At 35.3% G+C, this 144,179-nt stretch overlaps 1 protein-coding gene across 1 annotated transcript; it reads right to left on the bottom strand.

The window, feature by feature from the left end:
• Positions 1 to 29,479: 29,479 nt before the first annotated feature.
• LOC149576357 (small nuclear ribonucleoprotein SmD3b-like) lies at positions 29,480 to 76,792 on the bottom strand. Its single transcript, XM_089816989.1, has 5 exons — positions 76,591 to 76,792; positions 30,673 to 30,725; positions 30,439 to 30,505; positions 30,131 to 30,187; positions 29,480 to 29,990 (listed from the first exon to the last, which is right to left on the bottom strand). The coding sequence occupies exons 1-5, from the start codon at positions 76,747 to 76,749 to the stop codon at positions 29,925 to 29,927; spliced, it is 402 nt and encodes a 133-aa protein (XP_089673115.1). The 5' UTR covers positions 76,750 to 76,792; the 3' UTR covers positions 29,480 to 29,924.
• Between the last annotated feature and the right edge of the window lie 67,387 nt (positions 76,793 to 144,179).

Genomic DNA, 144,179 nt, shown 5'->3' with positions numbered 1-144,179 from the left:
TCGAGTGAGATTGATAGCAAAATCATCTAAAGATGGCATGGTGAATTGAGTACCAAGTGCACCCTTAGTAGCATAGAAGGTAGAGACAAACACAGAATATTCTGAACTTAGCTTAGAGAGAATACTAAGAATCAGTTGTTCATCTTTCTTTTCAATTCCACATTGTTTTAATTGCAACCTTAGTGACTTCAATTTAGTGAAGAAATCTTGGATTGTGTTGAAATTGCCTGGACTTAAACTAATTAATTCATTTTCCAACATATGACCCCTCATTGAATCTTGTGTGCCAAATAGTGTTTCTAGCTTTGTCCATACTTCATTTGGTGTATCCAAAGACTCAATGTGAAATAGAAAGTCAGGAGAAATAGACAAACACAATGTTCCATATGCCTCATCACATTTGTTAAATGACCTAGGCTTGTCTTCATCTTTAGCAGGTTCAGTTTCAAGTACCATAGTTATCCTATTTAATCCAGCTTTCTTAAAGTGAATTGTCATGTGTGATTTTCACTCAAAGTAATTGTATGGAGTTAGGATGGGTATATTTGTTTGATCCATGATGAAGAAATGCTAAAAAGAAGAGAACCTAGCCATGACAATGCCCCCCCCCCCCCCCCAAAGAAATATGATTTGGCACTTTATTTTAGTGTGTTTACAACTACCACTAGAAAGAAATACTTATTGGTCTTGATTTCAATGCATTGCAAACCATCATGAAGAGCATATGTTGAAAGTGTAACTTAAGCACAATAATCAAGGAAACAAATAGCACCATTGTGATCTACTTGAAAAATCATGCACTTTCAAAAAAAGAATTGCCTCGATACGAGGTCGTATGAGAAAGTTATGATCCTCCGAAGTTTTCAAAACGAGAACTGTGCATAGTCACGGCCAAGAATCTGCAATTTTTGAAGAATTAATGCATGAAAATCAAAAAACAACTCCACTAGTGGATAGAGCACAAAAAATAGCCAAGTTCATAACAAGAATCATCAAAATTGGAGTTCGTATGAGCAAGAACGAGACATTTGAAAACTGTGTTCAAATCTGTGATTGCCAATGGAGAGGGGTATGGCTGTAGCTTTTCATGCTCGATTCTGCAAAATATACAGCTTGCATGCAAAATCTAAAAGATACCCAGATGGTTTTTTGGGGCTGCAAACAAAACTCAAAAAGCGTTTTTTTTGCTGATGTACAAAAGATGTTGCTATAGTGTAAATCAAACACCTTTAACAGTAAAAAATGGCTCCAAAAATTAAAAAATGACCCCAACAACCAGAATATGACATGAAAATGTTGGATCAGCTTCCTAAGTCCATCAATGGCATGCTGGAACCTGCAAAACTGATTGAAAACTCCAAATATGCAAGTTGGTTGTCAGATTTGAGATTGAAACCCTAGAGAAAAATTGTTTTTGTCAAAACTTTTCTGATTCTCAAGATCATCCAAAGATGCAAAAGAAGAGCATACTTCATTTTTCAAAAAACTACAATAAAGTTTATTAGCCCCCCCCCCCCCCGAATCTCTCAAATAAGAAAACTAAAATCTACTCTTGCACATAGAAAAGCTCTGATACCATGTTAGAATCTGATAAGATTAATAACCCAGAAAACTAGTGCAAAGAATAAATATATAAACTATGAATGCAAATGATACAAAATAAAAATAGCATCATAGAGTTAGTTTCAAAGAGAGTAATGCAAATGCTGGAAGCAAAATAGCATTAAGAAGATGCAAAAACAAGAGATGCAAATACAAGCCAGGTAGCATGCTTATATAGGCTAGGAAGAAGGAGGAGGTGGCAACACCAACCAATGAGGAGCAACCATCTATCAGACTAAAGATAGCAAAGTATCTTCCCAAGATAGCTAATGGATGCTCACATGTAGGAAGGTGACACCTCACAACCATTCGTTTAATAAGATATGCTTTATTAACCTAAGCGAGATTATTAAAAGTGTAGGAAAAACCTAGCAAAATAGGAAGAAAAAAAAAAACTACACTAACAAATTGTGCCAGTATCCTAAATATTCTTCATTGGATTGTAAGTTTTTGTCAAATTTGAATCAAGATCTCTCTCACAAAAGAGTGGAACATCTGAAGGAACTGATAATCTTGCTCTATGTAATCGCATTGCCCTAAGGAGTTTCTCCTGCATAGTTTCAACCTATCCAAGAATGTCAGAAGAACATAACAATGCATGAGCATGATATTGAATCTTGTGCTTCTCTAAGATCTCAAGATCGGTAGCTCGTTGTTCCCTTTTATCCTTCTCCTCCTACAACCTTCTCAATTTTCTTTGTTGTTTCTTACTCAATAAGAGATTTTTCTTCCTATCTTTAGCAACCTTTATTTTATCTTTATGCTTGGATTTATGATTGGTAGGAAGAATAATAACATTGCATGGATCGCCCTCTTCAACTTTATTGACAATTCATTTTTTAGAAACAATTTGAATTAGGGTAGTGTGAAGAACATAAGAGTAAGAAAAAAATCACTCTCCTCTTCTCATATCTTTTATCAAAATGAGTGCCCAGATGAATTGAATGAGAATAATTCTGAATGGGGTTCTTCTCAAAATGAGTTCACTACATGCAAATGAGATTCTTGTCAAGGGTGCAGAGACTATGTCTGCTGACCAAATCACAACCTTTGAGAGTATTTATGAGAAGATACTTATCAGTCTGATATCATTTGGTTTGGCCCCGAAGTGAGTCTGGCTATAAAAAAATCATTTTCAAACAACTGAAATGTCAAACTAATCCACCGATTGCCTAATATTCACTTGAAATAAATTTGATCACTGGAAACAATTTTTAAAACTCATTATATATCTTTCTACAACTTAGCAATCTTATGTCAGGAGGTCCTTTAACTTTTAAAACTGACAAAAACACCTGGTTGGGCTCTAAGATCCAACATGTTGATTCTGTGTTCTGCATTCTCTTACCCTATCAAATCTTGTCTCATGATGAATTCTTAGTCAAAAGATATTGACTGTCAGAAAACCATAAAACATGTTCGGATTTGGCTTTGAAAATTCAGCAAACTAACACTTGGAGGAATAGGAACTACGGCGTTGGTTTTACTGTCACAAGGAGAGTGTGAATCTAGGATTAGGGCTCATGAATAATCACTAAACACACTTGTGAATGGTTAAAGTGGGCTACTCAGATTTGCATGACTAGAAGCATTGGCAAAAAAACATTTTTTGTAAACGGAGTGGACCTGGGAAAGTGTGCAGACGGATTTGTAAGATTTGCAAACTAGCACATCTCAAGTATTTTCAGAGAAGAACACAATGATACAATCCATTTGACCTCACCTATCATGGATCCAGAGATATAACATCATGAATAGGGGTATTGACCAATCTGCATTTCTTAACACCAATAAAAAGTTACAAATTACATTTGGAATCATGTTCAAAAACTGACCAAACGGATTCGTCATAAGCTCAAAATTGGAAAATAGAAATTTTTTTACCTCTAAAATGCAATGTAAAAGGAATTTTCTCATTTTGGTCAATTGGGTCAAATTTATAACAAGTCAAACAGGGCCTTTTAGAATTCTGAACAATTCACATCAACATGATAACAATAAATTACCAACTTTGAGGGATTCAAAACTTAGTCAAACGAATTTGAAATGACTTAAAATATGAAACATAAGCTCTTTGGTACGAACACTAAACACTCCCAAAGTGGAAAGTCATGAAACATTACTGGGTGCAAGATATTCAAATGCAAACACAACCTCCTGTCATTGTTTAACACAGGCAAAAATGCATAATTGGACATTGCTCAAAACGGAACTTCACGTAATGGCTTGGAATGGCATTTTATCTTTATGGAATGCATAGACATACTAAATGCAAGGTGTTAGAAACATTAAACACCTCATATGCCTCAAATGGACAGTCGGGTACATATGCATCAAAAAGCATATGTAGGACTTGATTTCTCAATGGTACTCAAAATTAGGGCTTCAATTTTGAGTCCTAGCAGTGGTTCTGTCTAGGGATGCATGTCTCTTGTGGGCATGGCAAGGATTTAAATCTCTTGAAGAAGTAGATCACACACTTGACGGCAAAAAACTTCTCTTGCATAGCTTTATTGAAAGCAAAAACAATCTACTCCTAAATTGTACACACGATGGCCTCGGCCCACCGAACTTCAACAAAACATTGTACCTTTTTCATAAATCTTATTTTCATCTAAACATTCATGAGGTAAACTAGAAATATTTTTTCTATCAGTTTCACCAATCAGATTAGCATTATGAATCAACTCACTTGGCAAAATGAAATCTACATCTTCACTTTCATAACGTATATAAAAACTAGATTCACTTTCTACAACTTGCTCATTGTGAAAGTTCTAATCAGCATGCTCAAAAACATCCGACTCAAACTAAAAGTCTTCTTCAACAAACGAATCATGCATGGTATCAGTTTTGAATATGAAGGCTTCATACTCAACTTGGGGAAAAAGGTCACACATACCTTGAAATTGTGTATCCTTATGTATAGTCGGATGGTATTTAAATGAGCAATCAGACTTATACTCACAAATATCATCAATCTTAGAATTTGAAACTAATCTAGGGTCCTCCAATGGTTCTTTGAAATCAACAACTGGATTAGTTATCACATAAGAGTATTCATCATAAAACTCATTACAAGGAGCAAGTTGATTTTCAATAACAACTTCATCAAACACTTTGTTATCAACATTATAAGATGCAACATCATTCTCACTGTCACATTCGGAAAGAGAGAAATATGATCTCTTACAGCAATAAGACAATGTATCATCATTAAGATCATCCTCAACTAAATCTGAATATTCCATGTGCTCTTCAAGAAGCGGGTTGATAACTTCATGCAAAGCTCCTTTGTAGACATTACAACAAATGATGTGTTGATCAACATTGAACTTTTCACCATACAAAAAATTTGTGAAAACTTTGAAACTATTTCTAACATCACTGTCATGGACACTTTCAGCATATGAAGAATAAAAATCAGAATCATCACACCAAGACACACCATCCACTCCATCAACGAAGCATGTAGAATATAAATCCATGTTACTTGCATTGTCTTCATTAAGAAGATTCAAATGTCTTGCAAACCTATCCTCTTTCATTTTATCAATAGGTGTTGATGCATTAATCTTAGGATCATTTATATATTGTTGATTACTACCACATGCAACCTTATGAAATTCATCCACACAACTGATAAGTTCATCATTATAAACAATCTCTTTGTCTTCATATTGTGCAGACAGCTCTTCTTCATAACTTTCAACCTCAAGCTGATTTGCATAATTCTGAAGTGGAACTTCACTTTCAAATTTATAAAAAGAACTCATACCTTTTCTAGCATAAGAGTACTTACTTCTATCATTGCTTTCTTCTTCCCAATTTGCATCTGATTCATATGAAGACGAACATATACTATCTATGACCTCTTCTTGATTCAAGCAACAAATCTAATCATTATCCTCACATGATGCTTCTTCATAATAAATCGGATCAGCAACTTTATCTTCATCACTTGAAACATGACTTTCAGCTTCCTCATCCTCATGTTGAGATGAACATCTTTCAACTTCAAATTTTATAACATTCTTAACATAAAGAAAACTATCAATAAGAGAAATCGTTTCTTACATATCTAACTGATCAAGTGAATCCACCTTATTATCTGCTCTTGAAATACTACAAACATGTGCACTTTTTTTATCAAGAATAGAATCATCTCTTCCTTGAAACCAAGAAACTTCATCTGCACATGTCTTCAATTATGAATTTTCAAAAAAATCATCTACCACAACAGGGTTACCTACTTGCTGATCTGAATTTGAACACTCTACATGACATTGATTTCCCCTTTGAACCTCATCTTGCCGGCAAACACTTCTAGAGAAATGACTCCCAGATTATCCGTACTTTATGTTATGTTCAATATCTATTGCTGTCATAAATGCCTGATGTAAAGTCTTAGGTTCTTTATCTCTTAATAGATAACTCATTTTCTTATCAAATGCATCAAAATAAACCACTAAACACATTTGATCATCTAGCTTACCATTTTTAGGAATCTCATTTACAACCTTTGCAAATTTGATATTAAATTCAAGAACTAATTCATCATCCCTAATTTGGATCTTCAAGAACTTATCAAAATAATTAGAGATGTTTACTCTTTCCCCGAACTGCTTCATGAAAGCTAAATGTAATTCATCCCAAGATGAAATAGAACATGTTGGCAGAAAAGAAAACCAATCCCTAGCATTACCTTCTAAAGTTTGAACAAATGACTTCATATGCACGTCTTCATGAGCAATTTCAAAATCATCAATCAAATCATTGAATATTTGAACATGATGACTGGCTGAATTTTCATGGTTCCCATCAAACTTAGGCAAATACTTTCTGAGATTATATGGCATAGTATTCGGTAAACCATGAATGCCATCAAAAACTAATGTCATGTATCTCTTGGTAGAAACAGATCTATAATTTTTATCCATGGACTGCATGTCAGGTGAAGGGAAATTTGTCATTTCTTTCAAACTTAAAATTCATTCACCATAATTATTTTCAAATTTTATTATTTGTAGCAGATTTGAAAATTTTCTACCAATTCAAACTCTGAACATACTTCAAAATATAAAAACACTTGTTGAATCTATCTTTCACAAAGTATGTTGAGATGTATCAAACCAATCTCCTATTTAGTGTTGACAATCACTTGATGGAGAACACATACATATACCACTTTCTTTCATGACAGGAACAACATCATGAAAAATAAAATACCTCAAGTGTTGATGTTGAAATTTCTGATCCGTTGATTCACATAGGTGCAAACTTCAATTCTTCACACCACTGATCAAATCTTTGTAGAGTCGTCATCTCTTTTAGGAGAAATAAATGAAATCACTACTATGATTCATCTTATCATTCAAATGTCTTATGATAGAAAATCACATAGAAAACTTCAAAACTTTATTAGTCAATAACTCATATATTCTCTTTTCTTACCTACACCTTATCATAACTTTCAAATCTACATAACCAAGCTGAAAACTCTTGAAAACATTTATATGGAAAAAAAATTTGCACTAGTATAGAGATCTTTTAGAGAGTCACCACTTAAAATCATGAGAAAGATTTACAACATGATTTGTAACGTGACAAATCTGAACTAAACTTTCAATTTATGGGACTTGAAAATCATCAAACACTTTCAAGAGAGAAAATATCTTTGAACAATTTTGACTCTAAATTTATAGCAATACTTTGAAAACCAAAATCGGTTGAACTAATTGAAAATAAAACCTAGTAGTAATACAATTTGCATTCAACCTTGAAAGATATTGTTGTCCATGCATAAAGCTTAACTGGGGAACACAAAAATTCAGCACCGAAATGGAATGAATACTACAATTCCTCACTATTGTAGAAAATTCTTCCTGTTGTATTGAATCTTTTCTTTTCAAATTCTCAAGGTTTATCTATCACTCAGATTTAATACAATTCCCCAGCAAAGTCGTCATTTTGTTGGCTCCTGATTTAACAGTTTTAAATTAACCAAGAATCCAGACCAATATATCTAAGGCTAGAAAATTCCTATGACGGATGCACTCATATGCAATCTTAGGCCAACTATAAGGCATAACTCCTTCACTTCAAGCTCTACAAAACCTAGGTGGGTTAACCTTGAGGTTCTAATATATGGTACCAGTGCAATTAAACATATAATTTGAACCTATTAATAGCAAATGAAACCCTTATGTCTTTTGATACCTATGCAATGTCATAGGAATGATATAGCTACAAATCATAACCTATGAATCCATAAGCTAAGTGAGGGTTAATTCCTTTTAGCCCATTACAAAACATGAAAGAACTGAATATTTATTAAAAAGATTTGTGCAAATGACCTTCATCTTAGCTTGCATTTGATTTAGTGATCAGTGCCTCATCCATTGGACCATAGAGTCATTACCAGTAGGATGACCTAACTTGATTGTCTTACAATGAAGTTTGTCAACTGAAATCCCCAAAATTCATTCTTACTAACATCCCCTCCATACACCCAGAAACCCTATCAGATCATTGAAGCATTTACTTAACTCCTTGAATTAAAAGCAAGAACAGATCTAATACACAGCTCATCCAAGCTGCCTTAGATTCAATGAACCTTATTCATTCAATCACAAAGTTAATAGCATATGAAGAATTAGGAAACAAAATGATAAAACATAGATAATTCATTGAAATTCCCTTTTGTATTTATCCTTGGAAAGATCAAATGCATTAAACTAGAAATACTAAATGAAACTCAATATATGTCACATGATCTATCATCAATTTTCATTATCTCAGAGAAACAATACATAAAATGAAACTAGAAATCTGCACAAGAGTGGATGTGTGGCCTTCACTGCTAGAGCTCTGCTCAATTAGACAAGAAGTAAAACCAACAACAACCTAGTATCACAACAATGAGAAACTTCTTCAAAATTGGAAACCCCACAATGAATGAGAAAGAGAATGAATTCTTCGATATGTTTTGTGTCTGACATGTGTCCACTTAGAAAACATCCATCTACAGATGCAAAGTATCTTTCTACTCTCTCTCTATAACTGCATATCAAAACCCCAATCATTTTGCCTTCCAAAAGCATAAAATATCTCAAATATTTGATGGAAAAACATAACTAATTTTAATGTCAGATTTCAGATCAAGACAAAGGAAAAAATCAGTTAAATGACCTCAATAAGCAAGATAAAATTTTTGGAATCATTTTGGCTTCAACAACTTCAATATCTTCCCTCCAACCAATTTTGATGCTCAATGATGAATTCAGCCCGTTCTGTTGAGAATGCCCCGAAAATTACAAATATGCTTATAAACTAAACTGTCAAACATCTGTGTAAATTCTGACCCCATATTCAGAAAAATCATTTCCTCCCCGTTCCAATGCTATATTGGAGTCCACTAATCAAGCAAAAATTGTGCCTCTAGTAGCCATTTGAAAAACTAGCCTAGGATTATGGACTAGACAGTTTAAATGAATGGGATTGAAAATTTTAAAATATTTCTATAGTTTTAACTATAGAAAATTCACCATTTAAAAACCAAATTTTTCAATTGGGAATTGAATGTTGCAGATAAAAAAAGCATTATTTTTAAATAATTCTCCTTATACCTCCCTAGGTCATTCTAACAGTGCCACTTGTCACCACACGACTGCCCATCCTAATCATTTTTTGGGTGCCTCCAAAACCTAGTCGGATATTAAATTTTTTGGGAGGTCATCATGTCGCTTCCAGTGAAACCTACCATTTTCTGGTGGCGACATAGCGACCACCAAAATCTGACACATTTTTCCAACCAAAACATTTGTTATTCCACCAACCGGCCAAGTGGGCCCCTCTGCATGCTTCGCTGCCTTTCAAAAGGCTCATCTCTTGAAGACAACAAGCAATGTTAGTGCTTTAGTATTTAAACGTTAGAAAATTTCCCAACCTGGTGTATATGGGATATTGGTTTGTGGGTTTTCCCTCTGCTCATACTGCCTTCTCTATACTGGGAGCATTTCTCATTCCATGGTGGCTGATCTGGGGCCTCTTTGTCGTTGTTCTTTCTAGACCAGCTGACAATGCAAGAGTTCCTCATTAACAACTACTTCAAGAACACCAACTGCATTAATCTTGCTCTACACGAGAAGCTCGACCGTCTCTATAACACAATTGATTCCTCTTTTCCTTATTTGAAAATGTTATTTTCATGAGAATGTCAAATATCACCTTGTTGGGTAAATAGATTAATAATGTGAAATCTATTGTACAGGAAAGACGACTATGGTGAAGAACAAGTATGTGGTAATTTTGGACAAGATCATAGAGACGTATCCAGAACTTATTTGAACACATGATATATTTTCCTAGGGGTTGTAGGACCCCTATGAACATATGTTATCATTTAATAGGTGAAAAGAGATCATAGGAAACCCTATGATTGATTTTGACCCATTCAAACACATGTTATATGTCCCTAGGGGTCCTAAGACCCCTAAGGGCATACACAATGTGTTGTAATGGGTCAAAAGGGGTCATAGGATACTCTATGGCCCCTTTCAACCCATTACATGACAACATGTGTTTCAAAGGGTCCTATCACCCGTAGAGACATACATGTTTTGTTCAAATTGGTAGAAAAAGGATCATAGGGCATGTCATGACACATTTCGACCCATTACATGATAAAATATGTTCATAGGGTTTCTAAGACCCCTAGGGACATGCATGTTGTGTTTCAATGGCTTGAATGGGGTTAAAGGATATCCTACGACCCCTTTCGACCTATTACATGACAAAATATGTTCTTGTGGGTCCTAGGACCCCTAGGGAGAAACATGTTATGTTCAAATGGATTGAAAAGGGACATAGGATAACCTATGACCCATTTCAATCAAATACATGACAACATATGTTCCTAGGGGTTTTAGAGACACATATTGTGTTCCAATGGGTAGAAAGGTTGGACCCATTACATGAAAACATATGTTCTTAGGGTTAATAGGACCCCTAGGGACATACCTCTTATATTATAATGGGTAGAAAGGGGTCATAGGATACCCATTACATGAGAACATATATTACTAGGGGTCCTAAGACCCTTATCATCATGTGTGTTATGTTTCAATGAGCTGAAATCCTATGACCCCTTTCGACCCATTAGATGATAACATATGTTCCTAGGGGTCCTAAGACCTATATGGTCATACATGTGTTCCAATCAGTCAAAATGTGTCATCAGATACCCAATGACCCCTTTCGTCCCATTACATGACAACATATGTTCCTAGGGATCTTATGACCCATGTCACGTAATGGGTCAAAAGGGTCGTATGATAATCTATGACCCCTTTCAACCCATTACAACACAACATGTATGTCTATATGATCCTTTATGATCCCTTTTGACCCATTGCAACACAACATATATGTCTATTGGGTCCTAGGACCCCTAGAAACATATGTTACCATGTATAGGTCAAAAGGAGTTATAGGATACTCTATAACCCCTTTCTACCCATTGAAACACAAGATTTATGTCTGTAGGCATCCTACAACCCTTAGCAACATTTGTTTTCATATAATGAGTTGAAAGGGGTCATAGTGTATCTCATGACCCCTTTGGACTCATTGAAACACGTGTATTTCCCTAGGGGGACCCCTAGGAACATACATCGTCATATAGTTTATTAATAACCTAGTTTACCAATATATATATATATATATATATATATATATATATATATATATATATATATATATATATACATACATATATATATAATTATAATTATAATTATTTAATACTATATAATAAATTTCAGTAACTATATATAATAATTGCCCCCTCCCCAAATTATGTTATAACTATATTATATCAGGACAATATAACTTAAAAATCATTCCCCCCTTTGATTTTTGTAAATAAAAATCAATATTTAACATAAAAATTGGTCCACACTCCCTTTACATTTGAATTTTGTGCCATGATTTGGGCGCATAGATTGGGTACACATTCTCAAATCGGGTACCCAATAAGGCAAGGTATTACATTTTTGGTTTGGTATCAGGATGGGTGGGAAAAAAGTCAAATTAGATTTTGAAACACTGTGACATTTTAAAACTACATATTTTTCATATTGCCACTTTTTGGCACATTATGATCCTACACATACCGCCAAACTTCTTCATTTTTAGCTTATTATATGTTCCAAAAGGAAAGTTGCCTCTCTTCAAATAAACCTTCACCTCATCACCAACTTCAAGCACATGATGTCTCCTAGACTTACCAGCATTCTCTTTATACTTCTCATTACTTTGTTCCAAATTCAACTTCACTTCCTTGTGCAAAGACTTCATAAAACCAGTGAATTCTTCCGCTTCAATATTTCTCTACTCTTCACCAGCAACATCCATCAAATCCGATACTTGTCTAGGCTGCATTCCAGTAACAATCTCAAAAGGTTTTTTTTTTGTACTCCTATTCATATTATTATTATATGAAAACCCATCTTGTACCAATACCATGTGTCAATTATTAGACTTATTTCCAACTAAACATCTTAACAAATTATCCAAGCTTCTATTCACAGCCTCTGTATGTCCATCTGTTTGTGGATGGAATGTAGAACTAAACTTCAACTCAGTGCCCATCTTCTTCCACAAAGTCCTCCAAAAATAACGAACAAACTTATTATCTCTGTCAGAAATAATACTTTTTGATAATCCATGCAATCTAACAATCTCTTTGAAGAAAATCTTGGCAATATGCACAACATCTGATGTCTTCTTACATGGTATGAAATGTGTCATCTTAGAAAATCTATCCACAACAACAAATATGGAATCATACCCTCTTCATGTCTTAGGCAATCCAAGAACAAAATCCATATTGATGTCACTCCAAGGTTTCTCAGGAACAAAAATAGATGTATACAATCTAGTATTTTGACTGACTACTTTTACAACTTCACAAATTCTACAACTCCTTAAAAACTTCTGAACATCCTTATACATTTGCAGCCAGTAATACTTATCCTTAAGCAAACTCAATCTTTTATCAATTCCAAATGTCCAGCCAAACCACCACAATCATTTTCCTTAATCAAATTAACTCTCATAGAACTTCTTGGTATACACAACTGAATTCCTTTGAACAACATACCTTCTTGAATAAAATACTCTTCTCCCAAGGAAAAACATTGGCCAATTTCCTTGCAAAGACCTCCCCTACTATAAATTTGTGACTTGGATGTAGTGGATAATGTGTACTTCTACCAAGTTTTGGGATGGTTTGTAAATTTGATGATTTTTGGCCCTCTATATCGAATCTTCATTGTTGGTTGACTAATTTTTGGAGATCTTTAGTTCCGATTAATATTGAATTTTTCCCTTGTGCTAAGGGGTTATCTTGTTATTTCTTTTATTTATTTTGGGTAGTGATATCTAGTTATAAGTAAGTTTTGGGTTTGGGGGACTCATTCCCTTCCAACTGAACCACAACCTCCTTCAACTATCTTACCAAACCACTTAGTGTGCATCAAGTGTGTGTTCTTCTCTCTAATCTTATTCTAAACTTGGATGAATTTGTTTTTTGAGCCCATTGGAAACTTCGTTGGTCATTCCTTAAACCTAGATGATACCATGACCTCAATGGGTCTCTTTATCTTTGTCTAAATTTTGATTGGCATTGACATCACCACACCCCTTCCTGGGGATTTGGTCCTTAATGTTAGGAATCAACCATGGACTCAACCATTGGATTCTAGGGGGCCACTTGCAAACTAATTGCTATCCCCCATGTCATAGAGGTGTTGCCAATTAGTGGAAGGAAGCTAATAATGAACATCCAATTATCATGACTTTAAACTCTTCCTCTGATGATACTTCACAAGATGATGATTACTATCCTCTAGATGATCCTCCTACTACTAATTTGGCTTCCTCAAACCCTATGGATCCTACCCCATCTCATGATTCTAGTGTGGCCCCCTTTGGCTACACTGATTCATCTTTTTACTGCTCTTGTTTTGCATTCACATGTAGTTGATGATGTGCAACCTTCTAAGCACTCTGCCCATTTTGACAAAAGTCTTCTAAAGAGTATTTCCCTACTTGCCCCTTATGGTGGGAATCCTAGTGCTATTATTATGTGCATAGTGGTCCAACAACATAGGAAAGATCATTCTTCAGTTTTTCATTATCCCCCAACATTTTGATCAAGTTGTGTATCCACTCTTAATGGGATTTACTAGTTCATCTACTAGTGTGTTGCTAATGGATTATCATTAACATTATTGTAACTATAGCCACTACCATTATCATTTGTGTGTTGTTGATCTCTATCAACATCCATGGGTTTTTGTTGTTTAATGTAGAGCACCCTTCTTTTGCTACTATTTTTAATATATGATAGAAATCAGCATCTAGATGTCATTCCCCAACTTGAAGAAATCAAACAAATAAAGCTTTGGCTAAAGAGATTTCACTAGCTGAAAAGGTTTTAAAAAGATTTACATGTCTGCCTATATAAACTATACACAAGGATTAGATTTGTTTATATGATATAATAGCTTGCTAAAGGATATTCTAAGCCCATTAATAAAGTGTCTAAAACCTTTACAAACACCTAATGTTCTACTTATGTAGCCCACTCATGCAATAAAATGGAAATTATTGGAAAATCAAAAATAGCTCTCAAATCTAAGTATGAAAACATAGATTATTCTAGTTGTGTGAAATATAATCTTAAATAATGTATATAATTATTATAAAATCTAAACTTAAATTTTACAAATATGTTAGTATCATACCATGGTTCAAGGATCTTAATATATTTACAATGGAGAGAACTTTATTGTTATAAAATGCCACATATATACTTGTTAGCTTCTAATTAAAAGTTATCTCTCCTCGGAGTGGTTCTTTCATTACTAATAAAAATGATTGAGAGAGAAGTTTGAAACAATTTGAAATTTATGTTCCTTTACAAATCATGATCGTGGAGATAGATATAACTACAAATTTACATATACATTGTTACTTTTTTTCATTCAATACTATATTACATATTTAAAACTTGTGTACTCTATATTATAGGAAGATAGTTATACTTCCAATAATCATTCTTTGGAATAGAAGATAATAAATATCAACAAACCTAGTTATTAATTATTATACTAACAACTCTAAGAAAGATATAATATTCTTAACATCTACATATTACACCATTTTCCAAATAGGAATAGGTGCACTACCTAGACTTCGTAGCTACATTCAATAGTTTGTCAAAAATATCAGTAAGGACTTATAGGATAGTGTAGTTAAACAATAGTGGAACTTACCTTATACATTATAGGAAGATTTTTATGCTTCCAATAATCATTCTTTTAAATGTGAGATAAAAAATAATAAACAAACCTAGATATTGATTTTATTGTACTAACAAATTATTTTTTGTCGGTAATAGTTTTTAATTTTATTAATATAAGAGTTTTTACATCACTTCAAAAAAGGCTCCAAACTTAGCCTTATATTCCTTATACATATAACTAAAACTTATCCTATCTAAACCTTCTAAATCTTTTTACAACATTTACCACTATATCCACAATATCAATTACATTTTTCAACATTTTAGTTTAACTTTACAAAAACAAAGGTCTTTAAACCTTTACGCTAGCTGTCCATCTATTCATTCCCTGCTTTCGCCATCTGCAACTCACACGAATTTCTTCATTTTCCAAGAGGCTACACTACATTTTCCTCAATTCTCACACCGTTTGCTTCTGTATCCTACCCAAACCTGTTTTGCATCGCCCAAAAAACTACCCATGCAAGAAAATCCCAAAACTATGTTGCAAGGATTTTGTTTATCTCATGTCCTTTATAGATATTCTTATCATTATTTAGGGGCTTGTGAAGACCAAAAACTAAACCAAACAAAATTTCACCACCTCTAAATGCCACCACCCCCTTTCAATCATCCACTCTTACTAGGAATTTGACGCGCACCACCCTTTGTCTTTCCTATTCCCTGGGCTTCTCCACTGCTTCGGATAGGCAATAAGGAAGCCCAACACCTTTCTTCCCTTCCCTTCATTAAAATTGTTGATTTCCTCCACTAGCTTTGCCCATGCCACTTTGATCTTGGCCCTATAAGTGTCTTTGTCAACCCCTATTGGCCACCACACAAACCCAAATTTTCCTCATTTTTCCCCCCTCTATATTCTCAAAGGATTCACTATAGTCAAAACCCTTTCCTAGCCACACCCATTCTAGCAAGGAATCAATCCCCACAATCAAGTCCGTCGAGAACATCTTCATTACCCATTCGACCTCCTCCATAGGAAAGGCCAACTCCAGACCCAAGCCATCACCATTGTCGATATGTCAACATTGATTTTCTTGTGGTAGGAAGAGTTTTGAAACAACTCCTCCATCGTTTCCTTCACTGCTTCTATAACACCTTGCATCGGGCACTTTAGCAACAGTTTCAACCTCATATTTTGAATCGGGCCAAAAAGAGCTTTCTACTGCCTATTTGTTTTAAAAGTAAAGGTAGCTTCCATCATTTATGTCTATTCTGTCACTTTCAGCACTACTCTGATTTACTATTTAGAATGTTGAAAAAGAGCTTTTTAACTCTTCTATTTAAAGCCTGTTGATGGTTTCCTTTCTTTTAAATCTTCCCATCACCACTCTAGTTAATCATGTTTTTTTTGTTTGCATGTCCTTTCATTATGAGTTCATTTATTACATATCTCCGTAATCTTGCTCTTTTTTCTTTACTGAAAGTCCTTTATGACGTCATTCTCCTTGTGTTCACATAACACACTGACTTCTAAAAGCATTATTCAATTTCACCTATTCCCTCGCAATGGCTACATTATTCAAAACTTGACATTCCTTCCACCTCAAAACCTGCCACCCATTTTGAAACGGTGTCCACTTCTCTATTAGCTTCTCTGTAGACATGACAAATTTGAAACTCCTCTAGAGCATTTAACTCTTCATTTACACACACCAACAAATTACCTAAGTGTCATGCTGCAATCGAGTTGTTTCTTACGGCTTGCACTACAACCATCGAGTCACCCTCTAAAATCACTTTACCTCCACCTACTTTTTTTGCACATTTTATTGCCATAAGTGCAGCTTGAAACTCTACTTCATTGTTTGTTTCATTAGGTAATCTTACTATGCCATAAGCCAGTGTCACCCCTAAATGATCCCTGATAATAAATCCCACACCTAATTTTCCAAGGTTTCCCTTCGACGCTCCATCAAAATTTACTTTGATCCAACCTTCTGCTAGAGCTTCCCACTTTTCACATTCCCTCTTATTTGCCTCGAAAAAAGACTTCATTGTCGCTCCTACTACCCCCATTTTAATTCTAGGCCATTCTTTTTGAATAGCTGTGTGATAACTCATAAACACACATTTTGATAAATTATTCCCAAACACTGCAACACTTACAACTTCTTCTATCGAATAATCAATCCTTTTCATTAGCTGGTCAATTGTCTCTGACACTTCCTGAAAAATCCTCCTATTCCTCTCCTTCCATACTTCCCAGATGGCGATTGACCGACTCACCCACCATATTCATTCCAACATATTTTTCCTCCTCATTCTTGGCCATGAGGTAAAGAACACCTTGAGAGAAGGGCTTCATGGTCCAAAGCACCCCAATTTTCCCTAAAGGTGACTCCAACATTTAGCTACAAAGTGACAATTCAAAAGTAGATGATCAACACTTTCCTCCTCTTTTCCACACATAACACATTTTGTAGGACCTTGGAATCCAAATTTCCTTCCATCCCCTGTTAGGATTCTACCTTGTATTGCTAGCCATGAAAATGTTCCCACTTTTGGAAGTATTTCTTTCTTCTAGCATAAATCCCCACCTTCAAAACACACTTCCTTATTATTGTCAATTATTTCCTAACCAAGTTTAACTAAAAACTTACCTGATGCTGCCACACACCAACTTATCCTATCCTCTTGATTAATGATGCACACTTTTCTTCTATTTAAAATCTCCCTCAAAGATATTTGATGTCCTTTAGAGAGACTATCAACTCTCCAATCTTTCCACACCCATTCTTTACCGAGTATTCCCTCTTTTTCCACAACATAGTTTTTTATATTCTTTCCCCATAAATCACAAAGTTTATGTTTTAGCTCTCTATCCACACCCTCTTCCTCTAGAGATTTATAACCATTTCAGGAGTCCTACCAAAACTTTGCATGATTACCATCCCCTATGACCCATGAATTATGGTCTATTATGACATGCCTACAAGATAAAATAAAGTTCTAAATTGATGAACCTCTTATTGGGTTTTGAATTGTTAAAATCCTTATGTTTTCATTTGAATCTAAATATTTGGCTTTTAGGATCTTAGTCCGCATTTGATCCCCATCATTTGAAATTTACCAAACCATCTTAGCACCTAAGGCAATGTTCATAATGTTCCAGTCTTGAATTCCTACTCCTCCAAACTTTTTTGGTCTACAAATTTTGTCCCACTTAAGCAATGGCCATTTTTTATCCTCTCCTGTACCACTCCAAAAATATTTCCTCATCTGCTTTTCCACACTATTAATCACCTTCTTCGACATTTTTAAGCACGTCATTGAGAAAATAGGCACTGCCAAGATAGCTAATTTTAGCCCCAAAATTCTACTGTTGAAGACAGCCGTTTTCCCTTCCATCCATCCACTTTCTTGAAACATTTCTCAGCCAGACCCTTCCACACTTGACTTATATTTCTCCCTTGAAATAAAGGGATCCCCAAATACCTACTTAGAAAACATCCATGTTTAATATTCAAAACTCTACCAATTGTTCTTCTTTTATTAAAAGGAATGTTAAAGAAAAAAAATTCAGACTTTGCCCAGTTAATCTTTGGCCCTAAACTTTCCCATAGATTTCTAGAGTCTTTTTCATCAGTCTTGCTTCCTTCTATGAAGCTTCTCCAATTAAAAAAGTGTCATCCACAAATTGTGAATGTGAAATTGGGTCTACACCCCTAACCACTTTAACCTCTTTCCAAACCCCACGCACTCTTTTCTTTAATCAATCTCCCTAAAACTTCTACCAAAATTATAAAGAGGAAAGGGGATAAAGGGTCCCCTTGCCTAATACCTTTATCTAATTCCAAGAACCCTTGGGGGCTTCCATTTACAAGAACAGAGAATTTGACAGAGCTTAGGCATCCCTTCACCCACTTAATCCATTCCTCATTGAAAACAAAGTTTTTTAAAACTTTGAACAGAAACTCTCTATTTACCTCATCATAGGCTCTCCTTATATCCAGTTTCACCATCATTTTGTTGAGTTTGTTTGTTCTTATTGAATGGATCATTTCATGAGCAATTACCATTCCTTCAAAAATAGATCTTCCTAGAGAAAATCCACTTTGTTCCTCCAAGATGAGATCCTTGAGAACCAACTTTAGCCTATTGGCAATCGCCTTTGAAATGATTTTATACAAGGTATTGCACAAAGAAATAGGTCTAAAGTCCTCAAAGGTTCCACACTCTTCTTTGTTTGGAACTAAAGCAATAAAAGTATTATTTATATCTTTTAGGACAAACCCCCCTTTTTTGGACTCTTCCACCATCTCCCAAATTTCCTCCACTATGCAATCCCATATTAACCTGAAAAAAACTCCCTGTAAAGCCATCCGGTCCTGGGCTTTTATCTTTTCCTAAACCCCATAAAGCCTTTTTAACCTCCTCTCTTGAGACTTCAACACTTAACATTAAATTTTGCATTTCTGTTACACAAACTGGAATGCATTCCAAAACCTCCTCTACTATATCCTCCCCTCAACCTCCTCCCTCCCTCTTTCTTTGAAAAAGTCAATCGCTTCTTGCTTTATCATTTTTGGATCACTTAGCACTACCCTGGTCGTATTCTTGATAGAGAAGATCTTATTATGAGCTCTTCTGATTTTAACTAAGTTATGGAAAAACTTTGTGTTCCTATCACCCTCCTTCAACCAAGTTTCTCTATATTTATGTCTCCAAAACACTTCTTCTCTGAGAAGGATTTCATCATATTCCTTTTTCAACCTCTTTTCTTCTAGGAAAACCTCATTCATCCCATGTAGAATTATTCCCTACATTCAAAGTTTTAGGAGATTCTTCCAATTCACCTTTTCTCTTAAAAATATTTTGGAAAGAGACTCTATTCCAGACCTTCAATTTTCCCTTTATATGTTGTAACTTATTAAAAAAATTGAAAGCCTTATTACCTTCCCATACTGGGGCTTCTTTCCACCATTGTTCAACCATCTCCTTAAACCCATCTGCTCTTAGCCACATTGTTTCAAATTTGAAACGGCAAAGATCAGGAGCACATTCTTCTTGAATTCTTAGGCTTATAGGAAAGTGGTCCGAACCATAGATAGGTAAAATTTCGGCTTCTATCAACTAGTCCACCCTCGTCCAATCCCCTCCCTAAAAAGAACCTATCAAGTTTTTCAACAATATTAACAAACCCTAGCCTCTTATTATTCCAGGTAAATTCACCTTGTTTAAAGGGAATATTAATGAGACCATTTTCAATTACAAAAGATGAAAAATCTTCTTATTTGGTCGTTTTCCACCCCTTCCTTTTTTTTCTTCTCAATAGAGGATAGCATTGAAATCCCCCCTCCCCCAAATACTAATTTCATCTTATAGAATTACTAAAACATCTGTTAAAATTTTCCATAATTCTCTTTTGTCTCTACTTTGAACTGGTCCATATACATTAAGAACATTAAATTGATATCCTAATTGTTTAGAGGTTGCCTTGATCAATTGCCATTTCTTTCCCATCTGCATTACAATTCCAACCATTGTATCCATATTCGATAAGACACAAACCCCTCCCAAGGCTCCCTCTGTTGTAACCCACTCACTATGCCATTTTCCAAACTTCCTCTTCGCCCCTTCCACACTTTCCACCTTTATCTTTGTTTCTTGCATTAGGACCACATTCGGTTTTGCTTGATCAAGACCTCTCCTGATCAAGCGCATTTTGTCAAGGGCATTACATCCCCTGACATTCCACGAAAGGATCTTCATCGTTTTCGAGAGGGGTTCTTCCCCCTTCCCGATTTCAATTTTCTCTGGCCCCTTGCCCTTCCTACAATTTGGATCAATGCTTGTAGAGTTCTTCTTCCCCTTTTTTGGCTCTCCCCAATTTGGGCTTTATGCTTTTTACTTTCTGTCTTTTCAATGGTTCTTTTTTCTTTGACGGCCATAGTCTCCTCTACACCAAAAAAATCTTCTACCCCTTATGCCTCCCTTTCTAAATCTTCCTCATTCTAAATTTCCTCCAAGCTTGACTCCCTGAGCCTCCTCTCAAGTTCTGAATTGGAGAGATTTCAATGTCCTTAAAAATAAGTCTCATCTCTCTTTCTTCCGCCCCTTCCATAACTGTCTGATACCCTTCATCTTCCTCCCACCCCTGATATGTTCCCTTCGTCCTTTCAGACATCTCTTCCTCCCTTACCCCATCTCCTTGGGGCATTTGAGGTTCGTTCTTCTTGGTTCTTACCCTCACTCTGTTCCCTCTTACTAAAGTCCTACTAATAGCTCCAACATCCACACTGGATCTTGCCCCTGCTCTATCCCCAGTTCTTCATTGTCATGTATAACCCCCCCCCCCCCCCAACCTGTTGAGCCTCACCCCCAGCTTTTTCTTGTTGTAATGCCTATTGGGAGACGCTCCCATTAACATCCCAAAGGTCCTTCTCCTATGCTTCTTCCATACTCTCATATGACCTTTTCCCAATTTCCTGATAGTTATTTGCTATTGTTTTTTATCATCATTGCATTTTCCACCACTGCATTACCCCTTTTTAAGAGGTTTGTTGTCGCATCTTTCTCCTCTTCCCTTATTCGAGCCATCTCTATCACCTTATAGACTAACCTTTCCTCCTCTTTACCTTTTTGACAGCCTTCTTGCTTACAGCTTTCTGAGTCATGTTCCTCACACAAACAGCACTCACACACCATTAGACCTTCTTCCAAAGACATTGGTTGTCTCCAGACTACCCCTTCCATGAAGATTTCAACCATTTCAAGAATTGGGTGGCAGCCATTCGACATTATGCATAATCTTGGGAACCTTTTAAGAGTTTCTTTATCCACCATTTCAACAGCTTTAATAAATGTGCCTACCTTATTTCCAATAGCTTTATAACAAAGTTCCTGCCAATATTCCTGAGGCAAGTTTCTCAACCCCACCCATAGAGGGAATTCCTTTATTATTTACTTTGTAGGATCAAAGTTTGGGACCCATTTTTTCATATAAAAGCCAAACCCTTCTAGAAAATTAGGCCCACTATTCATAATCCAATCTTTGTCTCGAGTCATTTCCACCATTATCATGCAAAAGCCATTTCCTAAAGTTTTGAAATCTTGAACCTTTCCCCACTTCTCATCACACCAGGTTTTAATCTTTCCTATTGCTAGTCATGGTCCTCCCCATTTCAAGAAAAAAACATTTCCCTCCAACAAATTTGTCTTCTCCTTCACAGGGTTGCTATCGAGCACCACCCTATCTATAGTGCATCTTGTCATTTGTTGTTCCTCTATCAGTTGCTTCTCTTGGTTTTCCACAATCTATGGTTTCCTTGATCTTTTGGCAATATTTTCAAAAACCACTTTCTCTCCAAGATTGACTGATGTGAATCTTTGCATTGGGTGACTTCTTTGGCCATTTAAATGGTGACTCTCTCTTTCATTTTGTCATTTACCACCATTGTGTTGTCCCACTCTTTTCCACTAAAAACTTCCTTGAAAGTTTTGGCTCCCATTTTGCCACCTCCCATTCTTATTCCCCCAATAGTTCCTTCCTTCATGTTTTCTAGATGGCTCTGAGCATCCCCCATACTGACCAACACTTCCATTATTTCTATAACCCTCAGAAAACCTCCTCTAGAAACCATTCCTCCAATGCTCCACCATTCCTAATGCTTGTTACAGCCAAAAGGATTATTGTACTAACAGCTTCAAGAAATATAATAGATATATTTAAAACTTCTATACTCAGTATTATAGGAAGATTGTTATGCTTCCAATAATCATTCTTTTAAATATGAGATAATATATATAAATGAACCTAGTTATTAATTATTGTACTAACAACTTCGAGAAAGACATAATGTTCTTGACATCTACATACTAAACCATTTTTCAAATGGGAATAGGTGCACTACCTAGACTTGGTGGCTACTTTTAATTGTTTGTCAAAAATATGAGTAGGGACATAGAGTCTAATCAAGTTAAACAATAGTAGAACTTGCCTTACCATAGCTTTGAACTTTATCTAAAGATATGAACAAACCCATCTATCTATGAAACCAAGAATATGAATTAACACATCTATCCAAGATCAACATATTAGGATATGGACAAACACATATATCTATTATCAGTTGTAAATAAGGACATGGACTTCTACTCACAAGTATGAATAAAGAGATGCACATCTAATCATAACTACTAAATCTATGTAGTTGACAAACACATCTAATCACAAACAACTAACAAATGCGATTGGGGCATATACATCCCCACACAACATTAAAAAATAAAGAACTAAGTCTTTGTTACGTAACCATCATTATAAATCATTGCCACTCTAGTCACAAATAAGATGAGTTGGTTGTCGCTACCACTTACACAACTAATATTGGCTTTGATTGTTTTGGTTCAAATTGTTGTCACTAAAACAATTTTGCAACTCTGACACTAGTGAGAAGCAATTGAATGTCATCTTACCTCTTATGCCTCCATCTTGTAATAGGCCTACCACTTCAAAAATTTGGTTGAGATTTGGTTTTTTTAAATGTCCCTCTCAAGATGGATGTCATGTCAAACAAGCACGACCTTTTTAAATATATTTTTATTATTTGAACAAACATACTCGAGTGACGTCAACAAATTATCTGATAATACAACTTGACTCAATCAACACATTTGAGCATTGAACCAACAACAATTTAACATCAATCTGAAAACACATTAGACTCAAACTATACACATGAATTTTTAGAAACTGCACAAAATACAAAAATTATAAATTTGAAAGACATGAGTCAATGCTAATAGACTTAAACTTTATTTTTTAAACAATTACAAGTTGTAGTTAGAAATCAAATCAATTAAAACCTAACTTAGACATGTTATACGCATTAAGGATGGATTGAGTATGTCCATTTGCTTCGTGAGGTTGCAATAATTGATAACATGTAGTGACATCAACAAGAATGGGGTCAATGTTGGTGATGCCAAGGTTTGGTCACCAACAAATGAGCAATTATTGCCTTGTCCATCATTGCAATTGAGGAGTCAATTGAGATTGGACTACATATGAAAGGGAAGAAAGACCTTGTTGGGCATCTAAGTTTTAGGGAGCTATCTGTGTTAGTGATGTTATTTATAAGGGCTTAGATACCTATAATTATGGGTTGAATGTTTCACAAACATCATAGACACGTAACAAACATAGTAATAACTACACATCTAACAAAATATTGTAGAGATATCATGAACCAATTGTAATAGTTGTATAAGCAACCAATACCGTTGCCACCAAATTGTGTGAGGAACTCATTTGAATTATGTAATGAGAAGCTAGTAGGATGAGTCTTTAGCCCAAACACTATGAGGACTCAAGTAGGATTGTACTAAATATGGAAGAGGAGAATGGCCTTGCAAGGTGTCTATTCTTCAAGGAGCTCTTTAAGGTTCTCATTTTTTTATAGAGCCTAGATATTTGCAATTATGAGCTAAATGTTTTGCAAACAACATACACCCACGTTATGAACACACCAACACTTACACATCCAACAAAACGTTATAGAGATATCAAGAACCAATAGCAATAGCTACATAAGCAACCATACCATGCTGTCATTTTTTAACTAGCTCCTAGTTGAAGCATTAATACTAACAATGTTATAATAGACTTACACTAACCATGCCAAAGGTTTAAAAATTTACAACTTTGATTTTGATAACAAAAGAGGAAGTGTAAGAAAAGCAAATTTAAGACTCAAAAGCAAACCAAAATTATTTACCCAATCCAAATTATCACCCTTATTTGCACTCTTCTTTCTTATTGACTCTAACAACACAAGAACTTAACTAAACATTAATTTGAGAACATAACCAAACAATAATATTAAAGAAGCAACTTGACAACACAAAAACTTCTAGGACTAGGGTTGACTTCACAAATATGATTGAAAAGTTTTAACACAAAAAGATTAAATGGATTAAAAAAATCATATAATATTGTGCTTATGCTCTTTCGCACAATAATGTGTTGCATATTTATAAAACTGGTATATTATTTCCTATATTATAGAAGGAATAACCACTCTTCTAAATATTTAAGTTGTTAAAACAACTCAAAATACGAAGACAACCACCAATCAATAATTATTTTGCTAACAAGTTAATAACTACAAAAATGATGTAATATTTGCAATAAATTCAACATTCAAAGTGCTCGTAAATACAATAATAACTAAAGAAATGCTACAAATACATAAGCAAAAATAATGTCTTGCCTTGAAACCCTCAAGAGAACCAAGTTTTTAATTCATGGATCTTGCTAGTTTAGCTAGCATTTCTAGACTTTTTAGTACATAATCACATGTACAAGAAAGAAGAACACTAGCACATAAATGGGGAAAAAAATGAAGAAAGAAGACTTGGAGGTATAAGAGGTACTCCTTGAATTTAAGAACAAAAACCATTTTGATTTTCTTCAAGTATAAGAAGAGAAAAGTCTTGATGCTTTAAGTCGAAGAGCATCTACTCTAAACTACATCTTATATGCAATAAAGGTCAACGTCATACCAATCAAGTCATGCTCTTGTCCCATAAAAGTGAAAAAGAAACAAATTAATTTAGTTATGTATTTGAGTCAAGTTCTAAAGAAAACAATTTAAGAAGCAACACAAAAGAAAAATTGCAAGAAAGACCACAACAATTTTGACCTTTGATAGGTAGGAGATATTTTCCATAGCAAGTCAAATTCTAATATTGCTATCAAGATTCAAAAGTTTAACATTTTTTAGTCAAACTCATTGGCACATTTTTCATGAGTAGTAGTTCACGTGAACCCATCTCTCATGAAAATGAATGGAACATTTAGCAGTCATTACATCTAGATGATGCTCACAAAGATGAAGCATTAGGACAACTTGAAGCATTACCCATCTAAGTCCTACTCAACTAAGTCATGCTCTCGTCCCATAAAAGTGAAAAGGCAATAAATTAATTTAGATATGTATTTGAATCAAGTTTTGAAGAAAACAATTTAAGAATTAACAAAAAAGAAAAATTGCAAGACTACAACAATTTTGACCTTTGATAGGTAGGAGATATTTTCCATAGCAAGTCAAATTTTGATATTGCTATTAGGATTCAACAGTTTAACATTTTAGAGTCAAACTCATTGGCACATGTTTCATGAGTAGTAGTTCATGTGAATCCATCTCTCGTGAAAATGAATGGAACTCTTTGCAATCGTTGCATCTAGATGATGCTCACAAAGATGAAGCATTAGAACAACTTGAAGCGTTACCCATCTGAGTCCTAAACTACAGAGTTCCCTCCATGGTTAAACACTCTTTGCAAGCCCATTTGTGAAACCTTCAACGAGCGTCAATGAGTAAATAATTGTCTTCAAAAAAACTACAAAATTGAATCCTAAAAGCAATATCACAATTTAACTTGTGAAAAATAGTCTACTTATTAATTGATGAGCATAAGAGACTTTCTCATGAATGGTTCATAAGGCGCAATACTTGTTGAAGATTTTGTATTTGGGGTTGCAAGCCAAGTGGATTTACTTATGGGTTTGATTGTGTATGTTTATTCTTTTTTTTTACCTTTCTTTCAAAATTAAGAGTGGGTTTAACCATGGAATAAACTTTTTAGTTAAATGTGCTTGTGTCAGAAGAGTAGTGGATTGGGTAACCTCCCACAATGTCTCGGTGCTTCACCTCTATGAGCATCACCAAGATGCAATGAGTATAAAGTGTTCCATTTGTTCTCATTAGAAATGAATTCATGTGAACCACTAGTCATGAAAAATGGGTCAACAAATTTGACTCAAAAAAAAAAAACTTGAATCCTACTAGCAATATCACAATCTTGACAACCTTCAAATTTAAAAAGTAATAATCCATGAGACAAACTCAAACCCTCCTAAAAGTTTAGTTGTTAGGGTAAAGTGTTGATCTATCAAACTATTGGACAACAATCTACTATGAGCTACACTCACAAAACGCCATAAGTTGCACCATAACCATTTCTATGGGCATGATTTCCAAGATCCATTTCTCCCAAGCTTGTAAGCACCTTAGCATATTTTACTTCAAAATACCCATAAGCAAGTTTTTTTTCTCTTTGTTTGTAATCAAGAGGAATTCCACTCCATCAAAATCACCATCACTAGCTACATGATGGAAGTTCATACCAAGATTTATACCTACACTCTTCTTATTCAACAAGCTCCAAATTGTCATCTTCCATAATATCGAGATATAGAAGCTAATCACATTCATTCTTCTTTACACTAATGATACCATCTAGTACTGCAATAATTGGGTACTTAAAAAGCTCTTGGAGGCAGTTTACTTACACTTTCTTATTACTGAATACAGTGACTCCGAAACCATTCAGAGATCTACTTGTTAACTCCACACTTGATATAAGGAATATCTACATTCCAAGAAATTCCATTTTGTATTTTAGACCTCCAAACGCTCTACAAAAAAATAATATACCAAACACCATGGCAATTAGTTTAAACATAGCCATTGCACTTGTCATCTAAATCTTATTTTCTACTATAGTAAATTTTCCAAGTGGCGTATATTTACAACACATGCACTTGTGAAGTATATTTATTATGTAATGTTACTTCACAATACCCTTGTTTGGACTTCAACAAAGGTAAAGACTTGGCCATATTTTTTGAAAATAATAATAAACAACATTATCAAAACCCTTTACTGCGAATTTCATCCCAAAAAACCACATTTTCAAGCGTAAAACCAATTTTAACATTCTATGAGAAAACATGAAAATGATCAAAGAGAATTCACTTCCTTAAATAGAGATTGGAGTATAAATTAATATAACTAAAAATAAATGTTGACACTATTACAAAAGTAAGCCTTGTCAACTAATAATCATTTAGTATAATTCTAATAATCACAAAATAAAACAAATACAACAAATATTAAATATCTCATTCGCTCCTGATTTCAGTTTACAATACATGACCTTTTAAATCATTTATTCATAAATTAATTTGACCAACAGCTGCAAGGCACACTTATCAGCATATGGGGGCTTTCACTAATGACCATTATTGGCCATTAATAACGGTGAAAATTGCATAACAGTACCCTTGTGTTTCAGCCCCACTTTGAGTGTTGTTCACCGTTGTTGTTTATGGTCAGGCCAGGGCGGCAGTCATTTTCAGGGTCATTGGCCCTACGGGCAGCTCATCTCGAATGAAGAGGGATTCATAACCCTTTATAGCGCCCTGGGCATTTCTGTCTTCATTCGATGGTGTTACCTTGCCCATAAGCCCAGAGGCACCAATAACATAAGGTACATCATCATATGATTGGTATAGCCGCAGTCTTCAACGATTATTAATTGAAACAGGGCGGTGAAGGCCCACGGCTTGTCCCGGGCACGGAGAGGAGGCCGAGGGGCAGTTTTTCATAGACCAATAATTAGTCTACAAATGGAATATTCCTGCACAAAATCAGCTCATAATATTCCAAAAACCATTCGCTTCTCATTGATCCCCAGATTTGCACTTTTTATCCCTAGATCTACTTTTCATCACCCTATCAGATTTAGAAGTGTATATCTTTCAATTGTAAGCCAAATTAGTGCATGCTTATGTTGAGTTGTGTTGTTCATTGTTGTATTTAAGGGCATTCTCATTTATTTCAATTCACGTGGTACATCATCCAGGATACCCAAGGGCATTTGTCATAGAGTACATCTGGCATACAATATTTTGGGAAATAAAAAGAATCTAGCAGCATGTACATCAGAGCACATCATCCTACAACCATTGCATGCTTGCCTGCAGCCCTCGACCATTACACACAAGGGTGTAGACCAGGGCTGCTATAGGTCTATCAGAGAACTTTGACCCTCACAACCTGGCCAACTCTCCAGTGGTGACTGTAAACACTGGCTGTCTTTACACTCAGATAGCAGACATGAAAGGCAAGGTAACTTCTAAAGCCCACATTATGAATATATCAGTTTCATAAATTTCAGATCAACTATGCATGTCAGACCCTTTCTACACTTGTGGAGATCAATTTCAAAGACACGGATCTGAACAAGAGCAACAGACGGTCAATTTCCAGAATCTGGGATCTCCATCTGAGACCGCCCTTAAATTTCAGCACCCTGGAGAATCAACTTCTGACATCTAATAGCGTATCTTCTCAAGTTATCACGTTGATCTATTTCAATTCCACATTTTATTTAGCATTTACTTCAGCTATCAATCCCAACTCATTACACTAATACAGAAGCATTTATCATTGTCAATTAATTACTGATCCTAGGCTAATTGATGTAGAGAGGGCGAGAGAGATCTACTTTCTTGACAAAGGTAAGACACCAGATACCATGCCAGCAGATTTTGTTCTCCTAGTATGCAAATTACACCTTCCCTTATAATCCAGTATCTATTTATTTCATTCACATCGAAATGACAGAAGTACACAAATTATAACGCAGTGCATTGACATAAACAAAAAGGGAAGTTTCTTGACTAAATCGGATTCCTCATATTCAGATGAACTATAACAAGAAAAACTGGGAAAAATGACATTAAACATCTCTGAAACTCATGATTTCTGTGTACAATGCATGACATTTTAAATTATTCTATCATACATTAGTTTGACCAAGAGCAGCCATATATTCGTCTCATGATATGTGGCTTTGCAGCTGACCATTAATAGCATCTAATAAAACTTTAATACCTGGTTTTACTGGTGAGCTCACAACACAAAAAATTTAAAAACCGTTTAAAAAGCAGTCCTTTAGGCGCGTAAATTCCATATATATGACCGTGGGTCCATATAAAAAACTGAAACAAGTTACTCATCAAAAGAGCAGTACCATGAACGGATACCACTTTTCTCCGCGTAAAGTACCTCCTCACTGGAGCCACCTGCTTTTCAAGCTGGACAAGCAGCATGTAAAGAGTATTATCAAGAGGGTAAAACACTTTCTTCCTATCTGGCTATCTCCTTACTGGAGCCACGCCTGCTCTTCCCGCTGGAGGAGCTGCACGCCCTGTGGCCTGAGCCTACAAGACAAGCGAGTAAATGATTTTAGAAGTTTAATATGTCCACCATAGCCATATACACCTTAGCTTTCTTCAATTATCCATCCTTCTATCACACATTCCAAAGTGAAAAGATAATATTTATGTTTGGAATCACTAACCCTAGCTCGCATTGCCACTGCCCGTCCCCGTCCAACACCAAGTGATGATCCTCTTCCCTGGAATTTCAAAAATAATGTTACTACAAAACATAAACGGTAAGTGACACCTCCAGAAATATTGAAGCCAACTAAGCAGATTAAATCCCATCAAGAAAAGTACTTAGGGGCACTTTTAAGTGTATGCATACCCTTCAGCATCACAGACTTCCTAAACTACATAATGTGATTTCCAAAAAACATTCTTAAACCATCTTAGCATGACCAAACTTATTAATAGCACACTGGCGTTCATGATAGAAAAGCCATACCTTAATCCTTGCATCAAGACGCTTGAACATAGGAGCATTCCTGAGCATATCAGGGATAACCATAAACCTGAGAGAACACAATGTGGAATCGAGGTCTTATTCAGACAAAGTATAAAGGATCTACATCATAAGCAGAGTCTCCTTTTAAATACAATGATATAAATCTACCCAAAACATGAAGAAACTGCCATAACTAAAGGTAAAAGTCGGCACAGATCCACAATCAACGATTACCTGACTCTACTGCCACGAATGAATACATGCTCCAGTTGTGATACTTTACCATCCTGTAAGTACATAAAATACATTAACACCGTAACAATAATAAATAAATAAAGGAAAAACTTGACTGCATCTTCATTATATTACTACCTAGAGAAGCCAAAAATGGGCGTTAAACAGGGGACTTTAACTTCCATGATAAAAAATAAACAACCCTATGCATGACATCGTCTTCGGGAAGGTTGTTGAAATTCTACTTTACTTTGTACCTATGTTCCATGAGTGAAAAACAGGGAGCAATTTTTTTTTAAACGGGTATGGATAAATTTCTGGTCCCTGGAAAGTTGTATATTTCCCAGCTATACATTAGATTGTAACATTATGCTCCTTCGTATCGGTGAGGCAGACAATGAAAAGAAACCAATGGACACCAAGGATAGTGCTTTAAAAAATCAACTTGAGATTCTACTTGTTAAAAATGAATGGCATGGATCTGAGGACCAGTCAAACTGACGAGGCTATTAATACTAACTTCAGCTACAGTAGTGAGAACTAAAAATGAGCTATACCCTCAATATGAATAATGAAAGCTGCATGTGTAAAGTCATTAAAAGTCATTAACGCCAGAATCATACTAAAGCTTGTGTATAGCATTTGTCATGTATGACTTCATTAGAACATGGACATTGAGAGGAGATCATAAGTCTTAAAAAATATCTGGCAATAAAAACAATAAACATTACTCTAATTCTGCTTATAAAATGTTTGCAATAGTTTTTGGAAAAGGAAAAGAGGCATGTCAGATGATTTTGTAGTTACTGAGATTGTATTGCTGCAAAATACAAACAAAACAAAACAAAATTATGTTCATTTTTGTGTCAAAATAAACAACCCTATGCATGACATCGTCTTCGGGAAGGTTGCTGAAATTCTACTTTACTTTGTACCTATGTTCCATGAGCAAAAAACAGGGAACAATTTTTTTTAAAACGAGTATGGATAAATTTCTGGTCCCTGGAAAGTTGTATGTTTCTCAGCTATACATTAGATTTTAACATTATGCTCCTTCATATCGGTGAGGCAAAAAATGAAAGGAAACCAATGGACACCAAGGATAGTGCTTTAAAAAATCAGCTTGAGATTCTACTTGTTAAAAATGAATGGCATGGATCTGAGGACCAGTCAAACTGACGAGGCTGTTAATACTAACTTCAGCTATAGTAGTAGTGAGAACTAAAATGAGCTATACCCTCAATATGAATAATGAAAGCTGCATGTGTAAAGTCATTAACGCCAGAATCATACTAAAGCTTGTGTATAGCATTTGTCATGTATGACTTCATTAGAACATGGACATTGAGAGGAGATCATAATAAAAAATATCTGGCAATAAAAACAATAATCATTACTCTAATTCAGCTCATAAAATGTTTGCTATAGTTTTTGGAAAAGGAAAAGAGGCATGTCAGATGATTTTGAAGTTACTTAGATTGTATTGCTGCAAAATACAAACAAAACAAAACAAAATTATGTTCATTTTTGTGTCAATGCCCTTACACATGAATAATTGAAAGTAGTTGTTATATATATATATATATATATCCCTATTCCCTACTGCTGTATATAGTCAGTAGGGAGCATAAATCTTTTCAAAAAAATTGGCAGTAAAAACCATAAAAAATATTATGGTTCAGCTCCTAAAAGTGTTAGCAACAGCAATTGAAATAGGAAGAGGAACATATAAGATGGTTGTGTTAGAAACAAACACAATTATGCTAATTTTTGTGTCAATGCTCTTTCATATGAATAATTAAAATTTCCTGTGTTACAATAATACATGTGCATGTACATGTGTGTGTGTGTGTGTGTGTATGTTTATGTATATGTGTGTGTGTGTGTGTGCATGTGTATGCGCGTCGGTGTGCACGTGTGTGTGTGTGTGTGTGTGTGTGTGTGTGTGTGTGTGAGCGCGCATGCATGTGTCTGTGTGTGTGAGAGAGTGTGTCATCCTCGCCTGTTCCATACTGCTCGAGAAAAACATCCTGCTAAGAAAAGCTGACATAGCTTGATACAGATTCAAAGTAAAGAAGATAACAGTACAAGTTATGACAAAAATAAAATGCAACAAGAAATATTCATGTGCTCCAGCAGACATCAACAGTGGAAAACAAAAAATAACAAAGAAGTGCATGTAAACCCTACAATGCCTCTTATGCCTAACTTTGCCAATATGAAACTTCATTTTGCTAACATTCTAAATTCTGTATACATTGCCTTCTCATTTCCGCACTTTGAAGGGCAGCTGGTTTTTTCAAAGAAGCTTGACCTAAGAGTGGCAAAGGCGCAAAAATAACTTGCACAAAGGAGATCTAAACATTCAAGATAAGCATTTTAACTGATTCTTTAATCTTTTACCAAAATTTCCATGACTTTTTTAAGCTTCATTTTTTAAAGAAGTTTCACTGTTTCTTATAATGTTAATTGGCGTCCATTCTGAACTTTCACTAGTTTATACATATTGAAGGGTTGGATTTATTTATTTATATTATTTATTTAAAATTTTATAATTTCCTATAAGAACAAAATCAAATTGCAAGAACGGCCAAGAATTCAAATTCATTAGGTATTGATGCAAACAGAAAATTTGAGATTGATGGAGCGTCCCCTTAAAGAAATATATAAAGATGCTTTAACAAATTCCAAAAAATGAGGCACTCATTTGGAATTCCAATAAACATGGAGCCCAATTTAAGAGCTCCTATAGTCAATTGGAAAACCATTTTAGTACAAAAAGTGGGAAACAAATGGAGGATATGAAGGACCAACTGAAAATGGATTACCAAACGAAAACATTATGGCATACATCAGAGAAAATGAAGAAGCTAATATTGTGACAAAAAGAGCGAAACTGAGATCTTATCCTTCAACAAAGAAAAAATCAATGAATTTACCTGTAGCAGTAACTCCCAACGTCCTTTATTGGAAAAACCTGTAATGAATGTTGAGTCGAATTTAAGAGCTTGTATGGTAAATGAGAATCACTTTTGTGCAAGAAGTGGGAAAGGGGATTAGGGTATGTGAAGGGTCAACAAGGTAAGGGATTGTCAAACAAAAAAACTCATGCGTACATTAGAGAACATGAGGAAGCTACTGTAGACTAAAAGAGCAAAACAAAAATCTCATTCTTCAACAGTGAAAAAACTACCTGCACATTGCACTTATCCCTGTGGTCTTCCTTTCAACTTTGTGACATCACCATATTAGCAAGCAAGGGTGGCAACAACCAAAAGTGTCCCTTCCAATTTCATAGGTTTGGGGTAGGAGGAGTGCACCACCTTATTGGCAAGAAAAAAAAATGTAGAGACGTCACCCAAATCAGTTAAGGATCATTGGATTGAAAATTGAGACTCTTATCATTTCTGATGGATAAAAGATAGCAAAAACATACTTTAAAATATGTTGTTGCAGTGTCTCTCAAAGGAACAATGTTTTTGAAGGAGATTGATTGTAAGGGGCAAACCAAGATGTGAACTTCATTTCTAAAATCCTCATTGAGTCCATAGAGATGGTGGGTCCCCTTACAAACAATACAAAAAACTATGGTGCTGTAGGTACTTTGTGTAATGTCCCAAATTGGGGTATACCTGATTTTTCTATAATAATCTATAATTAAATCAAATAATATCTATTTAAATTTCTAAAGTAAATAAGCAATCAATATCTTATACTTAAATCTATAGCTTCATTTCCAATAATCAACCATAGCAGGGATTGGAAAAGATTGCAAGATAGGACACCTAGAATATTCACCGCAACTAAGCCCAAGAGAGTGGTATAACACCCTATTGGTGTGTGCTCTACGACTGCACCAACAATAGAATTATACCGAAGTATCCTATCTTCTCTTGACTAAACTCATGTATATTCTAAGATTGCAAAAGATCATACAAGGTTCTTTTATGTCAATTCTTGACTGTGGATAAGCTCAATCGTCAACGTGATATATTGCTATCACAAGGGGGCTTTCAAAACGTATGTTTTTCTTGGAATTTCACAATATATACCAAGTAAATGAGAGTATGGTTGAGATCTATTAAAATCCTAAGAACTTGACCAATGAGTACTACTACAATGAAATCTACCAACTTTGTTTCATCAAATTCAACTACATAAGGTTGAGATCTATTAAAATCCTAAGAACTTGACAGATGAGTACTGCTGCAATGAAATCTACCAAACTTTGTTTCATCAAATTCAACTACATAAGGTTGAGATCTATTAAAATCCTAAGAACCTGACAGATGAGTACTGCTACAATGAAATCTACCAAACTTTGTTTCATCAAATTCAACTACATAAAGTCAGTGCACTCTTCAAGGATTGTGCAAATGATTTTCATATCACCATCATCACAAATAATGTGCACCAATGATAGAAGTAAAGCATCCACATAAGGGCTCAAAATCAACCTTACATTGCATATAGGAATCACCTAAGGACAAAAGGTGTAAGCAAGATAGTTCCACCATAACATTATTACCAATCGGATTGATCTAAGTACTTCGAAAACAAATCTACTCTAAGTGATGGAATAAAGACAACATGCAAGCACCAAAATACATCAAGAAATCACCAAACTTCAATGACAACTTTACTATCTTGGTAGCTCATAAGCAGCAACCTCCAAATTGTCTTTTTACAATTGAGAATTAAGCCCTTTATATAGGTCTCAAATTCAAATGAGTGGGCCAATTGGAACATAGTAAAAAAACTTAAATTGCGTCACCTTGGCCCCCAATTACGTTTAGGGTAGAGAAAAGGAATCTATGACTAATAAAAGGGTCCACACAAACCAATCAGAGGAAAGCCACTCACATGGTAAAGAAGTGGTCAAAGATGACCTATTAATGGAGAAAGATTCCCACTAAGTCATTAATGTCCTTTTGCCCAAAATAGGCTATGTTAAATTATGTTGCTTAAATGCTTCAAACCTCGACAACACTATCTCCGATTCATCTATGTTGACACTTCGTCTTGCTTCCCATTTGAATTCTAGAATGGGCATGTCTCTTTCACATTTACTGAAACTATTCTTCCAATCTAGTACAGTATGTGTGATATTGAGAATATGGAATAGTTCACAAAGTTATCTCTTGAGGAGTTCGATAAAAAAGAACTCCAGCTTGCCCTTTAGGCTAATTCCAATCGTGTTATCTTCAATCATTCTCTATGTAAACAAAGCTACCACTTTGTTAAAGAGAACCTTTTGAAAGTTTCAAATCACTTTCTCAATCAAGTAGATTCCTCACTAGAATTTTCAGACTTTTCTTTTGTCATGACAACAGCACTACACTAGCATTGCAATTGTGAGATTGACTCTTTTTGGTAAAGATGCTCATCCTCCCACAACTCATCTATGCATTGCATCCTGGAGAGGGCAGTAATGCACTTTCATTCATTTTGTGAGGCCTCACCCCGACCCTTCGTAGCCTTAGTTGTTACTTTATCATTATGATACTCACTACTCGAGATGTCGAGACATTATCTAATGCTTAGAACATATCATATTATTTAATGTTGTGTGATGTTATTTTCAGATATTTGATGTCCGTCATTTAATGTTTTATGTATATGTATGTCGATGAATTAAGTAAAAGGTAGGATTAACATTTTGGTTTAAGATTTTTTTTTTTTTTTAAAGTTTAAAAACATTAAAGTAAACTTACCTTCTGTCCTCATCGCCACCTCACTGTCAGCACATGCCCCACTTGGGCAGTGCGCTGTCCCAAGTGGTAGCGCTTGGGAAGCGCAATCTAGACGTGATGGGCATTTTGGGGAGAAGGGTCGATGTGACATGTTGGGGGGAGTAAGGTAGAATGTGAGGGGTGAATAGGTAAGTTAGTGTTAGGATTTATGTTTTTTATTTGTTAGTTTAGGATAGTAATTTGTTAGGATAGTTAGGATTTATTTGATGTTAATTTATTTTATTAAAGTTGTAAGTTAGTTAATTGTATTGTTTAGTTTAGGTTTTAATTATGTTAGTTTCTTTGTTTAGTTAAGTTGTTTTATTGGTATTTAATTAGTTTAGTTTAGTTTTGCATTTAAAATTAAGATAGAATTAAATTAAGTTAGTTAGTATCAAACTAATATTAAATGTAATATAGTTTAGATTTTAAATTAGTTAGTATTTTTTTAAATATATATATTAATTGCAATTATAGTTTTAGTTTAGTATTAATTGAATTGGTGTTTGAATGGTGATTTTATTAGAATTAAAAAGGATAAGTTTAATTTTGTTATGAATTAAGTATCATGCTAAATTAATATTAATTATAGGCTCTATCATCATCTAAATTGTGCAACTTTAGTTCTAATCCAATATGTTTTTTTTTACTAGTTTAAAAGTATTATTGATTTATAATTAGTTAGTAGGCATTAGATTTAGTTAGTTAGTAAATGAAATTTAAATTTAGTAAGATTAGATAGATAATTTTTTTTATGTTAAAGTAGTCGAAATATTTAAAGTTAATAAATTATATATATATATATATATATATATATATATATATATATATATATATATATATATATATATATATATATATATATATATATATATATATATATATAATGTTTTAATTCTAGTTAATTGTTTTCTTAAAGTGACTTTTCAATATCGATTAAATTGTCAATCGATAATTGTCTAAGAGATTTATAATTGAACTTGATCTAGTTGAACTCGATTAAAAATTCTTTTAATCTAATATGAGACGAAAGATGCTTTGTAATAAATGTCAAATCTATCTTTAATTATAATGTTATAGAGGAAATTCAAATCTATTGTTTTAAGATTATTATGAAACGAAATAAACGTCGATATTATTTTATTATCGAGAGCTTCAGTTTAACAATGTATTCCTCCACAAGAGTTTATAAACTTATGATGTAATGAAGAGAATCTTTTCTTGAAATGTGATCGCAAACTTATCAACTTGAGCATTATATTAATTATTAATTTAATTATACTTTTTAAAAAAAAATTGTGTGTTTTTGCCCCGTAGTTTGGGCATGACACATTTGTGCCAAGTCTTCAACAAGCTTCTCTACCTCCTTATTGCTTTTCACCCAAACCTTAGCACTTGGGTAACTCTTCTCATTTACTCAATATTTTCAACAAACTCTGCTAGAAGGACTATAGGAGGAACAAAAGCCTACTTCTCTTCCCTAGATCATGTTCTCACTCTTAAACTTTTGATGTTTTTTCCAACTTTCTCGTATTCTCCTTTATTGCCTAAGCAGAGTCCTCAAACTCTTCAAAGACATTCTCCCCAGTAGCATGTCCCAGATCAAATGTTGTCACATTATACTCTTCTAAGGTAATTTTGTCCTCACCTTTATCTACTGCAGATACTACAATTTGTAAAGTACTTGACCTTCATTTTTCCCTTATGATCTTTGAAAATTTCGTCTTTCCTTTTCCTCTGGCATGTTGACTCAGTTTAGGATTTCTTGTAACTCGTGCAAGATCAATTTTTTTCTTAGTTCTTCTCTACATCCTTTCTCTTAATCAATCTAGAATGGCAGCATGGTGATCATAAATTGACAACTGTTCACGTTTTTGCACCATACCTCCATTCTTTTCCTCTTCAAGATGGGACTTCCTGTCTTCATAATAGGAGCTTCTACTTCTTCAGCAAACACTTATGCCTCTACAATAGGGACTTCTACCTCTTTAGCAAGGACTTTTGCCTCTGTCATCACTTCATCTCATTTGGTTTCAAGGCCTTCCTCAAGAGTACCCCCTTTCTCTTAATTTCTCTACTAGGGTGATTCTTGATAAGCATTAATGCTTGCTCTATCTTGCATTGGATGAGTTACTCTTCCTCGATTGCACTTCTCAAACAATACTCTTACCTTTTCCTTGTTCACCATTTTTAGTGGAGTTTATCCTCCTTAATTCTAATTCTCAGTGGTTTATTCGATCTATGATACTATAACCCAAGATGCCCCACCAAGTTATAAATTAGGCAAACTTTACTCACCCTCATTCTACCCACTTGGTGGTTAACCCACCATCTTGCAAATTTAAAAATTGGTTCCTACATGCCCCAATAATGTTGAGCAACAACCTAGGTAACATCCTCCTCATCTTGTATTCATCTACAACGAATTGTCTAAAAATCTTCAAGATTTGACATTTTTTACCATATACCACTCTAAACTGTTCTTGTTGGATAGAACACTAGATGGTAAAAATGCAATTCATTTGTTGAAATGTCACTAGGTTGTATGCATGGAGCCATTTCAATGTCATCTTCTAAGGTGATTGGGAACTAAACCTCAACTTCTTTTTCTAGATCTTGGTGTACGCGGGCAATTACCTGGTGACCTCTAACAACACCATAATATCAGTCGGACTTGGAAAGTCCATATGCCTCAGAGGAAAACCCTTGCAACCTAACATATAATAAAGTCAAGAACTAGATGAACCACACTCTGCATTTCTCTACCAACTTCATCGCCTCGGCAAATCGCCTTGAACGGAAATGGCCTTGAAAAGCTTTGACAATGCTTATGGCATGAGAATTGTTGGCCCTCCAAATGAATGTCCCCCATTTTATATCTTAATTAAGCTGGAAAATCGCATCTTCTCATTAATCCAACAGCCCTTGCAAGAGTTGAAACTTTTCAAAACTAGGTGCTGCATTTATATAATTTTACTATAATCTGTTTGCTGCTACTAAACTCTTGTTATTTAATTTTGTTGGCCTCCATTGAAATTAATTATATTTGTACCCAACCTTTTGTTGAGAAAATTATGAGTACAAATTGAATCTATCAACATGATTACTCTCTCCTTCTTTAAGAAATCCACTATTTAAGTGTTTTTGGGGATGCAAAACTATTAAGTGTATTACGAGAAATGATTGGTTGAGAATCATTTGAGTCCTCATCTACCTTGTCACTTAATAATATTGGTTCTTCCTCTTCTTCCTTACCTAGACCTTCACATAGAACACACATTCATTGCATTCATGTCCTCAATTGTATTTTTTATGACAAAGTAAAAATAAATCTTTCGCTCTTTTCTCTTCAATTTGTTGTGGTCGTAATCTAGTGAGTTGAGGATAAGATGTTGAGAACCCTATCTCTCTTATCCCATTAACCCCTTTCTTTCTAGAAATTAAGTAATTCTCCTCTACCCTACATGTTAAAGACTCGTTCTTAGAGGTAGGAGTGAACGTGTATCTCATGTTGAATGTGGTCTTTAAAATTAAGTCATTCAAGTTCTCATCAAGAATTGTATCCTCTCATACATAAGATATTGAAATTGTTAAAAGTAATTTGATTTTGTTGAAGTTTAGGTAGTTGGCTAGAGAAGTTGTTGGTCACACTATTGTTATACTACACTTGTAGCATCTATGTAAATTGACCATGAGATTGTAACGACCCCTTTTTTCTCGTCAACTACACAGCCATCAACACCAAATTAATTGATCTGGATATAGATATAATGATGTCATAATAGCCTTTTGCCCACTTGTTACTTGATGCACATCAAAAAAAAAAACTCCATTTGATTTATCCATGTTACTGGATCATTGCCATCAAACATACAAATATCCACTTTTGGTATCCAACTACTAGATCCCAAATGAATAGTAAAATTCAAATACAAATGTGTGGACCTATATGATTCAACTTCTTTGCTTGAGACATCCTTTCTTGGTCCATTCATAAGCAATTAACATGCTCCTTACGTCAAAAAAATCTTCTCTAAAGTGTTGTATATCTCATTGCAGCTGATATATAATCCCCTTCCAATCTTTCTTTACTAAAGAAGTTATTTCCTTAACCGTGCTGATTTCTAAATTATGAATAATATCCTCAATTGTTCCCTCATCCTAAATTCTTTTTGCTTCTTGTAGAAGGCCCCGTCATGATAAACAATAATAATTTTCCAAAAAATCACATAAATGAAGAGTAAATGGTATGAGAACACAAAACAACACTTACCTAGAAAAACCTCCACAAAATTGGCAGATTTGCAGAGCCTTGAGAATGATTTTATTGGAAACCCTAATTTTTCAATAGCTCGCTCATTTTTGTTCTAATTTATCTAAAAATTTGAGCTATAGACTCTTAAATGAACTCCTTCAAGACCTTTTAAATTTTAAAAAGAAATTTTCTCAAATTTGAGAGACATGCTTCCCAAAGTATTTGGACAAAGCCCTAATCCTACTTTAACTCACTAAATCCTACTCCAACTGCCCTAAAACTTGGACTAGAGGTACTTCAATAGTCTTCAAATACCTTTAAAAATTGCTTAACTATTGAAAAATATAGTGTAAAGTTTCTGCAAATTCTAATAATCAGATCTGTGTTAATACCTTTAACTATGCTTGCTGTTCTAATCCTCTTTTAAGTCTGATCTTGAAATTGGATTACAATGTTGATTGTTCTTTTTGAAATATATTTATCACAGCAAGTATCAATTTGTGGCAAATTTGTTTATAGGAGCAGACTTGGTGTTCAATTGTGTGTCCCATAATTACAACCTCACCCACCTCATATAATATAACCAAAGGGCATGTCCCTAAAAGGGACATGACCCTATCTAGGTCGGCCCACAATACCTTCTATAAATCGGCACCTAGAAGAAGATGTTTAACATTAACAAACATAACTAATTAGTCGATGTTTAATCCTTAACAAATGGTCATTAACAAGGTTCGCTGATTCATTCTTTAACCAAAGGTAATGTATTAATAGCATTTAGAATGGTATTCTATGAGAGAAGAAGAATGTGTGATCCGCACAGTGAGACCAATCTGAATATCAAAGTTAGAGTTTTAACAATCCCTCTTAACTTGATAATCATACTAAGAGATAACATATCTAGCATCATCAGTTAAGATGAATAAGCATAGATTGATACTCTACATCTATCTAAATCCTTTGAGCATGTGATATCATGGAACACATGATACTAAGTCATATTACCATCTTGTGATATGACTTATCACTTACACTAGTGATAACAACATTGCATGAAATGCAACACAAAGGATAAAATCCGAAGAACAACTAAATTCTTCATTTATCCAAGTTGTGACTCATAGGTATTGGCATTCCTTTATCACAACATGATCCTAAGCTAAGATCTACCAGAACATAGGATAAACTCTGGAGAATAATAAAATTCTTCATTTATCCAAATTGTGACTTATAGGCATAATAATGTCTATATCACAATGTGATCTTAAACTCATCTAGATTTGACAATAGATCTCTACTGATGAGCACATTATCTAAGAGATCGTCATCTCTCATAATGTCTTTCATACAAGTGTTCATTATCTCATAGATCGTCACCTCTAAAATAATGAATACAAATGGTGGAGCCCATAACAATCAATAGCCTGACAATAAAATTATTTTATTAATAATTTAAAGAACACAAATAAAATACAATTCAACCATACCAAGTCTTTTCCTGAAGTGATCTATTTTCACTCGGGAGAGAGGTAAGAGATTTCAATATGCTTAGACGTGTCATGGAAAACTGAATTCACAGAAAGCTTGATGGAACTCTAATTATCACAATGAATAATCATAGGATTCATGCCTTCACCAAATAATCCCAAAAGTAGCTTTCTAAGCCAAACTGCTTCCCAAGAGGCCATTGTTGTTGCAATGTATTCAGCTTTTGTGGAACTTTGTGCTATTGAAGACTACTTCCTGCATATCCATGATATCATTGCTGATCCTAAATTGAAACCACATCCTTAAGTACTTTTACGATCCTTAACACTTCCACCCCAATCTGACTCTGTGAATCCATGTAAATCCAAGTCAACTTTCTCATATTTGAGGCCAAGGTTAAGAGTGCTTTGTAAATATCTCATAATGTGTTTGACTGCAACTAGGTGAATCTCTTTTGACTCACACATAAACTAACGTAAGGCGTTAACAACATAGCACATATCAAGTCTTGTATTTACCAAGTACATAAGGAACCCAATCATCTGTCTATAGAGAGTAGAATCTATGGAAGGTGATTATGTTGTTGCTTCTTTAAGTTTATGTAGATTAGTCTCCATTGGAGAAGACATAGACTTGCAGTACCACATTCCAAATCTCTTCAAGATATCTAATGTATACTTCCCTTGATTAATTAAGTATAATATTGTCAAAATTTTGCAGAACTTCCAATCCTAGGAAGTAAATAAAGGAGTCCCAAATCTTTCATCTCGAATTCTCTGATTAGATCTTTCTTGCATCGATCTATGAGATGATCATCACCTGTTACTAGTAAATCATTAACATACAGTATCAAAATTACCATATCATCTTTATACCTTTTATAATATAGATTTGGATCGGCTTCATTTTTGGAGAATCCTAAGCCAGTGAGATACTTATCAATTCTTTCATACCAATCCCTTGGAGTCTGTTTAAGCCCATAGAGAACTTTCTTAAGCCTGCAAACAAAGACTTTAGGATCATGAGTTTCAAATCCTTCAGGTTGCTCCAAATAAACCTCTTATGTAATCTTTCCATTTAGAAATGTTGTTTTTACATCCATCTTATGTACTTCCCATCCCTTCGATTTTGCAATAGCTAGGACTGCTCTTACAAAGGTGTATCTGACAACAGGAGCAAAGGTTTCTTCATAATCAATCTCTTATTTCTGAAAGAATCCCCTAGCTACAAATTTGGCTTTATATTTTTCAATGCTACCATCAGCAGCATGCTTTATTTTAAATATCCACGTGGAAGAAACAACAAATTTTCCTTCAAGTCTAGGAACAATTTCCTAAACATCATTCTTCAGAATGAATTGGTATTCTTCCGTCATAGCACCTTTCCAATATGTACATTTAATAGCATCTGAAACATTGGTTGGTTCTGATTTAGACAAATGATTCATGTTTGTTGTATAACTAGAAAATCTTTTGAGTCTTTTGCTTTTTCTGATTGTTTCAGATGGTGCAACGAAGTCTTGTGCTTCCTCTACTGTATTAATGGCCCAAAGTGGTCTTTTATTAAAAATTTGAGTTTCTTCAAGATTAAGATTATGAATTTCATCTTCAATTTCTTCAATGTTCTCCCTCTGAGACTCAGATTCAGTATTTCTTTCAGAACTAGGTAAGGAAGAGGGATCTTCAGAACTTAGGGGTTTTTTGAATACTAAATTTTCTACAAAAATTACATCCCTACTAAGTTTAATATTTTTCTGACCAGGTATGAAAATCCTATATGCTTTAGACGTTTCACTATACCCTACAAAAATACCTTTCCTCCCGGAGGGTCCTAACTTAGTTCTCTTTTCTTTTAAAACATGTATATATACTGGGCACCCAAAAATCCTAAGATGACTTATATTGGGTTTAACCTTAGTAAAGACTTCTTCAAGAGTTTTATCTCTAAGGTAGGAGTAAGGACTTTTGTTTTGAATATAGACAGCAATACAAGAGGCTTCTGCTCAAAGATAATATTCTAGATTTTGATCAATTATCATAGCTTTTGCTTCTACAATTGTTCTATTCTTCCTTTTTGCTACCCCATTTTGATGCGGGTTATAAGGAACAGTATACTCCCTCTTGATTCCTATTTCTTTAGAAAACCTTTTAAACAAACTTGAGGTATATTCCCCTCCATTATCAGTCCTAGGAGTTTTAATTTTATCTCCTAATAAATTTTCAGTTAAGGTTTTAAATTTTTTAAATCTCTTAAGAATTTCTTTTGATTCTTTGCATTTTAAGAAGTAAATCCAAGTTTTCCTAGAGAAATCATCTATAAAAAATATATAGTACCAAAATCCTCTGAGAGAAGGAACAAACATAGGTCCACATAAATCTGAGTAGATTAATTCCAAAACACTGTTAGTTTTTCTAGTGTTGTCATGAAATGGACTTTAGGTGTTCTTACCCAGAGCATATCCTTTGCATATGTTCGAGCGATCTTTATTCAGTTTAAGTAAACCAGTAACCATCTTCTCCATAGTTGATAAGATTTTGAAATTTAGATGTCCTAACCTTCTGTGCCATATTTCATTTATATCAGCAGCTTCATGAATTAAGGCTTGAAGAGGTTGACTAGGTTCTGAATTTAATTCATACAAATACCCTTTTCTTTGACCAATCAATTTTGCTTTCTTAAATGAGGAGTTCTTAGACCAAGTTATAACTTTACTGTCCATGAATGCAACAATGTGTCCATCATCTTCAAGTGTTGTAACCGAGATTAAATTATTTTTTATTCCTGGTACACAAAGTACTCCTTTGAGAAGAATAGAACTACCCAACTTTAGTTTCAAGGTGCAATTTCCAATTCCTTTGACAAAATGTGTTGAATTATCACCAATGGTGACTTTACCATTAACCTTTTCTGATATAGAGTCTAGTGCTTCTTTGTATCTTGTAATATGTTGAGATTATCCACTATCAATCACCCATGCCTTACTTGAGACTTCATTTGATAGTGTCGAATATAATACACGATTCTCAAGATCATAGATATCTTCTTCCCTAGTAATGTTTGTACAGTTCACTTGCTGTTTAGAATTCTCAGGGCAATTAGATCTTAGTGTCCAAACTTTTTGCATCTAGAGCATTTTATTTTGGATAGATCTTTCTTTGGTTTGTCATTCTTTTGATTACCCTTTTTCTTCTTGAAGTGCTTCTTCTTGCCATTATAGGAATTTATATTAAGAACATGAAGCTCTTTATCTTCAGTTTTCAATTTTCCCCTTTTCAATTTTCAATCTTAAGTTTTCTGAATTATTCCTAAACACAATCTCCCTTAAGTCTATTGAAGTCAGGAAGATTATCTCTAGCACTTACTCCTTGTGCAAATGTTTCTCATGAATCTAGTAATCCATCTATAGCCATCAGTGTTAGTTTTGTGTCATTAATGTTGGTTCCTATACTTGCAAGTTCATCTCTTAGACTGGCAACCCTTAGGAAGTAAGAATTCATCGATTCTCCCATCTTTATTTGTATATGATTAAGTTGCCTTTTTAGTGCGAGAACTCTAGTTGCATTATTAACCTCATGCATTTAGTAATGCATTCATCATATCAAATGCTATTTGATGTTTCGTTTGCATGGGTACTATATCATTTTTCACTCCATCTAAAATGATGTGTTGTTTTACATCATTTTCTTCAAGAATCATCATGATTATGAATTTCCAGGCATCAAAGTGTTCTTTCCCATCAAACCTGTCCTCGGGGCTGATTGTGTATGCCATTGAAGATAGGAGAGTGATGCTAGATATATATATCAAGTCTGATTATTTAATTTGCAGAGCCTAGGTTAGACTACCAAAGCTCTAATGCCATGAAAAGTTTCTGCAAAATCTAATAATCAGAACTGTGGTAATATCTTTAACTATGTTTGCTGTTTTGATCTTCTTTTTAGTCTGATCTTGAAATTGGATAACAATGTTGATTGTTCTTTCTAAAATATATTTATCACAGCAAGTATCGATTTGTGGCAGAGTTGTTTATAGGAGCAGACTTGGTGTTCAATTGTGTGTTCTATAACTACAACTACACCCACCTCATATCCTATCTAGGTCGACCCACAATACCTTGTATAAATCGGTGCATAGAAGGAGATGTTCAACATTAACAAACATAACTAATTAGTTGATGTTTAATCCTTAATAAATGGTCATTACCAAGGATTGTCGATTCATTCTTTAACCAAGGGTAATGTATTAATAGCCTTTAGAATGGTATTCTATGAGAGAAGAAGAATGTGCGATCTGCACAGTGAGACCAGTCTGAATATCAAAGTTAAGAGTTTTAACGTATAGTATATCCAAAATGACATCCAAAATTGGGAAAAAATGCCTAAACTTCACAATGCCAAGATCATGATCTAATACGACATTTAATGCAATAACTTGCAAAAATGAGGAATAAATATGTTGAGAATAATGGCAAACCTCTAAGTATATCCAATGAGAACAAACTACATGCGAGCAAACCAACTGGGCCTTCAACACCCACTAAAGGAAGACCCAAACCTATAACCCAAAGCTTTGATATCAATTGTTAGAATCATTTGTCTTTGCACCAAAAGCTCAAACTTTCAATGCCCAATACAAATGTCGATGTTAACCCGACCCACAGGAGGCGGTTACGCCATGTCACAAATCTCCACAAAGGTGTTGACCACCAAGTCAACACACACTTCACAATATCATGATAAAATCAAACTCTACCTCTAAAAATGTACCCTAATTATATCTAGGATATCACCCAAGCAAATCTAAATATGACTATATAGGCCTAAGGATGACCTAACTAAATAAATCGCAATGTAATAATGATAATATGACTTAATTAGGGGTTCAAGTAGCCACAAGCCAACTACTCATAACTGTGTATACTTGAGGGTCAAGGGTGTAATAGGGAGTGAATGCATTTGCTTGTGGTTCAAATGATGTTGAACTTGAACCAAATGATGACCATGCTCTAAGTTACTTTGACAACTGATGAAGATTGAAGACAATTGTTATTTTTTATTGCATTTATTTCAACATTGTAATTGTAGTGTTTTTCACTTGAATTTGACCATTGGCTTATTTGATATAATTATATGACATAGTATTGAAATTTTGAACTATCAATTGACATTTAATATTTATATTTGTCACCACCATTTTAACATTTGGCACGACCAATAATGAAGAATCATACTATCATTGCATTGTATTTAGAATGTTATGTACTTTTTTAATTATAAAAATACATATGACATAATACAGCCATACGCAAATGTTTAGTACCCAAGGAGAACAACTGTTGTACTAACATACTCGTATGTCATACATGTACCGGATTACATACCAAAATCAACAACTTAGTAAAATGGCATCACCCTTTGTAATGTTAGGTCATGGAGATGGCCACCCAAGATCTAGAAAGAATCAGTACAATAACAAGAATGAATCAATATTATAGGGATGAATTGTATTCTCGCCAAGAATGCATTAGAATAACTAAATTAATTGAATTCACTTCATTGAATCAACTGGAATGATTTTACTAAGGAGAAGCCTCTGTTAAGTAAGCCAAGGTGAGATTTTGAGAAGTGTCATAATTTTATGACATGAAATAAAAATTGATAATCTATCACCCACCAAAGGTGAAAATGTGACAGTGTTGCATGTGCACTAAAGGTGGAGCTCCAAAGTGGGAAGGGTTTATGTGCAACACACCCACTAAAGGTGGATCACCTTCCAAATGAGATAAAGTGATAAAGTGATAAGTCCACCAAAGGTGGAAATATTCCTATGTGGTCCCTAAGTAAACTTGAGTAAAATGTGTGTTTAAAGCCTATAAGGATTACTTACTAGGTGCAACAATTAAACATGCCAAACCACTCAATGTAGCTATGGTACTTGAAAATAAAATGCTACTTACACTCGACTTTTTGGAGAGGGTAAAATGCTACATCTTATCACCCCACTATTTATGATGGTTAGTCTCTACACATAACTAGTTAGAGAATAACCTCAACAAGCAAAGGGGATACCTCAAGGCATGTGGTCATTCAGACGGAAAAAAACCTTTAGAAATGTGCAATATATATAGAGATGTGCATCCTTTAAAGATGTTGAATGTTAATGCCATCTAAAATCCTTTAGAGATGTGCAACATAAATGCCAACTTGATGTTGCATGACTAGAGATGAGACTTTGAAGTGATTTATATGTAAATTGGGTATATATCCTCCTTCATAGCCCTCCAAATTTAATTACAACTTGGAACTTCATTTCATCAACCATATGGAAAAATACACCAGTAAATAAAAACTCAATACTTTGTATTCAAATTCAGAATACAAACCACAAATTAAGACTAACTTGATTTCTCAACCATTTCCAACCTCTAGCAATTCATTGCCTTCCTTACATGTTATACTCACTTTGCAAAGTTTCTTCTTACAAATTCCAAAAGTCCCTACACTTCCAATACATGTTTCATATTTATTTCATTGCTCTCTTCATTACTAGAGGGAAGAATAACCAATGCAAGAAGATGGATCAATTGACCTTCGAACCCTTGACAAACCTAGGTGATTGAGCTAAGAACCAAGCTAGATATTAATATATTCCATTTATTATATTAATATGTATAAAAACCAAAATGGAACACATGTTATGTCTTTACAACTAGAGTTTCACTTGCTAAGTGTCCATAGCTAAAAAATAATTTGATGCATGTCAATCTTATCCCAAATGGGCACTCAAAATTACATTTTGAGTAAGAGATTATACATCAGCTTCAACATGGTGTTGCGAGCAATATACCACAAAGCATAGTGTCATTGGCAAGAGGAGGCAAAAGACCACAAAATCAACTTGAAGGTCAAGTTGTGGCAAAATACTGCCTAGTATAAATATCTAATGTCATCACTATGGATTCCAAAAAGCAACAGTCAATTTGGAGTTTTACTGCAAAGATATGGTCTCTACAAGCTATCATTGAGATAAAACCACAAAACCATATCCAACATAGTATTGCAAGCAAGACTACATACCTTGGAGATTTAGATGCAGTACTCCAAGTGGATGCATTCAGGGTATAGAAGCAAAAAACTAAGAAAACTACAAGTAATTGTAAATCATTGCAGTTCTCACATTTTCCAAAACAAAAAAAATCACTGATGTAATGTTCCACCCGAATCTCACACAAATCATTGCAATTCTCACACTTTTGAAAATATTTTTGTTCATGCTTGAATAATGTTTAAATCACCTAAATTGTGTTTGGCCTAATTTTTCATTCAGCCTAAAAGTATCTAATCGGATTTCAGCCTTTTCTACTGATTTAATGTTTCACCCAAATCTCACACAACATACTTGGACTCCATCTCAAGATCAAGTGTGGCTGGTGACACATTGTGTCAATATGTCAGAGTAAGAAGCACCATACGAATACATCAAAGATGGGGTGTGTAATCAACTTGCTGGTATTATCATACATTAATTGCACCAAAAATATATAACATATAAAGAAATATGCTCACCTCAACCAAAAATCATCATCTCAACTTGTGTTTTCACAATTGAAATCATTAAATGTATGGATCAATTCACTACAAAAGAATCTTTGAATGGCACAAAGAAGGAATGACTGAATAATAATATTTTCCCAAAACTTACATGGTCTACAAGAATCAGGTGTCACGTGACAAAAATTCGAAGTTATGAGAGCTAGAGGAAAGTTGATGGCAAAAGTAGAATATGTCCTTTTGTTCAAGTTTTTTTTTACTATTGCTCAAGTTCTAAATAGTAGGACAGTCCTTGGCCTTGGAGCTTTGTTCTAAGGTCTAAATTTTCCCCTAACTTTCATATACCAGTGTTTCCCTACTCCTAATCTCTTTGTCCTCCCACGACTGAAGCCTTTGAGAGAACCTCAAACCTAGGCACTCACACTTCCTCAAGTCCCAGGCCCCTCCTTGGACTCAACCCTTGCCATTTGTCCTTCTTAGCCTCACTTTTCAGTTCTCTTCCAACCCTCACATCTTGTTCACCAATGCATATGTTTGAAGGTCCTTCCCAACTATAAAACACCCTAATTTGTGCGAAAGTCTCCCATGATAAAAAAACCTTCAAGACTTGCTTTCGTGTGCCTCAACTACTTCCAAGTCTCAACCAATGCTCGATTTTAATTCCTACAAGCATCCAAAGCCATTTTCTTATCCAAAAGTCATTGGACACTATTTCAAAAGATCATATTACTAGGGAATTCATGACTATGTTGACATTTATGATATTCTAATCACCCAAACGAACCCAATGCTATTCTTTACCACTCACTTTCAAAGTTTCACATACTCGTCTCCCACATGTCACATCCATGAGTGCCATGCCCTCCCATAGTACCCACTTGCAGTTGTTCACCTAAATGCATATATGTAAAAATCAAGTTACCAACTCTATGTTTAGTCCAAGGGTTTTTTTTGAGCCGTTATTTTGGATACAAAAGGTTTTGTAAGTGATTCTAGGACATCAAGCGCTAAATATCTAAGCTACAAATGAAGGGATACATCTAATAAAGCGTAGGAAGGCTTGTAATGTGCAACCCTAAGCAATGGTATGCCTCCATAACTCTTTATACCATAGTTACAGACTCGAAAAGGCTAACTCTACTAGGATTTCGGTGAGAAAACTAGATGCTGACTCTACAAAATTAAAAGCTCAAAAAATTAAAAGATTTTGAAGGACTAGAACCTTGTCTTATGCACCCTCTAATAAATAAACCTCAAAGACACAATAGCATCATAAAATAGAAGCTAATTTGATCACACTCACAAGCATACAATAATCACATAAGAATAAACATGAATTCTAGCTCAAGGAAATAGCTAAGTTAGATGTATAAATATTGTCAATATGTATATAAAACTCATGAAATATGAAATCCATCACATCTAATGTTCCAAACAAATATCAAAACAAAAACTAGAAAGTCTATGGCTCAACCAGTCAGGAGAACCTGCTGTTAAGTTTTGAACCAGAATATATAGATTACAATAACTGAAAAGCAAAACTCAAAGAAATAAGGACACAATAGATTATCCTGGAAAAACCCTCCTCTTGAGGATGAAAAAACCAGCCCACAAAAACGATGTTGCCTTAATTGAATATTCAAAAATAAAACTTCACAACCTAAGTCAAATGAATGTCTTCTTCACTCAGTCTCTGACCACACAACAGACATTTATAGAGAAAGAAGTGCTCTGAAGTATAATGACAGCACTTTACTGAGTCACTCAAATCACCCACAAGAATCTTCCACACGATGATTGCAAATTAGGAGATAAGAATCTCTGAACCAACTCAGAAAGACTAATGTAGAATCTCTATGCACAGAGACCCCACTGAACACTGCTATTATGAATACCACACTGAATTCTTTCATACAAATATCACACAGCCAATCCTCTGTTGAATCATGCTTACCACTTTTATGTGTGACAATCTTCAATCATTGTTTCAATGCCAAAACCTTTAAGGAGAGACGATCACACACAGATCGTTTATCACAATCGTAATTTCTAAAACCATACAATCTGCAGAAATACATAATAATATAATGTAGCTACAATAAAGTCTATTCAAGTAAAAAATGAAAAACTAGAATGCCAGAATCACACAACGACCAAAATCTAAAGCTCAAAAATCGCATACAGAAAAACTCACTAATTAATCAAAATGCCTCTAGCAGAAGTTTGAGAGAGCACCGTCACAGACCATGTTGGCGCTAAAAATAGCATGGTCAATTTTGAGCCCTGTTGAGAAAAATTAGCCCTATAAATGCTTTTAAATGAGATTGTACCCGGCTGTCCAGTTGAGACCCCTAAGGTGTTTAACGCTTCTGGCACCTTCCATTCAGCATGCCTAAGAATTTCGTAAAGTTAGATTGACTTTCTGAGTCTTTTGGCAAAGTCCTGTTTCAAGCATTTGTCAAATTTGCAATTCTGCCCTAGTGTCAAACAGCGACAGGAGGCTGTGTTTGAACCCGAATATCTTTTGTCCAAAATTGTATCATAACTCGCCACTTTGAGAGTACCTAATATCCATATCCAAAAACCTATGTTTCAGATTTCGAGTCATTTCAAGTCCGTTTGACTAAGTTTTGAATCCCTCAAAGTTGGTCAGTTACTGTTTTCATGTTGATGCACTTTACACATAATTCTGGGAAGCCCTGTTTGACATGTTGTAACTTTTGACCAGTTGACCCAAATGTTGAAATTCATTTTGCGTTGCATTGTAAATGTCAGAGACTTGTCATGTTTCAAGTTTCAGCCCTTGACGAATCCATTTGATCAGTTTTCAAACGCGATTCCAAATGGAATTTCTAACTTTTACTGGTGTCAGCATTTGCAGATTGATCGGAACCCCTGTTCGTGACATCATAACTCTTAATCCGTGATTGGTGAGATCGAATGGATTGTACCACTATGTTGTCCTCCAAAAATACTCCAAGTGTGTCCGTTTGCAAGCCATGACGAATCCATTTGCACACTTTTCCAAATCAATTCCATTCGCAAAAATGCTTTCTGTCAGCATGTCCAGTTTGCAAATTTCTGAGTAGCCCACTTTGACTGATCGCCTTTTGCGCCCAGTTATTTGTCATGAGCCCAAATCACATATTCATACTCACCTCATGACAGAGTTTTAACGCCCCAGTTTTCATCTCCCCATGTGCTCATTTACCCAATTTTCCAAGCCAAATTCAAACCCAATTTGTTGTTTTCTGACTTGTTTGTTTGCAGATAAATCTGAGAAGGTGACTTTGATGGTCAATATCTTTTGACCCCGATGTCGTCATGTGATGAGATCTAACAGGGATGTTGAGCGTGTCAGAGAGATGATATATCTTGAGTTTCAGGGTTATGTCAGATGTTTGAATTAGTTTTTAAGACCAGCCTACAGGCCCTATCATCAGAAAGTCACAATTTTCAAAGAGCAGAATAAATGTGCTTTCAACGATCATTTTGTGATCAAGTTTGATTCTAGTCAATTCGAGAGGGTCCGTAGATCAGTCTACAGATCAGTTGTCCGTAAACGAAATTTTTTAGTCAAACCCACTTTGGGGCCCGACTGTTTCCATCAGAAGAGTATGAGTTTAGAGGATTTTTTAAAGGTGTCTAAATGTTCAAAACTTTCTTGATTTATAAAGAGGTAATCATCAGTATAAGTAAATGGATTTGACTGCCCTTGAAATTTTTGGGTGGCAGTATGATCGGGAAGTTTTATAAGGAATCCTCTAAATAAATGAGTCATTGGTCAGAAGGTGTTATGCCTGGCAAGTTATTTTATGGAAGCTTTTGTGTACGCCATGTAGATAAAGTGAATATAAATTGGCAGGGATATATGAACCGAAGTCTCCCACGGAGTCCAAAATATGTGGTGGTGCAATCAAAGAGCATGAAAATTAGAGATCGTGCTGAGTTTCAAAGAGCTTAGATATATTGCAAAAAGCATGGGCAAACCCCAGCCTTCCCTATCTACGTATGAATACAAACAGAGTCTCTAAGCCGAAGTATGAGAGAAACCATGGCAAGGAATGGGGAGGCATCTTGTGACTGAAAGGCAACCCACGATTTGCAGGGGAAGTCCATGTTAGAAGCTGCCGACTGTCAGAGCACATAAAAGACAGTAGAAAAAGAAAAGAAGGCTCAGTCTTATGCCTAGCATAGAGAGCAAAAGTCAATGCAAACATAAGAAGCCAGAACCCAGGCGTGAGCATAAAAACAACATGGAATTTGTAGTCAAGCCACATTAGAAGAGCCCACGCCTTTTAACAGGCAGCCCACATAAATCCAAAGGAGCTTCACAAGAAATGACCTGTGGCAAATCAGAGGCACCTTCAAAGGTCTAGACGCCAGTCCAGCAAGGAGAATCTGCATCCACGTTTTAAACAAAAAGCTCCACCTGCAGATAAGGAGAAGAAGCCATCCGATGAAGATAAAGCCAATAAAAAGAAAGACTGTTGCTTAGACAGGGAGCTCATGTTAATACAAAGCCTTTGCAATTTGATGAAGCCGCTGCAAACAAAATGAACAGAGCCACCCAAGGAAAGAAGCCCCCTCCACGTTTTTAACAGAGTGCTCACATTTTAAGTGAGGAAAAATGCCAGCAAAGGAACCTCACATGAGCCAGGACGAATTCTAAGAGAGTCGAAAATAAAAGGAAACAGAAGCAAATATTTTAAAACAGCTCACGTTGGGTAGTAGACCAGTGAGAATGAAGAAAAGATACCTACGTTTTATAAAGCAGAGGCAGAACATGCAAATAGAGTAAATATGTTTTAATGAGCAACATCTTAAAATAGAATCCGTGGCTTTAACACAAAGTATTTGCACTGATATAATGGAGAGATGCCCACGCTTCAAATCAAGACATGTGCGTAGAGAAGGAAAAAGCCGCAGCCTTCTTGCAAAGGGTGCAGAGAAAAATCGTTTATCCCACATTGTATATGTGGTGATGTTACAAATGTTTAAATACAAACCATCACAATATGTATGATGAGTTGAAGCGTGAGCCTCTTAGAATGCAATATTGTTTGCAGGTGGGTCCCAGCCAGTTGCACGATGATGTCAGCAGGGTAGAAAGCATAATTTTGAACCAACTCACATATCAAAGTGGTGACGTCAGCAAAGCCAAGCGCCAGAAAAGTAAGAAATCCGGCTAGTCGCTACCTCGCTAGCCGGAAATTTCTCGAAAATCCGGCTAGCGAGGTAGCGAGTCGTCGGAAAATTTCAAAAAATCCGGCGAGGGTCAGTATGCAATGTGGGTCCCACGTGCAATTCCATTAGCGAATCAGATGGTGACAAGTGGCGGTAACAGAGTAAATGGACAGTGATGTGGCGGGCAAATGGCAGAAGCGCACCAGATTGCGCCATGTGGCAGATCTGACGGTTCACGTTACCTCGCTAACCGAAGTTGCTCACCAGTTAAGCATGGCAAAGTAGCGAGGAGATGACACGTGGCGGATGATGCAGATCAGGTGTCCAATTAGAATGCGCCACGTGGCATTGGTCAAACCTAGGGTTGACTCGAATTTGGAAGGGCTAGGAAAGATAAAATGATTTTAAAATTTTAATTTTAAAAATTATTTTACCAGCAAACTGATGTAGGGTCTTTTAAATTAAAATTTTTATTTCCTAAAGTTTAAACTTTATGAAATTATTTGAAATATAGACCTGTACAATCTTAACCAGAGGAGTGTTTTTTGAATCAAGATTCTGGGCATTTCTGGAAGGCAAAGTATGCCTTATCATATATCGCCGGAATCGGGAGAAGACGAACTTTCCGTTTCTGGAGTCGGTTTTTGCACAGGTATCAGTCAGTTTGAGCTACACGAGGTTTTCTATCTGGTACCTAAAGTGTAACCATATTCAGACCAAGAAGTTCATATTTGTTTTTTGTCAAGATAATGACCTGGATATCAGTAGAAGGCAATGGAAATGCAGTTAGGGTCAAATTTGTTCTGATTTACTCAGTAAAAACTCATTTTCACTGGCTTTTTATGGGGCAATCAGATATTTTGGCAAGTAAAGGGTTTTCATCATTAGGCAAGGATATTTTGCAAGTTTGTTACAGATTAATGATGAAACAAAATCAGATCAGAATGGGAGATGGAAGGAAGAAGTTATTCAATTACAGAGGATTGAATTTCAAGTGGACACTTGTCATCTTCAAAAGAGACCCGGGAATTCTTTCTCTTCTATATCTTTCTTTCTTGCTTCCATTGAAGGGGTTCCAGTTTTTGCACTGAGAAACCATTCTTCAGCATTTTCTCTTGTATTGAACAGCATTTTAAGTTTTATGCAGATAGTTCTTTTCTGTTAGGTGATCTATGAGTTATTTTCTGTACATTTCATGTATTTGATTTCAAGGAAAACAGATAAAGTGCAGCAAAAGTTTGTAGTTCAGTTTGAATCTTGTCTCCTGATTATGGCTCTGTTATTTCTTCTAATTTGTGATCAAAGAGCATGAATTAGGTTGCATTACATTTTGAAATGTATGTGGTTAAAATGTCTTGCTTATGGAACAAAGAACCATGTAATTGCTTGATATTTGTCACAGGGTTTGCAGATTTCATGATAGGATTTTCTGAGTATGAGATTCATTCTGTAGCAGATGTCTATTCACAAGATGAAAGATAGATCAGGGATCTTGATGTAGAGATACGTCTAAGGATCCCAGGAGATGTATGGTTATGATTCATTTAATTGCCCAATGGATAAGGCACTGGTCAGAGATAGGATCATTAAGTTCTGTTGTTCATACTTGGGTCTTGCTGTTATCAACATATTAAATCAATTTTCCCTTTTATGTTGAAAGCTATTCAATGTTAACCCGCACTTAGCTTGCCAGTTTCATGAGTTATGTTCTTAGCTATTTCATGTTTGTGATTCCTGGTTGAGTGTAGAAGATTTAGGGGTTTTTTATCTGCTTCATAATAGATTCAGTGTATGCTTTGACAGTTGGTACCATATAAAGAATCTATAGGTCTACCCGCCTAGGTTTTGCAGAGCCTGAAGAAGAAGAAGGGTCATGCCTTATAGTTGGCCTGGTATCTGAATGGATGTGTTGATAATGGGAGTTAGCTGCCCCTAGATGCATCTTGTTCTCATTAGGGTAATTGGAAATGGGTAACGTTTTCAAACACCAACAGACCATTCAGCAGCACAACAGTCACAGACAAGTGTTGTCAAAAGATGGATGACCCTTACAGCATGAGAGGCATTGTAATCCAACCATAGCCACAAAGGAAGTAATGTTTGATTGTTTCTACATCACATTAATCAATCAACACCAACTGAAACTGATGAATCTTCCGCAGGATGCCAGGAGTTAAGAGTTACAAACCCACACAGCATCAACCAAACACGAACTGGAGATTCCAATACAAAACTGATGAGAGATAATGTGAATAGACACCTGATCACGCTGTCAAGTCATCATATAAAGCCTGTTAATATATGCAGAGTGTCTGACATAATCACACTCCATCACAGCATATTTCAAGCCAGGTGAAAAGCCATAAGAGAAACATGACAATGGATAGCTGGGTTAAAACTGTGCTCCAGCACGGACATGTAAAGGACCATTAACAAAACATTTGAAGTCAACACTCGAACACAATGAAGACTGGTTCAAACACAGTAGATATCTCAAGGGAGCTATTAGCTAAGCAGTGCTCATTTGGGGACAGCAGAGCTCGAACCAAGTAAAGAAAGATATGGGTATGAATGAACCCTATCGCAGCTACCTTCTCTTTAACACCTGCATCCTTCCTATGGAGGCGTCTAAGGTAGGTCCTAGATGATATAGCAGCCATAATAACAAATTTAACTATGACTATGCAAAGATTTACAAGATGGATATGTATTATGTATATCTTTATGATCGCGATTCATCATTGGCCCATTACTTGCTTAGACTTACAGTTTGATGGGGGTTTGAGGGAACACGAAAAAGAGGTTGATGTAGCCCCAGTCATGCAGGTCTCAAGTGTTAGCCTCACTTGCCAGACTTGTCATTGATGTCAAAAGGATTTTTGCAGACATCTACATTTTCATGGATTTTTTCAAATATAATATGTAGTATGGATGATACTGTTTCATCTGATGTCTTTTATATATCGGTGCTTGAAAACATCTGTTATTTCCTAACAGGGTAGAAGCAGTCTGTGAGCCATTCCTGGACATAACAGAGATAAAAATGTTTTAAAAACAGAAACAGCTCATTCATATGAATTGTAAAAGATTGTGAAATGCAATGACTTGCAGTATCATCCATTCTCCGTGATTGAACTGTATCTATTTGATCAAACTCTGTTCTGAATATAATGGTGATAAAAAGATGGCAGCCTTTGGCAGCAATAATTTAGTTTGAATTCATCAAATATGTTTTCTGGAGTTATATGTTGTTGTGAGGTTTTCACATCATTGCCCCAAAACTTTGGGGACCCCCTTTTTTGGGCAAGCCTTGGCAATTTTCAAGGATTTTTTTTTGGGGGAATTTTTTGGTTGCCTTAGCAAAATTCAGAGCTGTCCGGAGGTTTTCAATTTGAAAATTTTACACCTTGGACGCCTTCGGGCCAAGAGGGATTTGATCTGGTTTATTTTTCACCCAATGCGAAACTTGATTTTTTCCAAAATATGTAATTTTATCCTTAGGCCAAACAGAATTCAAAAACAACATTTTTCGATGGTTAAAATAATATCTGGCAGGATAAAATTACAAATTTTGGACTTAAAGGATTTTTTTGAAAATTTGAAATAATTGTATACACTTGAGCATTTTCAAAATGAATTTTTAGATTTAGTCGTTTTGGAAAATCTTGAATATTTTTTTGGTGAAAAAGAAAATTTTTGATAGTGAAATTGAAATTGGAGTTTGAATTTTGACTACTAGGAAAAGGATTTATTTTGTTAAAAAAAATTAAAATTAAAATTGTATTGCGAAATTGATATTAAATTAAATTGCAAAATCTCATTAATTTGGTTAAAATTTAGCCTAGAAGATTTTTAAAATGTTAAAGGAAATTGGTAATTTGGAATTAAAAATCGATTTTCACTTGCTAGATTCAATTTTAATGATATTTTAATTGTCAAAACATTATTAAATAAAAATTTTGACATCTCCTAGGCTTACCTTGTTTCTATTTTGCAATTTTTGATCAAAGCTAGCAATTAAATGAGCCAAATTCACTATGCGCTAAGTAATTTTAATATTGCATTTAAATCTAGGCCATTGATTAAGGGGCTAATTTAATTTTGTTTTCCCTCCAGACAGCTCAGCCCACTTGGAGAGGCAAGAAGTGTGGTATAAGAGGGGCTTCCCCTCCTCTTATTTTTCTCATTCCTTCTTCCTCCTCCTTGGATGTGCGATTTTCTTCTAGAGGTGAATTTCAGACGTTGGGCAATTTTTTGGGGAGGCATAATTTTCCTTTTCTTGGCAGCAATTTTTTCTCCTTGTTTGGGCGAATTTCTGCCCTAGGGCAATTTCGGGGCAGATCTGATTTTTTTCCAGCTTGGGCGATTTTTGTTGGGTCTGATTTTCCCATCTTTGGCTGCGATTTCTCCTTCCAGATTTGGGCTTTTTTTTGGTGAAGAGGCTATATGATTTAAGGTCTGATTTTTGGCAAATGTGGGCAATTTCAAAGAAATCGAAATTCTGATTTTCGCTAGGGCATCATTATTTGCAAGGAGGCTTGAAATTTCCAAGCTCTGATCCGAACTAGAAGAGAGTCCGATTATTGGTAAAGGCAGATTTAAGGTAAAATTCTACTCATTTTTAGAGATGAAGATTGGTTTTAAAGGCAAATTCTATTCCTTGTTCTTTCTTGGTTCGTTTCCCTTATGTTCTTCTTGCACTCATCATCCACCACTTCATCATTTCATTGATAGGTTGAAGTTGAGAGATATAAGTGTAGATTTCATGATAGGACACTTGGAGAGGCAGAAATAAGCTAGACCACCCTAAGTTTTAAGTTGGGAGATATAAGTGTAGTCCATCTTAAGGTAACGAAAAGGCAGAAATAAGTGATAGTCGCGCCCCCAGGTTGAAAGTTGCAGATTGATAAGTGTAGAGATAGAACTTGGAGAGGCAAAAATAAGCTAGATTCCATCGATAAAAAGAAGGTTGGAGATTGATAAGTGTAGTCCATATCATTTAGAACAAAGGGGAAGAAATAAGTGTTTAGGATGGTAGATGTTAGTGCAAGCAAGAACCCAAAGGGAATAAATACCAAAAAAGACAAAGAAGACATGATGCCTAAGAACACCTTCTTCTCAAAAGTGAGGCGAATAAGTGACACCAATATCAATATAGTGAACATGATACAATTGAAAGACAAATTGAAGGAAGGATAAGCCCCCATAGCAAAGAAGATCTACAAAAATGGAATTGTACACGTGGCAACTTTCCATCCTACCTTGCCTTGTCCGGAGTTGATAATGGAGTGTGCATCCCAATTTGATATTGTTACTAAATCCATCATTTTTTATGAAGGGAAGAGAGTGTTAGCCAACATCGTCGGACAAGTGGTCGAAAAATCATTTAATATTCCCCAGTATAAAAGCATAATAGTGGTAATGATAGATCAGGCGGCTAAGTTATTTCAGGATAATCAGGAGGCTTACTTCATTCACCTAAAGCAAAATTGGTTACACGAAAGCAAGAAGGGAGTCACCAAGTCAAATTTCAAACCAGAGTACAGCGACCTCATTGTGCTTCTCAACCGAATCATGGGCGTAGCTCAAGGTATGCAATTCAAGAACTAGATGTACTTTATTGATGAAATTGAGAATGGAAACAGAAACTTTGATTGGACTAGAATTATAAGCAAAAATTTTAGAGTTGCAACTTAGGGCAGTGTAAAATCAAAAGCGATTCTATATAGGATCCTATCTTTTTTATCTGATTGCGAGACTACATGAAAATCTTGGACTTAAAGCCTTAGGAGTGATTGGCAATGGGTCAGGGCAATGTTTGGTGCATAAGTGTTATCCACAACTTCATTTGCACAACATCAAAGATTATAAGATATTTTATGATGCATTTGCCATGTAGACTATAACGATATTACAAGGGACACCTGCTAAGAGGCTCTCATCGGAAGCAGAAGTAAAATTTAAGAATTATGGGAGTTGGTTCATCCAATTTCCACAATTTACATACATTAGAGTGGCAAGAAGTACAGTTTGTCCCAAGAGACTTCCAAGGTACCCACCCAACAAGATAGTTTTGACGGAGTTGGCTAGGCAACTTGAGCATTATCACAAAATGATGAAACTTAAAGGTGAGACGGGAATTACATCCTCGATAGTTTTGACGGAGTTGGCTAGGCAACTTGAGCATTATCACAAAATGATGAAACTTAAAGGTGAGACGGGAATTACATCCTCATTTGGAATAGGCAATGATACTTGCCCCAATCCTATCGCCTTTGCAGCTGCGAAGAAAGAGTTAGAATGGTATCATCTAGGATGGTATAGAGCGAGACAAGGATTCGATCCTAATGGTCTTATCAAGGCATCTCACGGAAATACATTCAGACATATTCCTATTCTAGAAGATTTTTGGGCCAATGCATTGGATGACTTTCATGTGAGGAAGCTAGCTTTCTCAAGGTTGTCAGTGAGCAAAGGGCAATCAGATGGAGAGGCCTTGATATTCTCGATCAACTGCAAGATGATGAAAATGTGCCAAGTGGAGATTATGATATAGTGGATGGAACAGAGTTGAGTCCAGTAGATTGGGATCATCATCAAGATCCTTCGTTAGAGCTAGTTACAAGAATAGGTGATCTACACACCGAATCGTGGTACAATGAGAAGTTAAGGAAATTACAAAGTCATAAGGTACGCCTTACTTATGAGAAGATGAAACCAGAGGAAGGTCTAGCAAAGTCAGTCGAACAGAAACGTGAAGGCAGTAGCAAGAGCAGTTAAGAGCAAGAAGAGAAATTTGGAGGTTGAGGAAAGTAATGAACATCAGGAACCTCCAGCAAAGAGACGGAATGCAGTGCCATCAAGGGAGAGCATAATTGAGGCTAGAGGCCAAGAAGATAATAGAAGTGGACAAGGGGCTGCAATAGAGGTGAGCTTTGATTCAGAATCAAGCGGTTACAGTGACAATACTGAGTATTCTCCTCTCTCAGAAAACCAACATGGAGATGGCATGACAATCACTAGAGAAGAAGAGGATAGGCCAAATGATATTGAGGAAATAAGCCAGGCGCCTGAGGCCGTTGGTGATGCTTTGCTAGTCAAACCAAATCCAGACTTGGGGAGATGCACTACACCACTATGGTTAAGGCAAATGCTTATGCCAAGAAGCAAGGAGGTGACTGCCCGAACAATTGAAGATATCCAAGGGTTAGTGGAAAAAGTTGATAGCGAGAAACAAAAGCAAACTGCAAAAACGGTGGCAAAGGTAATCAGGAGTGATGATGAGGGTTGCCGAAAAGTTCCAATTGTTATACCAATGGTTAGCAAGGCATTGGATGAGATTGTAGCTTAGGAGTATGAGATAGTTGAGCATAACTTGGGAAGAATCATGGATGACATGGAATGTGAGGAGATCCAAGAAGGCATGGTTTCAATTAGAGAACGGCTGAGGAAAGCGAACGAGAGGATTGTAAAGTTGGAGGCCGAAAACAAGTATTGGAGAGATTGCCAGCCTATCTAATAGTTGCATCAGACAACCCTTCCGCAAGACAACAGGAGCAACATAGGAGAGATATCGGCTCAGCTGCACGATATCAAATTGGATCCATGATATAATTCAACATGGGCGAAATTTCTTGCCTTCCTTTATCTTGACATTCAAGTCATTAGTGGCTATTGCAGACAAATTCAAAGCATTTGAAGGGGAGTGGAAGGATTTCCTTCCGATCAAGGACTTAGCCATTCCCAGGCTGCAGGCATTTATCGAGCTACCAGAGAGATATTTGGAAAGAACCAAGTTGGTAGATAAAGGAGTATGGTGGAGTCTTGGTTTGTTGCCTTGACCATTAGATTGAGGATAATTGAAGAGATACAGAACGAGATTGCACAGCACAGCCTAGGCATTGACACTTCCATTTCAACCATGATGAGCGATGTTGGGGCTGTACTTGATTTTGAAGATATAAAGGAGGAGAACGTCAATGAGACAAAATATGGATCAAGATTGAATGAGTTAGGGAAGGTTGCCATCAAGAAGAAGCATCATTTGCGCACCCTTCCCTCCCTCAGTGCCTTTATTGTATATGCGAAAGAGTATGAGAAGGATCATGAGAAGACACTGCAAGCAGCAAGCAACGTGATGAATTCAAGTGAGTTCGAGACGAAGCACACGCTTTGCCCTCCCATGATGGAAGTAAACAGTAGGCTAGCCAAGTTCATTGCCTTGGCTAAAAAGATGAAAGAGAAGGGTCGAGTTATATTAGATCATTTGATGCAAGCCCAAGTGGCAATTTCTCATTCTTGGGTAGGATTGGTCTCTGATTTTGATTGGCTACCATTTTGGTGCCTTCTCATTGGTTACCTTTTTTCCTTTTTCTTCATTGGTCCATTGATGAGGTGGCATCTCCTCATTGGCCGACAGGATGGCAACCCTAATTAGGGTTTTTAGGATCCAATCTAGATCGTTGATTTTGCCTCTTAATTTCTATCATTGTTTGTAATTTTGGCCTCTATATAAGGCCATTTGCTCTCATTTGTAAAGGGTTGAAGAAAATTGTGGCTAAGATAATACCAAAATTGCTTCTCTTTATCATTGTTGTGACCTGCATGGTGATTAAGAGCATGGTGTTGTTATTGCATGGTTTCTACGTCCAATAGTTAGAGTTAGATTCCTTTGAAGTTATTAAAGTAGATTTTATTTCAAGAAAGTTGTTAAGAGTAAGAGTAGACGGATAGTTACATGGTGATATTAGTGGATGTTTGATAGGGACCTATAAACTAGGCCACTAGCATCCTAGTGGCTTGTTAGCAAGCCTTGCGTGGTAAACTGGTCTTTTCACTTGAATCATTGCATCTATGGAAATAAAGCCGCTGGTAAGCTTTCATCAAATTTGATCCTCGTCCATTTGCTAATCTTTCCATTTATAGAAGTAAGAGTAGAGCAGCAAGTAGTTCAGTAGTTGGAGTTTCTTAGAAAAAAGTTAGGAAAAGTGTCATTCACAGACACACCCCCATCACCATCACCATCAACATCATTTGGCACTCGTACAAAACCATCAATCACCATCACACCAAAGTCCAAGTTATCCTTGAATGAACAACATAAGGCCACCTACATGATTAACCAGCAAATCACATCGATATAACTAAGTTAGTATCCACAGGTGTAAGAAACATTGGAGTTTTTCTCATGTCTTCACGAGTATTAACTTTTCAAGAGAGGGATTGAGTGTTTGATATTCCATATCAAGTATTCAATCGCTATATGTTATGTAGTGGTACAAAACTGACATCAACATGTCTATAGTAAAAAAATCTCAATGCACATAAAAACCATTTTAAAAATGAAATTTATACTCGACACAAGTGATTGGTGACACAGCATACGTGGATTTTGAAAGGTGGTAACTGTAAGTGTCTGACATATCTATCATTATATTTGTGGCCAAATATTAAAAAAAGTGTAAACACCACTGAAGAATGTATTAAATTATTAATCATGGAGAGATGCAGCATATCACCAATATAAATGTTTATAAAGAAAATCTTACAACACAATAAAAAGGAAGTTGGTCAGTTGTAACTTGGCAAAAAGTTGGAATTAATCAGAGATGTTATCTACACATTATCACTGCCATCTGGATGCTATTTAGTTTTGTAGTTAATAATACTACATTTCTTAGTTGACACAGTTTCAACTACATCCTAGCTATCCATCCAATAGTAATATAAAAGCAGCACGGTGGATAGAGGAATGTAAGATGATGTGGAAGAAAAGACAAAAATTCCAAAACATCTATTGTTGAGTAAGGATCAGAATGTTTGGTCAACGCTGCACGAATTGAAACAGAATTTTTCTGAAGATCTGGGTTGGACAGCAATACAATGCCTCCAAAATTTGGATCAATCAATACTGACTTGAGTGAAGACATTTCGAAAAAGAATCTTGGAAGCATTGGTAGTTGAAACTCAGTTATCATGTTTGTGATATTGTCATACTAAGGAAACGTAATATGTCAGGTATTCAGTTTTGATTATAAGTGTTCTGCTTTGATATTATTTGAATTTTATATTAGCAGAGGGAACTGGCTGTTAGAATGTTTAAGACCTAGACAAGTGTGTCAGAATTTATTGATAAGAGAGAAATCTTATTTGTACACTTGCAGATATATTCTTTATGATCTTATACAGATAGCAGAATTGTATTCATATTTGAATTCTATATTAGTAGAAGGCACTGGTTGTTAGAATGTGTAAGTCCTAGACAAGTGGGTTTCAGAATTTACTGATAAGAAAGAAGTCTTGTTTGTACACTTGAAGATATGTTCTTTCTGATCTTATACAGATAGCATAAGAACTATATTCATATTTGAGGTTGGGATTATCTTGCAGAGATCATACTCTTATCATATCTGGTTAAATTCAGTTTACAGACAAATTATTAGCTCTGATGTCACTTTTTTTGCAGTGAAACAATCAGAATCTCAGTTTATTCACTTTAGTAAAAAGAAATCACGAAGTAGTAACTATTTGTAGTTCAAGTCATTGGTGAGTAGATTCTCAAGTCAGTAGTGAGTTGATGATCATATATGGGTATTGGGTGATACCTTGGGTTGGTATCCGAAACATTGTATTCAAAATAATTCATGAGCTGGATCGGGACAATAGATTCTCTCAGCATTACTAGTCGTGATTTTCTCCCTTTTCAGGTTTCACGTCATCTTCTTGTGCATGGTCTCTTAGTCTTATGGTGCTTCTCTTATATCTTTCATTTGATGCTTTAATTTTATCACGCAATCAAAAGTAATTCATTGAAGATTTGTCTTGGATAAAAAGTTGAGTCTTATATACTATTAATTCACCCCCTCAGTAGTAAGTTGATGATCATATATGGGTACTGGATGATACCTTGGGTTGGTACCCGAAACATTGTATTCAAAATAATTCATGAGCTGGATTGGGACAATAGATTCTCTCAGAGCATTACTAGTCATGGTTTTCTCCCTTTCCAGGTTTCCATGTTATATTCTTGCGCATGGTCTCTTAGTCTTATGGTGCTTCTCTTATATCTTTCATTTGATACTTTAATTTCATCATGCAATCAAAAGTAATTGACTGAAGATTTGAATCGGAAAAAAATTTGAGTCTTATTTACTACTAATTCACCCCCCCCAGTCGTAAACTTGTGTTCTATATCAAGGTGAGAGAAAGAGGGAGGGAGGGCAGAGAGATAGGTCTAGATCTTCAATGAGTGATAGAGAGTGAAATAGAGGTAGGTAGCAAGAGTGATGAAGATAGATGGGTCTAGAATTCAAGGCATATAAAATGAGTGGGATAGAAAGAGCAAGAGAATGTTGATAAGAGCATGTTGATTACTGAAATTTGATTGAGCCTGTTGATTACTGAAATTGAAATTTGACTGAGCCTGCTGATTACTAAAATTTGACTAAGTCTAAAAATTTATAAGATCTTCTAAATCCTAGTGTTTGCATTACAACCCCTAGAGATCTAAAAATATAACCGAGTATAAGAAAGGCAAAAAACATTCAAAATGTCACCTATAATTCAATGTTATATTTCATATATATATTCTACTGAAGGGAATGAGACTGTCTTGAAGACAGAGATTGGAGGTTAAATGTTACATTTCATGTTTACTATGGGCTCATAAACCAAAAAAGCATTAAAATTTTGAGACTAAAAAAAGAAAAAATTTAGTATGGTCGAGCATGTCCATCAAGACTCACTCTTAAGGAGTTGGCAAGTCTTGCTTGGACTCAGGTCTTGGAACTATGGTTTATAGTAATTCAAGGAAAGCTATAGTCACAATAGTGTTTTTTCTTGCCACATTCACTAGCATGAATGTAATGAGAATTTGATACTGTGACACCACCTAATATATTACAAATGAATTGTAATTGTTAAGTTTTAAGAACCAGAATAACATAACAGATAACAGATAAATTAAGAACACAAATACACCAAAGATATGCTGTGAAAATTCTCCAACTGGAGGTAAAAACCCAGCCACACCAAAAGCAATTCCATTATTAAAAGCTCAAAACTCAGAATGAAATGTTCTCAAGCTGACCAGAATATAGTCTAATCAGTGATTGTTAACTCTTAACAATCAAGAAGCGTGCCTTAAACAGTTTGACCAACAGCTACTTAGCAATTACAAAAAATACTACAGATGATGTATCTTGCAGATACTCAATACAAAGGAAAATAATAAACACACTAAAGTGATCAAACTCAGCTCATGTGTCGAATAAATCTGGGACACACACACAATGCTCATTGTAGTAAATAATCACTGCACAGAATAATTCTTTCTTGTCACCTCACAAAAAACAACACAACACTCTAAATTTTCAGAACAGTCACCAACTTCACTCCCTGAACTAAGAATATTGGCATAACAAGGAATACGATAATCCCTCTATGCCAAAAAAAACGGTACCAGCAGGCTAAGACTTTTCATAAAACGAAGATACCTATCACACCAAATCAAGAAAAATGATGTTGCCTACTTATCGACAGTTGCATAGCAATGATACTTCACTTACACAAACATGTGTTTCTACAAAGATAATCCATTTCAATACAAAAGACCATTTGAATTCCCCAACCTACGACAAAGCAAAACTCATCAAAAGTGAATGCCAATAATAAAGAATAGACAACCCTTTGAATTCTGGCTGCCACAACACATGTACAAGCAGCAATTACAATAAACTATCAGTCCATAAGCTGGAGTTGAAGACTCCATCGTCTGCAGTGATCGTCCTAAAAGACGTTGACTCCTCAATGTCCAAAAATGTTGACGCTATAAATGATATGTCCCACTCAATTGCCACTTAGATAAGTGGTTCTTCACTTTTCGACAGTTACGCGAGCATATGAACCATCATCAGCATGATATGTCCCACTCAATTGCACGTAGATAAGTGGTTCTTCACTTTTCGACAGTTACGCGAGCATATGAACCATCAAATGCTGATGAAATCATCGCAGGTACATATGATATCTCCTGCCACTACAAAAACATTAACACTCCCTCTTAGCAAAGGAGCTATCATTTACAGATTTTCATGTCATGAAAACTCTCAACATGGCAAACACAATGGCTACACTCATATGTGTTAACAACAAAACTTTATCATGAATTTCCTCAGTGCAATATCGTCATCTCAACATGACCTCCACCATGGCGACTCCCAAAGGGTGAATAAACACAAGCACTAAGTCAGGGAGTCTCTCACATGACATCCACCGTGGTTACTTCCAGAGGATGGAACAAAGGCTTTCACCTCAAACCTCTCTCTCACAGAGAAGAATGCAACAAGGGCTTGGCTCAAACTTTTCTCACACAAAAAAGAATGCATTAACAAGAACTTGCACGTCAAATTTCTCTCTCACAAAGAAGAATACATTGACAAGGGCTTGCACCTCAAACTTCTCTCACAGAGAACAATGCATTACAAGGACTTTAACCTCAAATTTATCTACCTTCGAGAAAAATGTATTAAGCTCGTAATAAGAACTGAATGCTGAGACTTCCTCTCAACAGGTACTAAATTACACTGTTATTGATTATCACAATAGATTATTGTTGGCTCCAATATTAGACCTACAAATGAGCATTTAAGGCCTGCTGCTTCTCAAGCTTGTTGATCCTCTGCAAAGGACTTGGCACTCTCCTTTTGCCACAAAAGCTCCCTCTGAATGTCATTTCTTCCTTTCTGAAGAAACTAAATGCAAGGACAATTCGCATATGTCCTCCCTCTTCAATGAAGTTATGTACCATCAACTCTTATAAACAGAGTCCTCATAATTGTTTATTTTGACAGCCTGCATGATTTCCTTACTAGATGTATTAAGCTCTTCCTCCTTTGAATTCCTTATGCAATTTTGGATCATTAACTCATCATCCTTTCACTCCTTGATCCATCATCTATTTTAGAGAGATTAGTAGTAGTTCATTGAATCAAACTAATCTGAAGATAAATATACAGAGCACTGCTAAAGGCATACATGATTCATTATTCTCAATATTATTGCATGAATTAATCATGAACCTTAATCTAAGATACAAACATAAAATACTTAACTCTTTATTACCTAAACTTCCTCACAATACATCAGTTGTTCTTTCCTGATCTTTGCTCCTAAAGATTCAGATCTACACAACTCAATAGTTCAGATTGTAACATTCCCAGCAACCACCTATCCATAGATCATAGTAGCTGATAAATACCTTTCAGATAGGAAGCTTCTTCTGAGATCCTACCCTCCAAGGCTCTTTAGTTGCATGTTTTCATAAGAATCCCTTTTTCCTTCCGTTGATCCCATTACACATCATAAACTCTCGAGTATCAAATCATCTTATTCCAGTTCTGGATCTTTACTTAGACCCACTCTAATTCCATTTTGAAGTTTTTAAGAACTAGATTAACATTACAGATAATAGATATATTAAGAATGCAAATACACCAGATATATCCTGGGAAACCCAGCCACATGAAAGGAATTCCTTAATTAAAAGCTCAGAACTTAAAATATGTTCTCAAGCTGATCAGAATATAGTCTAACTAGTGATTGTTAACTCTTAACAATCAAGAAGGATGCCTTAACACAGTTTAAGTAACACCTACTTAGCAATTACAAAACATACAAGAGATGATGTATCTCATAGATACTCGATACAAAGGAAAATAATAAACACACTAAAGTGATCAAACTCAGATCACGTGTCAAATAAATCTGAGACACACACAATACTCATTGTAGTAAAAATTCAGTGCATAGAAAAACTCTTTATTGTCACCTCACAGAAAACAGCACAATACTCTAAATATTCACAACAATTCCCGATCTTCACTCCTTGAACCAAGAAAAATACGATAATTACTCTATGCCAAGAAAAAGGCACCAGCAGTCCAAGACTTTTCATTACCCAAAGATTCTTATCACACCGAATCAAGTAAAACAATGTTGTATATATAACCAAAAGTTGCATAGCACTGATACTTCATTTACACAAACAGGGCTCTATAAAGATAAACCATTTCAATACAAGAGACCCTTTGAATTCCCTGAGCTACGACAAGGTAAAACTCATCAAAAGTGAATGTCGATAATAAAGGAGACCCTTTGAATTTTGGTTGTTGCGAGACATCTGCAAACAGCAGTTACTAATAAACTGTCGTTACATAAGTTGAAGACTCTCCATCAGCTTTAATGATCGTCCTAAAAGACATGACTACTTAATGTCCAAAAAAGGTGACGCTATAAAAGATGTCTGACCAAACCGCCACATATACAAGTGGCAATTCAATTACACGAGCATATGGACCATCAAATGTTGATGAAGTCATCACAAGTACACATGATATCTCTTGCCGCTACAAAAACATTAACAGTAATGAATGCTCTTTTATTCCATGTCGGTCATCATAGTTCCAAATTTTGATCATTGTGTTCAATGCATAGATAGAATGTTGTGATTATCATATAAATGAAAATCTAGTTCTACTAATACTTTACCTAATGACATCTCTTTCCTCTCCACCATTCATGAGCTTGTAGTTAACCGTTGTTAGTCAACAAATTTGTCCTTCAAAAAGAATGATAAAGAATGACTCGGAATGCCCAAAATGAAGAGCAAATTGGAAAGACTATCATAAGATTGATAGCTTCCTCTGAATTGAGAGGTACAACTCCCTCCAAAAAGATATTCAAGAAATTAAATACTGATTATGTCTTTAACCTGAAGACACAAAGGCTACTAACATTCATTCATCACTATGAAATGAATAGTGATAATGACTTTAAAGATTTGGAGAAAAACAGACAAATGACCGACTGATCATCTATTCAATCTTTCCCAATCACAGAGGAATCAAAGGGAAAATAAAGATTTATATTTGCAAAATATGTGCTCACAATACCAACAGATATACGTTGTACACATATACTTGACATAACAACACAGAGCAATATGTGAAAGCATAAACGAAACAACCAACACATTAGATTCACTTGGAAAACATATATCCAAGCCAACAGATTTAAAAAGATATGTTTCTCTGCATTTCACATATATAAATAAAATGGCCGACTGGTCTTTTCGTCTCTGAACATAAACAAGCTTGCAAAATCAAAATATTTTCCCTGCTCTTTTCTCTGTTACAATTCACCAGCACAAAATACTTCTCCCTCCTCTGTAGCCAACTAACCGTTGGAAAAGAAGAACCTCTCCTTTGTGGAAAGCTTTCCCATAAATAATGTCTCCTTTGTGGCCTATCAGTTTCAGAATAACTGATTCTTCAAAATTGTCTTATTTTTCACTTTTATCCACTTTTCTCTCCCGTATTACTTCTGCAGAATGAAGTATTAGAGCCTCCTAACAGTTACATGACTTACTAAAATGCTTAAAGATTGCACTTTTTTATAATGTTATATTAAAAGATTGAATGCATTTAAAACTGACAAGTGTCACTCAATGAGCATCTGCTGGTCCCTTTAGACAGACATGTACACAGCCGGCTATAACGTTTCAACCCAACCATATTTCATAAATCAGACTATTGAGGATTTAGCAAACTTGATTTCCAAAAACATATCCAAAATTTAGGAAGATCCAATGGTTGAGTGAAAAATTGAGACCCATTTTTTGCATTTAGAAAATTCATGTTTACATGTTACATAGAAGCTATATATAGTATGCATGCAAATACCTGCACCTTGGTCGCCATTTTGAGTTGCCCTTAGCATAATGAGAGAATGCAAATAATAAGAATATTAGTAATCTCAATTACCATACATGGGCTAACATGCTTTTGGGTTGCAGCAACAGAGACACCCAGGCCAATGACAAGATCAACAATACCCCAAACATTTTCCTTTGAATTATCCAGCTGTTTCGTTATGTAACCTACCAGATTTGATTTACAATTGTTGTGAGCTATTCTAAATAGATCAAATTCATAAATACTTTGTAGGGACTTCATAGCATATGGGCAAATCCGGCAGAGCAATTGGATGAGGCTCTTGATGACCATTCCACGTATTTCTTCCTCCTGCCTTTTGATATAAGGGAGGTATTGGGTGATTGCAATGCTTTGTGTATTTGCATAGTGACAATATCCTTTAGTAACAACATGATTTAACAAAATTATTTCTTTACTGTGAAGGCCAGAGTACATTGATTTGACTACCTCCAAAACGGCATGGATCTTCCCGTGGGCACGACTCAGCTCAAGGTTTGGGTTTTTCATTTCCCATAGCAAGATGAATGGACACAAATCAGACTTGCAGACCCACCAAGTTTGTTATTCACTTTAAACTATCCACCTTGTAAGGCCTGGTATCAATGTTTAGTTCCTCAATCGCTTTGAACCTGAATTTTAAACTTCTGAACTTCACTAGATCTTTGAATTTTGGTTTTAAACTTGAACTCTGAACCTTGAACTTCGTGGTTCGAGGTTCAAGTTTAATAACTTTCTGCAACTCTGCCCCTCCACAAAGCATAACTTCACAGAAAAACTATTAACAAAAACCATTATAAAGTACAGGAAAATGTGGGGAAATTTTTCCATGGGGCTCAATTTTAAAAATCTATAAACTTGGGTGCCAAAGGCATGCCAACAACTGCTAAGGTTGTCATTGCACCAAAAGATTGACCTATTAATGCCCAATACAACAATTACACTTATAGAAGGCATAAGAGGTTGTTAAACCATGTCGTGAACCCAGCAAGGGGCACTTCTCCACTGCCAACAATCCCCCCCAACGTTACTCGCTGCACTCTGCAAGGATTCGAACATGTGACCAAGCTCTAATACTACTTGTTAACCAGTAGGGTTGTCGTTGCACCGAAAAATTAACTTGTTAATGCCCAATACAAACACTAGAATTATAGAAGACACAAGAGGTTGTTAAAACATCTTGTGAATCCAACAAGGGACCCTATCCCACTGCCAGCACTTGTTGCCCAATGAAATAGGTACCAATCCACATTGGTGAAGGTTATTCAAATACAATGCATCTTAGCTACTCAACCAACAACTCATTCTGCTCAATCTTGCAACATCCTTCGAGGCCAAAGGCTTTTACTATTGAAGATTTCAAACAATACTTCTATAATTGTTCTTGAATAGTCTCTAGGGTACCAGCCTCATTAAATTCTATCAATTGAGGTAAATAAATTAAGCATAGAGAATAATATGCATGTTGTCCATGATTCAGTGTTACAAATCAAGAAACATCTCAAGCACCCTAAATTGATTAATCAGAAGTGAATCAATATCTAGACAATTTGCCATTACATGTGAAATAATAAATCATCTTAAAGTTTGGTTACCAGTTTGTGGCACCCTATCTCGGAGGCGGAGGCGGATGAGTGCAGGCACAAAGGTGCATCCGGGTGCCCCATGGATGCGCATCCCTTCTTGTCAAAAATGTCTAATCAACTCAATTTGACTAAAAAACAGCTTAAAAGCACATTAAAAACATGTGCAATATATCATTTTTTAACATTATTTTTATTCCTAATTTTATATATTTATAGCAATTCTTTAATTTTGTATATTTCTGGTATCAAATGAAATAAGATAAAATGATTTAATTTTGTATATTTTTGGCATTTCTTTGCATTGCATATATACATGCATCAAAATGCATACAAAATTCAGAAAACAAATCACACATCTGCGCACCTAATTCTGGCATCCCCATCCACATCTGAATCGGCAACTTAGTCTTAAGAGATTGAAATATTGGTGTTACCTATTTGTGCATTTGTAAGGTATGTGATCATTGCATAGCTAGTTTGTCTCGACCATGTGACAAATATCTAGGATCAAATGTTCATTTGGGTATATTGTGATTGTCATGTTATATTTTGTATAAAGTAAGAACCTATTAAGGACACCTTTGAAAACACCCCCTTCCACGCCTAAATTTTGATTGAAATGCAAGAGAGACTACCAACTCTCATCAATATCCTTTAACCATTCTCATTTGAATATAAACCTCATTTTGCCTTCTTGATGGCATACTCCTAGCGCTAAAGGTAATAAAAGTTTTAGGATTGTGGAAATACAAGGTCCAAGGTTCAAGGATGCTAGCACAAAAAAAATGGGGTTGGGTGCTCTTTAGGTACATTAATGCAAAAATATGTAAAAAGCAATATTATATATGTGCAGAATTTTGCATGAATCATAATTTAGGTTAGATAGCTATATAAATGAAATTATAATAAACAAAACCAAAAAACAACCATAAAAGTTTTATAAGATCAAATGGACTTCAACATAAAAGTTGTCACCATATGTATGTGGACACTTAATGGGCGATAGTAAAAAATTCATTGTTCTTATAATTTAACATGAGTAATAATTGCTTTTTACAAAGAAATACAGCAGGTAATATATACCAATATACTATGAGAGCTATTGCAAATGGGCAAGCCATAAAATCTCTTGACAGCTGTATTATGAAAGCTGTGTCAGCAATATTAATTAAAACAACACCAGTTAGAAGGTCCTTAAGTTTGAGTCATTAGGCGTACAAAGCAGAGTTTATCCACTCTTCTCTGTGTATGCAGCCATGGATTTGCCTATGGTTTGTCTGCTTATTTTGCAAGTATATACTATATACTCAATCTGTTTGTATTTTTCAGATGCCAGCTTGCTGTTGCCCGTTGTTGTGGAAATGTGGTTAAGTTGACAGTTGTTTCTGTTTATATACCATCAGTCCCAAACAAGTTTGGGATCTTTTATTTGGACAATTCCTTCTTACAAGACAAAAGCATTTGGACAAAAGAAAAAAAATTAATGAAAAACGCCTGGATTTCTCTGTGTTTTTGCCTGTGCCTCACTGTTCATATCACAGCAGACCAGACCACACTCATCAGACCCTGACAGGGAACAAACCAGACCTAGATTCAGGGGATGTTTTCAACAAACCAGTAAGATAACTTACATATGGGTAACAGAAATGAAAAAAATGGCAAAATTATTTTATAAAAAAACTCACGAGAAAATGCATGAATCAGCCAATTTAATGCAGCTACAGTGTACAACGATGTTGCTTACTCAACATTTCAAAGCCAGTGAACTAAGTCTTCAGAATTCATTGACCCCATATCTTTCTTGAAAATGGTGTGGGTTACCCCATGCCATGCCAAAATCTGCTAATTACACAATTTGAATGTAATGTAATATGGTGAACCATATTCCTCAACCCTATTTCAAAATGATGCATCTGCCCCCGTCCCTGATGCCATACAAGGTGGTGGCTATGGTCTAAACTTTAAACACAAAAAAAGGCACAGATTTCACAAAATGTGTACATCCAACATTTAACTGATCACATCATTGTTTTGTGGAGTTCTCGTACAAGCATATATTTGTGGCCTATCCTGTCATGCTCTTTTCCAAAACTAGAAACGCTAGCAGAGACTATCATACACAAAGACATCTTGTCTAAGTACACTATCAGACCATGATATGGTACAACAAGAAATTTTAAATGAGTTCCAGTGTAACATGGGTCCTAGGGGATGAGGAGATGAGTTTCCAAGACGAGGAAAAAGGGCTTCAATTTGTTTTGTATCCACTACATACTATACATGAAGTACTTGAAATGCTAGTTATAAAAAGATGTATAATAGTATAAGAAGTAAAATAGTAAACTTGCAAATGCCAAATACAGTACTTGAAATACTAAATACAGACTACAGTACACTTGAACCTTGAAGTTCTATACATTGCAAATTGAATTAATAATTATTATTAGAAGTTAGAATACTAAATAAAATTGTCATCGATAGATGAAAGATTTATATTATAACCAAAATATGGTTGTAGCACCACATGAATTGCAAACGTAGAAACACCAATGTACATATTTAGGTCAGTCAGCATAACTAAAAATAATGTATGCAATAGCAGCTACAGACCCTATAAACTGCCCATATTATGTGTGCAAATAATCTGGAAATGTCCTTCCAGCCAAAATTATATTTATTTATTCAGCCATCCCTATGTTCTGGCGGAGGTTGAGCGCCAGAGGGGGATGCCACATCCCGTCCCCAAGTCTCCAGGGCATCCCCGTATCAGAAACTAGGGGGTTTCAGTTGGGGTGTGGGGTGATGCGTCCCCGTGTTTCACTGAATTTTCTAATGCATTCATTACCTGAAACTGTCGAGCCAACTAGTTGCTCCGGAAACAATGGTGTGAGCATAGCTGATGTCCTTGATGGGTGCGGTAACCCGACGATTATTATTTAAAGCAAAACAAAGCTGTTGTCATTGGTTGACAATGGCAAAAGCTGAAGTGGAAATCACTGGAGCTTCCATAATAGAGACCCGAGTCCAAGTCCCAATCAAACATGTTACATGATAAAATGTACAAATCCTTGGGTGCTGGCATTTGAGGACGAAGTCATAAAATTTTAATTGCCTGGGGTTCAAACTACTGGTCAAATCTTACATTGTACAACCACCCGCATTGCAAACATTTCTACTTTCGCCCAACCAGAATGATTTTTCGAAAATATAGTTCTGAAAGGTCTGGAAAAAAACCCTCAGAATTCTCATACTTAAGGGCTGAGAAAAGAAAAGGTAAAATGGGCAAAAATAAAGCCATGTAAGGAAAAGGGTAGGAAGGAACCAAAGGGAAAAAGGAATGTGCGTGCATACCTTGGCAGTGTAAGTAATGCCCTCGAGCTGGCAGTTCCAGTTATCTTCGCATTCAATCATGTTGCCTCTGTAAAGCTCCCCACTCTTCAACTCCACCGTGACAACATGACCTGCCGCTTCGTGCAGCAGCTTCACCGGAATCCCCAGACTTCTACTCATATTTTCACTTCACAAAATCTCAAACCCTGAATGAACCCTAAACAAGTACTCTTCTACAGTTGAAAAAACCTTTAAGCTGCGAACTTTCGATCCTCGGAAAGATCCTCTTTTCTTTTTCTGAATAAGTCTGACTCACCTGTGACAATAATAATTGATTATTCAGCAGAGACGCTCGAATACATGTTAAAAGGGACGGTATACATGTGTTACAAGGTCTTGGGACTTAATCCAGATACCTTCGATCGTCGCCACTGTCAATTTATTTTTTGTTTTCATTTATTTATATTGCGAAATTATTTCTTTTTATTTTTGTCAAATGTTTCTTTGTTTCTTTGTGAAGATATATTTGTTTTAGATAAGTTTTTTTTGATAAATAATAGTTAAATAAATATATTAATAAATCTATAAAATATTTGAATCAATAAAAAGTTTCCAAATACATCAATTGACTAAATTTTTGATATATTATATATATAATTTTATTTGAATACTAATTTAAAAAATAACTGTCATATATTTTTAAAATACATTTATTTAATTTATTTTAACATAGTAATTTTTAATAATTTTAAGAATATGTACACATAAAATAAAATTTAAAATAATATTATGTAATATAATTATTAAGTTATTCTTTACAAATACAAATATATAATTTTTTACTAAAAACATTTATAAAATTTTATCCCATTAAATTTTAAATATAATTTTCTTGTGTTTTGTGTCTTTTATTGTAAAAATATCCACAATTTGACACTATTTTTGAAATGTTTATTTTTTATTTCTTGTTATTTTAAATTTCATGTATCCATGTTAACGTAAATGTTACATGTATTCACAAATACACACTCTCTTTCTTTCAACATTATACACACAACATAGATGAAGTTGAGTTATGAATTGAGGCTACTCGCTATTATGCAATTTAGGTCAAACATATTTGTAGAGTGTTTAGTCCAGTCAACACATCACAAATAGTTGTAAGGATGCCCTCTCTAGTAGAGATAAAGAAGAGATAAAGAAGCAAATTTTACCAAAGATACTACTATTCTTCATATTTTATGGTGTAGCAATGACATTTACAATAAATGCATGTCTGTTACATAAGAATATGAATCGATGTGTGTGTGTGTGTGTGTGAGTGTGTGTGCGCGCGCGCACGCGCGCGCGCGTGTGTGTGTGTGTGTGTGTGTGTGTGTGTGTGTGTGAGAGAGAGAGAGAGAGAGAGAGAGAGAGAGAGAGAGAGAGAGTATGGAGATATTTCGGAATATAGAGAGGGCTTATGGAAAGAGTGGAAGGTTAGAGAGAGAGGGATGGAGATGTGTCTAGATATGGATGGGGAGAAGAAGATAAAGATAAAGATGAATATAGATTAAGAGGTAAAGATGTAAAGAGATCTAGGGAGAGAGAGAGAGAGAGAGAGAGAGAGAGAGAGAGAGAGACATGTAAAGGAAGAAATACTTAATGGTCCATTAGGTTTGTGGAATTTAAAAAATTGAGATTTCTACAAACCTTGGTTTAGCCAAATCAAGGTTTTGCAAATCTTCATTTTGATTTTTGGGATTTTACTTGAACCGTTTGTTTCAGTTGGAAGATGCATGTGAAGACACATTTTTACGTGTAAGCTTGGAGTTGAAGGAAAATTTCAAAAAGTAGTCCAATCTATTGTTTTTACACTCCTTAAAAAACATAACCAGGTTTTGATTTTCAATTCCTACTTGCTAGTAGGAAGTTGGAAAACTTGGTTTTGAGGCAAAATTGGAAGTTTGGAATGCTAATTCCATTTTGCCAATTTTGTACAAATGCAAAAAAAATTCAAATAGGAATTTTGAAAAAGCCAATTCCTATCATCTTCCAAGAACCAAACGGACCCTAAATGATCTTCCGTATCTATATGACATACCTATTGCACATTAATGTGTGATTGCTAGTCTAAATACAGCTTCTTTTTTTCAAATATGTTGCTAATGGTAACGGTATACTCCATAGCTCTTGGAGGGAAATCAGAACTTAATCTAGCCTCCCTTTAACAAGAAGGGAAGAAAAAACCATTATCATTGGGGCACTTCCATGAGGTGTAGGTAATAATTATGTTCATAATGAGATATATATCATGTAATATATTGGAACGAAAAAACAAAAAACCACTTGAGCAGTTTTTCTCTTGGGGGTTATGTTGGAAATATTCAAGATTATGCTAGGTTACTAAGAGGGGAGGGGTGAATCAGTAACCTTTAAAATTTATCAAATTCAGATCTTAATTGTAATAATCCAATAATCATTTAATTCATCAAATCAAATCTAACTACATTAATGGGAAACTAAAAACATAAATATTCATGACACATGAACACAATAATTTGGTGACCCAAAACCCTTTCAAATAGAAAGTAAAACTGGGGTGGGGATGATACCCACAAAACTTCAATTATGTAGCGTAAAGTTGGTTGGTTAAGGCTTACAATGATCATTTCTAATGATCTGCCCTGTTAGGAGCAATTAGGACTGTTAGGTCCACCTTGTTAGAGGATTTGCAAACATATAATGAAGTATGACTCAGTAAAGAGATTTGACAAGAGACTATTAAGTCTACCTTGTTAGAGGACTTTAAACTAGTTCACCTATCATATTGAAACAATAGATCTTTGACTTACAACTAATTTGCTGATAGAGATTCTTTGAAGTACAGATCACCTTTGTGTGATAGATATGGCTTTACTGCTCCTTTGTTGATATGGCCTTACAATACACTTTGCTACTGATTCACATTCGCATGCTTCTTACATATTATTCACTCTTTCTTTTTATTCATGCATACATCTATATCTATATGGATATGATACAATGCATTCAATACATTACATACATACATACATACATACATACATACATACATACATACATACATACATACATACATACATACATACATACATACATACATACATACATACATACATACATACATACATACATACATACATACATATATATATATATATATATATATATATATATATATATATATATATATCAATCCAATTTACAAAATTACAAAGCCGGTCAATATACAAGATAACACCAATATTACAAAGTCGGCTCAGATGGAGACACTCGGATTATGAAGACTGACTTGGTGAAGTTCTAATACACAGTGTCCACTATCATTACTCGGCATCATCATGCATTCAGTAGAAGTAGAAGCTCAATCCATACCAATCATCTCAAAGTAGTCTCGAACTCGGTCTACACTGGCAACTCGATAGATATTGTGTAACTTGGTAGAAACTAAATTCCACGTTTACCATACCTAAACTCGATAAACACTAATCATCTCATTTTCTCGATTAACACTAACTTCACTTCACATGAAGTGATGGCTTGGTAGAAACTACGAAGCTTGGTAACCACTGAATTGCTCGGTAAGAACTGTTGGACTTCACACTACTTGAATTCACTTGGTAACCACTGGAATGCTCGCTAGGAACTGTGAAGCTTGGTAACCACTTAATTACATGGTAAACACTGTAGATTGTCCAATGAGCTCAGTAACCATATAGAATCTGAATAAGTGTTGTCACTAATAAAAAAACTTGACTTAATGTCAACAATCTCCCCCTTTGGCATTAGTGACAAAAACACTTATCAACCAAAAACTTATATACAGTGTGATATTGGCTCGGTACTGGTATACTGTTTTGAGATTTTTTCAAAATTTGTCTTTGTAGGTATATACTTCCCTTTTCTTTGCACGATTCTCCCCCATATGATATACATACTAAGTGTTTCTCCCATATATACATACATACTAACTCTCATATATATACTCTATTTCTCCCCCTTTTTGACAATAATGCCAAAGATTTATTCAAAACTTATTTACATAGAGACACCAATGTAAGAAAGAAACTCAGAATGTACCTTAAGTATGAGTGCTAAAGTCTTATCCCAATTTCCTTGCAAAACTTTGCATGTCTGTAGAGCAATCTAAACTTTTGCAGAGAGTTCTATCATGTGATCTGCAATTGAGAAGTTGTTGTCATGGATCAATGTTTTTGAGCAAACAATGTGCTTATGCATTGTGTCCATGATGGGAATGATCATATTCTGAATATCTATCAGTGAAGACTGGATCCTTGCTTCTTCTCTCAACAATTTTGCCTACATATTTGACAAGAATTTGATTTTCATATGATGTGCAGAGCTTAAACTAGGGTCAAGTTGCAACTGTTGTGCACTAGCCTTCAGATCATCATCAATCTTATTCAATTTTCTCTTTATTTCCTTTGTGAACTCGATAACATTGCATAATTTTCCAAAGAGTGATGTTACATTTGTGCAAGAGTTTTCAAGATTGGTCAAAATTGAGGAAAGATCCACTTGTTGAATAGCAATTTGCTGAGCAATGTGCTCAAGCACTTTGTTATCAAATTTCTTCTCTATTTTCTCAATCAATTTTTCTTGACCACTAGAGTCCTCATTAAACTTTTGGACTGCTTCTTCTAATTGAAATAAAATGTGTTGAGAAGTATCAACTTCAACACCTATTACCTCAATCAAAATATTCTTAGCACTTTCTATGATTTTATATCCTCTATCTCTTTCTAATCCAGGGGATAAAAAATTACTGAAAAGTAAAATGTCCCAATGCTCCAAGTGTCAACATCATTACAAAGTGTTCACAATTTTGAGTCCAACATAACTTGAACGAGCAAACTTGGAGTTCAGGTGCAAAAAGTATGATTGGTCAAACTAGGACCATAGGCCATAAAAGGGTGAAAAAAATAATCATCTCAAAAGTATCTGACAATGGATTTCAAATGGAAGAGTTCATCAAAAGCTTTCTGATGGCCTTTATTTCATCAAGAACAGATATCGGATATAAAAGTTATGATGGTTTCAAATTCAAGCAAAAGTATGGATTTTGATGACATTAGCATGACATCACGAAATCATAAAGAGAGGGAAAACATTCAAATTCGAATTAAAATAGCTATTGAATTCGAATTAAAGGAATGAGATAATGGGAGTTGAACTCCTAACCATTGGCCTCCTAAAATTAAGGCCAACCAATGGGCTATTTATGGTCTATAGAATATTAAGGGAAGAGTTGTTATCTATCCATAACAAATCTGCCCAATCTTATCTAAATAAGGGTATTTGTTGAAAACAAACCCTTAATTTTGGTGTGAGATCATAAAAAAATATTGGTAAAAGGGGTAAATTCGAAATATGTAACCAAAATGGGGGATTATGTTGGTTAATTGTTTTAGCCCATTTTTGGCTAAATTTGATGTATAAAATGGGGGTAATAGGCTTTGGAAAGGCATCCAGGTGATGAGAAGGAGATTATGATCTTGGAGACTTGATGATTAATCCTGCACATTGGAGAGTAATGATGCAATTGTGCTTGAAGGGAAGATCTTGAACACTTGTAATTGATTTTGGAGCAAATCAGATCGGTCCCTCTATTGGAGCAGGACCCGAAGATGTAGTCCGACCCGCGAATGAACTCCGTTATCAATCGTGTTTTGTCTTATGTCTCTCTACTCTCTTTCTTTCAGTCATTACTTTTTTATGCTTTGTTCATTTCAGCATTTAAGTTGTGTTAATTTGCTAATTAACGCTTTGAAATTTTACTTTATGAAATAATGTTAAGCATTCCTCTGTAATAGTCCTAGACCCTAATCAGATCACTTTCCTCTCTCAATTTCTTTTGTCTCACTTTCTTATGGAGGAATTGACTAGCTATTTGCATCTGATCTACAGTGGCATTATCAAAATCCCACTTTGGAATCTCAATCTTCTCATCTAGATTAATATCCTACTCTATCTCCTTTCCACTCAAAAGTCTTATACATGGTTGAGCCTTGGGTTCAATTGCCTTTATACATACTGCCTTAGAATCTGGAATGGAAACAATAGTAGAGATAGCAGGACTAGCAATAAAAATTGAGATAGTACCAACTGATGGAATACTAACTGGAATGCTTACTAAATCCAAAATTGATATACTTATAGAAGTATCCAAAGCTGTAGAATCCAAAATTGTACTTACTGCTAAAGAACATAAAATTGTAGAACATGTTGTACTCATTACTGATAATATTGACTCTGGAATTGAAGAAGAGGGAGGCTGCAACTCAGTAGATGAAGTGGTAGACACTTCTATTAGTGATACACCGAGCTGCGAGGGAGCGAAGAGTGATTGGACGTTTGATGTATCTATTGTGGTCACAATCAAACTTGTTGAAGCTGACTCCGAACTTGATGTAGCTACTGATTTACTTGGAGAGTGAGGAAGTGAGGCAATGATTGCTGCTACTATCTCCATAGGATCAGTTTCCTCATCATCTTCTTTGGCTTCCTCGATAGCTTCTTCCTCTTTATCTTCTTCAACTTCTTCATTGTCAAATTGTATTGTCTCAAAGTTTGTTCCTTCTTTCTCATCATCACTATCATCATCCTTGACTTCTACTGGAGAGTCACTTTGTTTATGAAAGTGATAAATGTTCTTCCACATATCTATAGAATTCTTGATTACATGCTCTAAATCTTTCAACAAAATTAAACAAGTATGAAATCTAAGAGTCATCTTGTCTTCATTTTTCCTCATAGACTCTTTTACCTCAGCATTGGTGATGTTCGGTAACAACTACCTCAGGGTTTGTTCATAGATCTCCCATCTTGGCTTTAATCTCTTTAATAGATCATTATAAATTTGAGAGGCTATCTGATCAAGGGAATACTTCCATTTACCCATCTTGATTAGCACCAATTCCTCAATCTGCTTCTTCTCAACCTCTATCTTGGTCTCATACTTTAACGATTTGAAGTTGGTTATGCTTGCACCTTCTTCCATTTGTTTCAATCTTTTCTAGAAGGTGAGAGGAGGCCTACTAAACACAACTTCACTACCTTTCTTTCTGGATCTTCTGGTAAACACTACAATGGATGGCTTAGGTGGCTTGGTGATGATCACCTTGCCTTTCTTCTTTACTGGCTCTTCTTCCTTTTTTGACTCGTCTTCATCCTCTACTTCATCATCATCATCTTCTCCTTTACCTTCGGTCAACAAAAGAGGTGTGTTGGTTTTGAGTTTTACTATTCTCCTCTTTCCTTTGTTAACCGCCTGTGGAAGCTTGATTTCAAGCTCTATTCTTGCCTTGGCCTCATCATATGTTCCAAAGCGTGGTGCCTTTAGATCAATAGGTTCATTTATCAAGGCTTCAATTATGTCTTTTTCTTAATTAATGTTCACCTCACAGGGAAGAGGTTTTACCCATACAACTCTTGGAATGATTGCCTTAATGTAGACTTTGTCACTGTCTACCATGAAACAAACATCATCTTTGTAGTCTTCAACCAATTTCTTAGGAATCCTGAATCTATTATTAATTTTCTCTTGAAAAAATCAAAGTAATTATCCATTATGCTGACAAAGTTCTCACCCATTTCTGCAATATACTCATTAATATGATATAAAAATGGCACATCCTTTCTCCATACTACTGTACCTTTAGAAGGGAAAAACTTTTGAACATAAAAAATAGACATATCAACAATGAACTGAATTTACAAGGATTGTTATTGGATGTCCTTATACTTTCCGTGTTTTTGTTGAACTATCTCAACAAGAAGTCTGCAAGATCATATGATAGATTGTTCTTCACAACTTTGAATGCCAAGTCTACTACTTCACACGACACACTATTTAGACAACTAGAACTATAGATCTTGTGTGCTATCATATGTATGCCAAATTTCAGTTCTGCATCTATTACATTGCTAATCTTCATGCCTTTGCCATCCCACTCGGCTAGGGTTTTCTTCTCTAACTCCACCCGACCTAGGGTTTTAGTAACTTTGGCTTTGGAGAGCATGGGAAGACCAGTGATACGATGAATCATCTTCTTAGTGATCAAAACTGGTTGCTCAAGCCATAACTGACTGCTGTGAACTCGGCTTAGGATGTATCTGACCTATTTGATTTGGAAACTTTGGGGTACGTGGGGAATGTGGGTTAAACCCTTATCTTCCAAGTGCTTATGTTCGGGTTTAAGTACACCATTCACACATAATTTTCCTAGGGTATCATCCAGCTCTAGGGTTCCAATTTCTTGAATTGCACACTTAAAATGAGTTCGGATATTGTTAATGAGAAGTACCTTAGGAGGGATTTGTGATTGTGCTCTATTTGGATCGAGGTTTTTCGCAATTGCTAGTACAAGTTTGAAATCTGGTGGTTTCCATTCGACTCATTGGACCAACATTTCTAACCCTTTCTTTGCCTTGCTACTGTTGTTTGATGATGCCATGATTAATTGGTAGGTTATGAAAAGCTTCAAAGAATTTTACTACAAATTTCGCTTGAAATCACTTGATCACTCTGCAATTTGCTTAATCACAACAACACTTAAAGTTTTTGGTGAAACATGAATTCAACTTCTTGCCTTTTGATAACATTTTTCCATTAATTCTTGGTACGAAGTTATTTGTGATGACATCATTATGCGTGACAAGTTGTCATCCACTATCTATACAGATCGCTCGGTGAATACTTCATAACTCGGTAGCCAACATGTGTGACTAGTTACTCTCGACCCTGCTCGGTAGAGTCCATGACCCAACCTTACTCGGTGATAATAATTTTCTATAATCCCATTGTATCTTAAATATTGATTTGGATCTTTACTTCCTTTTAATTTTGGAACTGTTTAGATGTGCTCATGATAACACAGTTCCAGTTCGTACTTAAGAGCTTAGTTGGAAATGGTGGAGTCACCCACTTCTTGAGTGACATGACCATCATTGCTTGGACTAGCTTCCTCGATGGATTTAGGAATCCATTGCTGCCTCATTTTCTTTCTGATGTTATGTGCTTTTACTTTCTTTTCATCTTCAAATCTATCTGTCATGCAATTCTTGGCTAGATGACCAAGTTCTATACAAGTGAAACATCTTATGGTGGTATCTCTCTTCCTTGCGTGATGTTTAACATAGTTCATGCCAATGTGTCCATACTCTCCACAGTAATGACATCTGCATCAGGTGTTAGAGTCCTAACCAAATATTGCCTTAACAATTTGCTGTGTTGGATTGAATGACTTGGTTCTGCAATTTGATACCTTGTGACCTTGTTTCTTACACTTGTGACATTTGCCTTCAAATTTTGGTTTCTCTTTACATTCATTAGCCTCGTGACCATGTTGATTGAAATTGTAACATTTACCATTGAATTTTTCTTTTCCATTACTCCAACATTCGTTTGATGTATGACCTATCTTACCACAGTGATTGCAAGTAGGTCTTTGATTCCTTTGAGTACCTTGTTTGGAGATTTCACCTTCTTCTTTGTATCCAATTCCTGCTTTACCCTTTTGTCTATAGATATTCTGCTCATTTAGTTGATTCAATTGATTCATGTCTATTTGGGATTTCATCATTCTCTCATTGACTTTCTTTTCAGTGTTTAGGTCATTTTCCAATCTTTCATTAATTTTCTTTTTAGATCTTAGCTCACTTCTTATTCTTTCATTAATTTGTCTTTCTAAATTTAGATCATTCCTTAATCTTTCATTGATCTATCTTTGACTCACGATCTCTTCATTTGCATTAGAGATTTGATGTACAAGATCTTCATGCTGAAAGGATTGGTTTTGGATCTCATTGTTTCTTTCATCCAATTCTTCTTTCATTTTGTTCCTTTGCTCCAAGATTTCACATAGCCTTACTGACTGAATTTCCTGTGCTCTTTTGAGCTTTTTGATTTCTTCTTGCAAGGAACCGTTTTTCTCTAAGAGTTCTTTGATTGCATCATTTGCTTCATTTGAATTGCTTAAAGGAAAAATATCTTCAATATTTTCTTTAATATACTGGTGATCATTCATTTGATTTGCAAGTTCCTTCCTTCTTTTCAAGGATTGAGAGTTGCTCTTTAGCTTTCTTGAGTTGTGCAATGGCCATTTCTAGATCTAGTTTTTCATTGTCAATTGCTTTATAAAGTCTGGATATCTCCATTGTCCTTAATCTTTGCTCAAGTTGTCAAGCTTTATCTTGAGAACCAGATTGCTCTGATACCAATTGTTGGAAATATTCAAGATTATGCTAGGTTACTGAGAGGGGAAAGGTGAATCAATAACCTTAAAACTTTATCAAATTCATATCTTAATTGTAATAATCCAATAATCATTTAATTCATCAAATCAAATCTAACTGCATGCATGAGAAGCTGAAAACATAAACATTTATGACACATGAACATAATAATTTGGTGACCCAAAAACCTTCCAAATAGAAAGTAAAATTGGGGTGGGGATGATACTCACAAAACTTCAATACTGCAACATAAAGTTGGCCAGTTAAGGCTTACAATGATTATTTCTGATGATCTGCCCTGTTAGGAGCAATTAGGACTACTAGGTCCACCTTGTTAAAGGATTTGAAAACATACAATGAAGTGTGCACTCGATAAAGAGATTTGACAAAAGACTATTAAGTCTACCTTGTTAAAGGATTTTGAACTAGTTTACCTGTTAGAATGAAACAGTAGATCTCTAACTTACAACTAATTTGTTGATAGAGATTCTTTGAAGTACAGATCACCTTTGTGTGATAGATATGGCTTTGTTGCTCCTTTGTTGATATGGCCTTACAATACACTTTGCTACTAATTCACATTTGCATGCTTCTTACATAGTTTTCACTCTTTCTTTTTATTCATGCATACATCTATATCTATATGGATATGATACAATACATTACATACATACATACATACATACATATATCCATATCAATCCAATTTACAAAATTACAAAGTCAGCCAATATACAAGTTGACACTAATATTACAAAGTCAGCTCAGATGGAGACACTCGGGTTCTGAAGACTGACTTGGTGAAGTTTTGATACATGATGTCCATTGTCATTACTTAGCATCATCATGCATTCAGTGGAACTAGAAGCTTAGTCCATACTAATCATCTCAGAGTACTCTCAAACTCGGTCTACACTAGCAACTCAGTAGTTATTGTGTAACTTGGTAGAAACTGAATTCCACGTTTACCATACCTGAACTCGGTAAACATTAATCATCTCATTTTCTTGGTTAACATTAACTTCGCTTCACATGAATTGATGGCTCGGTAGAAACTATGAAGCTTGGTAACCACTAAATTGCTCGGTAAGAACTGTTGGACTTCACACTGCCTGGATTCACTTGGTAACCACTAGAATGCTCAGTAGGAACTGTGAAGCTTGGTAACCACTAAATTACATGGAAAACACTGTAGACTGTCCAATGAGCTCAGTAACCATACAAAATTTGAATAAGTGTTGTCACTAATAACAAACTTGACTTAATGTCAATAGGTTATTCAAATAAGTGGGCATTAGGGGGCATGTGGGGGAGTATACATCCATGTGCATGTAAATTAAAAAATTCATATTTTTCACAATTACAATTACAATTCACTTTTAGTGATCACCAATTCAAATAGTAGTGTTATAAGAGGATGTCATTAATCTCCAATCTTGTTTGGATTATACGTTGATACATTAGAAACTTAGTCAAACAAAATCGATGGGGAAGATGTTCAATTGTTAAAGTATGTGGTAATGTTTCTTTTTTCATGTTAATGATCTTATTTTAATATAAAAAATAACTCAAGGATCTAGAGTCTTAAGGCCCTCTGAGCACTTTTTCCAAGAGGTCGAGATGTATGTGAGCGTTATCAAAATCAAAATTACAACTTTCTCTTTAAGGAGAAAATATGTGGATGTTACATTCCTTTTTTAATGTATCCCATTGGAAACTATGAAAGAATACAAGTATCTTGGGATTGAGTTTTATTATAAGCTCAGTTGGGAAACATGTAGAGTGAAAAGGATGTAGGGAGCTAGAAAGCCACATATTTATTCTAGAATAGTTATTGAACAACTAAACTTTGGGATTGAAAAACTAAGAAGACTCTTTTTCAATTTTCTAGTCACACGGGTGGTTTTTATATGGTTGTGAAGTTTGGGTTGGCAACATGTCAAGCTGTGGATGGAGTTAGGTAGAGAGAAATCGAAAATACCTAATCATAAGCAATCTCAAAGTAAAACTTGGATGACATAGAATAAAATGTGGTTGAGCAAATAAAATAAGCTACATAAATGCCTAATACAAATGTGGACATAAAAAGATTGTCATAGAGAAGTTTCAAAGTGTCATGTGGGCTACTAACATCGATTGAAAAAAGGCTTACTATATTAAAGAGTTCAACCCAACTAGGTGTTACGATAAAGGTGTCTCAACCTTTGAGTCCAAACATGTTTTTTTTAATTTTATTTTTAACCCGCTTTGGAAGTCCTAATGTTAAGGAACTAACGCCATAAATTATTATGTTCAATCCATGCAATGGTTATGGTAGTTAACAGTTCATTGGAAGAGTCATGGAGAGTTAATGTTTGGTATTTCAAATTTATGGAGGAGTTCATAGTTGACAAGTGGTCTGATGTGGGTGTTGTTGTTAGCATGAATGTTGATGATACTACATTGGGGGAGTATCCTAAGCATTGGAGAGCATTGATATGTTGCATCCATGACCGTGTTTGTCATTGATGTCAACATAGCATGGTTTATGTAAAGACTAGTTGAGTAGTAGACAAAGATCTTGATGGTACAAATAATATCTTGATTGTCTGGTGATGCTTAGTTACAAACATGTTTGGCATAGTGTCCTAATGACGTGGTCAAGTACGTAGAATTTGAGTCTAAGATGTACAAAAGATGTACCTGATTTATAGAGAGTGGTTCAAAGACAGAGTATTAGGAAAGCAATTCTTGATGTTTGTTTCCTATATTACATCTAAGATGTAATGAGAAGATGTGCAGTGAAGCAATGACAGAGGATAGTTAGTTGATGATGTCAGCGAGTGTGCAAGCCCTAGTATTGCATGTATGAAGTTTTGCATAGACTGTGAGTTGACAATGTTGTTGTAATTGTAATTAATTAATTATCTTATTATAATTAATTAGGAAAGCCTCAAGGCTGACTCAAGAAATTATTATGAAGATATGGTATAAAGGAAAGGTGTTTTCCTTAATTGTAGAAGTATCCATTATTTTATGAAGTGTGAAGTGCAAAAAGGAGTAGAGTGCTTACTGAATGTGTGTAAGCGATCCAAGGGAATATTGGATGTGAGATTTGTGATCTAGTTACAAGATTAGAAGGAGTAGAGGTCTAGTTGACAGGACTAAGAAAGAGAAAGGAATAATATAGTACAATTATATTATTTTGCAAGGAATAATACAAAGATCATTTGGACAGTGGGTTCATTGGTCTTGCCCTTGAAGTTGTTTGGGTAATGGGTCCAGCTATCTTCCACAACTCCTAACAAGGTTGGCACAACTCTTAACATGGTTGGAATCTCCTAACAGGGATTCAAAGTCTCCTAACAGGGACTGATATATGTACTAAATGTATTCATAGTCTCCTAACAGGGTCCATCCTCTAACAAGGAATATTTATATTAGTACATCATCTTGTGGGTTCCATCCCCACTGGGGTTTTCCCTCTAATCAAGGGGTTCCCTAGTTAACATATCTAGTGTTATTGTATATGAGTGTCTTGTTGTGTTTTCAATTTATATTACTCATATGGTTTTGATTATGTAAAAATACGTTTTAAAGGACTCGAAACCTTGTACAAAGTATCATAGAAACAAGAGTAGAGAAGCTCAAAAAATAGAATGCCTCATAGCTAAAAAGGAACATACTAGACAAGCCAAAAACAAGAGACCAAAATACAACTATTCATGAAAAGACAACAAAAGAAAAGCAAAAAGAGTACCCCAAGACAACTGCAGAGTCTTCAAAAGATCCACTGCATGGTTTGCCAATAAGTTCATGTTTTCAACAGATGCTTTCATATCATCTAACTTTTTTGCTTCCACACCCTCATTCTTCTTAGAATCAGCCCTTGTTTGCTTGCTTGGACCTTGATCCTCTTTCATAACTTTAGAGTCTTGGCCTTTACCATGTTCAAGCTTGTTCAACAGGGTGTTAAAGTTGTCAACCACGATCTTCAAGATAGTGCAGTTCTGATCGGCCAATTTCTTAATTGTTTTCTCCAAGTTACCCACTCTAGTATCCAGACCATCCATTCTTTTTATAAGGTCTTTGCCCAGCCGATCTAAATTTATGTTATTGGCTTCAAGTGGTGGCACACATTTCATCAAATTCTTTACCTCTTTAGCATTACCTATAACCTCGAAAAGTTTGTCAATGTGTTGACCCAATGTTCTCTCCCCCCTTGTTGTCTTGTTGAGCTGATCAAAATCCCTGGAGATGTCCTGCATTTTCTATTTTAGATTGCTAATATCCTTCATCATTATCCCTAGGTTACCAAAGATTCCCTTCAGAAAACCTTGGTCATCCTCATCCCTATTATGCTCAAGATAGTCCTCATGTCCCCCCTATTTGTTCCTATCCAACTCCGTCTCCTTAAGTTCTTTCTCAACATCCACATCTTGAGCAAGCACTTTTTTCCTTTTTCTCTCCACCCTCTTAATTAGGATTTCATCATCAGAGGGGACAAAATCTGTTTCAACATTCTTCCCCTTGTTTCTCGAAACCTTGCCTGATGTTCCTTTCTTCTCAATACCCTCTTCCTGCTCCTCTTTAGAATCATTGTCTTGTTCAGAATCAATCTCCTTATCCTTCCTTTTCTTCCTAGACAAGCTCCCTAGATCACATTTATTCCTCTTCTTCATTTTAACCTCAGCAATTTCATCCTCTGTATCCTCATCAAATTCCTCCTCTGGTTCACTCCATCCCACAATCTAAAGATTTCTTGCTCTACTAGGGCCTTTCTACTTTTTTGGATTTCAAAAGGTTCATAACTAAAATCATTAACCCCTCATGAGAAGCATGATCACCCTCAGGATCATTTTGAATGGCTAAAATAGTGTTACCCAAAGATTGTCTGAGGTAGAAGGGTAAATTTAGCCTAACCCTATGCGTAAAATGGTCAACCAACATAAAATGGTGTCCATATGTCTTAGTAAAGCGACCATCTAAATTAAGATACTCAATCACCACAAACATAACAAATCTCCAAGGACAAGAAACAGAGCCATGGCTAAAGTATGAATTGTCAATTTTCACCAGCCTGTTGTGCTCCTTAGCCATTTTCACAAACTCATCAACCGCCCAATCTGAAAGCTTCCTGTCCTAGTAGAAGTTAATATCCTTAGTGTCAAGACCCATTGCTTTGACAATAATATCTTTAGAAACCTCCATCCTCTGATTACCCACCAATATACTCCTGTCTTTCCAAGTTTTGATGAATTGTCAAGTAATGGCAAGGTTACTACCTTTCAGGTTCTCCATAAATCTTGTAAAATTACCCTATTCCAGAATGTCCCAAATCTCACTCTTCTTCTTCCATTCTTTATAGATCACCAGTTCAATTCTCTTTCTCCTTCCTCCCATCTTCTTCACACTAAAACAATGGCTCTCACTTCTAAAAAACACCCACTACGATAAAAGACCAGAGTCGAAATCATAGCCAAGGATTTTAGTGGGAAAAAAGACCCACAATCCATGTGGCAATGAATGACAATACACTGTCCTTCTCATAACAACTCACTGCTTCCCAATCCTGCCCATATCATTATTAATCGTTAATGGTACTTTCATCATTAATGAAACATTTTTGTTTACTTCTAACTTTTTCATGCCCAATCAATAAAAGCCCCTCAATAGGAATAATATTAATTTGATTCCAAATTAGCTTTTCATCACTCTTGCATGCCACATTAGTTGCCCAGTCAACAACTTGATTAGTTTCTCTATAGTTGTGAGTGACTACACAATTTTAAAAGGAATTGATAAGATCAATGGCCTTGCTTATAATATTATTAATAGTCCAAGAAGGATTAGTAACTTTATTAAGGCAATTTATTATATTAAGGGAGTCCCCCTTAAGCTAGATCTTATTCAAATTCAAACTTTTAGCATAGCTAAGACCATAGAGAGCCACACTTGCTTCCACCACATCATTAGTTTGAATCCCAATAGGAATGGCCATCCCACCCAATCTATCCCCATTCATATTCCTAATGATGACACCACAACTCGTTGTTCCTGGGTTGCCCTTTAAAGCCCCATCAAAGTTAATCTTACACCAATTTTTAGGAGGACGATCTCATCTTGCCAAATCCCTAAGGTTAGGACCATTTTGAACAAGAATAAGACCATCCAAATTCTAATTTTTAAATACTAATTCTTCCCATGGTGCCCTTTTCCACAAGATCTGATATTCTCAGTCACCATATTCTTAATCTTGTAGAATAGTTGGCCTGCATTAGTTTCCTTACCCCTAAACACCCTATCATTTCGTTCTTTCCAAATGCCCCAACAAAGGAACAGAGGGATGAAATCCCACAACCTCATAACCAAAGTATTAGTAGAGGGAGACTTCCAACCATTGAAAAAATCTTGAATGGTAAGGGGGAAGATTCAGGTAATATTCAACAAGCCACAGGCCTTTTCCCATAATCTTCTAGTACAAGAACAATGAATAGTCATATGGTTAACCGATTCGTCAGCTTCCTTACAAAGATAACATATGTTGACAATGTTAAACCCTCTCTTCAACAAATTGTCTACTGTCAAAATTTTATCCTACAAAAGAATCCAAAAAAATATGTTAACTTTGGGTGTCATACCTTTAAACCAAGCTTTGGCCCAACAAGGCTCCTGATGCTCTTCAAAGGCATTAGCATACACCAAATACACATAAAATAACCCATTAGGATTATATTTCCATATCAAAGCATCATCCTCTTGGCTTAAAAAGACAACATTCATAATCTTGTTGAGATCAATAAGTTTATTATCCACTCTATTGAGGTTATCCAATTATTCTTCTCCCAATAGTCCTCAACAAAAACCCTAAAGAAATTCTTGCACTGATCCATAAAGTCATTCCATCTTTGATATGAACTAAGGGAGTGATCAAGAATCCAAATATCATCCCAAAAAATAACAGTCCTCCCATTTCCCACCTTTCATCTGAACCTTTATTGATAATCTGCTTATTTTTCTGTGCATGTTTCCAAATCATTGAACCTCCTTGTAAAGTATCATTTCTAAGGAAGAGATTAAGATCTTGATTCTCCCTATTATATTTATCATTCCAAATGTCTCTCCATTCTCCCTCCTCTTTATGTCATCTCTATATAATCCTGGTAAGAAAAGAATCATTCACAGAAGCAACACTTCTAAGACCAAGGGCTCCTTTATTGAAAGGCATGCAAACTTTCTCCCACGCAATCAAATCCAATACTTTCTTCTTTTCCATACCCGTCCATAAGAAAAGTTTCTAAATTTTCTCAATTGCCAAAGCAAACTTTCTAGGGATCTTAAAAACACTCAAAGCATACAACAAAACATTCTGTAAGGTGGATTTGAGGACAATAACCTTACCAGCATGGCTAAGGAGGAACCCTTTCCAACCAGCTAACTTAGAATGGATTTTATCAATCGGTGAACTCCAAAAAATCTTAGGTGGGTCAAGACAAAGGGGTGAACCAAGGTAAGAGACCGGTAAGGTACCAATCTCACAACCAATTATTCTTTTAATTTTATTCTACCTATTATCATTAACATTGATGAAATATATCACACTTTTGTTCCAATTGATAATTTGTCCAGAGGCATGCCCATAATGCTCAAGAGCTTTCTTGATGTTCCTCGTTGTTGGTGTAATTAAATATTCACTAATTACACTTACTTAAGCTTACTTAGGATAATTCATTGCATAGTAGTTTGTGACTAAGACACTTGGGATTTTGCACCTTAATTAAACACATGGTGTAGGAGAATTCCACTCTGGGTGGTCATAGTTGTTATCTCATTCCACCTTTAGTGTACTTATCACATTATAATCCTCATCATTGCACATACTTCATTGCATAATGGAGGATAATCCACCTTTGGTGGGCATGTGATTCCACCTTGTGTGGGTGATAGCTTATCTTCTCCTTATCATTGTCTCTTATCGCCTCTCATATATAAGGAGGCCTATTATGTATATTTCAAATCAATCCATTGCATGTCAATCAAGTCCATTATCAATAATAGCATTATTGCATCTTCATGCAATTGTCTTGCCATTCTATTGTGGAAGTTATCTTGGTCTTTCATTTGATCTTAGCGGTGTTGTAGAGTCACCTAAAACTCTAACATGGTATCAGAGCTCTCATGGTGTGAAGAATTCTTCTTAAGAAGTGCAATTTTGGCTTGACTCATTGTTGGTGCAACATTTGACAATTTGGAGGAGATTTTGGGAGTACTATTTTGTGACCTTCTATTATATGTAAAAATTGGAGCTTGTTGGTGCAAATCAAAGGTTGGCGTCATATAGAGGAGGTCCAAAAACCCCTAAATCGAATTTTGTTTCATCCAAATCAGACATATGAGGCCAAATCTATAGCCATTTGATTTTTTAAGGTGCAGCGGTGGCAATTCAGAAAAAATAAATTTAGAGGCAATTTTCAAACAACGATATCTTCCTCATATAGACTCCTTTTTCCGAGAAAGTTTTTTTTATTTTGGGGTAGAATTTCACAATCTACACAGTGGTGTAGGTGATTTTAGATCTTTGTCTCTGATTTTTTTTGAAAATCACAAATCCCATTTTCTACAACTTTCAAGGCTCTATTTGGGCACATCCAATAACATTTTTAGGTGCAATTTTTTTTGATAGTGCATGATTTTTCCTCTACTTTCAAGATATGTAATTAGATTTCAATGATTTGGAGTGGGCATATCACTTTCAAAAATAGGTCTTTTTTGGCTATATTTGCACTTGGTGAATACTTGGATTACAATTTTCTTAATTGAATCAATAATTTGAAGGAGTTATTAGTTGATTTTAGTCATTCTTTGATTCATTATGGATTTTTCAAAATTTTCATTGCTCACTCCATATAACTATCATGAATGGAAACAAGTTGTTTCTAATTAGTTAATGAGTATTGGATTGCTTTGAAGGATTCTTGGACAAGATCTAGAACCAACCATAGGTGTTGCAAAAAGAAGGAAATGGTTTGATAGAAGGGATAAAACACTTGGCTCTCTTAGATCTACCATCTCTAATGATTTGCTATATCATATTGCATCCTACACACATCCTCATGATGCCTGGACAAAATTGGAAGGAATCTTTGGTAAACTTGATAGAATAAGAAAATTCAAATTGGAGAATAAGCTTATAGGTCTAAGTCCATGTGATTTTGACAATATTCAAGACTTTTTCTCTAATTTCAATTCCATTAGATTGGAGCTTTCTAATTGTGGCATTACTAAAGATGACGAGCAATTGATATTATCTATTCTTTTCAAGCTAGGTCCTAAATATTCAATCTTTGTTTCCACATTCTATGCTACTATGGATGCTCTTGGTAGTGCATACAAAATGCCTTCTCTTGATGAATTTGTAGCTCAGCTCACAAGGGAACAAGCAAAGTTAGCACACATGGGTCAATTGAAGCCTTTAAAGCATCAAGCATTGGTTGCAAATGACTCTTCTCCAAAGGCTCCCAAAGGAAAGGGAAACAAACAAAACAAGGATCCTAAGCAACATGAAAAAGGTGATGACTCTCCTTCACAACATAATATTGAATCCAAGTCCTCTTCAAGAGAGGAAACATCTAGAAGAAAGAGAGATAAATGTGCTTGTTGCAAAAAGTTAAGACATGACGAGCATAAATGTTTCCATAAGAAGATTGATGAGCTTACTAACATTCTTCAAAAGAATAATATCCAGTTGCTCTCATTAGTGTCTTCTCCTTCTTCTCAATATCAAGCAGTTGCTACATCTACATCATCATCTAGAGGCAAAGGACAAGCACTCATCGCTTGCACACATCTTGAGCAAGGTAAATGGCTTCTTGATTCAGGTGCATCACATCATATGGCATCTTCTACATATATGTTTTCTTCTATTGAGCCTTGTAATTCTCCACCTATATTGATGGGTAATAATACATACATGAAGGTTTATGGGAAAGGTTCTATTCCTATGGGACAAGGTACATTTAATGATGTTCTTTATGTACCATCCTTGACCACTAATATCCTTTCTATTTACCAAATTACTCATGCATCACAAGGTAAAATTGTTGAGTTCAGTCCTAATTATGTCTATGTTAGGGACATGGAGACTAGAGATGGCATAGCTATGGCAGTTGTTGATCATACATCACACTTGCATTCTTTTGCACATTTTATTGATCATAATGATGACATTCATGATGTACCTAACCCTTTATCAAGAGTGAATAATTCATGTGAGGAGAACATTGGACATTTGAATCATTTTGTTCTTAAAACAAGTGTTGAACTTCCTACTCCTCCACCTCCTGCTTCTTTAGACACGAGCACTACAATTCAGTAGGATGATCTTTATGCTTCAGATCTTGCAGTGTGGGATGAATTCCTAGATGCTCTTTTAGATGAGTCTCATAATGCAGATTTGGTTAATACATCTAAGGAGGTTTCTCTTCAAGATACTTCTTCACCTTCTTTGGAGATTGGATTTCCCAACTGTTCATGTTCTCTTGATTTTTCACATCTCATAGGTCAGCTTAATGGTGTGACAAAATCTTTAAGCTCAGAGACACCTATTCAGTCTTCAAAGATGCATACATGGAGACCTTCTTCCTCCTTCCTCACTTTTTACATGGTGTGGCTTCTTCATCATTTGATGTATTTATCTCTTCCTAAGGGGAGACATGTTTCTTGTAGGCATTGGATTATATTTTACTTGCAGGTACTTTTCATCTACATTGGAGCTTCTTCATTATGGGGGGGATATCATGTCTCCTTATTTCCTTCCTATGTGGAGATCATTCATTGTATATACATGATGCATGTCATTCTTGGGGGGTCTTAAGTACTCTATGCATCTTGTTTTCATCTCTCTTTTTGGAGGAGGGTTTTTCCCGTGAGGTTTTCTCTCTTTCTCCACTTTATGAGAGATTACATTTCATGTATTGCTTTGCATATTGTACAAGGGTACCTAAAATGGCCTTGTAGCCTAGACCCATCTTGCATAGTGAGTTTAAGTGCATTCCCCTATGTTGCACCTAAGGGGGGGTGTTGGTGTAATTAAATATTCACTAATTACACTTACTTAAGCTTACTTAGGATAATGCATTGCATAGTAGTTTGTGACTAAGACACTTGGGAGTTTGCACCTCAATTAAACACATGGTGTGGTAGAATTCCACTCTGGGTGGTGTGGTAGAATTCCACTCTGGGTGGTCATAGTTGTTATCTCATTCCACCTTTAGTGCACTTATTACATTATCATCCTCATCATCACACATACTTCATTGGATAATGGAGGATGATCCACCTTTGGTGAACATGTGATTCCACCTTATGTGGGTGATAAGTTATCTTCTCCTTATCATTGTCTCTTATTACCTCTCCTATATAAGGAGGCCTATTATGTACATTTCAAATCAATCCATTGGATGTCAATCAAGTCCATTATCAATAATAACATTATTGCATCTTCATGCAATTGTCTTGCCATTCTCTTGTGGAAGTTATCTTGGTCTTTCATTTGATCTTGGGGGTGTTGTAGAGTCGCCTAAAACTCTAACACTTGCATTCCTAATAGAAGCTTCTCCCATCACAATAGAATCATCAACAAATTGCTAATGGGAACAAGTTAGGTATTTAGCCAAAAGTTTGAGCTCAAAAAAATTCCCCATAGACACTATTTTCTCCACAAATCTACCTAAGCATTCAGCCATGAGAATGAAGAGGATAGGCGAAAGTGGATCCCCTTGCCTCAAACCATGAGAAGTCCAGAAAAAAGGAGTTGGAGAACCATTAACAAGAATAGAGAAGGTGGCAAAGGAAACTAGCATAAGGACCAACTCGAAAAATCTCTGATTAAAACCAAAAACTTTCGGCCCTCTTTGTAAAAAATCCCAATCCACCCCATCATAAGCTTTAGATAAATCAAGTTAAAGAAGGAACCCCTCTCTCTTGGACATAGTAAGGGAGTGAATATTCTCATGCACCAAGATGATAGAATCCAAAATCTAGCTGCCAGGAACAAACCCATTCTGCTATTTGGAAATTAGATTAGGAAGAAAAGATAAAATTCTAAGTGTTAGCACTTTAGAAATAACTTTAAAAAAAGAGTTACAAAGATTGATTGGTCTAAACTGATCCATGCAATCAACACCAGGCTTTTTAGGAACCAAAGTGAGGAAAGTACCATTCAGCTCTTTGAGAATTTTCCTTGATCCAAAGAACTCCTTAACCCCATTACAAACATCTTTTTGGATGATACACCAATACTTGTGAAAAAATAGGAAAGGGAACCCATCTGGACCAGGAGCCTTGTCACCATCAAAGGAGAAGATAGCCTTGGTAATTTCATCATTAGATAGAATAGCAGTGAGGAATTTATTCTGATCCTCTGAAATACATTTTGGGATATAATCAAGAAACATTTTCTGCTTATCCTTATCTAGATTGGGATCCCCTTTCAACAAATTATTGAAAAAATCCATGGCTTCCCTTTTTATAATATCCTCATCCTCAGTAGGAACCCCATTAGCTATAAGTCTAGAAATTCTATTAGCCATTCTATGCTTCAAGGTAGTCATGTGAAAATACTTAGTGTTATAATCTCCTTCCTTCAAAAAACTTATCTAGACCGCTGTCTCTAATACATCTCCTCCTTAGTGATAATATCATGCAACTCAGTCACTTTCAAGCTCTCCTCTTCCCTAGAAACTATCCCATACCCTTCAACCTGAATACTAGCCTGAATCTCTTTAAGTCTCTTACTATCAATTATGTTTCCAAAGGTATCCTTATTCCATCTCTTGATATTACTTTTAACATTTTTCAACTTATTAGCAACTTTGAACATGGATGTACCCTCCACTCGAATACTACACCATTCCTTTACAAGGTTTTCCAACCCCAGATGAAGAGTCCACATTTTTTTAAAAATAAAGGGATAATTCTTCTTAAAAGTTAAGGGGTCAGCCACAAGGAAAATGGGGTAGTGATCTGATCCAACTCGAACCTAAGCAGAAAGAGAACATTTATATTGCAAAAATTAGTCACTACTAATAAGGGCTCTATCTAATCTGACTTGGATGAGGTCCTTCCCAAATCCTCTATTGGTCCAAGTATAATCAACCCCATGCAAATCTATATCGTGCAAGAGATGACTATCAACAAAATCCATCAACTCGAATCTGTTATCCAAGTTAGTTTGACTTCCTCCCATCTTCTCACTCTCTTTCAAAGGAGTATTAAAATCCCCCATAATGATCCAATATTCATCCGCAAATGTTTTGCTCTAATTAGTAAGGGCTTCCCAAAGTGCCTTTCTACCCCATTTGGAATTGGGGGCATAAAAATTAGTGAGCACCCAAGAAGAGCCATCCTTAGAATTGGTAAATCTAATGTTCATTATATTTCTATTCTGAGAGATAAATTCCCCACTAATACATCTACCATTCCAATAAACCACCATACCACCTGAGGCCCCATCAGAATCACTCCCAATAACCTTACCTCCCCAAGAAACCAAAAGACCTTCAATTTTATCCTTTAATATTTTTGTTTCTTGAATAAGAACAATATCTGGCTTGTTATCCCTAATCATATTTTTCATTATATCTTGCTTGTGAGGATTATTTAATCCTCTTATATTCCATGATATAAACTCCATTTCTTATGGAAAGATTTTGAATCTAAGATAGGCCTCTAACTACCATCCGCTATACTCCTATTAGTCTCCACTATTCTTCTCTGCACATTAGAGGGTCTTCCTATAGAAGTAGGAGATAGACCAACATCTCTAGCTTTGATACCTTTACCAGAAGGTGTTGGAGGTAAACAACAATCCCTGGCTTTGTTTCTCTTAAGATCACCCTTTTTAATGCACTTTCTAGATGGTGTGTTGAGGATATCCCCTGTCTTATTACTCTTAGTTTTTAATAGAGCATTCTCTTTAATCTTTTTAGAAGACAAAACCTCATTTTTCTTTTTTGATTTAGTGGTTTTTTAGCCCCCACTTTCATCCAGTCTACACTAGAGTCATCATCCTCCCCCAGAAAAGCTTTAAAGATGTCCTTAGCATCCCCCCACTTTTGATTACTCTCTATGGCTATAACATTTGAAAGAGGTCTAACCAGACTTTGAGTTTCCTACCTTGTAATGATACAATCTTATTTCTCATGGGACTCAGAATCGCCTTTGTTAACATCTTCAATTTGAATCTCACCATCCACTTCTTCATCCCCTTTTTTGAGATTTTCCACACCTCTTTCCTATGCTATTATAGTATTCTCATCTTCCCTATTGTGCTCCGAAGTTACCCATTCCTAGTTCTCCACTCCGTCATTCTCCTTTTGCTAGGTTGATTCAACTTGTTCAAAATCTTTAAACACCAAAGGCCCCTTCTCAATACCACTGCCCTCTTGAGTATTCCCTTCCTTAGAACAACATTGCACAACTTCTACTGAATCATTCAATCCTTTGTGAACTCAATTATTTAAAAAAAAAATTGGAGCTCCAAAAAAAGATGGACATTTTTTGGCCCAATGGCTAGATTTTTTGCAATGAAGATAGGCAAAGGGGATTGATTCATACTCTATCTTTTGCTTCCAAAATCCTAGTTTATATTTAAGTGAAATAACCTCTAACATATCCATTTCTTGAAGAACTCCCAAACAAATTTTGGCATAAGTCAATCTTCTTCTAGAAACTGTAACTGGGTCCATAGAAAGAAGTTCACCAAAAGCATTAGCAGTACCTTGAAACACATCATCCACCCAAAACTCCAAGGGTAACCCTATCAATCTAATCCATACGGGTGCTTAAATCCTAGATTCATTGTGAGAGTTCATATTTGGTGACCATGTATGCAGTATCAAATTATGTTTACCGAGAACCCAGGGATCGTTGCAAATAATCTCTCATTTATCTTCTTCATAGGAAAAACAAAATAATAAACATCCTTTAGCCATAGCAACAATGTCTACCTGACCTTTCAAAACCCATTTCCTTCGAACAAAGGCACGAACAACCTCAACATTGGGCCTGGCTCCTAAAAACCTTCCCACTAGAGTTGAATCCATTCTAGAAATATTTCTATCTATGATTTGATTTGGGATGTCCAATGTTAACATACCTTGCTCATCAGAAGAAATATTCTTAATCAATAGAAAGGAGGACTAACTTGTTGGCTTAATACCAAACAAACTAGACCACTTTTTTGTCAGAAAAATAATAGGCTTGGGACCCCCCTCAGATCCTCTGTTGTCCCACCTTCATTGGGATCCTTCTCCTTTTCAGAGTCCAAAGTCGTCTCTACCTAATCTCTAGATCCAGATGATCTTGCCCCATTCCCTCCTAAATTTTTGAATCTGTCTAGTGTAGAAGCACCCAAATAAATAATGTACATATGATAATTAGTCACTACAGAGCGTCAGTTTTGCATGAGCCGACTACAAGAGTTTATCTTGGGATTTGTACAGGTCCTTGTGGGGTCAGTTTACTCTATTCTATATTGTTCTGGAACAGTCTATAAGCCATTTTGGCAAGAGATAAGGATCTAGATTTTTTTGTAAGCCATTTTGGTCTCGTAGGGTCAGTTTTCCTATTTTGTAATAATCTAGAATGTTTTGTAGATCATCTTAGCAAGTATAAATAGAGTTTTTAGGTTTAGGTTTAGGTTTAGGAAAAGTTTTTTTGGATACGAAGCTACGGGGAGAAGAAATCTTTAGAGAGCAAGTGTATATACTGTTCATTTGATGAATCAATTAGAAGAATATTGTTATCTATCTCTTTTTGGTGTTGGTTCCTTTTGTTTTTGCTTCTGTTGAGTTTATCTCTACATCATTTTTGGTATCAGAGCTTGGGGAAAGCTCCTAAGGCGCTTAGGAAAAGCTTGGGGAAAGCTTTCAACTTCTAAGGCAAATTTGATTTTGTGACAGGTTGAGGAAAAAACCTTTAAGTGTGGCCAAAAGACTAGGTTGAGTGGAGAGAACCTAGATAGGAGACAATGGTCACAAGAGGAGATTTATCTCATAATTAGAAGATACTATTCGATGCATGGTTTTCATATTGGGATTTTCAGAACAAAAGGAAGGGAGAAGCAAGGAAAAGAGAGGAAGAGAAAAGGAAGAAACAAGAAGAGGAAGCTAGAATAGATCAAGAGATACAAGAATGAATGGAATTCTTAATGCAAGAACTGAGAGAGCACGAAGAAAATTCAGTGCAACTAAAAGAGGAATTGTAGAAAAATATGGAAAAAGAAAATACAGATCTGGACCATTAACCAACTTAGATTACAAAAGCCTATACTGAAACATTTGAAGAGAAGAGTTGTCCATTGAAAGAACAACTTGATCACATTGATGTTGATATACCAGATGAACAAATCAATGCTAACATACCAAATGAACACAGTGATGCAGATATACAAGGTGAGCAACAACATGTTTTTGATGAAACTTATGATACATAAGTTCTTGAAGATAGAAAAGAGGTTGAAATGGTTGATGAGCATTGTGATGAAATGGTTCATAAAGAGCTGGATGTGATGGTCCTTAATGCAACCAAGAAATGGCATTTGAATTTAAGAAAGAAGGTGGTCTGGCCTATCAAAAGGATACTGACAGCAAGGAAGAAAACTTGTGATGAAGCTAAGAGGATAGAGGAGGCTCCAATAGTGATGAATTTGTCTCCAAGCATGGAGATATTGTAGCATAAAGACATCACAACAAAGGATGCAATAGTTCCTATAGTAACCCAAACTGGTGAAGTCATATTTAATGAGGTTCCATCTACTCCATTCATTGTATGTTTGTAGGAGTTCCATTTGAATATGGCAAGAGTTTATGCACATATGATAGTTGATTTGGATACTAATCAAGAGTACAAACAACAAATACCAAAGAATTGGAAGGCATAAGAGAGGAAGGCCAATCCAAGGGACTTGGATTCTATTCTCCCTGAGAGTATGGTGCAGAAGCACCCAAATAAATAATGTACATATGCCAATCAGTCACTACCGAGCGTCAATTCTGCGTGAGCCAACTGGAGGAGTTTATCTTAGGATTTGTATAGGTCCTTGTGGGTCAGTTTACCCTATTCTATATTGTTCTTAGAAGAATATTGTTATCTATCTCTTTTTGGTGCTAGTTCCTTTTGTTTTTGCTTCTGTTGAGTTTATCTCTGCATCACTGTCTTTCTCGCTCAACACACTTGATCCACGCTGCAATACTGACCATTAGAGTTGAGTTGTGTTTTGTTGCATTAGAAGTTTCTATGTGAAATATATCATTGGTATTAGAGATGTTTTGAAAACCATGGGCTCTTTCTAGTTATGTTGAGCTCTATAAATATATAGCTACTTAGTGCAGTTGATGATGTTAGGTTAGATATCTTCTAAAAAGCATTTATGTGTTAGATATTCTCTAGAATTTGTTGCTATTATATTTACTCCTTGTGAGCATTGACTAATGGAATTGTACTGTAACAATTATTGTTGTTGATAATACAATAAGTCTTCCTTTTGCAAAGTGGTTTTTTCTTCGAAAGAGTTTTCCCACGTATATCTTGTATTATGAATTTATTTGCTTCAATATGATTTTGTATGTGTTTATCTAGTTTGCAATAGCAAAAGGGCTTGTGAGAAATTTGTACATCATATTTCTTGTTACATTTAGCATTTGCAAGTGTTATTCTGCACTTGCCTTCCTTTATTGGGGTGTTGGTTAATAGTTTGTCTCCCTTAATTCTTTGATTTATACCTTGACTCTTAAAATGCCCAATAGCTATGGAGAACAAATAAGTTAACAATATAATGGGTCAATATAGTAATCTATCAAAGACCCCTGAATTGAAAGGTACAACTCCCTTTTAGATGCAAGATTTGCAATGAATTTTTTTTTTGAGTTTTGGGGGTGTGCTCTTAACCAGAAAGCAGAAGAGGCTAATAACCAGATTGTTCAACACTTTTAACAACCTAGGCAGTTTGAAAATAGGGACTAACTCTTGAAATGCAAACTATTCTAACTTAAATGCAAAGATGGGAACATGCAAGACTAGCTACAATTACAAGAGAGTAGAAGGAATGACAAAATGGGCAATTCCTGGATCACTGAGTTAGCTAATATTTGACAATACTTAGATTGTCCCTTTTTCAACTACTCCATTAATTGAATTTTGGCCCTCTCATACAACATATCAAACTACACATATGAATGACAACGTATAACACTAAGAGAGGAATGACATTTATGCTGAAGAAAGTAAAGTTTATGATGAAATGAAGGAAATAAAACAAAGCTTACTTGCAATCATTCAACTTTTAGCTATAACACATTCATTCCAAATAGCATACATTAACTAAATGAACAAAAAAAAAAAAATTAGACTCAGAGTCACACACAGTAGTCCCAGCTATAGGGGTTTGCCCATAATTAATTTTGTCAATCTTATTAACTTCTCAAAAAGTTATATATATAGTCCTTCTCAAAATGGCTAGTTACATTAGATGATTACATTGTAGAGAATCTCTAAGCAAAATAAACTAAAAATAGGACATGATTGAATCATTTTCCATTTCAAAGACTAGACTAATTGACAAAATGCCATAAATGACTACAAAAAGAAAGAGAGAGGAGGGAATGACAAATTTCTAGAAGAATGTTAGAGCATCATGCCTTCTTAGGAGTAACTGCCTTAGCTCTATAAGCTTTCATTGCATCAGTTACTTTGTCTAACTCCTTGACACCTAGGATGATGATATCTTCAACTCGAATCATCTAGTAGTCATGCATTTCTATTAGCTCATCCACTTTGGAAACCCTTAACTATAAGTTCTCTTATGCCCTCCTTATGATTGAGTCAGTTGATGAAAGCTCTTAGATCTTTGACATCTAAAAATTGATTGGATCAGCAGCTACATCAACAAATGCTAGGAACTTCAACTTCATCCTCATGATATCTACTAATTGCCAGTGGAAGACACATAAGATTCTGTGTGTAATAGTTTCAGATATTCAAATAGCTTCTCAATGACCTTCTACACCAGGTCACGCACATCCTTAAGCTCATTCACAAACCTCATGGAGCTTTCTACAATGAATTCCAAAGATTTTTTCCAATGAGACAATGGCTCTTTGCCCGTTTTGAGGATCCCATAAGTGATGACAATATTGGTCTTCATATTGACCACTTCTTGCAATAGTGTCAACTGCTTTGTTAGTCTATTTGCTACATTTTGCATGGTGTTTGATGACTAGAAGTTGCCTCCCTTATCTTGTCAGCATCCAACAACACATTTCCCCAATTTTCAATCAATGGGGGACCTTGAGCCATTATTTGATCCACCCATGTTCAACCTATTTTCTTGAAATGCCTTTCTTGCTACAACTTCAAAAATAAATTCTTGTTCTCCTCTACATTCAGGTTAAATTGGCTTGTTGAGGTACTCCTGAGTGCAAACCTAATATACTCCATCAATTCTTTGTTTAAGGCCTTGAGGACCTCTTTTTTTGCTCTCAATTCTTCTAGCATGTCCTCAATCTTCTCATTAGTAGACTTCCATATGTTTACCATGGAGTCATGAATAGGAATACCAAGATCCACCATTCTGATCTGGAAGTCATTCGTAGTAAACTCATGAAACTTCCCCTCTTTTTGTGGCTCTATTATCTCCACCAATATGTGGCTAGTAGAAGGATTAGTGGCCAATTCTGTAATTGATTTTTTCTTCTCTGTCTTCTTAGAGGGTGGCTGAGAAGAAGTTTCTTATGTGATAAGATCCTTTGATGGGGCGACTTCTTCATACCTCCACTTCTTTCGATCAATGGCCTCCTCCAACCATGACTCAATTGAGAGGACATTGATTGCATACTATAGGGCAGTAGGATCAAACAACTTCCTTGGGACTACAGGAGTTTGCTTGCTCTGAGAAGCAGTGGGGAAGGCAGTGACTTTGGTCACTAAGAGGGCCCAAATATCCCCTTGCTACAATGTATCTTGTCCATCCATGGGGTTAGTGTCACCATCTAGACTGATGACTTGAATAAGGGAGACATGTTTAGCCATGGATTTCTCTTGCTCTTTATGCTTCTCTTTGTCCTTGTCCCCTTCCTTCTCCCCAACTTTTCTAGTATCTAGAAGAGGACCACCTCTACAAGTAGGAGTTATTGGAACATTCTTGTCTAGGGGCTAGTTTCCACCTTAGCCTATGGACTGAGTTGGGGTTGCAACTGTTGAAGTAGTAGCTATAGTGGTAGTCATTGCAATTGATTGGGCAACTCTAGAAGATACTCCACCAGTAGAACCAGTGCTTCACATTCTCTTCTTCCTTTCTCGGGTCCATTCCACCCACTTATTTATCCTCTTGATAATTATGTGCATCATGACCTCCATGGTGTCGATGAAAGGACTTGCAGGTGGGGTAGACACAATGGGAGTGCCTTTGATCTACTCGTAAGATGAGGGATCCATATAGGTGCCATCATCTACAAGGTTAGGAATATCAATAGAATCATTATACAGTTTAACTTCATCGATTGTTAACTGGGACCAAAACATCTCCCTAGTTTGATACTCATTGAGACATCTAGCCTAGTAATCTTCAATATTCAGAACATGTCTGTAGGTGTATCCCAGCTTCAACGATCTCTCACAAAGTTCACTAGGTCATTCTAAGGCCCGAGTACCTCGTCATCAATCAAATTAACTTTACTTTCAAAGCTCTTCATTAGATTCTGAGCATTGAATCTAGAGGTATGGGAACAAGGTTCAACCACTATGGAGAAGGAAATCTTGGTTATCTTCTTCACATTTGAACACAAGGTATTCACTTCAAGAATTTGTTGAAACAATTTGACAAGAACAACCTTGTCCTTCGGGTACCCAGGAAGTCTTTTGGGAAAGCCATCAAAAGAACCTATCCATAGGTAGGAGAAGCTCAAAAACTGAATGAATGAGCATCCAAATTGACTAATAGTTGAAATGGCTTTTGATGAGAATCTCCTCTCAGGGTAGCCTTGTAATTCTTGACACAATCAAATTTTAAAGGTGTCGTTCACTACCACATATTCCTCAAAGCTTCTTTGCAACTATAGGTGCAAGTAGAACTCATACACCTTTGTACATTCATCATAATTCTAAATGTTGGGAAGGTCAAGCCATAGGTGATGCATAGCCAAGGCATAGATTAGGTAAGAGGACATGTATACACATTTGAATCCTTCGAGAAAATTCATCCATGAGGCGAGCTCATCATAGATGATTTGGGCCCAATCAATTTGTAGGCTTTCAACACATATAACTTGCACCAAGAAGAAATGGTGTTCAATAAACTCCATAATTTCCTCCTTTCCCTTCAGTCTAAGCAGCAAGGTGAGGATATCTACGATCTCCCTTTTCAAATTAGTCCCAAAAAGGGTCTTGGGCATCTTGCTTTTCTTCAAGTGAGGCATTTGAAACCAGGTCGTTTGCACATCCTCCCTTCTAAGGGTCTTCTTCTCATTGAACATGGATACAAAGGAGCCAAAGTCAATGTCAAAATACTCCTACTTTACAGGGATGCTAAACATAGACTACATTAAAGCCTTATTTATTGAGAAGAGGATAGATTGGTCGGGAAACAAAATCTGCTTCGTTTCTGGATTGTATCTCTCAATGCACTCTCTTACTAGCTTTGGAGCTTCTATTGCCATAAAATCCAACCACCTCTATCAATCCACTTTCTTTTAACTTCTGAGTGATTGGGTGAATAGGCTAAGAGTTAATTCTTTTACGAAGATCACCTAAATCATAAAACTTGAATGCTGCATCTATTATATCCTTTAACTCACTCTCCAGGCCTATAAGCTTATCATAACCTGTAGCTCTGATTGCCATTTGCTATGATTCCACAAGATGCAGTTCTTGATAAATAGTCTTTTTTAAATACTTGAGGAAACAAATTTCAGGCAATTTAGATGAAAGAGATATAGAAATTTGAATGTTGGCACCACATGAATGAAATTAAGTTCAGCCAATGATCATAATGGCAGGATTTGCATTAAATTTCATAATCAATGACCATTTAAACTTTCCTTTTTCATGCACATAAAAACTTATAACCCCGAAAGCCTTTTTACTTTACTCAAAGTAAAGTCTTATCATTAAAGACCACTCACTGAAACAAGGATTTGAGTTTAGTGGAAAGTGCCTCTTTTCCTTTTAGAGTTTGGAATGAAGACATAGTAGATAACTTAACATGTATGGGGGAGAGAGAGAAAATAAAACTTTTTGTAAGCCAAGCTTTCCTTTGATTCAAAATTGCAGTGTGGGGGATGATCTTTTAATACTTAAGCACTTCATTCTTTCATTCTCCACCCTAAGCACTTAATACTTTATTTGCTTTATGTCGGGGTTGCACCTTTATAGCTGATTTTGTCAGAAGCATCTCTAAAGAATATTCACCTATTAAAGTGACTTGGATTCTATTTTCAAAAGTCTTTGGAGATGTAGTCTTTTACATTACCCAAAGATGAAAAATCCCTCTGAAGGCAACATTTTCTAGAGCAAAGAGAACTCTACAACATCTTCCTTTAAATCTCAATTTGATGGCTACGAGGTGAGATCTCAAGCATGGATCAATCATCATGGGCTCAAAATAGTTCATTTAACATCATGCTCATCCTACTAGTATGTAAAGACTTAGAATTGGCACAAGGCATATTAGCTTCAGAAGTAGAACAAAATAATTGCATTTCTATTAGTGAGCAACTAGAAACCCGCAGATCTGTCTTTCTTCATAAAAGTAGATTTTTACCTCTACAACTTAACTCGAGATCTTCCTGACTTCAATTTGCACCTTTATGGATCATTTAATCATGAGATGATCAATCATACAACTTGTTGATACCTTTGTGACTTCACTCTTTGGGTGTATTCTCGATGAACTTTGCTAAGGGGGAAAACCAACTCGATTGCTCAGAATTCTTAGGACATAGAGTGTTCAAGCAAGATAGCAGATACAAAAATAAGGAACACTTACTTCTCATTGGGAAGATGCCTGAAACACATCCCATCCACACCCTAATCACCTAGACCTCGAATGCATTTGAATAACAAGAAACCCGCATGGAGGAATAGGTAAAGGCAAAGCAAAGGAGACCCGAAAAACATAGAAAGTGAGAGCCTTGGAAATGATGAGAAGTAAGTTACCTAAAGGCTACTTAGACATCAATCTAGGATAGAAACTCAATAAATGCCAATAGCTATAGCTGACAAGGAAAAAATTGAAAGTTGGCAACACAGGGATAATGTGTTAGGATTAGAAGATAACATTCTAGTAGTTACGTGCAAATATAACCAATAATGTAGAGGAATAAAATACACATAAGTATAAAAAAAGACACAAATATTTAACATGGTTCACCCAATCTTGGGCTACATCCATCAAATAGAGAGTCTAATCTTATTATATAGTGCAAAAAAATTTACACTCTAATATATTTTACATTATATTGTGGCTTTAGGTGGTTCACCAATGTTGTTGAGCAAGTAAACCCTGAAAATGCTTGACAAGTTAACCTGGGAAAATGCTTGACAAGTTAACCCCAAAAATTACATGGTGAATGTACATTGCTTGCTTGTTCAATCACTATAAACTAACAAACTCCCACTTGGGGACCGATTAGGCTCCACAGTAAACCACAAACTTCCACTTGGTGATTGACCCTTTAGTAATACCTCTACCCTTAAATCTCCCATTGGATTGCAACACCTTAGACTATGTTGTTCCTTTTATTATTTTCAATCTTGAAGACTAGTACAAGTTGAAAAAAAATTCAACTTCTCCCTCGTTACTGCCTTTGTAAACATATCCACGAGATTTTCATTTGTATGTATATTTTCTAGCTTTAGTTGTCTATCATCCAAAACTAACTAAATGAAGTGATACATCAACTATATGTGTTTGGTATTAGAATGTAAGGCATAATTCTTTGAAAGATGAATGATACCCTCCTCATTAGTAAACAAATAATTTTTAAGATGTGAATGTCTCAACTCTTTAAGGAAATTTTGTAGCCATACTCATTTCCTTAACCTCTTCTATAGAAACAACATACTTTATCTCTATAGTGGATAAATAATTAACCTTCTTTGGTCGATAAATCCAACTTATCATTATTTCATCAGCACTAAATACATATCATGTAGTACTCTACCTAATATCTAAATCCTCTATAATTTTGAGTCAACATAGCCTTCCAAATCAGTATTAGAGCCCCCAAAATATAAACATTAGTTGGATGTACCTCTCAAGTAAGTGAAAATCTATTTGATTGCATTTTGATTTTTTATTTTATGATGATTCATATACCTACAAAAACTCCCATAACATGTACAATATTTGGTCTAGTGCATACCATGGCATACATTAAACTACCCACAATTGAAGCACAAGGTACCTTTGATAATTTATCTTCCTCCTCCTATGCCTTTGGACATATCTTCTTCATCATTTTCAAATGACTAGACAAATGGTTGCTGTCAAATTTTGCATTCACCATTTATAACCTTTGCAACACCTTGTCAACATAATTAACATGTGATAGATTCAATTTTATGTTCTTCCTATCTCTACAAATTTTCATACCAAGGATTTTTTTTCTTGCCCCTAAATCCTTCGTAGAAAAATAATGTGTTATTTATTGTTTCAACACATTAATGTGATCCATGTTAGACCCTACTAAAGGCATATCATCGACATGTAAAAATAATATAATGTAGTTATTATCATTTAACATCTTAAAATAAATATAAGGCTCTGAATGGCATTGATTGTAGCCATGCTTAGTCATAAAGTTGTCAAATTTAATATATCATTATCAAGGTGTTTACTTCAAGCCATATAAACTTTTCTTTAATCTGCACACTATTTTTTTCTTACTCCTATCTTCCTCTTTTAGTCTATAAACCCATTTATTTTGTAAAAATCTCTTCTTATTTTTTGGTTAGTAGATGGTCGAGGCCTTAATATTTTATTAATTTTAAAGTATCAATTTACATATTGCACCCCGTTCAACTACAGGCACTAGGGGAAAAATAATGAGTAAAGAAAATCTTCAATATAGCTCAAGACTTATTCAATCATGTATATGTGATTATAATGCATACCCACCATAATTAAGTGGGATTTTAGCATCTCATATAGTTGCTTTAGAAATACAATCAGATTTACAAATTAAAATTTATGAATAATACATATGCATATGTGGATTTTACAGGATGAAAGCAAAAAATATATTAGGTATTATAGGAATCCTAGATTCTATCATTACTTTGAGCCCCTTTGACCTTTTTAATCCATCTTTAACTAAAATTTGTTTGCGATCGTGTCTTTCTCGACTAGCTAAAATCGAGTTGTTAGTACTATGAGACATCGAGAGAATATAGTTTCCATATTACATTTATTAAGCTTTAAAATGTTTAATACATAAATAATTTTAAAAGCACATGTTTAATTCAAGTTTTGATCATGAAACCCTTCTTTAAATCTAAAATTTAATGATAGAGAAATCTCTACAATTAATTACTAGCTAAGATAGATCTTCCATATGCCCTGAGATATTAAGAGGTAGCTAAACGGATAACTAGAGCTAAGATATCTTATCTCTAAGATCTTGTCGCATGATAATCTTGACATTTGTGATTGCAAGATTATACAAGCTACACTATCTCAAATGTGGGGAAAAGAAACAAAACAAGGAAGGAGGCCACAAGCTAAGAAAGAATATAGCACAACAACTAGAAAATATAATCCAACAACAAAGAGAGAAGAATTTGAGCACATAAATCAAAGCACAACAAAACCATAGGGGAGCTTAAGAAGATCATAAATATTATTTTGTAAAAATATTTTACCTACAATCAACTTACATATTGCCCAAGTTTAGTTTTTTAGCAAGCAGTCCATTTATTTTGTCATTGTAGACTCCCACTAAACCTTTGAATATAGCTGCATAGCTTCATCATATCCTTTTGGTTCACCAACATCTATTAATAATATAATATACAAAGAGGGAGAGAACCTTTTAGGAGGTCTACTTAGCCTTGTTGATTGTCTAACATTACTAGAGTTTGAAGTTTTTGTTGTTATTATTGTTGTGAAGAATGAGGGACCACTAGAATATATCCATTAGAGTATCATCTAGAACTACGTAATCAATTTTTTTCTTCTCAAATTATGGTCATATATCTTTGTACAACACTTATCATTGACTATGACATCCTTACATATTACAATTTTATGATTATCAAAATTCCAAAATCTATAGCCAAATCCATCAATGCCATATCCAACAAATATACATTTCTTTGATTTAGCTTATATCTTAGTTCTAACTTTAGAGTCTATATGTGCAAATGCTTCACAACTGAAGGTTTTGAGAAAAGAATAGCTCACCTTACATATTTTTTCTTCCTCTTAAACACCACAACCCAAAGTAGTATAGGGACCTATATTGATCAAATAAAAAATAATGTTTACAACATCTGCCCACATATTCAAGGGCATACCAACAAGAAACATCATACTCCTTGCACGCTCCATTATTATCTTACTCATGCATTCAACCACTCATTTTTCTTGTGGTGTCCTTGGAACACTTTTTTGCCTATAGATACTAGTAGAGGAATAATAATATTCAAACTCTTTTCTACAATATTCACCACCATTATGAAATACCAGACATTTTAGTCTTTTACCAATCTCATTCTCAACCAAGATTTTCCATTTTTAAAAGTTTCAAATACATTAGATTTCTATAGATAAGAAAATAAACTCATGTATTTCAAGTTGTGTCATTAATGATGTAACATAATACAAAGAACAACTAAGGGAAGATACCCGAGTTGGACCCCATACACCTGTATGCACAAGGTTTAATTTCTCATTTAATTTTTCCTTCCCAGTCTTTAGAAAACTAACTCTCTTTTTCTTTCCATACACACAACTTTTACAAGAATCCATACCAACACATCTTAGATCAGGTAAAACTTTCTTTGAATTAAGTAATTTCATACCTTTTTTCATGCATATGCTCATGTCTATTGTGTCATAGTGTTGTTTTAAAATATATAGCAACTGTTTGATGTTATTCCTACTCAAGATCAACAACTATTCAGAAACATTTATTTTATTTAAAATAATTAAAATAGAAGACTAGTATGAGTTGTACAAAGCTATAAGGTGTTTTCTTTCACACATTTTGCTATTACCAAGGAACCTTTGTCAACCTTATAATTTGTATAATTAAAAGTAGTTGTAAAAGCCTTGTCACCTAATTGCCTTGCTGAAATTAAATTCTCATTCAGCCTTGGAACATGCCTTACTTATCATAAAAGCCATGATTCTCATTCTACATTTTAATTATATCATTTCCAACAATATGACAAGGTTCATTATCTCCCAAATAAACTAGCCCAAAATCCCCTTGGACATATATCAATAAAACAACTTCTATGGGGTGTAGCATGACATGAAGCTCCTAAATCTAAAACCTATGAATCATGTACATTTTATAGGGAAAAGGGTGAAGTATCCTCTTTGGATTTGTTAATTACCACATTTGCCTCTTTATTTTTTTCTTGTTTATCTCTTTTGTTTTTTCTTCTAAAACCAACAATCTTTCTAGTTTTGACCTTGTTTTCCACACTACCAATGATCTCTTAGTCCTCTGGATTGAGATCTATTGCCCTTTGATTTTCCTAATGATTTTCCATAATTTTCATTATTATTTCCTCTCTCAGTTGATCTACCCCTACTTTACGTATTCAAAACATTGCTTGATGTAGATCCACCTGAGCTTTTTCTACAAATTTTCACACTCATAATAACACCAACAACATCATCATATTTTGGGGTATTTGAACCATAAATAAACTTTCCCACAACCATTACCAATTCATTCCAACTTTTAGGCAAATAATGCAAAATCAAGAGAGTTCTAATTTCTTCATCAAAATAAAAAATGTATAGAAGACAATTGATTAGTAACTGTATCAAACTCATTCAAATGATAAAAAATTGACACACCTTATATCATCTCCATATTAAATAAACACTTCATGAAAATTACCTTATTTGAAATGGAAGACTTTTCATATAACTTTGCTAGGGTTTCCATCAACTCTCTAGTTGTTTTCACTTTTGTAATATTAAATGCTATTGATTATTCTAGACATAACCAAATATTTTAAGGTGCCTTTCTATCCATAATATATCAGTCATCATCTGGCATATTTGGGTGTTTATTGAATTTTTCTCCCAATGACCTCCACAAATCCTTTTGATAGAGATAGTCCTCCATTTGTGTTTTTCATATTTGAAAGTTTTACCCATTAAACTTCTCAACCTTCAACTTCTCCTTGTCTTTCGTTGCTCCCACTCAACCTTAAAAAGCTTCCTATAGATGATAATGTTGAAGTTGAGGAAAGCTCAACCCCACATGTCTCAAGAATCATTGTATGCAAACACTTATCACAGAAAAAGAGAAGCAAAGCTATGGAGTTTGCAATTCACAGATCCAGAGAAGAGGAGATATTCTTGATGAGAAAAAAGATAAATTACTATTGAATTAAATAGATGAATAGATTTACGATTATCATCCTTATAAAAGGAGGAAGTTAAAACGTAAAAGGTAGAAACCCTAAAGGGAAATATCTTAGGTTGCATGATAATAATTAATAAAAGAATTAATTATTATATGCCTAATGTTTAGCTTAAGTAAAATAGAGATAATAAGGAAATATCTTAATACTCTAACAAATAACATAAATAACCTTGCCCTTAGGGCTAAAAGATAGAAATCTAATAGTTATGTATATATAAAGCAATGATGCAAAGGAATAAAGCACACATAAATATAATAAAAGGCACAATATTTGATGTGGTTCACCCAATCTTGGGCTACATCCACCATTTAGAGAATCCACTATTATTATCCATAAGATAGTAAATTACAATTGAATAGATTTTATATTATACCTTGGCTTATTTATATCCCTTTAGGTGGTTTACCAATGTTAGTTAACAAGTAAACCCTAAAAATGCTTGACAAGTCAACCCAATAATGCTTGATGATTTAACCCTCCAAAACAAATTTTAACCCCACAATACATTTAGAATGTACCATACTTACCTAATCAATCATCGTAAACTATTTGCATGGTGAGAAAATGTATAGAGGGTCTTCTATTAAAGGGAAAGAAAGACTATTAGAGGCATAATTGAGAATGATATCACAACATCTAAACCGCAAGACAAGTAGATGGAAGAGGCTTAAAGAGTTTTGGAAGGAGAGAACTTTCATACATGCACAATTATAATTGAATGACATTCTCTCTCAAAATGTGTGAGTTGCGATGATATTTAGACTCAATAAAAAATTATCTTAAAGGCTGATTACATGCACAGTTTTGGGTGATGCGACACGCTTCCTTGCCCACAGGTGGTTAATTATGTCATGTTCCATGTTCACTAACAGTCATGGCTTTTGGTGCAACAGAAAATGGGCCCTACAATTGGTATCAGAGCCTGGTTTTTGGCCTAGTCATGGGTTCAAATCTCCTCGGTGCCTTCCCGACCCACGTAAGCACCTGGTATGCGCGTCGAGGGGGAGATTTTTGGGTGATGCGATGCACTCCCCTGCCCACAGGTGGTTAATTATGTCATGTTTCATGTTCACTAACAGTCATGGCTTTGGTGCAATGGCAAATGGGCCCTACACACAGTTAATTTTAAGATGATAAGATCAACCAAAATGCTACTTTTTTTTTGTTTCATATTCATAATAGAATATTAGACATAGAAAGGAAATGGAAATTACTTATGGTTATGAGTTATACCATCTTAAAATGGAAGCACTCATGATTTAAGACCTTTTAGCACCTGTCCCATAGCAACTTCTTAGGCCATGGATGAATTTTTGCTTAATGTTCTCTTTCTCCCATCTCTTTATGATTCTTTCAATTCCATTTGCACCTCCTCCTAGGCCTTATGAAACTCTCCTCAAGCCCTTCCTCAAGAACGAGTCCTTATAACTGGGTTATTTTTTAATTCTTCTTTTTGGGATGTGAAGTTACCTCAAAGATGGATCGACTAGCATGCAACGCATACTTGGTAGATCATTCAATTCATCTTCAATGGGTTGAATAGCATGCCACACACCCTTTCTAGACCATTAAATGCAATCTCTTATTACAACATTTCCCCCACCCCCACCCACCCATGCCCCCCTCCCTCCCCCCCCCTCCTTTCTTATGTATTTCACAATCTAGCCCCCAAACCTTATTGGTTGAGTTACCTATACTTTCTTATAGCAATATCTCTCTTATTATAATTTTGGATACGATGAAGACTCAATTCTCTTGGGAGCTTGACGATTTCTTTGTCTCCTTACTCGTGATAAGAGTGGATTTTCCTTTTGACCTAGTTTACCATGAGTTTGAGGTCATTCATAGTCTTGCTAAAGTGGGGGTTAAATTTACCATCTTAAAATGGAAGCACCCATGATTTAAGACCTTTTAGCACCTATCCCATAGAGACCTCTTGGACCATGGTTGAATTTGTGCTCAATGTGCTCTTTCTCCCATTTCTTTTTGCTTCTTCTAATTCCATTCATGCCTCCTCCCGGGCCTTCTAGAACTCTCCTTGAGCCCTTCCTTGGGAACAAGTTCACCTCAGATTGACCTCTTCTAGGAAAAGGTCAACTAGGTTCACCTCTTTCTTGTGGATTTGAGAGTGTGGGGCCCAAAGCACCTTAGGGTTTCTAATCATTTAATTTTGATTTCTAGTTGAATTGCATAATTTTCCCACCCAAAACTAGTATAAAAGAAGGCTCAAGACCTTCATTTTCACACCTACACATATGTATTCACAATTGGACATTCATGATAGAAATCCATGAGCAAGATCAAGGAATTCAAGCAAGCAAGTTTTCATCAAGCATTCAAGGATTTCAAGGTTTCAAGGGTCCTTTGTGAGAGTTTTCTCTTCAAGATCTAATATTTATTGGCTATTAAGGGTGGAGATCTACATTGAGGAATTCATCATCTTCTTTATTGATGCACATTTACATCTATGGATCCATGGTGTATGTTTTGGTGGATCCAATGCAATCATGGAGATACCATATTTTCTGCATATCAAATTCAACATCTACAACACACAACAAGGCAAAATCCTTATTAACAAGGGTTTTTACAATCAAGGTGAATTCCTTCATTTATCTTGTTTTCCTCTAAATACAATTATATTTCAATTCAAGGTTGATTCCTCAATCCAGGGCTTGACCAAGGCAAGCCCTCATCCACCCAAAAAAATTTGAATCTATTGTGTGTAGGAACATGCTAGTAGATTTTTGGGTACATATCTGAAAGTAACTCCCTAAAAGCTTTTGGAAAATATGGGGCAACCTAGTTTTAGAGCATTGGGATGATAGTAACTTTATAAAACAATGTCTAAACACTTTTCCTCCAAGTTGGCCTATTCCCCCAACCTAGACAAGAAAATCAAATTCTGGGTTCTCTATTTTATTTAGGGATTAGTGGATGAAAATCTAGAATTAGACCCACATTTACACTTTTAAGAGCAAAATGTCACTTTCCCCTACACATTTTGAGGTACCTTCTATCTTTCATTTCAATTTTTAGTTTAAATATAATTCTATATTTGAATTTGGTTGTTTGTATGTATCTTGTATCTAGATTTACATCTCACATCTTACTTAATTAATTAGTTCAATTTGCATTTATATTTACACATTTCACATATGGTACAAAGAACATTTCGTTGCATTATATTCCTTTTAGTAACTCAAATTCTATTGACATTCCTTCATGTATTTGGATCTCTCTAAACTAATTTGATTTCATTGGGGATTATTCTTGGAAATCTCCCTCCCCATCCACACACATATTTAATGCTTTAGTACATGAAGTGGAGGCCTTTACCTTATTTCAAGGCTTCATCGCTAAACATTTTGGTGAACTTGACCTCGTGCCCCTTTGATTTTGTGAGTTATATTGTTTGCATTGGGTGTTTACCTTCTTTTGGTGAGCTTGACCTCCTTCCCACTTCTTGTGGATTTTGGAGTTAGATCCTTTGATTTCCCTTATTTATTTCTTTGCACTGGGTGTTTACCTTTTTTTGGTGATCCTAACATGTGCCTCTTCTTTTTGGTGTTACATTTCTTCTTTGCATTTGGAGGTAGATTTAGCTATATGTTATGTGTGGTTAGATTTTTGTTTTTATTCTCTTTCTTACATTAGTGTGGTTATATTTCATTAGAGTTTTCTTTTTTAATCTCTCATTTTGTGAGCTTAATTGTATGAAGTCCAACCTATGACATTCTTGTTAGGATAAGTCATAGACTCATGGGATATTTTTATCATGATTCATCTTTTCCTCCTTTTACTCATGATGATAGCAAAATCTTTCCTCAAGATCTCAATCCTATAATGGAGCATAACTCTTCTCATTATTCCCGTGATGAAGATGAAACATTAAGGGTCCCTCCTTCCCAAGTTGGTAAGCTCTTTGGGAAATTCTCTTGTGCAAGAACACCAAAACCTCGATAGTGTTATTGTTATTGAGGCTATCAAGAATCTTGTCAGTCATGATGAGCATAAAATATCTATCTTGTGTGATATATCTCACATTCTTAATACTCATGCTAAGCCTTTGACAAAATGTGCTCTAGAGTTAGGATATACTCCTCTTTCCGCAACCATTAAACCCTCTATTTTGTTTCCCTGTGCTCTTATTAACACTCCTATACATGCAACACCTCTCACAATGACTTCTACACAAGTTTCCACTCCTTTGAGTATTGGTCTTCCTAAACTTTCACTTCTCATGAGTGTTCATCATACTTTTAAACCTTCTTCATTACCTTTATATAATGTGGTTCCTTTCATATATTCCAATCCTCCTCACATTCCTTCAAATCCTCCACCAACATCAGTGCATCTTCCTTCTTCTTCTTATAATTTTCCAAACACATTCAATATATCTAAGCCTACTATCACATCTACCAACCCCACTATTACTAGCTTAGCCCAAATTGTCACCGCATTACAACAAAAAGTGGCTTAATTCACTTGATCTAAGTACACGATTCCTATATGTGACATTTCTAATCCCCTTTTCATAGGCACCCTTTGTATTTTTTTATCACAACATATTGAGAAACCTCGTCAAGTGAGACTTACAATGGTAAAGGTGATCTTGTGAATCATGATAGGACTTTCCAAACTGGATGTACTCATTTTTCTCACACTATAGTCTCATGGCTAAGTTGTTCACACATACCTTTAGAGACAAAGTCTTGATATGGTATTTCTCTTTACCTCCTTATTCCATTGATTCCTTTCAAACACTTGCCAATGCTTTCATTCAACAATTTCAAAACAATTTTGCTCTTCAAATTTCTTTGACTGATTTAATGTATTGCAAACAAAATGCTAAAGAAAAATCTACTTATTTCCTTTGTAGATTAAAACTTGTATGCTTACATATCTTTTCTGTGCCTGATCATGATATTCAATGCATCTTTATTTATAATTTACAAGAAGATATTAGAGATAAGATTCTTATTACTAAGCATGCCTTTTCTTCATATATTTGTGTAGTGCTTCATCATTACCAGTTACAAGTGAGTCAACTCAAGAGCTCTACTATGATGACTCTTGTTACTAGTGATAAGAGCGATGTCATCATTAATCAAAATAAGTTTTCCAAGTCTAACGACTTATTCAAAATTAAGTCAACCGACACAATTGATGATCAAGGGGCTACTGCATCGAAAGGTACACCTACTTTTTCTTCTTTCTATCATCCTAATCATATGTACACTCTTTTGTCTAAATCTTTACTCAAGGTGATTGCTAAATTAATTCATTCTAGAATTCTTTAGATTCCTATTATTTGTCCTATTGACAATAGAAAATCCATGCCTAAGTCATTAGAAAACTAATGCCTAAGTCATTTGATTTAAATGACCTTTGTCAATATCATTAGCAATTGGGTCATGATACTCAAAGGTGTCATATCACCATCAATTGGGTCATGATACTCAAAGGTGTCATACTTTGAAAAATGTTATTCAAGACCTTATTGGTTCTAATTCTATATTGTTAGAAGTTGTAATCTTTCCTTGGTGTGTTTATAAACCAAGGTTAGACTTCCTTTCTTTATTGTTGTAATATATTAGGATATAAGCCAAGGTATCCTAATATATTTCTTTTTTGTCCTTTTTCCACTACATCTTATTTTGTCATCTAGTGGAATATGTGAGGACAAATATATATTGTAATTTCTAATTTTAGATTATTCCTCCTTAAGAGGAATCTCACACTTGGCCTCACACACATATGAATGGTGGCATTCATAGACATGGGAGTTACATTCTAACTCCTCTCTCTCATCTCTATTTAAGAGATGACCCTCTTCTCTCATTTAACAATGAGGTTTCTTCCTCTTCTCAATTATTGTATGAGCATTGCTCTCTATCTCTCTCTCTCTTCCTTCTTAGGCTTTTCATGCCTCATTCATAATGTCACAAGGGGTTTTCTTTGCTTTCCCCTTTCCAAATATCTTGTCTCATGGTGTTGGAGCTTGAAGCTTTCTCTCTCCTATTTTATGGTAATATCTTTCCATGCATTTACTCACTTAGATTCTTTCCTGGTATTGTTTATTTACAGATTTCTTTTTCCATTTCTAACATGGTATCAGAGCAGTTTAATCTTTGTTTTGAGTGTTTGCATGAAGGTACGATTCGAAGGAGACTCTTGAGAGAGATTTCACTAATTTCTTCTTTAATCTTCTTAAGATGGAAGAAATTGAATTTTTTTTTTTTTTTTTTTTTTTTTTGAGTTTGGTTGGTTTACCGCCAAACCCGATTAACTTCTGTTTGCTCTAATTTGTGCAGGTTACTTCTTATTTTCTATTATTTTTCATCTAACCCCCTTTGGAAGGCTTGCCGCCAAAGGGTTTTCCTATTTTTTTCAAATTCATATCTTAGTCTACTCATATTTTAAAATATTTTTAATCCATTTCATTTCATGAATTTAATTTTTTTATATATATCTATACCTCACTTGAAAATCTGTTGCAAATAAGAGCTATTTCATTGTCTTTAACCAAAGATATCCTCTATGATATCTTGCATGAAATAAGAGAAATCTGTCATAGAGGATATCAAAAAGACTATGCTTTTTCGTCTTTTCAAGTCTACACGTTTTAAGTTTCTAATTTTGTCTCTTGCATGTTTAGAATATTCTCTGTGCAATTATTATTCTCTGTCTTTTTAAAAAAAAACAGATCATTGCTCATCTTTTCTTGTCTTTACATGCAAGATTCTTTTTCTTTTTTAAGCTCGTGACAGAAGCATCATTTACTTTTATTATTGCCTCTTGTCAACCTATATTTGGCATGAAATCATTCATTGTCAGACAAGTGCAATATTCTATTTTAAATCTCTCTTACACATTACAAGCTTTTACTCAAATTTTTTTTAGAAAAGTTTTTAAAACTTTTTTTAGTATATTCTTATCTGCCAGATCTGACCTCTATCATTAATTACTAAGTTTTTTTAGTTATATCTTTCTTAATGTTTTATTTCAAAAAAAATTCTTTTTGAATCACTTCCAATCTTGAAGGCATAGTATGAGAAAAATGGGGAGATCTTTTCTTGCCCATGACTTTATGTTCTTATTACCTTGAGGTTATATTTTTGAACCAAGGTAAATATTGTGACTTTTTATAAATTGTGACTTTCCAAAATATTAAGTATGGAAAGGTGATTATTTTCTTTAACCAATCTATTTTCGTATATTTATTTGAGTATATATGGGGGCCCACATATATGCCTAGATAAATATATAATTTATGACTATAATATTTTAGAAATTAATATATACCTTTGCAAAATGAATTAAATACTCATGTTTACCCTTAATGGAGTTTTATACCTGATATCTATATTTAGTTGATCTTCCTTAAATCATTTTACTTAATTGGATTATGAGTAGTCTTACCCATTTGCCTTCATTTTGATATTTTGATGTGCCCATAGCTGCACTTTTATGCTTTTATAGCATCATTCTATGCCCATGTTGGCACTTTATGGTGTTATACCATTGATATACATAATTTATATGATATTTTGAGTTGCATAGGGAGCTTGATATTTTTTCAAAGTTAACTATGTAGGTCCCCTCAGTATAACTGATACATAGTTTCCTTATCTGGCCCATGGAGTATCCCTCCATCCTATATTGGTATGCACTCATTTTTTGATCCTATCTGTTCCATTTTGATAGGATAATATTTTTATGGAGTTTCCCTCCATGTTGTTCCATTTTCTGTTGATTTTGAGGTTAATAGTATAAATAAAGTTGTTGCACCTCCTAATCATAATTTTCAAACTACACTAATCATTTGCCTTTACATTTAACAAATTTCATCAATCAACCTTCGTTTCTTGACACAAACATAAGTTATGATGATAAGGTAGAAAAAGCTAATCGAGACTCAACCTCAACCACCAAAGTTACCTCCACTTGAACCTAAACATTCACCTCCTATTAGCTTTAGTCATTATGATATGTTTAAAGCACATAAGTGTCTTCTTTACATTACTACTAGGGTTACTTGTATTCCTTCTTATAGCATCTTGATTGATCCTTCTTCCTCTACAAATGTTATTACTAAAGATAATCTTTTTAACAAGGGGTTGCATAAGGATACCTATGACACATCTAGTGTATAGATTCAAACTTGTAATGGTTTTCTTTATTGACCTCAAGTTTCTATCAATATTATTTTCACTCTTTCTGGTAGGGTTGTTCATATTACCTTTTTGTCATTCCTACTTTCGATCAATTTCAAGTTAAGCTTGGTGTTTTGTGGCTTTAGTCCATGCAAATTGTAACTTCTCCCATTCATATGTGCATTAAGTTTCCCAATAATGGAGAATTTTTCACCATTAATCATTCTCTTTATAAACCTTTAAATCCTCAAGATTGTGTTGGGATAGATTTTTATTGGTCATTTCTCCCTCAAAAACCACCTAATCATCCTGATCATCTTTATCAATCTTATCAACAATATAAGGTAGACAAGATTATGGAGCTTAACCTTCCTAAGGTTTATCCTTCTTCTATCTTACCTACCTTATGTGTTCCTTTAGCATAGTGAATCCCACTAAAGTCCTTGTTTGGATCTGAACGTGGTTCCTACCATATTAGATTTTGTTCCTCTCATATGTCTCCATCCTTCCCTTAATATTTCAGACCAGAAGGGGGGGGGGTGCTTAAAGTGGAATTATTTATCATGGTAGTCTTTGTGTTGTGTTTTGTGTTATATGTCTTGTCTAGATTGCTTTAGATGGTCATTGTTGCTCTATTGGCACATTAGGATAAAGTAATCTCACACATTGTTCACATTCTTTTATTTATATCTCTCTCCCTTCATATGTTGTTATTGTTGTGATGTGGAGCCTATTCTGACTTTGAGGTTTATTTGATGCAGTTTCCCCATAGATTATTTCTAAAGGGGTTTGGGGGCAATGCTCCTTGCGAGGTCCTAGGGCAGCGCCCCTGAAGCCAAAAATGACTTTATTATTGTAAAAGGTGTTGACTACTATTTTTCTATTGGATGACTTATTCTAGCCCTAATTTTGTAAATGATAAAAGCTTGTATAAAATGGCTTAGGGTTAGGAATTTCATAAGGTATGATGATGATTGTAGCTTCTTGCAGTGGTATTGAGCTATAAGGGATTGCAAATTGTAATCACTAGATAATAATAAAATTGGACTTATTGTTGGTAGACATAGCCCATGGATTAGGTGAACCACATTAAATCCTTGTGTATTGTGTTCTCTTTTGTGTGATTTATTATTTTTTGATATTGGTTATATTTGCATGTAATTGTTATTTCTATCCATGGTAAATCCTAAAAGTTACATGTTATGTTGTCTATATTTTATTATTCATACATGTACCCCTATATAGTATTCTTGGTTTCTTAAGATATGGTAGCATTGATTATTTTTGGTCTTTGTGTTGTCCCAAAAAGATTATTCTTCATCTCTCTTACATGATTTTTCCTCCATTGTGTTCTAGTTCTATTTCCTTTGGGGAATGTTGATATTTCATACTTGATATAATATTACATATTATCATAAGATCATATTGACCCTAAAGTTAGTAGACCCATTTGTGCTCTCTCTTTTGTCATTTATTTTTTTCCCTTGATGTGTTCTTTCTTGGGGGCATCTCATAGTGTAAACATTCTTAGTGAATGCGTGTATGCTTCCATTAAAGGTATTTCTCTCGTTAAGGTATTTGCAATTACTTTGACATGGGGGCATACACTCTACTCACTTATGCGCACACATACACTTTAGAAATTTTATATCCTTTGAACTACTAACACTTCATGGGAGCTTGATTTTTATTGTTCCCTTTGGATCTCTCTCTAGACTATTGACAATGTGTGAGACTCAATCCTTGGTTTTGATCCTTCTTTAGACTATTGATAGTCTAAGAACTCTTGTCTTGTTTTTATCCCTTAAGGACACAAACATCCTTATGCGAGGGTCATTTTTTTTGTTCTTCTTTTTGGAAGATGGGGTTCCCTTGAAGATGGATCTTTTTTATGGATTGACTAGCATGTCACACACACTTGATAGACCATTAAACACCATCTCTTATTATAACACTCCCCCCTTGTTTTCTTATGTAGTTCACAATAAGGCATACAAAGCTTATTGGGCAAGTTGACTACACTTTCTTACAACGATATCTCTCTTATTTTGATTTTGGATATGATGAATACTTGATTCTCTTAGGGACTTAATGGTTTCTTCATCTCCTTACTCATGATAAGAGTGTGTTTTTTCTTTAGATCTACTATATTGTGAGTTTGAGGTAACTCATATTCCTACTAAAGTGGGAGCTAAATGTATCATCTTAAAATGGAAGCACCCATGGTTTAAGACCTTTTAATACTCATCACATAACAACCTCTCGGACCATGGATGAATATGTGCTCAACGTTCTCTTTCTCCCATTTATTTTTTCTTCTTTTGATTCCATATGCACCTCCTTTTGGGCCTTTTGGAACTTTCCTTGATCCCTTCTCTAAGAATGTGTCAACCTTTTCTAGGAAGAAGTCGACTAGGTTGACCTCTTTTCTGTGGATTTGGGAGTGCAGGGCCTAAAGTGCCTTGGGGTTTCGAATCATTTAATTTTAGTTTTCGAGCAGCTTGTATTATTTTCCCACCAAAAAACTAGAATAAAAGAAGGCTTGTGATCTTCATTTTCATATCTACAGACAAGCATTCATAATTAGACATTCACAATAGCGATCTATGTGCAAGCTCAAGGAATTCAATTGTTCAAGCAAGCAAGTTTTCATCAATCATTCAAGGATTTCAAAAATCCTTTGTAAGAATTTCCTCTTCAAGATCTAACACTTCTTGGCCATCAAGGGAGGAGATTTAGATTGAGGCATTTGTCATCTTTTTCATTGATGCACATTTACATCCATAGCTCCATGATGTGGTTTTGATAGATCTATTGCAATTATAGAGATATCGTATTTTCTACATATCAAAATCAACATTTACAACATACAACAAGGTAAAATCATTATTGACAAGGGTTTTTACTAGCAAGGTGAATTCCTATATTTATCTTGTTTTCCTTTACATATAATTATATTTCAATTCAAGGTTGATTCCTCAATCTATGTTTTGACAGTAGCTCAAATCTATAATCTATAGCTTAGAAGGGTGATTTAAGGTTACACACTTATTTTGTTTATTTAATCCAAAAGATGTAGGAAATTTCCCTTGGTATAGAGGAAGTAAGTGAGAAAAAATGAAGAAATTCCGTTAAAGTTTTTTTTTTTTATTGTGCACTTTACTAATTTGGGTGTTTTACCATCATTTAATGTCTTATAAAAAAGTCATTTTGTGGGGCTGATTGATATGGATTTAGTCATATTGGAACCTACAATAGAAAAAGGTAAGAAGTTTCTTCTACCACATGTCAAAATATTTCTCAAGCTTGCTTCACAAATTCTTTGTTTGGGTTGGAAATCTTGGCAAATTTCATTACATTCAATTATGGTGTTTTGTTTTCTTTCAGATAGATTCCATAAAAAAAGGCCTTGTGTAAAATTGCCTATAAGGTCTTATGAATCCCTTAATTATCTTCCACAATGATGGTTATTCATTCTCTATAAATGTTGGAAGTATTTGCAAAATTTGTTTTTCACTATTGGGTAGATAAGATTTGGTAAGAAATCTAAAGAAAACATGGGAGGAATGAAAGAAAGATACCCGTTTTCATTCAGAGGCATATTCCCATACACAACAACAAAATCTAATTTAATTCATTATCAAAAAATTCCATGATATAGTTCTTGAGAAACAACACCTCAAATAAACAAGATGATTCATTCTTATGATCTCTTTAATGTAGTCAACTAGAAATTGATCCAATCTTTATCTTGACATAATGATAATAAGAATTATAGTGTTGGAATTAAAGTTTCCTCCATAAATACAACCCACAACTCCTTCACCTATAGGTGTAATCATGTGTCAGTGAAACTACATTTTATAGAAGCATCATGAAGGAAAAATGGCTATTGATTCTAAAGCCTTTTATGGCTACTCTTTTTACTGTGTGGTTATGGTCTAGGGGTAACAACTAGGCATTTTATTATAAAATTTGTACATATTTGGATTTTTTATTCCAATCAGGATGTGAGCTTGTACACTAGCGTAATATCCCTAATCATATATTTTACACAAATTTTATGAAAAGAATAATGCATAAATTAAACAAAATATTTGCATGCAAAATATTTCAAATTAAATCAATGAATACCTACATGCAACTAAAAATTATACATATTCTAAAAACAATATTGATTTAAAATCCCTTAGCAGAAAAATGCAATCACCAATCTTAAACACAAAAATATATAGCTAGATTGGTAATAAGACAAAAAATATTTAAACAGAATTGAGACACATGTGTGATACCTCTAGCAAGACAATGGGTTTCCATCTACTACCTCCAAGCTTGAGGGTTTCCATCCTCAAACTAGCTGAAAATTGAAGCTTTCCAAAAACACAAAATAGAGAAAAGAAACCCAATAACATAAGCCAAGTATGTTGCAAACGAACTATCATGTCTCTTTTAGGCCCATCCCGGTGACTCTTTTCTTTCCTTCTATTTATTTATTTCCCTATTTTAAATATCCCCTTTCCATCAAGAAAATAAAGTGTCCTATAATTATAAAAGTGACATAATGTGAACTTATGTTATAAAGTCACTTTAATATTAAATAAATTAAATCTTTAGACATTAAAATCATTGATCAGATGGACTCAGATAAGCATGTGTAATGGCTTGTTGGAAATGTGTTGATGAGACTCTCCTTGTCCAATATGGAAATAACAAGAATGTTGAGCCTGTTGACATACTAAAAATTACTAAAACAACATTGATTGGCTACCACCTGAAATTGCCTACACCAAAATTTGATTTTATCTTTGAGAAATCTTGATTATCTGACGGAGACACAACCCAAGAACAGAATGGACACAATAGAAAAGGGAAATTATATTAACTAAGAAAATAAGCTAGTACAAATAGTACAGAGAAAATAAACTTCAGAACATGCCCTAAGGCTTACAATAGCATAAATCTGGAGAATATTTCTCCTTTTAGCACCTCCTCTCAAACTCCACTCCGAACTGCTTTTTACAATGCCAAAAATCTCCTTAAATAGACCTCGGAGGGTTAAGGACTAGGAGTACATTCTAGAAAGTGCTAGTAGGCATCCAACGACGAAATAGAAGGTTCCGGAAGCTGCGTTAGAAGTCGGTGCAAATCTAGAAGAATCCAGAAACGGTAACCGAACTTCTGAGAGGCATAACTTTTGAACCGTAGCTCCGATTGACGAACCATTTACATTTTTGAAAAGCTCTTGAAGCGCTCTATAGCCCTATGGACAAGTGTTGCTTGTCCCCCATTTTTCGACCCTTTTCGAGGTCATTTAATGCCCCAAACCTGACTTTGAAGCATTCTTAGGAGGTCTCCAAAACCCGAAAAACTGCAATAACTTTCAAATAATGGGGCCTATTGAACTGATTCTTTTTTTGGAATGCTCTAAATCATGATTACATCATCTGGCCAATTCACACCTTCTAGTTTACCGAAATGATGGCCCAAATACATGCTCCTATTTTTTCAAGATTTTCAAACGCACTGATAGTTGAACTATGAGAGTTGGAACCTTTATTTGAGCCAAATGGGTATCCAAAAATGTAAAGACATGAAACAAAAACTAAGTCTAAGTACATTTTTTTTTGGGTGACACAGGATTGCCCTTATACCTCTGGATGCTCCTGCATCAGATGAGACCAAGGTAAAATGGTCTAACAATGCAATATATTTTACTGGCCTATAAAATGGGACATAAAAGTCCCCCCTTACCAAAGGTTTATTTCCCTTAAGCAATTTGCATTTGTCGACTGAAACCAAATGTTTAGATCCCATGTCCCCCTCATAATCGATTTTTCCCATCTTTTGTGGTACATTGGTGTAGATATTTCCTACTCCAAATTTGTGAAAAAAACTCAACATGAACCAAAATACCAATCTACTGAATGCTAGGATACCAAAACATCTAATTTTCTTACTTAGCTAGGAGAAGTTGTCATGCACTGCTATCATAAAAGGAAAACTCCTTTATCCAAATAAGTACCTCAATCCATCTATAACCATGCACACCTCTAATGCCAAGAGGTGGTGGGAGATTAAGAGTATTCTGACCTTCATCAATAAAGGAATTCAACAAATCACTTCTCCCATATCGTAGGCCCATAACAACCCATGTGAATTCTCCACATAGATCCCAAGTGAAGACATTTGTGATGTCCCTAATATCACCAACTAACTCCTATAATACATATGCCCATAAACAAAAAAATACCTACCAAAATTCCTCAATAAACATGCCACCATTCTAGAAAAGCTATAGTAATCCAACTGTACGTATCACATGAGTAAATATATAAAAAGAGGACAACTAAAAAAAATACCTTTTCTAACCTCCCTCAATTGTGTAAGAAAGTAAATCACATTAACTATCCAAATCCTACATACAAGAAAAATCCATCAAAATCAAATTATTCCCAAGAAGAACATCATGGTTGTGTTGCTCAACTCTAAACTCATCTTAGCCATACCAAAAATGGTGAAGCCTACTAGTAGAACCCAACCCAACTATAAAAATAACTCTATCAATACTCAAGTCCTACAACAAATCACTTTCACTAGATCAATCATAAGGAGATAAAAATCGCTAAGAGAATCTACAACGCCATAACTTCGTCCAACATTTACGAGACCCCAATGGATGTGTTGACTTTGCAAGTAATACAACTTGCAATAAGTGACATAATAATCACCTTGTAAGCCTGTATCTATGCAAGATCTATGTAATGTAGAAGTAACCAACCTGTTTGGATACATATCTATGTGATGGAACATTGCTAGTCTCCCTACAAGGAATATCTCATAATCACCCAAACCAAATACTTACAACCTCTAGTCTTGTATTTTGAAGATGGAAAACCTCTATCCCATAATAGACAACACAACCTTTGAGTCAATCCACACCCACATCTATCAAGTCCTCCACATGTGGATCAAAAGAAAATAATGAGTACTCATCACTATATAGTCATAATAAATAACCACAACCTTAGTCAATGACTCATCATAATGTATAATATGCACGCTAAATGTGGATGAATCATTCTCAACCTAAAAAACTATCATGTTATTCTTGACACAAAAGCTTGCACCCTAGCATGAGGGAATATTTCTTAGACAACCTTGTGTAACATGGAAACAATCAAAAGTGTGGGACTTTGCAACTTGAGATTGAGTCTTCAGAGAAGGCCGACTTCCTTTACTATCAAGATGCACCTAACTGATTCTTGAGAGGAAAAGGGAGAGGGAATGCATGTAAGCAAAATTACCTAATATAATTTAGAGGGTGATGCACCAAATAGTATATGGGTCTACTTCTTTCCCAATGAATGCACTAAGACTTAATAATTTTTTCAAAATATACCATTATATACACATTTTCAATCTCAGTATCATAGATAAGCCAAAAGATAACACAATCAGAGAAGGAATAGAATGGATTCACTTGATCTAATCAATCACCAAGTATGAACATGATCATATGGTATTTCAATTGTCAAAATACATTCAACAAGCGAGGCCATAGGAGTGCACACACAATTAGTTGACAGAAAATGGATACAATAGAGAAGATATCTATTGAGCATAGGCAAAATTACAGAAGAGCTTTGAAAATTAGAAAAGAGAGAGCCTTTAAGAAGATAACAAAACTTGCTTTTATAGTTCAAGCATAACTCCCCATTGCCTCACACTTCATCAATGCCTTTAAGAATATCAGAGGACAATTGGATACACTCTAGATGATGATTTGATCTAGTACACCTTTAGAGGCATGAAAATCATCAAAACCTTAATTGGAAGAAACCTTGAAGGTGATAGGAATGATGCCATTAATCACTCTGAAGAGTAGATGGATAACCCGATGGTGATGGAGTGTCCTCTATATTATTTCTAGCCCCTGCATTCATTCAGAGTGGTTGAGATCGATCATGAATATTGTATAGTGTAAAAAAAATAACTTCTTTCATCCCCGGCTTGACAAATCATCAGAGAACCAATAGTCAAATTGGGTCATACAACTGGAATGAGCCACATAGACCAATGGTTTTATTTCTTTCTGCCAGCTCACAAAAGTCTTCACAAGTTTGACCACTTTATCATCTTAAGAACTTCATCCTTTAAGACTTAACTGTAACTGTTTGTGACACTACAAACTCAACTGCCACCGCTAATTTTTTCCCTTCTAAACTAGGCCCACCGTGACACATGTCTTCTTGTCGCATTCTTGCATTGTTTAAAATCTTTGTATCTTAAAAATGCAAGAATGTGACAACCCTCAATATTGAAGGATCTAACGGCCCAGGAATATGTAATCATTTTATTGTCCATGTCAGCATCTGAGCCAATTAGAACTACATATGTATGCCAACTTGTCTAACGCCTTCCACCTTTTCAGTAGCCCACAAGAGAAATAGGACCCACACGCCACATGTTACATTGTCGCTTTGTCACATGAAGTAAAGTCCTCGCATCTTCACATAGTGACAAAGTGATAATTGTGGATTGTCTTTGATCCGATGGCAAATGGAATACGCTAAAGAAACACTGGCCCACGATACCTGACACAAATCAGAACCTGCCAACTATACTTCACCTGACAACTCCACTAGCTATAAGGAGAGGAAGGCCCACCTTGGATACATGGCACATTGTTTCTTTGTTTCATGAAATAAGGTTGGTACTTTTCTGCAAAGCGACAAAGCAATGTTCATTGATTCCTTTGCATCTAATGGATGAGAAGATGCGAGTGCATAGAAGTATTAAATCATGAATTTAACCTTGGGACTTAGGATATAATGCGTATAACCAAGGTTTTGAATAAAATATTATTTCACATTTGAATATTTGAAAAAATCAAATATCCAACCAACTGTTAGATATTTTGCCAAAAATGAAATATGAATTTTCGTAGGAAGGCAAAATAGCTAACAATTTTGGTGACTCAGAGGGGATCTTAGCCTGCTATGCATTGACCACTGACCTTGAACATCCATTGGGTTGTGGAGTCATAAAAACATGAAGATCTACCCTGCAAAACCCTAAAATTGCCTTCTACAACTAGAAAACAAGAACTCTACAACTGAAACCAAGAATCAAAACCCTTTGCAACCTTTGCAAAACATCATGTGCTTGTGCACTTCTTGGAAAATAGGAAGAACAAAAAACAAAGTATCTAACTATGTACATGTATATTCATCTCTATTAAAAGCAAGCTTTAAGATATAATCCATTAATTGGAATAGGTAGAATTTCACCATCAGGCTTGCTTGATTAAAAAGCATTTGCCTTTTTATGACCGATAATCACATAGGAACCACTCCATGATGCATTAAATTTTGAGTGCCTCCTTAGTTTTGCCTTGTGTGCATCCCACTTGAGAACAAGATCTCCTTCCTTGAAAACCCTAGCCTTGGCCTTCTTGTCAAAGCTTTTTTTACCTGTTGTTGATGTGCCTCAAGCATATGCATAGCTTTTTTCCTTCTTTCTTCTAAAACAATCAGTTTTGCCAACCTGATTGTCATGGGGTCATGTTATTCTAGCTCCAATTGATGAGCTAACTCAAGAGAGGGGAACTCTAATGAGATAAGAAGCTTGGCTTCTCTCCCATATACCAACATGAAAGGTGAATTCCATATTGCTCCCTTAGGTCTAATTCTGTCAGCCCAAAGGGTTGTCTTCAACTTGGCATGCCAACACCTCTAGTTATCTTCAATTGTCCTCTTCATGATTTAGATGAGGTTCTTGTTAGAGGATTTAGCCAAACCATTACCTTGGGGGTAATAATTTGAGGAGGTGCTTAAATATATCCCATGTTCTAGAGCCCAAGAACATATATGAGCTCTAACAAAAGATTTGGCATTGTCAAATATCATTATGGAAGGAACACCAAATCTGGGTACAATTCCACTAAGGAATTCAACCACAGAAGCCTGTTGCATCCTTTAAAGCAACTACCTCTATCCACCTTGTAAAATAACTAGTAGCAGCTAAGATCCACCTATGACTAGAGCTGGAAGGTGGATTGATGGGGCCAATAAAATCCAAACCCCATTGAGTAAAAGGCTGATCAACCTGAATGGGATGGAGGGGAAGGCCAACCAATCTTTTCTTTTCAGAGAAGAAGGCACATTTCTCAGACTTCCTTACCTACTTATACCAGTCATTACATAAGGTCGGTCGATGATTGCTACCCCTCATTATCTTCATTACAGTAACTCTAGCTAAGAAATGACCACCAGTAGGACCATCATGAAATTCTTTTAGTAATTTTCTGACCTGATCAATCTTGATACATCCTAATAGGACTCCATCAGAATCCTTCTTGAACATTATTCCATCTACCAAGACATAGGGAATAGATTGCAACCTAAATTGTCTCCTCTTTATTCTATTTAAATCTTGGGGATACCTTCCTTCTAGTAGGAAAGTTGTCATATCATGCATCCAATCAGACAGATCTAGATTCTCTATTGGTTGCTCTCCTTGAATCAAGAGGATAGTCTCCTCTGGTGTCTTGAAAGATGAAGCCATCTCCTCACAAAGTCCTTTACCTCTTATCAGCTTGGTGATCTTGATATCAATGTCATATTCCATGACCTTAGTAATCCACCCAACCCTTTTCTCATTGATATCCTTGTTTAGGAGGAAATCCTTAAAACCTAAATGTGGGACCAAAAGTTGGACCTTGTTGTGAGATAACAGGTGTCTATTTTTTTTGAAAGCCCTCACAATAGCAACGACCTACTTCTCTACATAATTATATCTACCCTCATAATCATTAACCCCCTCACTAAAGAAAGCAATGGGTTGTTCCAAATTATCATCATTCAAATTTGTTAATATAGCTGATAAACTTGATTCTCCTCCAAAGGAGTAAAGGATGAAATCTCTGTCAAACTTAGGATTAACAAGAGTGGGGGATGAGGGGATTGATTTCTTTATTTCTTCAAAACTAGTTTTCCCATCCTTAGTCCAGATGAAGGTCAAATTCTTTTTTAACATGCCAGTGAGAGGTTTGATCATGACAACAAGGTTAGGAATAAATCTTCTCACAAAATTAATCCTACTAAGGAAACTTTGTAGTCCCTTCTTATGAGTGAGAAGTGGGAGAGCAAGAATTGCTTCTACCCTCTCTATATCTATTGTCAACACATCTTTTGACACAATGTGTCCTAGAAGCTTCCCCTTCTTAGTGGAAAATACACATTTCTTGGGATTGAGTGACACACCATATTCTCTACATCTAACAAATACTTGCCTCAAATGATCAAAGTGGCCTATTGCATGTTTGGAAAAATAGCTATATCATCAAGATATGCTAACACAAAATTCTCCATCACACCTTTGAAAGTCATCTCCATTGCCTTTTGAAATGTGGCACATACATTAGTTAGTCCAAATGACATCTTACAATAGGCATGGGTACCCTATTTAGTGGTAAAGGTTGTCTTATGTCACTCTGACTCCTAGACAAGCACCTGATTATAGCTTGAAAAACCATCCAAGAAAGAAAATCTCTCTGAACCACTAACCTTGGATAGGATATGTTCCACAGAAGGAAGAGAGTGATATGTTCCTCACAATCCTTAGAATCAATCCAAGGCATTTTCAAATATAAGCCTGGATGATTTATGTACAAGTTTCTAGTAGAAAATGAAGTCTATAGACCAAGAATATGAGTATAATAGGCAACAACAAGACTTTCACTATCAGTCTTATTTGCAGCATCAAGAGGAAGAGGCTTAGGCTCATCGTGAAAATGTACTTTCTCAGCAAATTGAAGTGAAGGAGGAGCAAATGCGATTGCTACTTGCATGAGTACAAGAGCTAGCGGCTCAATCAGTAGTCCATTTTCCCATTCATCCTATGAGTGAAGAAGTTTCTAACCCTGTGATTCCAAGTTTCAAGATAGAAACTTCTTCTCAATCCCCAACTCAGTTTTTGAAGCCAAAGATTTCACTTTTCAGGGCTCATAATTTAGCAAATTCAATAAAGCACCTCCGAGAAGAACCTTTGAGTGAGCATAGATAGCCAAGCCATCTTATTAGTTCCCCTATTCAATCATGTCAAGAACCTATTAGTAGTCAAAGTGTTCAACAAATATGGCAGTTTTCATGGACCAGGTATCCTGGTAATGAAATGCCAAATCTTGTTAAGGATACCCCATGTGGGCCAATCCAAAGTCAAAAGACTGAAGATGTGGTCATTACAACTCATTAAGAACTATGGAATGGAGAGATAACTATGGAAGCCTAGTTGGGACAACAAGTTTGTGAACAACATGATGAAGAAACTCCATTAGTTGCAGGAAAAGACACAGGTAAAGAAAAAACCATTATGTGTTTCCTTGACGAGTTACCCCTATTTATAGAGCAAGAGTGGAGTATTTATGTTCAAATCATATCCATCCAAGCTTTGCAATAGAAGGACATAAATGATGAAGTTACACCTGACAAATTATCCACTCAAGATATGGGAAATGACAATTTTCTAGGAGAGGAGTGTTTTGATAGCATTATCAAAGATTTCTGTGAAAATCTTGTTGTTGAAATTTTAGGGTGTGAGCCTATTGAAGAAAGCCTTATATTGGAAAACACTCTTCTTGGAAATTTTCTACCTAAATTCAAGTTTGAACCTATTATTAAGAACATTCTATAGGTTGATAGCTTAGATAAGCTATTGAACATTTTGATAGAAGATGATGGGCCTCTAACCCAGGAGGATGAGATGATATGGTAATAAATTATGTAGGGGAGTCTTGATGAACTGCAATAAGGAGCCATAAGGTTAAGTGCAAAGTTTATTATCTCCAGAAGCTGCCCCATCAGGCACTTAGCAAGAATGGAGGCCAAAAATGAAGGATTAATCAAACAAGAAATTGAACATGATCCTCCATTAAAAGATGAAGCTGAGGATGCCTTTACAGCTAAGTTGGAGCAGTTTCAACTCATTCATACATTCTTGAGTAGTAATACATTTGATCAATTAGAAGAGGTGAGTTCATTTGCATTTATCATTCTAGACATAGTGCACCAACTACTTTGTCATATATATGTCTTTCATGTATTCTCTACCATTTTTGAGTGTGGGTTTTATTCCAAATTGAGAAGGTAAGGGAGATAATTCTCAAAACCTATGAATGGATTTGTTTGACCAAGCTTCTATACTAGTTAGACTAGGGTAGTTGGTTAGGTTAGTTTCATTTTCCCTAAGTGTTGTCCAAGCACATGCCAATTTTTGTTTTCTTTCCTAGGTTAGTTTCCTATTTTCCTTGGGTTTTAAGTTGGTCAATTTTCTAGTTTATGTTGTTAAGCTATCATTTTCCACCCATCTCATTTATGCATGCATCAAGGTATGTGTTTGAATATCTACTTGTACCTAGTACACACATACATATGCATATACATATCATTGCAACTATACAAGTCTAGTTGCTAACCATACATATATGCATATCTATATACCTACTGTATACATGCATCCATTCATATCCATGCATTCATCCACACATAACCAAAATGGTCGGCTATGACTTCTAAAATTGATACTTGAGTTCAATCATGCATATCAGTCAACCTAATAAGAGTCGTATTAAGCTCATGTGCATGCATTCAAAACTAAACCAACAACTTTAGACTTCACTTTGTGTCAGGTCTAGGTGCTAGGGATGCATAATTTCAGACTCAATGCCCGATGAATAAAGAAAACTGGTCAAATATCTAGCAAGCAGACATACATAAAAGTTGCCAAAAATGTTACTAAAATTATACACATGCTGAAATTTTACCTTAAGTAGTAACATTGCTAAAGAAACATCCAAATCATTCATTTTCTATTCTTCTACATTTCATAATTTTGCAATCATATGGAAATCATGAGCAAAAGGAAGTAAAATTTTTATTGTATAAATCATCAACTGATATGTACAATTTTTAGTTTTATGGAGTATGGAATGAATGGAACAATGTTGGAAATGAAAAATCTCACACAAGCCGTGAGTCTAACTACTGCCTTTTATACATATTGAGAATAAGAAAAATATACATAGGAAGGTAGAGTTAGAGGCAATAGTCATTGCCTTTTTAGTGTTTGACTAGCTATATGATCTTCAATGCTGCTCCTAGTCCAGCTCTCGATCTAGTACTTCTAGGTCTTTGTTCTCCTACATAGGAAAAAGTGGGGTTAGATCTTGAAAGGTCTAAGCAATGTCTGACTACATATAAAAAACCACGTACCTACACATGCAATATTTTTCCTATTTTGAATACATATAAAAAATAGTAAAGTGTATTCTAAGTGCTCAAATGCAAAAAGTGAAAAATATAATGTTAAAGGGACATATTAAAATTCTGATATGAAACCTTTGATTATAATCAATAATAAGCATGTTGATTTCACAAGGAGCAGGTGTAGATCACAAGAGAATAGTTTTATGAGTGTCATGAGACCATGCTCGAACCTTATGAAATACTCTTTAAAATATCGTGAAAATGGAGGGTAATACAACAACAAGTGAAACATATTCCCAAGAGATTTGCATCTGTAGAAGAATACCTTCGCTCATTTGTTTGGCATCTAGTTGAAGAAATGCAAGAAAGACTTCAACAAAGTGTAGAATCTATAAGTCAAGTAAACTATGTAAAAATGAAATTTCAATTTCAACAAGAAACACAACTGTCAGAAGGTGAAACAAGAACATATGAGATGCTTATTAACAAGGAGAATGATACAGAAGAAGCAAAAATCAGATATGACCCCAAACTGCTTAACTAGTGTTAGAGTAATTATTTGTTTGCACTTATTAATTAAATCACTTTGATTTAATTAAATAAGTTGCCTATTACTCTAGTTTTCTTAAGCTATCTCGTAGGTGCATATAATTAATATTTTATATTAATTATAATGTGCAACCTAGCTTTTTTAGGCTTTAGGTTACCCTTTTCAGGTTTCAATCTCCTTTATAAGGATTGATCTCTTTGTAATTCAATGAATCCATTGAATAATATTTTTCTTCATCTAAATACAATTTTGCATGTTTTTCAAATCAAACCCTTGCCTCTTTTTGTCTTTTCTTCTCTGTGACAGGTTTTGTACATGCAGGTATTCTTGGGCTACGTGGATTTGATTGGCATATTTTCTCAAATCCTACATGGTATCTAAGACAAATCTCAATTTTTTTTGAGAAAATATGGGGTTACTAATTTTCAGAGCTGCTTGAGACCAAATGGACATCATGAATGGATTCAGAAGGCATCAAAACCCTTGTTTCCATATAAAGTTTGTCTAATTTGGATAACGTTGACCCAGGAGGCAATTTTTTTTGTCGACAGGTCCGTAATGCCCCTAACACATAGTTCGAGGCAAAAAAATTAAAAAATTGCAAAAAAAAAAATCATTTCGTGCAATTTCTCCATTGCAGCGGTTAGAAAACCGTAGCGGAACCACGAGCGGTCATCGCTAGTGGTCCGCCAATGGCCCTGCTGCAACTCCACCCCATGGCAGCTGTCCACCCTCCCACCGCTCGACCATCACTCTGCTAGTGGTGGTGAGTTTTTTTTCTTTTTAAAATTTTTTTTATTAAAAAAATATTTTTTTTTGGCATCTTTCAAGGGTCCTGCCGGTTTTTTCTCCGTAACTTAAGCATATGGACGTATTTTTTCGATTCAAAAAATGTGCCAGAAAGTTGGTTTTGAGATGAAGACATTGATTAGGTTTTTTTGGTTTTTGATGTAGTTTGGTTGCCTATTTTGGTAGTCAAAATTAGATGTTATATTTTGCACTCCGGGAGGCATATCTTGAGCATCCGATCTTCGATTTGAGACTTCTTTATATCGTTGGAAAGCTATTTCAACGATCTTTCTAGTGATGCTAGTTGTTGTTCTAGATTATACTCTAGTCACATTCTATTTAGTCTTCTATGTTTTTGCATTCTGGTGGATATCCTGGTTGTTTTAGGTCCAGGGATCAATTTTGTTTTAGATGATTTGTTTTGGGCTGCACTATCTTTTGTATCAGTCTTATGTCTTTTTTGATCATTTTTTATATCATTTGTAATCATCTTTATGCAAACACACTGAGATAAATTGCCACTCTTGCATTTTAGGTTCATGAACGTTGTTTTGAGACAATTGTACTTGCACTATTTTATAAAGTGCCATGGGGGGATAGTTGTTTTCTATTTTTGTGCCCTCTTTGTTTTTTTCCCCATGTAGTATCGGTGACACGTGCCTTTATAGGTGTTTATACCTCTTACTCTCTCTCACTATTCTTGGTTCTTTTTGCAGAGGATTTTGGCCCACCTTTTTAGTTGCCTATCACCTCACCCTGTCTGCATTAAGGGGGGGTTATTCTGTTGTTTATAATGCTTCCTTGGTTCGATGGTTCATTAGTGTGAGCTATGTATTTAATACCTGATCCTATATACTAGGCGATTGTAGTGGCTGGCTACTTATGCATTTTGGTGAAATGGATCATCTACCATATAGACACTCTCGGTTCGTGCTTTCTATTTCCGTGGAGGTTCTACAGATCAACAATTTCTTTTAGATAGAGTTTGTGGCTTCTTCATGCTTCAGTGGTTTTCTTCATGATCACTCCTTGTTCCCATCTTCTGGAACATTCTTTGCTATCTCTTTTTGGAGTAAGGTTTTTGTTGGGCGGTCATTTTGCATGAGGTCAATGACAAGAATCCATTGTGCAATTCCTCTCTTGAAAAGCTAACCCTTTTGGGGATCAACTCCAAGGTTCAGTATTTGTCTTGTGACGTGCCAAAATTCACTCAGTTGAAGATAAATGTGATTTTTCACAAGGAGGCCTTTGCTGGTTCTATTATGATCTCGGAATGAAGTAAATTTGTTTGTTGTCTCAAAATAACACACAAAAGAACAATATTTTTGTATGTTCTAGTTTTTTAATGAATGTAATTCTAATAGTGCAATTAAAATGAGTTCCTATTCTAACAAGGGGTTAGCAAAGAAAATAACAAAACTAAAAACAAATAACATGAAATTGAAATAACTTGAAATTGAAATCCTAAATAGACATAAGCTACAGAAAACAACACGCTGTGAGTTAAGCTTTCAAATAAATTGGTAGGAAACCAATGAAAATAGGAGCAACGCTTCCTAGAATCCACTAATGCAATTGTCAGTGAGAAACTTTAACAATCATACAATATTTCACCTATCATCAAATTGCAAGGCCATGAAAAGTGCGCTCATGTGAGACAAGGCTATGCAAGCACAATTTGATGATCTCTTCTCAAGCTAGATACGTTAGTAAAATTTGTAAATCTATAGCAAACACCATAACTAAAATATCACACAACCAGAAAAAACACAATAAACCTTCGGCTCAATCACAATCTTATGAATAAAATTTACAAAACATTGACACATTTAGACAAGAATGACTACACTCCAAATGCAAGCACCAAAAGCATAATTTTATTGCATAATAATGGCGACCCTTGTTACATTTTACAATGGGGTACTTATAAGAAATCGTCTCCTCAATTTGTGTTAAGAGTGAGAGACATATTTATGCAATAAAATGCTTTTTAAAAACATTAAAAAAAACTAAATATATATAGACTAACAATTAATCTAGTGCTTAGAGGGACTTCATCCATATTTTATTCATTAATTGGATGCATGAGCCCTTTACATGTCAAAAACAAAGAAAGCATGAGAGAGAAAGTAGGAGGAAGTCCTTAGTCAAAGTGGAAGTGCATGGAGGTGTCCAAAATAGAAGCTGGCCCTTCACTAGGTGTGTGTTGAAGTTAACTTGCCATCAGAATGCGCTCTCAATGCATGGAATGTGCTATTTTTGGAACTTTCAGTTAACTGTTGGCACACTTCTGAATTGCAGAGCTACGGACATGTGTACCTACACACTTGTAGACTTGTATGAAAATGTAGAGTTGCAGACCTATAGAGCTGCATGAAAATGTAGAGTTGCAGACCTGTGGACTTGCGTACCTCGACTGGGTCAAAATTTTAAAATTTTACAGAGTGTCAAAATTGAAATTTTGGCATCTTAGTTTTGTTCTTCTTCATCCCAAAGCTATGTTTGGATGTTTTCCCTTGAATTTCTCTATCATCTCAGTAATTTTAGCCGCATCTAGAAGATCTAAAGCCTCATATTTATCCTTTACATTATGTCTGTAGTTGTCCACCTCGATTTGAGTCTCTGCAAAATCTTCGAGTTCAGTGTCCAACTCTAATAGTGCTTCCTCTATCCTGAAGGCTTGCCTGATATCTTCATTGCTGGATGCTTCCTCTAATGTCTTCTTGAAATTCTCTACTACTACCTCAACTGGAAATAGCTTCTCTCATTCTTCATCTTCAAAAATGTCCAAGCATGCATCACTGTAAAACTTTTTTGCTTCCAAAATTTGCTCTTGGGTTTGGTCCTTGAGTTGATGTATCTCTTTGTGTAATGTTTCCATTACTTTATTGACATCCGCTATCTTCTCTATCCAATTATCAATCATGTCTAGCTCTTCTCTGGTATATACATTGATCAAAGTGCGGTATCTTTGCCCTTTTATGGCTTGTAGAGTCTGTAAATCCTGGCTCCATGCTCGTACCTAATCCACGATACTGAGATCCTGCCTCAAAATTGCTACGATCTTATTCATGTTCTCGTACATAGCATGAAGTAACTTCCAATTCCCTGTGATTGTCATAACACCTCTATCCTCAAGGCTTTCTCACCATTCTTGACAAGCTTTCAAAAATGGATTGAGCTGTACACCTTCCCCTTCTCTAAGATAGTATTTAGAGTTTGCTCGGGGCGCTTAGGATCAAGAGGACCAACAACTTCGGCTAAATATCCCTTTAGGATCTCAACTTGCCTTTGAAGCATTCCGAGTTCAATCTCATCTTGTTCCATGTGCCTGAGAACCTCTTTGACTCCCATAGTCATCATCTGTCGAGCTGAATCCCATGTAAGCCTTCCTAACATAACATCCTTTACTTCATAATCCTCAAGACTAATGGCTTCTGCATCTATATCTTCAGGAGGGAGAGCCACTTATGCAAATAAATCCTAGTTCCATATGGTAGTGACAAACATGAATGGTGTTGCATCATGTAATGGAGACTCAAGTTTGTTTAAGATCTCTGCAATATCACAAATGTCATCCTCCGAAGCATGGAACTGAGGCTTAGCACTCCTCATTATCTCCTTTCAAAACCATTTTGGAAAGTGTTTCTCTACGACCTTGGCTCTTGATGATGAAGGGGTGTGTTCAACTACCTCCTTCCCTTTATTGCTCTTGCTTGGAGTCATCTTGTGTTGTGAGGACTCTCCTTCTATAACTTCAATCTTTGTAGATCTTGTAGCTTGCTCCTTAGCATCTTGGGAAGGTTGTTGTGCATATTCTACCATTTGTCCCTCCTTTGATGCTTCATTAGTAGCCCTCGGCTCTAGTTGCTCCTGTGGTGATGGTTCATTTTGAACTTGTTCCTCTTCTGAACTTAGAGGTGGGGGAGTTACTAAACCCTTATCTACCACCATAATATGTGGTGGAGATGGAGGAGTAAGATCAGGACCCTGTGTATCTGGCTGCATTTGTATCCAGTCTTCCTGTTGGAGTTGACCGGTAGGGGTGTCTCTAATCTTATCTCCAACCAACTCTGTACCTATGGGCATGAAATCAAAATCCATCATGGTGAAAACATCATCACTTCCTTCCCTTTTCTCATTCACCCACTACTGCACTTCATCTTCCGAAGAAGAGAGTTCTAATGGTTCAACTTGGGTAGATAGCGGGTACCCATGGCACTCTTTCTTCTTTCCAACTCTATAGCTTTTGCTAACTGAGTTCTTCCCTATAGGGGCACTTGTTCCTCCTCCTCTTCTAATTCTGTTTCTTCCTCATCTTCTTCTTCCTCTGGAATAGTTTCAAGAATAGATGGATTAGGTACTAATCTTCTATTGATCCTTTGCCTTTTCTTCATCTTAATCTTAATTTCCTTATGTTTCTTGGGGATGGAAGGAGAAGGGGGCTCTACTTGTACAGGGGGAATGGAGGCTTCTGGAACTGAGGTTCATTCTAGATTTGAGTAGCTCCAATACCTTGGGACTCTTGTGAGCTCTATTCCTGCTACTAAGGAGACACATATTCTACAACTTGTTCTCTCTGAATCCTCTAAGGAGAGGTTCTCTTCCTCTTTCCCTTCCTTTTTGGAGGGTGATAATATCCAACTAGGTGATCAAGCTGGTAGACTATCTCTGGCCTAATAGGAGACTGGAGCACAAAGGTAGGAATTGTGACTTTCCTTCCTTTACCCCTTTTTGGGTGAGCATGTGCATGGAAGATTATAGTATCAAGAATTAGATCAAGTGGAAAAGTTTTCTTGATCCAATCCTTTGTCATTCTAATGACATGTCTCGCTCGATGATTGATGTCATGTCCTTCCTCACTGTCAACCTCTGCATTCAGAATGAGCCTTTCACTAACTTTATTTGCATTGAATAGGGGAT

Source organism: Cupressus sempervirens, chromosome 1, assembly GCF_028749045.1.
Source record: "Cupressus sempervirens isolate cs-2001-9-10 chromosome 1, ASM2874904v1, whole genome shotgun sequence".
Lineage (NCBI taxonomy): Eukaryota > Viridiplantae > Streptophyta > Pinopsida > Cupressales > Cupressaceae > Cupressus > Cupressus sempervirens.
The sequence above is the reverse complement of the archived record's forward strand: the minus strand, read 5'-3'. Positions and strand labels throughout refer to the sequence as shown.

What these genes read in the sequence shown, in the direction of transcription:
- LOC149576357 (XM_089816989.1), bottom strand. Translation starts at nt 76,749, where the DNA reads ATGAGTAGAAGTCTGGGGATTCCGGTGAAGCTGCTGCACGAAGCGGCA. An exon ending in GCATTACTTACACTGCCAAG is followed by an intron (nt 30,726 to 76,590) that starts GTATGCACGCAC and finishes ATGTACTTACAG; the next exon opens with GATGGTAAAGTATCACAACT. An exon ending in CAGTGGCAATGCGAGCTAGG is followed by an intron (nt 29,991 to 30,130) that starts GTTAGTGATTCC and finishes CTTGTCTTGTAG; the next exon opens with GCTCAGGCCACAGGGCGTGC.